Raw genomic sequence first — 144179 nt, forward strand, 5'->3', positions numbered from 1 at the left:
ATTTCACACAGCTATTTATAGCACAGGCTAGGTCCACATGTTAAGCTAAACTGATTGGTTTAATTATGGTTGTTGAGTAAGTCATGTGATATGTTAAGCCATGGGCATAATTTAGAAACTATATGACTGGGACCAAGAAAAAAACCAAACAAGCCACATTATGGCATAGCCGTAGAGTATTATATGAAGCTATATGCATTGTGTTAACCTATGGTAGTTTAATCATAGCTTGTGAATGAAAAAAGAAAGAAAGAAAGAGAAAGAAAGAAAGAAAGAAAGAGAAAGAAAGAAAAAGAAAGAGAAAGAGAAAGAAGAGAAAGGAAAGAAAGAAAGAAAGAAAGAAAGAAAGAAAGAAAGAAAGAAAGAAAGAAAGAAAGAAAGAAAGAAAGAAAGAAAGAAAGATTGCAGTCAGATGTCTTGGGAAAATTAATAGTTCATTTAAAATATGTATAGATGTTCAGCCATATAAGACTTGTACAAACATATGCCCCTTGATGTTTCAATAAACCACAATAAAACACATGACAACAGATGCAGAATCCAAATAATAGATTGCTTTAACATACATTTTATTATTATTATTTAAACATTACAGTTGTGTATCTGTGAGGTAACGATAACTATTGGGGTGTGGAGGTGTGTATATGCACACACAAGCTTATACCATTTTCATTTAGGGGGAATTATAGCATGTAGGGAATGTGTGGAAAAGAATAAAGCATGGTATATATTGAAGGGCATATTTATTACTGCCCAATCCTTTATCCATTTAATAAGTTAAGAACTAATTATTCCCAAATGTGCACCATTTTTTTCTTGTCACCACCATTCTAATTTCAATATTTCTATGAAGAAAACTACTGAAGGGAACACAGCCATAGCAATCTGAGCAAATTAGCTAGCTGGGTTTTCAAGTCTCCACCCAAAGCATTTTATTGTTAAACCATGGCTTAGTCAACAAGATATTGAGGCTGACACTTAGTGGTTAAAAAGAGGTTCAGCTTCCTCTATTGTACATTTCTGCTTGAAACTTCCCCCTGCCCTTATGATTTAGTATAGCAAATACAAGCAGCTCAATGAATCACTCAGTGAGTGGACTTTTTGAATTACAGAGATCATTGGATTTAAAAATCTTTTACCATTGCAACTGCAGCTTCCTAATAATGTAAATAATTTTGCTTGGACTGTGCATATTTAAGCAAAATACATAAAATGACTTGATTTATTTTGCCTGTAACGTTTCAAACCCTGAGATAAAAACAAGGATAAAATATGGGACTCCAGTTTTCCTTTAGACATCTAGAGGAATTTTCAGGAGGGATCTTCAGTGCAATAAAGCTTGTGCAGCTTAATCTATTAATTCACAACAGCTATTCTTTCTCACAGGTGATGCAGACTAGTCACTTTTTAAAAATCCACACAAGTCATTTTCTGTGGGTTCATATGGAGAATGCATAGAGCTTATTCAACTATATTCTGAGAACATTTGTAACGGTGGCACCCATTTATCTGACTCACCCTATCCCTAGGTGAACAGTTTCCAGTCCTAGGAAGACTTAGAATGAGCAGTAACCTGGTTTATCCATCATCCTATAATATTGGGCAGATTGCTGATAACTATAGAAGGAGTGTTATCTTCATGGCTGGAAATTAAGGAAAATGTTCTGTAATCCCAAGGGGTGGTGATCCTAGACTACTTACAAAGAAGTAGAAGTCTAGGCAAGTCGTGTAATTATCCTGCAAAACTCTTTGACTTGTTTGATTTTTGAGTTTGAGTTTGATTTTTCTCTTCAAAATATGGCTCTCAACTGGCACCCTAAGCAATCTCCTAGTTTAGCTCATGGATGAGCTACTCCAGTCTTTAAGACATCCAAAGCATAGTAGCATAAGGGAAGCATATTTAGAAAACGGCCATAATGTGGTTCGTTTCTCTGTGGTTCACCGGGATGAATTACCCACACAATTGTGTTTCTCAGCACAGTAAAGAAAATCTGACTCACTGCAAAGTACAGACCAAGCCAGGAAAAGATAGCAAACAGTAAAAAGAAATACTTATATTGATGCTATAAGGTTAGCTGAGGCCCTAGATCAAAGTAATGACAGTTCTGTGTGCGTTTGTATCTAACAGAAAGTGGCAAGTCTCGTGCACAATCCTGTTCCAGTAAAGAGGTTTTTCAAGTGGAAAAGTAATCCTTCAGGTAGCCAGGCCGGATTCCCTTGGACTCATATAAAAGACATTTGGCACAGTGCTCTTGGCTGCATAAATCACAGAGGCTTTTCCCTGCTTTTGAAGACAGAACCTGGGAGATGGAGAAGTAAAAAAATAATAATTATCAACAATGAAATATCAGGATGTACTTCTCTGACCAGTGTTTTAAATCAAATATAGTTTAACAGGGCAAGGATGCACGAAGATTATGCTGCCGTTAGCACTTTAAGGCTGGCAACTTACATGGGAATATTTTCTGTTGTTACTGACACATGGGCCCAGCTGACAGCAATTAGGCCAATTTTAGTGAATGATTTGATGTTTGTGTCTCCAGGAGCAAGGAGGAAAGTTCTGTTCAAGCAGCTGCTGAAAACACATGGCTCAAGGTGGGATGAAGGAATAAGAGATGGTTTGAGTCATCTAATATGCAGATAAAGTACCTTAGCATATTATGTTAATCCAGTTAGTGTGGTTGGTTCAACAAACCATAGTTTAGCATGTGAATCCTGAAACTTGTCAAATATGTAAGCTACAGGCAAGTTGCCTTTATACATTTTGTTTAGTCCAAAGCAGTTATGCTACATATTAACTAGATTACATTAGCTACAACACTATACTATCCCAAAATGTATGCTAAACAATCACACATATCACTGTCTTATCCCGTTATGTATGGCTCATTCATCAAAGTATCAGGTTTGCTATATAATCCAACCCCCCTTCATTTGGCCTTTTGGAAACTGGAATTAGTAATTACCATGAAATTTCAGTTATCACAAACTCATATTGATGGCTAGTCTGAAGCCTGATGACTTAGTAAACCTAGGACAGTTTAAAGAGTATGATAATGGATAAAATGGCAATGCATAAGTGATATTTAATGAAGCATTTTTGTTTAGCATGCCTTATGAATACTATAGAGTTTTTGAATTACCCTTGTTAATTAAATGAGCCTGTTTGCACTTATATATAAAATCATGGTTTGTTAATTAAGCGGTAATGGATGAGTTCACACATAACACTTAGCTTCACTTATTTTTTCTAAATCTCAATTCATGCAATATTCAAAGCCAAAAATAAACCACATTTTGGTATAGCAAAATGTATCAGCCTAAAATTTTGATGACAAAAGAATCATGATTTTTTTTTTGCAAGTTCATATATTACATGCACACATCTGCCTAAATAGTAAGCTAATCCATTTGCCATTGACTTAGCATGTTGTAATTTCCAAATGCTGTAGTTAATGGTTCATTGAAAATTATTAAGTAAACCACAGCAAAAGGAATCATTGCTGAACCCTTTCTATATTTTCCTTGCCAAAGTGGGACAGTTAGAGAAAAAGAATCCAGATGAGACATTCGCAAGGTGGGACCAGGTGTTAATCCTCACCATTTAGGGCTTGCCAGACAGGTTGAACCTGAAATATAAGGCCCTGCAGCTGTAGCTAATGATTCCATAAAGTAGTACAGCAGCCATGGGGAGGAGACATCTTGGCAAGGCTGAGATGAGACTGATTTAACCACAGAAACATCTATACCCTGGAGTGCCATGCCAAGAGGTGAGATTGTGGAGGAGATTAAGTGATTTTTCTCACTTATACAGCCTTATAGCATGTTAAGGCAGTTAAACCAGAGAGTTTAGTTCATGAGTGCATCTGTGCCACCACTTCATCCTGCTTGCCTCTTAACCAAGAGGTGGTTAACTTTACTATGTCCTCTGGACCTGGTTGCCACTGTAGGCTGGTAGCATGTAGAGGGTACAACTAAGCTTGTCACAGGCTCTGTTTCTGTAAATGAAAAAGGTGGCTGCTTAAGTTCAGATGATACAATTGGCCTAAGATGTTGGTTTGATCATTCATTATCTCTCGTTTTCATTTGGTGCGGTGGATAGATGCAACTGGTATCCAGAATAAGACATTATGCTAAGCTATGGTTTCACTATGGTTTTTTCCCCTAAGTTAATGCAATTCACTAAGGAAATACCATCAAATCATCCTGTGGTTTTTGAATATTGTGTGAATGGAAGCAGTGTGATTTATAAATTCTGATTTAATGTGTCCTGTAAAACCAGAAAACTAGTTAAGCAACATGTCTTAATATGTGGAGTGAAGAAAACCAGGATCTGGAAGTGTAGCAAGCCATCTATGTGCAGGAGAAAAGTGAAAGGCTCTGCATTTTTCCATTTTTGCAAAATAACCTGAGCTTTGCTGAGGTTGTAATAAGTAAATAGGAATTCTAAGAGGCAGCATGAAGGATAGAAGTCCTGAACTATTAGTGAATGGGTAGAAGGATGAGGTATTGGCACGTTCAGTGTATTGATGAAACATTTTATCCACCTTCATTGTGTGTTTAAGGGCTGGTTCATAAATTCATTAAACATTTTTGTCTTCATTTTACTTAATTCAATGTTCAGGAGAGACTTGGACCACCTAGTTAACCAATAAAAAGTCAGCTGAGGGGGACTACATGAGCAAATCCCATCCTTTCCCCTAGCCCAAGGAGTATCATACCTTTACCATCTATATCCAGGTGGCTCCCTTTAAAAATACTGATGCAGGTACTCCTTGCCAGAGGAATCTGACATGATCAACCCTTCTCCCCACATGGAGAAGAATGTAGAAGAATCTATGTGAAGAACTTTTTCATGTGCTGGTTAAAATTTACTTTAAATGTTTGTGACCGTAACTATCCACTAAGATTAGCCACAGGGCTCCATGTTCACACAGGCAAGGCTACAGATACAGCTTTTATTACTCTACAAAAAGGAAAAATAATGGCTGTGTTCATAGGCTTCCTCATAATTAACTAGGATTTATTCTGTTGTCTGGTTTACATAACATATTGATCTTTAAATTAGTCATATGGGCTGGGTTCATACCATACTAGGTAGCTGGCTGATTTGTAATTCACCAGGCAGAGTTAAAGCTCAGGTCCTGAAATCAGATAATCTACAGAAAGGAAAAGTTCCAGCCTGCCTCTCCCCTGCTAACACTGATACTAGACCTGATATAATTCATAGAAAGAACAAGCCTCTCCCATAAAATCCTCATAAACCATGCTGCCTCTTGTGCGGGAAAAGTGTTGGGTATTGTCCAAGGATAGCAAGAAGGGAAGATGTTGGATTTCATCCAAATGTTGGCTAGTATAATTATAGGGCTGTTTCTTATTGACCAGTTTGCCAATAGGAAATGATACCAGTAACTCTTACAAGGCAAACTTGAGTAGATGTAGGTGCCTGGGTGTTGGGATGGAGACTTTATCTACTCTTCAAGTTTCCTGAGTGAGAGATCTCTAGTATGGAAGTGCTCCATATGGTTATCTGGCACTTGGACTATTTCTGGCTATAGATGTATCCATCAGCCCAGCAAGAACTCTAGTGGGGCAGAGAGGGGAATAGGGTGAAGCAGGAGGGAAATTGCACATGTATTGAAGGCACCCTGCCTCCTTGTTCCTCCTGGGTCCTGAATTGACAGAAAATACCAGATCAGAAAAACAGGAAGTGACGAAACGGGGCTAGTTTTCGGCTTGCAAAAGCCTGCAGAAGCCTTCCTCAAGCCTTTGGGAGGCCGAAAAAGGCCTTAAACCCATTGAAAACCAGCACGCACACGCGTGCCATAGGTTCGCCATCACGATCCTAGGTTGCCCAAGCCTGATAACTAGGTCTTGAGGGGCTTTTGAAAACTCAGGAGTCATGAGGTTGACCCCATCTATGGGGAGAAAAGATTCCACAATGTGGGCGTCAAACCAGAAAAGGCGCCCTGCCTCCTTCTTCTTCCTGGGTCCTGAATTGCCAGATGGTTTGTTTTGGGACCCAGATCTTACTGTCATTGAGAGAACTACAAAGGTAACAGCAGTGCTGAGGACAAGTGGTGCAGTCCCATATCTGACAGTATGCCGTAAAGTATACAAAACGGAATTGGAATAGGCAACAAGGTGCCACCTTCACCAAGAAATCATATTCATAGATGGCAAAAACATTTGAGATCCCTTCTTGGCAGAAGCAGCAGAACATGTATGATGCTCTCATTTGGGATAGAATAGATGGCATACCACTTTCCCAGTTTCAATTTATTGCCACCCCTTTATTTACAAATATGTCTAGCAGTCTTTTGAAAGACCGGGAACATACATTTAATAACAGGTTTAGCAACATTCCAGAAGATTGGTGTAACTATTTATTTTATTTTCATTTATTTTATTAATGACATTTCTATAGCCGCCCATCACATAAAAGCAGTAAAATAAATAAAACAATTGTTATCTAAAACCATTACATATAATCATTAAAATAGTATTAAAATTGATAAATTCAGGACGAAAACAGAAAAAGTATAATTAATGGGATGTTAATAATGACAAAGCCATTTCATGTCTTCACACATCTCCTAGGGCAGTGGTGGCCTTTTTGGGCTCCTGTGCCAAAAATTGTGCGCACACTCGTGCTCGCATGCCAGCACCCAGAAAGCAATGCGTGCACCCCCCACGCCCCCTACGCATGCGTACACAATCCCCACCCACCCCGCCACCCGCTTACTTGCACTGCGTCTCACAGCTGTGTTTTGGCGGGTTTGAGGCCTTTTTCGGCCTCCCAAAGGCTTGAGGAAGGCTTCTGCAGGCTTTGCAGGCCCAAAACTAGCTCCGTTTCGTTACTTCTGGTATTTTCAGAAAAACAGGAAGTGACAAAATGGGACTAGTTTTCAGCCTGCAGAAGCCGTCCTCAAGCCTTTGGGAGGCCGAAAAAGGCCTTAAACCCGCTGAAAATCAGCTGTGAGGCACGCACATGCGTGGTGAGGTAAGTTTGCCTGCAACTTGTGTGCTGGCACAAATGGCTCTGCGTGCCACCTGTGGCACGTGTGCCATAGGTTTGCCATCATGGTCCTAGGGTGCCCAGGCCTGATAACTAGGTCTTGAGGGACTTTTGAAAACTCAGGAGTCATGAGGTTGACCCCATCTATGGGGAGAAAAGATTCCACAATGTGGGCATCAAAGCAGAAAAGCCCTTCTGCCTAGGGCTCAGCAAATGTAACTCCCTCAATGATGTAATCCATAACAAACCTGTTGGATCTCATGGGATTGGCAGATATAATTGGGGTGATGGGGTCCCTCGAATAACTGGGTTCCATGCCATGTTGGGCTTTAAAGGTCAACACAAGCATCTTGAAACAAATTTGTGTTTATAAAGTATGTATGTATATAAGAATCCCATGAAACCTCTGAATAACCTTTTGGAAAATTCATCACATAGGCCAGTGATGGCTAACCTTTTCAGCTTGGTGTGTCGAAAATCGGGAAAAAGTGTAGCCTTCCTCGGGTCATGTGTCACTTCAAGAAATATCAATAATTTGGTTTATGACGGACTGGGCTGGGGTGATCACACAGGGCTGTGAAACTCGTCTCCCTGGTCTCAGGGCTGCAGGTGCAGGATGTGGGGATCGGAAGGCCACCTTACAGGGCTGTGAACCTCATGGATCTCCTTTCCTCCTGTAGCGTTCCTGAGGTAATGAAACTGACAAACCTCAGTTTATGGCGGTTAAAACTGGTTCTCTGCTGCAAAGATCTTGCGGCAGCGGTGACACCACGCCTCCACGCAACAAGCAGGGAGCAGGGATTGGAGCAGAGCACAAGCAGCCTCTAAATGTGCAGGTTTTCCCCACACCAACAGGCGTGTCAGTCAAAGTGCCTCGGCGTGTCACGAGTGACACGCGTGTCATAGGTTAGCCATCACTGACATAGGCAGATGACTCCTAGAAAATGCCTTGTCTCTGCCCAAGCCAAAATGAGTACTGAATGCTCCCCTTCAGCTGGCCAATACAAGCATTACAGAAATCAGCCCATCTGTATTATCACCAAAAGAATGAATAGGTTGCCACTAATCATTCATATTTCAAGACACATCAAGAGGGGATAGAATACACTATTTTACAGTTGAAAAAGCTTGAGATACATTTAGGCTGGATTCGGGATGCAATGAATGATGCACCATGTGTACATGTTCTCTCAAATGGATAGCAAGATACCTTTATGCTGTTTGTTTATTTAGATTTCTGTGGCTGCCAGTCTCGCCATAATGACTCTGGGCAACTGACAATAAATTAAATCATGATGCAAAATAACAACCCCCCCCAAAAAAAACCCAATTATATAAAGCCTATAATGAATACTGAAATGAAAACAAATCTATGATTAGTTGGATGTGAGACTTGAGTCCTAGGATAGTTTAATGTTTATTTATTTAGTAGGGCTGACTGGCCTAATAAATTTAAAGTGCCTTGTCTGTGTACTGCAAAGGATATTTCTCATGCATTGTTGTACATACTTATTTGTTCTGGTTTAGAAAAATATCCAACTAGACTGGAGGGAAGAGTCAATGTAGCCTGAGTTTAGAATCTTTGCAGTGCAGTAAGTGGCACAAGCTAGACCTTCCTCACAATGCTTGAAGTTTATCTTGCTGTTTCCAAGAGAATCCAGTCAGTCTGGCGAGATTCTTGTAACCTAGATGACTAGCAATAAACTACTGGATAGATTCTTTGTGAGTGGTTCTGGTTGCCTTCACCTGATATTAGCTGAAGGTTTGCAGTTTAATGTCCTGGATTGCACTAAAGGCCTACCAGTGATGTCACTATGAGCTGTACAATTGAAAATAACTGGTCTTTTGGAACATTGAATTGAAATTCTGGATTGGTCCAGTTAAGAGATTTAAATCATTTCTTCCTTCTTTTATTTCTGGTGATTTGCACCTAAAATCATACAATCAAAAATAGGCCATTTTGTTGTCATTTTTTCTTGGAGTACACTGACTTAAAATGAGGTGCTAATGGGATGCATCTGACTGAATAAGCAACAACATCATGCCTACCCTGGTTTAGTGCAATCTATGAGCCCAGGTGTTATTTTAGCTGAATTTTCATATTAGAACATAGGTAGTGCACTGGTGGGTTGGACCCCTGGCCCAATAGTCAAATTTGCCACAGGAGTCAACCATTGTACAAGGAAGCCCTCTAGTCTCCCAGAAGATGGCCTTCAGAAACCATCAAAGCTAATAGCCATTGGCCCAATGACTTCTATGAAGTTCTCCAATCCCTTTTTGAAGTCAGACAAGTTGGTAATCAGCACCTTATTAAGAGGTGTGTAATTTTAAATGGCCATAAGATGAAGCCTTATCTTCCTATCCTGTTAGAGAATTACAGTCCTGACCTCATTGCTTTACAATGCATGAGTGAATTATTTTCTTTGTGACAATAAGATTGTGTGTACTCAAATATTTCATTACAGAGGGAAAAAATAATCACAAGCTCATCAAGATTTAGTTTGTGTAACACTGTAAAGTCATAATATTCTTTGCTTTTGTTTGAATATGTTGAGTGCACTTTAATCAATAAACCACAACTTGGATCAGTTTATGAGCATAAGCAAAGTCTGTCTCACCTAAAGCAAAGAAAAAAGGAAATCACCTAGAGATTTCATTGCCATCATTTCTACTGAACTAAATGGTGGACTGAAGCTACTCATTTCACTATTAATAGTAATATTCCCTTAATATACCAGTATAAAACGGTGGCTGGTCTAATTTCATAACTTTGGTGCCATCTACTGCCTGTGGAGAAAACCAGCAAAGGATTGTTAGCATGCATGAAAACAGATTTCCCAGTGCTCAAAATTACTAATGAAATCCAGTGCTCTACAGTAGATAATTCAGCACTCTTAGAGAGTGTCAATACATGATACATTGAACAGGTTGTGTGAACCAAGCTACCAGAGCTTGTAAATTTAGATTTATGCATTATTATGCAGCGTATGAATGCAGCAAGAATCTGGCTTCAGATTCACCCTTCCTCCAACTTCACAAGGACTTGAGCTCACTATACGAATCTGGTGATCAGCATGAGAACATGAGAAAAGATGCTCTAATGCTCCAGGAATGTGGCTGTATGATATTTACTCAGACATCTCAAAATGACCTCCAAGAAAAGTCTCACGATAAAGCTTCTTACAGTACGTAGACTGGGAATCCATTTAAAGTTGCTGAGAAGTCTTTTTATACCTGTGGATTGCCACAACAGACTTGCAAAACAAGAGAACAATCATGCACTATATGAGCCAGGAGAAGAAGAACCTGTTCTTCAGTGAGAAAAAAGTGGTCTCTATTTTAAGAGAAAAGGCGGGAGAGAATAATGTTTGAAAAACAGCTGAATTTGTTTAGAGAGACACCTGAATTTGTTTAGAGAGACACCATCCCCAAAACATTAGCAGTAACTTTTTAGTTTCTTACCAATGCAATGTAATTCATAACTTTCTCTTCTATGTTTGACTTGAAGAGAAAAAAGAAGTTGGAATTCCCCTGTTACTTTGCCTTAAGAAAGAACAACTCTTTTGAACCTATCATTTGAAATGCACCACCTGTGTAACAAGTAAAACAGGGTGGCTGGTACATCTTAATTTACATATCCATTTCTATGGCTTTTAAAAAAAACTAATTCTGGGAAAGAAAAAGGAAAGTCAAGAAGAGAACAATCAGTAGCAAAGTGGATCAAGTGATGATGGGACAAATCTGAAAGACCAGATTATGGACAGATCATCATGGAGATAGATATATACCCCCAAACACAAACCCCCCCAACCACCCAAAAAAAGACCAGAGGGGGAAACCAAAACCCCCCCTTGAAACACAACAACCAAAGCAAAAAAAAAAAAAAACCAAACCAACAGAAAAACCTCCAAACCACAAAAAAAAAAAAAAGAAAGCAAAAAAAAAAAAACCCCCCCCACAGACAAACGTACAAAAAAGGGGGGGGTAAAAGAGAAAAAAAACAAAAACACCAAACACACCAAAAAAACAAAAAAACCAAAAAAAAAAACACAAAAAAACACAACAAAAAGAGAAAAGAAAAAAAAAAAGAGGAAACCCCCCCCCCCCCCCCCCAACACACCACCCCCCCCCCCCCGAGGGGGCGAAGAGGGGGCCCAACAGAAAGCCAACCCCCCCCCTTTCTTTCCCCTCCCCAACAAAAAAAAAAAAAAAAAAATCTATGTGGTCACTTAGAGTTGATAACAGCTTCATGGCTCATAATCCATTTTAAAGAACCACCTAGTCCAAATCTGGTTTAGTAAGAAAGAATCACATGGCCAGAGAAGAAGGGGCTGGCAATTGTTCAGCAACATTCAGAATGGACATGAGCAGCTGCTGATATGACATGCTAAGCCACCATGCTCTTGGGCCTTCCATTTTATCTAAGCCTGGTTTCTTTCAGGCAGAGAAGGCCATTAACCAAGATTTGAAATCAAATTTGCCATAGGTGGATGCACACAATGGGTAAACCACTGTTTTGTTCTACTCTAGGTAGGAGGGGTGATCCTTCTATTTAGTCCCCAGACTTTTTTTTTTCATTTTCCATATGCACAAGGACAGGAGAGATAAGAAAGTCAACCCCTTTCCTGGTTTGACACCAATGAGGTGCCTTTCTATTTTATTTTTTAAAAAAACAACATGAAACTGTAAAGAAAAAAAAAATCCCATAGGTCAAATGAGCAGAGGTGGCTGGGATGCAAGCCAAATGGCTATTAACCAACAAACAGGCTGCTTTCTGTTTGCAATGTTGCCTGGAAGGAAAGCAGTGGTGGGATTCAAATTTTTTTACTACCAGTTCTGTGGGCATGGCTTGGTGGGTGTGGTAGGAGAAGAATATTGTAAAATCTCCATTGCCACCCCACTCCAGGGGAAGGATACTGCAAAATCCCATTCCCTCCCCACCCCACTAACCTGCTTTCCAACTCCGTTCTCCTGTGCAGGGCAACAAAAGAAGACCCAGCTGATCAGCTGGCACTTGGGAGGCAGAGAATAGATGGGGGTGGGGCCAGTGAGAGGTGGTATTAGCTGGTTTTCCAAACTACTCAAAATTTCCACTACCGGTTCTCCAGGACTGGTCAGAACCTGCTGAATACCATCTCTGAAGGAAAGGATGGATGGATACAGTCTATGTCAGGAGTCTCCAATCCTCAGGTCATGACCCACTACTGCCCAGGCCTTCAGACTTTCGGAACCGGGCTCCAGAATTGACAAGTGAGTGCCCATGCACCCATCCCCACTCACGCAAGCAGCAGATGAGAGTGTGCACACACGGAACCATCCCTTCACACCACCCCCACCAGGTTGCAAAGCCAAAATGGTTGGGGAATTCTGATCTACAGTATGTCCTTAATTTCAAATATGGATCATCACATCATATGAGAATTCTCCGTAAGGTGATATTTTGTATTTTTATTATAATTTTCAAATCTGCATTACTAAATGTTAAAGGGGATACTGTATATGAACTGAACGTAAATCTCTCTCTGTGTATCTCCCTCTCTCCTTCTCTTTTCATGGATGTCCATAAGGTATGGTTTTAAAAAATGAAGGTGACCGCAACAAAATGACCAAAGCTCCACCTGTTTTTTTTATGTGCATTGACATCATTGATTTCATTTTTTCCAGATGTGTCAGATGATCTATCTGATTATCCATAGGCAATATGGTCAATTGTACTTGGCTGGGGATTGTGGAACTTAGACATGTCTTGGAGCATAAAGTTACTGTAATTTATGGCACATTTTCACTTTACTTTACTTTACTTTTGGTTACAGTTTCAAAATTAGCCTTGGCAAACATATGAAATACAAAAAACCCTGTAGTGCAATTAAATTAAGTGGCAAGATAAACATCTTACCAACTTCCCTTGGAGCATTAAGGTATGTTTTCCATACCCTGCATCTTAGTACAGATGCATCTTAGTACAGATACTACCAATCTTATACTCATTGACCCAGAACTAATCCCACTGAGTAAATTCAATCAGGATGTCAGGCTCATTTGTTGATAAACATGATGCACTGCTTCCCACCAATATGAGCTCCATTTTCCAGTGCAAAACTCCAAGCTCAGTATGGAAAGCAAATTTATCAATGGGGATTCCTGTCTCCCAGCTGCGTTCATTTCTTTTAAGAAGATAGTTGTGCTGCACAATATAGAGTGGTATACAAATTGGTGTATAAATTGATAAAACTGCATCTTTGATTAAGAGATTTCAGATTCCATTAACTATAAAGACATAAAGACCTGTGAGTTGCTGGGTAGAAATTAAATGATTCATACTTCATTCTAACTTGGAATGAATCTAAGGATTGGTTAAACAATCTAAAATTGTGAGATTCATACAATACAATAATGCAAATATTGATAAAAAGATACTGTAGTAATATGTTTTTGCCAAAATAAATTATACTATGTATAAGAGTGTACATCTGCTCACTTGGGATAGTTGAAATGGGAATTGGAAACATCAGAAAGAAATAAAAGTTGAATGCTGTGGGAATGGGTGTGTAAAAGGGTGTGCAAAAAACCCCAACAACCAGGATATAAAGGAAAGAATTAAAGAATGCTGAATAAATATAGGCTGAGTACAAAAATGATCAATTAGTTCAAGATGATATTGATGAGCAGAGAATGAGTGAGGATGAAATTGGGGGCAGAAGTGCAAAACTAATTGATGAAGGAAGAATGAATGGGTTGAGAAGAAGGGAAGATCAAGAAAGACATGGTCAGTTGGAGATGAGATGTCCAAAAAGAAATAGGCAAGAAGTTTAAGGAAGAAAAGGCAGTGTATGAAGTGAAGCATAGACACAGTAGAAATAAGGATGAATACAAAGATATGAAGAAATACAGTGAATGCTGTTGGAATAAGTGTTTTTGATTATGTGTCACCAAGTTGGTGTTGACTCTTGGCAATTACATAGATTTTCTCCATGACAAGTTATGATCTTGTGCCTTTATTTTCTTTGGTTTATCCTTTCTTATTCTGTTTCTATGCTTTGCATAAAGTTGCTGAACACAATATATAATGTGTCTGTTATACAATGATCATTTAATATGAGAAATAATTATTACCTTCAACTATGACTCCTGGCAACTACAGTACATCCATGTAGCTTTCTTTACAAAAATATGGGAAATATCTTCCGAGGTTTCCCTCCCCCCAAATTCCCAGTCCAGCCTAATATCCTAGAATTCATTGGGAGTTTCCTATCCAAGCATTAATTGGGTTCAATCAGTAGTGGGATTCAAAAAAAATTACTACCGGTTCTGTGGGTGTGGCTTGGTGGGCGTGGCAGGGGAAGGATATTGTAAAATCTCCAGTCAGAGGTGGTATTTGCCGGTTCTCCGAACTACTCAAAATTTCTGCTACTGGTTCTCCAGAACTGGTCAGAATCTGCTGAATACCACCTCTGGGTTCAATTGCTAAAGATGTGTGGAGTATGTTGACCACTTCCCCATTGTCCTTGCCTATTCTGGTTGGTTTGTTATTCCACCATCTTTTAGAGTGAGCATACCTTTTTCCTAAGTCTAAATCTCTGCAAAAGTAAAATGAGAGATCTCTCGTTGCAACAAGGTGGGACCATATAGAGTTGCTCTGTTTAGATTCTGATGTACTAAATTCTGAACTACTTAGAGAAGACACAAGATTCAAAAGGTGGATTTTTTTTTCTCCACTCTGAAATAAAGCAAGCTTAGTTTTCTGGTACAAATTGCCATTCAGATCTTTTTCATGCATCTGCCAGTATTTTCTCTGTTTCATAATAACAGCAAAATGTTTTGTCTGTTTACTTATCAGTGTGTCTCATCATGATCAATGTGGCTTCCTCTTGGGTAACTACAGGCTAGGTATATAGATAAAAGAACAATAATTATTTGTATTTTGGCAAGCAACCATAGCAAAAGAGAGAGAACAAAGTAATTGGCTGAGTTCCCTGTGATTTGTTTGGCTTTGCCATGCGAAGAATGCCAATTGTGACTTATCTAGTCAGCCATAGTGATATGAATCATGGCTCATACATAAAATTCATTATACTTAAAGGGGGAGTGTTCACTTTATGGTATAAATATGGTATATTTGCACAGAGAATATAGAGATTGGTGCTTTCAAAGTAAGGAGGCCTGGTGTTTAAATTTTAACAGTTTCCCAGCTCTTATAGACATCATGGCTGCTGCTCTCTTACTTCATTCACAACACATTAATATAGAAAGTATGAAGAAGAGGGAATATCTCTGGTATTTTATTCAACAGACAATATAGGAAGGGCAGCAAGTATATTGATTTAAAACTGGACTCACATTTCCATGTTTTGTGAAATATTCCCTAAGATATGGTTTGCTTGGCAGCTGGATTCTTATAACATACTAAAGAGGACTTTTTTCAGAATGTGAGAGAACAGAAGGTCTGAGAACTGCTCATTGCGCCTAATACGATTCCTTTTTGTATCTTTTGAAATCAGTGGTACCAATAAAGGAGAATATTTGTAGCTCAGGGTAGAAATGAGGGGTCCTTGGTGCTCTCTGAGCTTGATTGTTTTCTTGCAGACGTTTCATTACCTAAACTAGGTAACATCATCAGTGTGCTCTGAGCACTGCTGAGAAAACAACCAAGCTTAGAGAGCACCAAGAGTCCCTGAAATCAATGGTCTAGGAAATGAGAGTTTGTGAGAATATCTACTATATAACTCCCAAGATTATATTTTAATTGAGTAATTCTGCTATTTTAAATGAAACATATTGATCTTTCTGTTGATTTCAAATACTGTAATGAATAATATTTTCAATGGGTTCCTATCTATGTATGTCTTTGGGGTCTTAATCATGATTACCTCCCTCCAAAAAGAATCCCTGATAATAGGCCATAATAGATTACAATGACTAGATTCATATGAAACCTTAAGTCAAAACCAATCAACTCAAATTATGACTTTAGTGCAGTATTTCATGCTAGTTGGGAATTCCGTTTTATTTATTTATTTATGAATCAATTTTATATGGCTGACCGTCTCACAAAAATTGACTCTTGGCAGCTTACAGAATTGAAGTCCACCCCTCTTAATATGGCTAGTTGAGATACACTGTGTGATGGATAAATAATGCCTTATTTTCAGAGAGATACCCATTCACAGATCAACTAAAATGATGTACAAGTCTGAGGTGACTCTTAAAGATGGTTTGATTGCATATTTTTACTATTATATGCCCCCAATCATACATTTTATTCATTCATTGTACAGTTGACAACAGCATCACAAGTTACTGAGTCACAAGATAAATGAGAACAAATTTAATTTGATCTGTGTAAACATTTAGCTTTGCTAACATTTCCAGCGTCCTATTTTTTCTGTTCATGGGCCAAACCGAAGAAATATATTAAAGCCATGATGTCTATCTTACTTCTAAGTGTCATTCCAATTCTGTTCTTTTTATCCCTGCTGTAAACATGGAAGCTTGTTGAGGTTTTATTTCAAAATATACCTATTGACTATGTATATTATGCTAAAGTTTCCATCACAAAAAAGTGAGACATGATTCTGACCACTGAACCCAAGTTTTTTAATTGCTCCCATTTAAGTTTATAAAACCAGATAGACAGCCCATTTATATCTAAGGGTTGTCCTTAAATCAGAAGTTCTTAACCCGGGGACTGCCTGTATTTTACTATTATCACTTAATTGATTTCTATCGTAACTAAAGGAATATTTATTGATTGATTTAGTGCCTTCACAACTGGCTGGATAAGTCCCTGTGCAGTTTTCTTGGCAGGAAGTGGTTTCCCCTCATCTACTTCCTAGAACTGAGAGAGAATCCAGCTGGTCCTGTGCCTAGGGTGGGGCTAGAACTCACTGTCTCCTAGCTTCTAACCTGATACTTTATCCCAAACTAGTTCTCATTTTATTTTTAGATAAATACAATTTCCTGTCAACATTCTGCCCCTTTGGTGTTTTTCTTTCTATTCTAATATCCCGATATATTATTATAGATACAAAAGCAAAGACTGCGTCAACAGAATGATGCATTCTGTTTAGAAAAGGATTTTACATCAGTCCTATCTGAAAACTCTATAGGAATTTATTCTTAATGCCAAGCGCTTGTCAAGGTGTCCTTTGTATGCTGGCTGAAATTGTGGTGACGATTTTTAGCGTTTGCTCATAAGATTTGTTGAGCTTTTATATGTTCCCAAGAACAAGTTCATGGCACAGGACACAATGCTGTCATTGTTACAATTTTTTGAGCTTTCCTGACACAAATGCACATACTCAGCTATCCATGTAAGGAAAGTAAACGTGTTTGCAGAGGTATTTGGAAGGTTTCCCGATCCTTAATTACTTTGTGGGTTTTGTGTTTCCCTCATGCTTTCTTATCTGTTTGTTATGGGGTATTGCATACCATTTTCCTCACTGCCCCAAGGGAGCCAGACAGGAATTTTCCAATTGTTTTCCCACATATTTGCTTTTACTGCTTTTTCTAAGAGGAAGTGCTCTCTGTGAAAAAAGGAAACATTAATCATCTGTATGTTGCTATAATACACATTTGTTTTGTTAAGGTGTATCTGAAACTACAACAAAATGTCCATATAACACCCAATAATAATTTTCTTCCCTGATCTTTATTTTATTCTGATTGTTTCTAATTATATTCAGATGGATTTTCATAAGCAAACAATTGATGTGTTGTCATTCTTGGATTATTTGACAATGAAACTGCTCCAGAATCCTCCTAAAACTTCTCCTCTTGAAATTTGATCTTTAAGTCCCAAGATATGGTCTTTAAAACAGGAAGCCCTCAATCCATGAGATGGATGTGAGACTGTGTGGATGAAGTAAGAGTCAGGAGTTTCTTCAATGGGGATCAGGTAAGTCAAGTCAAGTTGATAGTGTCCCTCCTGGAAGGTATGTGTGTGATCTCTTGCATCTCCTGAGCCAAAGGGGCCATATGCTTGGCTATGCTCACAGTTTCTGGGCTTTGTATAGGGAAGGCTGTGGGGAAGTGACAGTCCAGGAAGAGACAGAGAGTTTAACACTGAATCACCACCTGCTCATGAACCCTCTTCCTTCCAGAGACCTTTAAGAGTTGTGGAAAATGTCATACAGTGTTGCATACTGGGGAATTAAGAAAGCATTCATCTGTATCTGCCATAGAGGGGGATAATGTCCTTCTGTTATTTGAAGCCCACAAAGGCGCAAAGGTTTTAAAGGTTCTGCCAACACCCAAATCTTCTGTAAAATTTGGGCTACATCCTTAAGATCAGCTTCTCTCTGCATGCATTGCCTCCACATTGACCTAGTTTGTATACTGTGTAAACTATTCTTCTCATCCTTCCTACTTATCAGGTGTAGAGTAATGTTTGAGGATTCCTGGATAGACAGCTGGACTAGAAAACATTAAAGGTCCCTTTCAATTCTATGGTTTTATGATGGCTGTGGGGCAGAGGTTGAGATGCCTCAGGCACTTATCTGGAAAGTCAGAAACTTTCCTGTGGGTCACTAGCATCTCCTTGTTTGCTCTGCCTTGAAAGAGTGGCTGTGAAGGTTGATCTTTAAAAACTCCTATAGGAGTAATTTAAAGAAAGTGGCAAAAAAAATTTCATTGGAAGTACTGTGTTGTTTAAGTTGCTGAACTGCCCTATCTTATAAAGCTTGACTGGCCACCCTTAAATGACTTCAGAATAATATCAGATAAAATCACTGAGAAAAAATAAGCTATTAATGGCCCTTAGTCAAGGTATGTTATTCAGTAGCACAATATGCACTATTTTTGATATTTTTGTTGGAAATAGGTGGGAAGATGTTTAATTTGCTGGGCTTTCCATAAACATGTGGTTGCTATTTTGAGAACATAGTACAGGACTGGATAGGTTTATAGAAGAGCACTGGCCATAGGATATACGGTAACTTTGAAGTACTCCATTGCTTATCTTCCTTCCTACATGTAGATGTACTGTAGATCAGGTGTTGCTGCAATGTCTACAAGAAAAAAAATTGGTCACAGAATTATAGCTGTCAATTTGTGCCTATTTTTGGAAATAGAACCATCTTTGGAAAATGATATTTATACACATACTTATTGGCTCTCCACTCATATAAACCAGGGAGTGACCCTAACTGTTTGAGAACATGTATTTTCTTAACAGGGATGTTTTTATCCACTATTAATGTATTATAATGTGTTAGTACTTTTTTTTAATATTATAAATAGTGATGTCTATTGCTGGTCTAAGATTGTAATAAAGTTACGTTCTATTCTATGGTACTGTAGATCAATTAATGACCACTTGTTGGAACTGTAAACCCATTTGTTAATGACACTACTGTTAAAAAAAACTCACATTGTTCTATTTTAGTAAGGAGTATTTGATCAACATTATCAAATCTCTTTCTTAAATTCAGGTACCCTAAAGCCATACTATTCCCTTGGCCCAGAAACAGGTAGTCCTCACTTACTAACTGGAGTTGGGATTGGCAACTCCATCAGTAATCAATGCAATCATGAAGTGAAAGATCACATGACCATGTCTGATTTACATTAAGAATCTCTTCTCACACATACATACACACGGTTTTGATTTTTTGGTTTTCCTTTTTAGAGGTTTTTTGTTTTTTGCCTTTGAGTCAGTTTTCTTGACAACTTTTTTTTTAAATGGCCTGATAAATTGACAAACAAAAAGTATGAGTTTAAAAATATGGAAACAAGGGCCATTGTTAGTGTTACTTAGTTAGTAATTTTGCATTAAGCTAACACAAGGCTTGAGGCAATAAACATTTCCCGTCCATGCAACGAAGGAAATAAAAGACACTGCTAGTCACCCATCTCCATAGTCCAAAGGTATGATATGCATTTATCTGATAAAGATACCAAGCAATTATTATAAAGGAGTAGCCTCAAAGCCCCAAGTCATCATTTCTCTATCATATTTCAACCAGGCACTTTTCCTACTGAGATGTAACCATGGTGGAATAGTTGGAATAGAGGTGTCAGCCTTGTGAGGTAGTCCAGAGAAGAAACATGCCCAGATGAACTACTTCTACTTTATTGTAAGGTTACATTAACATAATCTTGCAAGTCTGAAAGTGCATATCTCCCCTACCTGCTTTACAGCCTGAGAAACTAAGGAAGCTCCCTTCTAAAGTATCTGCCATGCCCAAATTTCTACTGAAGGTGAGGCTGCCTCTTATTGACTATTGCCCAGACTGCAACTCTTCCCTGTCTCCTAGTGTCATTCCTACATACCATTACAGGAGGAGATGGGAATCACTTACTAAACAGGTACAGGATATTGAAGACTGCCTGTGGGGTAGCGAAGAGATGTTTCTGAAATAATAATAAAAATATCCCTTAATGCAGGGGTCTTCAAACTTGACAGTTTTAAGACTTGTGGACTTCAACTCCCAGAATTCCTCCTCCAATCATGTTAGCTCAGGAATTCTGGAAGTTGAAATCTAAAAGTCTTAAACTTGCCAAGTTTGAAGACCCTTGCCTTAATGTGAACAGAATGTGGGAAGAGGGATACAGAATTTATCTAAATAAGACAGATTCTCTTTGCCCTAACTCTCTTTGCCTGCATTGCTGGGAACCTTGGAGCAATTGCAATGAACTACATGATTAAATCTGCCCAAATCAACAGCTGTTTTTTTAATATGAAATCAGTAGGGCGGGATGCGCACATGTCTGGATTATATGCAAAACATACAAATCTGAGCAATTAGTTGGCAAACCCGGAAAATGTTGATATGTGAAGAAAGAGGCTCAGAAGGCTCTGGAGTGATACCAAGTTGCATGCTGCCCTCAACAGTCCAAACCAATATATGACAAATACTAATAAAAGAAACTGGCTGCTAACCACGATTAATTAAGGATTTTCTCTCCTCTTCTATGAAATTAAATTGAATGGAATGTTTTGATTATATTTCTGTACTCTAATCAAATGAAATTGTTCTAATAGTTCAAAATAAACTAAAAAAAAACCCTGACCAATAATCCACAATCCAATGAACTCCTGCTATGAATTTTGCTGGGAAACCTACAAAGCAATCAAAGAAATAGAGTTTGGTTATATTGTACGGTCTGACACATCTGGTTTTCCCCAGGACTCAAAAATGGTTTATACAGTCATAAAGTGATGATTGTCCTCTGTTTAGACCACAGAAGCAAATTCAGCTGTTTGCTTTTAAAAACAGCTGTGCCATGTAAACAAAGATAAAAGTAAAATATTCATTTCAACTTCCCTTTAAAAAGGGAGAAAACCTTGCATTGTTCATTGCAGCAAGCGTAATAGTTTAATCCTAAACAAGGAAACGCTGAAAGACCTGAACATCGATAAGAGCAATTACTACAGTGCAAACACGTATACGCATTCTGCACTTTTTATTTAGAATGCCTTTCCTTTGTTTTTCCAGGTATTTCTTTCCAAGTTATTGTTAAGCACAAATCAGTTTGAGTTAGGGTGCCTTAATCGCATTTTGAAAAGATGCTGGAAAATCTCTGCTCAGAATACAAGAGGCACAGATTAGCTTTAAGCCCCTTAGTTCATTCCTTGCATATACAGTAAACCAATTTCTCTCTTTTTTTTCCAACCTACCAGCAAAAAATACCATTGCAAGGAGTCTCACCAAGTCTCAGGATGACCTTGAGAGGATTTAGTTAGTTTACCTCTGGAAGTTGCTCCACATTATCCATTTCCTCTTGTTGTATTTGCTCCCACGAATGGATGGTCTGGTCTTTAATTGCTGTTCTGTTCTGATTTCTAGGCTGCCAGTTTTGAACATGAGATGGTTTTCCAGAAAGGAGGGGAAAGAGCAACTCTTTTGTACCTCCTGTATCTCTGGGGAAAGCATCAACCTCAATTGAATGCACCTCGTTGGTTTGTGACATGGCACAGCTTGCAGTAATCACTTATTTGTCCAAGGGAAAGAGTCCCTGCACTAGACAATGAAACAAAATGCCCATGCCTAAGATACCATGCATGTACAAATGAAGAAAATTTATATAGTATCATTATTAGCACAGGTGTTAGATTTATTACTTGTGCCCACCTGTTTGAGCCAAATGTGACAACTGTCTTCCTTCCAGAACAAAGGAGTAATTTAAACTAAAGCAGTGTTCCTTGACAATAGGATTATTGTTGATACACCTTGCATTTGTTGCATAGAAACATGTTCTGAATATCCACACTGGTTCCTATTTCAATGTTCCCATTTTTCTATGATATAATTCATTGTATAGCTCTAGAACAGGGGCGTCAAACTTATGTCATCACGGCATCATCATGTGACGTATCAGGACTTCCCCCCCTTTGCTAAACCAGGTGTGGGCGTGGCCAGCGCATGACACATTGGACCCTCAACCCTGCTCTAGAATGCTGTCTCAGACAAACAGCACTATAGATTGGTCGTCTTGACTATAATTGCAAGGCAAAAATGTGGTTTGCAGCATGAAATGCAGAATGTCTCCCTGGTAGATCTATATTCATACTCTTAAGCAAAAACAAACCATGTATGGCTTGTCGTGATGACCCAGGCACAGCTGTAAAATAGGTATTGGAGTGTATTGTACTCAGGGGTGGGCTTCAAAAATTTTAGCAAAGGATTCTCTGCCCAGTTGCTGGGTGGGCATGGCCATGGTGGGCATGGCCTAGTCGGCCTCCTGCACCACGGTGGGGAAGGAGCATTTTTGCCTTCCCCTGGCTCTGGAGGCTTTCCTCGAGCCCCTGGGAGGGCGAAAACGGTCTCACCGGGCTCCAGGGGCTCTCTGGAAGCTGGAAACAGGCTCATTTCTGGCCTTCCCAAACTTTTGGGAGGCCCATTTTTTGCCCTCCCCAAGGCTCCATGCGCGTCCTGCATTTACCTGCATCCAAAATGGACCGTGTGGGGACTCCGGGGAGGAGAGGGGAAGGGTGGGTGGGTCCAGCCAGGAGTGGGACTGGGGGTTCTCTGAACTGCATAGAATCTTAACTAGGGGCTCTCCCGAACCCCCAGCAGCCCACCCCTGATTGTACTCACTCTTCCTGAATGGCTTTGGTTACAACTTACCTCTTCAGGTGGCTCTAGCAGGAATGAAATGAGGGGAGCTCCTTGTGAGTGCTACCTTCAGTTCTCAGAGGAAAGACAGGGTTCATATTCAATAAATAAGTACCCGTGTTGCCGGCGTATAAGACGACCCAGCGTATAAGAGACCCCCACCACCACCGGAAACGCCCTCCAGAAATCCCCGGGGCTGCAGCGGCAGGGCAGAGTGCCAGGGGCCGTGGGAAGAGCAGTAAGGCTGCAGCCTCGGGCGGAGCGAGGCGGCGGGATGAGCCGAGAGCGGCGCGCAGGGGATCAGGAAGCCAGAGGCGCCTTCGCTGCGTCCAACAAGCCTCGAAAGCCGGCAGTGGATATACCGGCGTATAGGCGACCCCCACTTGGAGGCATGTTTTTGGGCAAAAAGTCATCTTATACGCCCGGCAAATACGGTACATTCTTATGATTTCCACATGAAAATCGGTGTACAGGTTGGGCTCAAATTTAAACAGGTGACTCTTGGCTTTTCTCTGAGTTTCTGTCAAATTATGAAAGATGAGTCCGGTAAAAACAGAATCATTGGTGAATATGTAAAAAGAAAGCTCATAGGAATATCTTCTCATAGCAAAGGCAAAGCAAGAATTAGGAGCTGGGCAGTTACAGCACAAAAAACCCTTGTGAGTTTAAGTTGCAGAGATGCAAGCTATACATTACACTGTATGTATATACATATTTATACATAATCAAACAGATTTATACACAATCTCATTAAATCATAATATGATTTGTTTCCATTTGGCTTATCTTCTTTTAATCCAGGTTGCAGTTTGTAACCATAGTTAATTAAAATACACAGTCATCCAATAGTAGTTCAACAAATCAGTGAAACCTAATTATGAAATATTTGGAGCAATTTGTGAATCAAGTGTTAGATTAATATATATTTCATTGGAAGGGGGAAATATTTAGCTTTCTAATATGGAACTCATTCAGTAGTTTTTAAATGATTCAAAACTTTTAGATAAAGATAAATTATTTGATGAAATTGCAGTATCGCATGCTAATTCTGCCCACAGTCAGGAGTTCAATCCTAACAGGCTCAAGGTTGACTCAGCCTTCAATCCCTCCAGGGTTGGTAAAATGAGGACCCAGATTGTTGGGGGCAATAGGCTGACTCTATAAATCGCCCAGAGATTGCAGTAAAGCACTATGGAGAGCTATATAAGTCTAAGTACTATTGTTATTGTTATTAATGACAAATCTTGGAGAAAATTGAGATGGCACCCAGAATGTTTGAAGACTGAAAACAATGCTAGTGTTTAGCAACATTTAAAAATACATTTTCACAACAAGATAACCTAAAAACTATGTGTTCAAGGATCTGGGGCTCATCTGCTGCAATCCATAAACCCTTTATTAGTATCTAGTGAATTTATTACTACAGTTCTTCAGAAGAGTAGATGTACTTTAAAAGAAAAGGCACTCAGATTACTGCCAAACACCATTATTTTTTTAATTTCTCATTTTATTTCTTGTTGGTATTAGGGATGATGATGATGATGATGATGATGATGATGATGATGATGATGATGATGATGATGATTCCTTTGTCCTTTAAAAAACTTTAGTTTTTCCAGTGGTTCAGTCAGCTGGATTTTGAATCTCCTGTAGTATTTTATAAATACTGTTATTTTAAAAGATCACACACACAAAATAAATTACTAGAAGGTGACTGTAACTCTTCATTAATCCAAGGTAAAGATCCCACAGCCATTTTATTTTTGCAAATCTGATTTGCAATAACCAAACACAAACAGAGGAACTGGGTCATACAAGTGGAACACACAAGTGGAACTTGGAGCAAAGTATTGCATATGTACATATCACATACGTACATACATACTCATCATCCTATTCAGAATGAGCAACCTCATGCAACATGTAGTAAAAGGTTAAGTACTGTACTGGTGAACAATAGAAAGCAGATAAGATGGAAGGAAATCTGGGAGATCTTATTCATACTAACAATGTGCTGTAATTTTTCAAGATTTCTTTTAATGAGAATTGTAGGAATATTTTAGTTACATAAATATGTGTGTACACAGTGTCTTTTTTCTCTTGCAAACCATCTTTGATTTCACTACATCCATAAATTGATTCATAGATTACTTTCTTAAACCTATCTAATTCCTAGAATCTCTCAACAATTTCATCCAATTATTCTAATTTCATTCAACATTTTAACATTTCTCCTGAGATACCTATCTTTAACTTTAACATTACAAAATGGGAAGAAACATGCTGCCATGCACAACCTTTTTTGCTCCTTTTGACAAACATTCATTCATTCATTCATTCATTCATTCATTCATTCATTCTGATCATATACTACTCACTCCCTTTCTATCAGAATGCTTGAATATTTTGCCATCTCTTTTCTTTTCATTTTCTTTTCTGTTGTTCAGTAAATAAGTCTCCCCAGGCACACAAATTCATCTACTTATTCTAGCTTTCACCATTTATTCTAAGATATCAATGTGCCCTGCGAACCAAACCAGCTTGACCTTTGATGAGTTACTTTTCAGATCTCTGCCTCATGGTGCATTGTACATAATTTGCTATAAATTGGGCTCTTAGCCAAGAAAACAGCATCCATCTGCACAGATGTGCAAGTGCATGCACACACACACACACACACAAAGCTACAAATTTTCAGAGTTTCAATCACAAATTGACTTCTGTGGCCCTTACTTCATATTAAGTGGTCAGTAGAGGGGGGCTGCATAAGTGCATTAATGTGCCTATCATCCCTGTCATTGTATTTTTATTCTCTTATTCTTGTTCTCATTTTTATTTGACAAATTCCAATAAATGAGTATGTGTATTATACATTCATCCATTACAAAACTGAGGGAACATCCCTTCCCTTTTAGCCTGCTCAGTGCAAAATCATTTGCTTCAATCCAGAAGAAAAATTTCATCAAGTCATCTTTTTCCCCACTCAAACTGTGCTGTGCTGGTAAATTTTGTTACTTTTTAGAGTAGTCTCCCTGTAGTTGTCACAGTCACTCTTCTACTTTCCTCTTTCTATAGGAATTTTTATTGTTAAAATAACAGTCTGTGGCCACTCAACTTATTCAATCCTCTTTCTGATATGGTTTGTGTATCTGTTTACTTGTTTTTGAATATGATGGTTTGTACTTATAAGAGAGAGAGGCTAAGGGTAGCAAATCCTTATTTACCAAATCAAATCTTTATTACATCAAAATCAAGCCTGAATAAAAAGACTATGGAGATTCTCAATCATCCAGGTCATGGTTGTCCCAAATATGCTTTCCAAAAGGCAAGTGGACTTTCTTTTTTTATTGAAAACATTTAACTTCTCATCTAAGTTCCTGAGCTTAGGGAGTTTCTTGGATGAGAAGCAAAATGTTTTCAAGAAAAAAAAAATTCCAGTTGCCTTTTGAAAAGCATCTTTGGGACATCAGGATAAAAAAAAAACCAAATCTAAATATTTAATAAATAATCTACTATTAAAATCTAAAAATATTTTAAAGTTCTTTTTTTAAAAAAAAAAAAAAGCCCTTTAAAATCTAAAAGGAAGGATAAGAACATTGGATGGGCATAAAAGACCACAACAAATTAAATGTATTACAAAAATGTGAGCAGTGTGAGCGCAGATTATGTGTCACCACTTTACTCCTGTCTGTGCCTTGGAAGTAGAATGAGGAATATTTACAGTAACAATCATTTGGACTCTGACTGGATAATTTTGCTTTAGCAAAATGTGTTCCCTATTGCATGGAAAATTTTCTTTATTTACCTGGAGGGTGGGGGGAAACCTTCTTGGAAAACCTCTCATTCCCTTTTGGGTTTTTCAAAACAAATAAAACCTTTGGCCTTTCCCTTCATTTTCATGACTGCATCTGACAGTTGGAAAAGTAAAAACAAGGGGAGGAGGAAGGAGGGAGCAAGAAACCCAAAGCACCTTGAGAAGTAACTTTAAAAAAAAATGTTTTGTGAACTTAAAGTATAGATGTATGTTTTGCTGTAGAAATATGAACAATTGTGAACCTCATGAGTGTGATGGTGTTTTGTAAAACAAGACAAAGATAGCTTCTTGTGAATTTTGCAATACTACCTCCAAAATTAGAATGAATAAATTTATAATGCACTGAAATCTTATGATTGCATTTTACACATGCACCTGAGAGATTCCATGCAATAAACAAGCAAGTAATATTGAGCTTTCAGAATCTTGAGCAATTCTCATATTTCATAAGATAATAGATGATGACAGGAAGGTAGGAAACAAACGTTCATATTTATGATCCCAGTGTTTTATACCATAAGGGTAACTATCAAGTGTTTTTTTTTAAAACCAAACTTAATTGTATGCGTATTTGACCATATTCTTTCTCATAGAATTCTGAGTTCTTTAGCATAGCTAGAACTAAGAAGAATTGAGTCGAGAGTTTTAAAAATGGATCTTTCAGTAAAACATGTAGAAAGTAATATGCTTCCGCAAAACCATAATAGCACGTAGGTCTGAACTGGAGACATTGTTGAGCTGCTTGGGAGCCATCAGTCTAAAGATCTGTGGATTATTCTTAATATCTTTTTGATGCATGAACACTGATAAGGTTAAAGCTAACGACAGTATTGGTCTCTCATTTGTGTGGATATTTTTCAAAGACCGCACAACTGATTTATCTGATAAGCCCAAGAAAAAATAAGTTCCCCAAAGTCAGGGCTTATGACGGCCTACTCTATTGTTTTCTTTGCTTCTCATTCATCATAATCTGAATCCCCCCCCCTTGTTAATTAAAACAATTCCCTCCATAAGCCATCAGGAATGTTTTAAGCATTGAAAGTGAAATCTGTTGCTACAAATTTACCAGAAAGGCTAAAATAGAGATTTCACTATCATAAACTGTGGGAAAATATGCTTTGGGTGGGGGAGGGCATCGAGGGTGGCACGGAGGGAATAGGAAAGTGAGCATTGTGAAGAACAATAGTAAGAGCAAACATATGTATGGAAGGGTATGGTTATATTGGTATAAACTATTTTAACTGCTTTTCAATTCAGTGCCTTTGTCTTCCTATCCCTTTGTAATTTCTGTACAGACATGGATTACCTTGGTGTTTAAAAATACAAGGGATTGTAAATTAGAAGGAAATCCCATTTTCTTTCAAATTATAGCTGATACAGAGCTAATGGGAGATTGACTTCAGACTTACAGAAAAGATTTGGGTGGGGAAGATATATAGAAATTCAAGAGTAGCCTTTGGGGACAATATTTTGTTCATGGTTTTTAGTTGAGCAGAGGAGGGGAAAGCAACATCTGCTGGCTCTGTTCCTCATCCATCTCCAGGGCATGCTTTGAAATGCAGGGATTTCTGATCGCACATTGAGTCAGTGATAGGAAAATCTTGAGACCCATAGGAATTTCCAGATTCTATTTACAGCTGAGAGCATCTGAGTTATGATTATATTAACACTTCATGTTAAGCCATAAGAAGGTTGGTTTGGTTTTAGCTGCATTCTCCATGACATAAATGCAGTCAATCACCTCACTACAAATTGATACACAGTGCTTTATACTCCAGCAGTAAAGTGCCTTTGGTTTCAGTACGCTTTGCAACAGTGGGCATAATAGATTACTTTTCTCTATCACTCTAGTGGAGTGTTCACAGAGGCGTGAGTGGGGTACCTAGGCTAGCCCCTCCAGTTTTTCTCAAGCAAGGTTTCCTAAGCCCTACCACCATCCCTTCCACATACCCCCCCCACCTTCTTAAGAAGAGCCTCTTATTAATGTAGTCAGTCTCTTTCATGATGCTGAATTCCTTGGATGAAACTCCCCCCTGCTTTCCTCCTTTCCTTAGCAGACAAGGTAGATGTTTGTATTAGTTTACATCCTTTTTGCAGAGTGTCCCAATGCAATAAAAATTCAAGTCTATCTCTATGCGTAGTGGAATTAGGAGTCTGATAAAATCCAAAAAGAGAAATGCCTACAGTGACATCTGCAGAGTTTATCTGCAGCTATTCCTCACCCACAAAAGGGGGGGGGGGGAGAGAATAAGTAGAGCAAATAATAAACAAGTCCTATAGTTCAAAATAATTTCCATAACATAAAATCCAAAAGTGACATATTCAAAGTAATATCAGATAAGGTTTTAATTTAACTCTTTTGTGTCTGAATTTTAGGAACGAGATATTTCCATATCCATCAAAGTTATTTGCCTGCGTGAATAAATTATTTATATTTAGTTCACTGTACTGTGAACTATAGGCAAGGCTTGGTGTAACTGAACAGAAGTTCTGTTCAGAGACCACTAAAAGGGGGGATATACCTTATTTCCATGAAGATATCTGAGTACCAATTAAATGTCTTGGGTATGTCCAAGATAATATAGAGGCCATTTGTGTACATTCACAGATTCAGAGAACTAACTACACTATGCATAAGCAACTTTTTTTCATTATAGTCAATGTAAATCACATGCATGGTGATTTGCAATATATACTTAAAGAAAATAATGTAGGGAGGTTACTGTAGCAAAGAAAAAAGTACTATTCATCCAAATTAGCCCTAATATCTGCATAGTAGAGACCAATAAAAGCTGGTTGAAATACCATTGCCAGCATTCATTGTGGGGGGTTTTCAACATGACATGGCCACTATTGATATGGTGTAGTTCTTGTTAATAATGTCACTTGGGCCAAGGTTAATCTAGCCAGAGCTTCTTAAACCTGCCTTGAAAACTGATACCATAATGAAATACTTGAAAGTTGAGAAAAGCTAAAAGGAAGAGTTGCAATAGGCTTATTTTTTAAACTTTTTAAAAAGTTCATTAAGTATTATTTTCTTTAATCCATAAGGCACAATGAATGCTTGCCCAAAATAGAGAATTTATTGCCATATTTAATGTATATTTAACGTATTTTCAAGTTTTAAATTAACCCTAGCAAGTAACTGAAGAAATAAGAAATTTGGGGCTTCCGGTTTGAGCTTCTTCGGCGACAGACCGAAACCTCGTCTCTGCGAGGCTTTGATCCGTGCTCGCCGCTGGAGCGCCCCGAGCCGGCTGGTTTCGGGGCTAAGCCACCCCGTAGAGGTGGTGAAGAAGGGGGAGACTGCCTGCAGGGTTGAGGAGAGCCGCATCTCTCCTCCCCAGCTGGCCATTACTCCCTTTCCCGAAGGCAGTTGTAGCGGTGGTCAGAAATGGCCACCACAAAGAAGAACTCGACCGGAAAAGAATGTGCAGGAGGAAGATAAGAAGAGAAAGTTTTGGTTGACCGGGTCAAACAGCAAAAGCAACAAATAGGGTACCCTGGAATTTAAATTTAATAACATTGTTCCCTAAGAAGATTTTGAAGCTGCGAAGGAGAGAGAGAAGGGAAAGGATGAGCTTTTTTTTTCTTCCCTTCCTTATACTGACAGCTAAGAGACTTAAGCAAGAAATTGAAAAAAATCCACTTTGACATTAATAGGCATCTAAGATGAAAATAAAAGTCAAAGGGATAATAAAGATTTCTGGATATTTAAAAGTTTTTAAAAGCAGGAAAGGAGAAAAAAAAAGAATAAAAGGGCAGGATCTGGAAAAATGGAGGAGACTGCCTGGAACTAAGGAATGGAACCGTAACTAAAAGGAACTTACAGTGAAATTTCAACAAGATTCCTCAAAGATACATCTTAATTGAAACTTGGTAACAAAATAATAGAACCCCAGGAAGAGAAAGTGGAAAAAAGAAGCAGAAAGAAACAGCCTTGGATTATTTGGATTACTTGGTGATTTTTGGTTTTTGCATCTGGATGACTAAAATTAACCGGGTGGTTGTTTAAAAGTCTTTTAAATCAGGGATCCCCAACCTTTCGACGCCGTGCCGGTTCCGCGCGCAGCTGGGCGCGCGCCGGTTCCGGCGTCAGCTGGCGCCGCCATCTTTTGACGAAAAATCACTTCCGGTGACATCACGGAAGTGATTTTCGTCAAATGGCGCGCGCCAGCGCTCGTGAGCTTTTCGGGTAGAAATGGCTTTCTACCGGAAAAGCTCACGAAGCGCTGCGCCCCATCTTTTTGACGAAAAATTGCTTTTTTACCAAAAGATGGCGCCCAGCAACCAGCGGCCCGGTAAGGCTTGTTCTGCGGCCGGTACGGTCCGCGGACCGGCGGTTGGGGACCCCTGTTTTAAATGATATCACTCTTAGAAGAAATGAAAATGGAACTTAAAAAATGGAAAGAAGATGCACAAGAAGGGAGAGGTTCTTTTGGCTTTGTATTTCAATTCTTAGAAATGGAAATCTGGAACTATGAGAAACAACAAGAAACGCCTGCAGAACAAGAAGACTGGGACAAAGAAGAAGCCATCTTTAATGATCAAATAATTTTAAGTGGGGGGGGGGGAAGAAAAGGGGGGAAAGAGAGCGAAAGGTTTAAGACTAGAAAAAACAACCAAAAAGAAGAATTTGAAAGATAAGTATAATATTAGAAAGCAACAGAAGAGGGGATTACAGATGAGAGAGTTAGAAGTAGAGAGACGAGAGGGTAAAAAGGGGAGGGAGAAGAAGAGGGGGAAGAAGGCAAGGAAAATAAGTTGTAAAAAACAGAAACCAGAAATGGAGAAACAGGGAAAAGATATAAGGATTGTAACCATAAGCTTGTTTAGAGATAATAGGTGAAAATTTAATTGCAAAAGGGATTCTGCAAAGGTACATAAGATAGCATTGTTATATTATAAACAGAAATAATTTTAGAAAATATGATTAAAATGATGGATAAAATATTTACTGTAATGTAGTTGAATGTTTGGTAATAAATAAATGAATTAAAATGATTGCGAGAATTAAATGGGAACATTTTTAATTAGTAATGATTTATAAAAATATAAGTGAGAAATATGGGGAAAAAAGAATTAACTATGGAAAGTTTATGTGTTCCCAAGGAAGTATGATATTTAATTGAAAAGAAATGTTAAAGATGTTAAGATTTTAATGAATATTAATGATAGAATTGAATTGGAATGGAATGTATTTATTTATTTATTTATTTATTTATTTATTTATTTATTTATTTATTTATTTATTTATTTAAAGAATATGGTGTGTATTTTAAGAATGTACCAAGCAGAATTCGATTGGAAGTTATGTATTATATTGAATGCTATAATCTTAAAGGTATACATTGAAGCTTAAATAAGAGTTTGAATGGATAAAATTAAAAGATATAAAGGTGTCATACTCCAATTAGTAACTACAGGGAAAAATTTGTTTAATAAGAAAAGATAATATGAAATTGAAACAGGACAGACAAAAGTATAAATATAATGATTTGATTGAGATGAGATAATTAAAATAAAGTTGAGAAAATTAAAAGGGGAAAAACTATGTAGAAAATATAAAACGGTAATAAGATATGGAATAGAATATAAAAATGAGCATGAAATTGAGTTTGGTGTCTGTATGAAGAAGTGATAACCTGGGACCATGCTATTTTCAAAAAAGATGTTTTATTTGTATTTTGTTTTTGTGAAAACCCAAATAAAACTTTCAAAAAAAAAAAAAGAAATAAGAAATTTAAAAAATTGAAAGATTTAATCTTGACAGACGAAACATTCTCAGAGATGCTACCATAGCAGAGATCAGTATCAACTGAGGCAAATAACTCTATGGCTTAGGAACATGAACAATGGATCTGCCAAAATCTAGCAGGTCTAGAACATTTTAAAAGGTCCACATGCTCCTGTCGCCCCCAAACCAATCCTCTATGTGATACACACCATGGTGAGTAGTGGCTACTGCTGGAGAAGTTTATTTTTTGCATGTACAGTATACAAGGGGCTGTATTTACATCGATATATGGTTCACATTTTTCTAAACTTAAGTATAGAATAGGTATTCATAGTTTTTTTTGGATATGATCCTGCATATTTTCAGTTTCATAATCCAATTCAGCTTGAATCAAGTTTCTCCTATTTGTTTTTTTACTGTTATGTACAAAAATTATTAGTATACTACTAAATTATAACTAATAATTTAAAAATATGTATTATATAATGGAATTATTACATACAAATATTTAAAGAACCATGTTTACTTTGTACATGCTTAAAAATCATTTCAAAGTGTGATAGTGTTTGAATACTTATTCTAGGCAATGAGTAATGTAGGCTACATCTAAAGTTCTTTGTACTTTGTATTGATATTTCACTGCATTTTGAAAGTATACAAATCCAAATTAGTAAAAAAAAGAGAGAAAATTACCCTAATAGTACATTTATTACTTACAAAGCTCACTCTTTTTATATCATTTTCACATACTCTGCCAGATTATCTGCATGATATAGTCATAACACAGGGAAGTAAGTCTACTTATACTGTAATACTGAATTTTCTAAGCAAGGCCACTGCAAATCAGACAGGATTTAACAAAAAATAAAAATAAAAGAATCAAAATAAACAAATTAATTAAAAAGAAAACAAAAACAAACTCAAAGGGCAGACTCAAAAGACCATTCAATCTTTTTCTGCCATTAGTTTTCTATGTATGAAATTGGGAATTGGAAATGAGCAGTAAGAATGGCTCTCAAAGGTGGTTGAAATTCATCTATTTAATTCGGTCAAACTCACACCTTCATGAAAATATATTCACTGACAAATTAACTTACTTCATTAAACCCCGGCTTCAACATGCTACGTAGAAGGAAATTTTTAATTATCAGCAGGGCTATGGCAGCCCAGAATAAAAAGACACAGTGACCCATTTTAGGTAATGAACCCCAGGAGGGCAAGAGACTTGGTGCAGGGCTGCCCAGTTTTGTAGTAAAGTGACATATATATCACTCTTTTTTTTCTTTAAAAAAAACAAACCCCAACTTAACAGTCAAGATATTAAAATGCCAGATGTTAACAAAACATCTGGAATCTTTCTTAATATCTGGACTCAACTTATATTGCCAAGAAAATGTTAGTTAATGCAATGGTTGGTTTTGTGCGAGTAAAATCTTATTATATTCCGTTCCATTCACTATTCACCAGCGAATAAAAGTAATGGATTTGATATTTTCTGGCAGGGACTTGGGGAGATCCTCAACTACTCTGGAAGGAGTTCTTTGATTTCTTAGTGGCCCATTGACAATAGGGGCTTGACATAGTTTCTCCAGAGTGGGGTTTTCCATTGCGCCAAAATGGTTTACTGAGCTCTGTGAAATGAAGTAGAAACAATCCCTGAATTGCCAGCAGAGGAAGAGGATTTGTTTAAGCATGGCTTTAAGCTTAGTTTGAAACCTGTATCATGTTGATAAAGAAAGCTTCTCCTGAATTGGATCAATGGGTCCAATTGGCCAGAAGCTTTTTTTAAGTGTAGGTAATTCCTGCCTTAGTAGAAGACAATCAGGCAGCTCTCCTACTTGTGAGAGTTTGTTCAGCACTTTGTTGATAATGTCACTCAGATTTACTATCTTCATCATGCCGTTGACTAAAGGCTTTGATTAAATAATAGGATGCCATAAACATGGCTATATTTGATATTTGAAGATGTCTTCAAAGTTTCAGTTGGTTTAGTATGTAGTAATTCAGATATTGGTTAATGCTTCTCACCACAAATACTTTACCTGTTGCATCAGATACCATATTGGCTATCTGTTGCTTCTAGGTGCATTTCAAAGTGCCCGTTTTAACTTACCTGCCCAAGCACTACCTCCTGAGATAAACTTTTAGGGGTCCTCCACTTCTGTGAACTGAGAGGGGATGAAATTCACAGGGACTTCTTTTTTTAATAACTGCACCTATGTTAAGAAACAATCTTCCTCTGGAAATCAGATTTGCTTCCACATTGTTGATCTTTTGAAACTAAATTATTTTGAAGCATCTACATCATTGAGGGGTTTATGATGCTCTTTGATTATTTTATGGATCTTGCTAAGTATTCATTTCAATGGATGTTTTATTTATACATTTGTTTATGTTGCGTGTATATTATTAACTACTATTGAAAATCTGGTAAAAATGAAATCAGATTTCATTTTCTCACTCAAGAGTCACTTCAAACTGCGAGATGAGAGGCAAATAAATTTGAAAATAATAATAAAAATTAATGAAGAATCACATATAATAAATCTCATAATCAGGTAATAAACCAATATGGCAAATATAAGCAGATGTAATTCAAACACCATGATAAATTTTGATTATCATACTCTGATGTATAAAATAAAATATGTGGTTGTCAAAGAAGATTCAAATGAGATTCATAGGGAGAGTAAAGTTATTTTATTAAATCATGCACATCACATGTGTTAGTGCAAATAGTTCAATCTGTACTCCAGAAATTCTATTGTTTTTTATATCTTTACAAAATAGATTTAAAACAATTATTTACTTTTAAAAATGTAATTCTGAAGTTAAGCATTTTCAGAATAATATTTGCAATAACCTATATACAAGAGGTACTGTGTACCACTGGCATGTGTGTGTTGTGGGTGAGTTAGTTTCCTGCAACTGAAAATAATGAAATGAACAAAAATGATATTTTCTACATTTGTGAACTAACATTCCCTTAAATCTAAAGGATCCTCCCATTAACAAATTCCAAATAGCGTAAGATAGAACCTTTAAAATAAAAATGACCCTCAAAGGCAAATAATCTAAAAAGTCTATTTAAATATTGAACTAGATTTTGATTGCCATTAAATCCTTGAAACCAACTCAATTTTAGTTGAGAAAAATCTTCCTATGAATTTTCTATCAGCTGAATCATTTCACCTTTCAATTCTTTTTATATTATAACAGATCTTAATAAACTGAACTGATATGTACTGAAAACCAGCACAATCAGGTGTAAGTTATGATTGTTCCTATTTATAACCAATATTCAACTAGAAACATTCAGATTAAGGTCAAACAAATTGTTATGTGAAGCTTCTAATCATGGACACCACATTCTTTCAGCATAAATTGGTACACAGAGGACCAATTAAGATTCCTCCCTTCCTTGAAAACTGGACCAATTTGATTTTCTTCCTCCTTTCCCTAACACTAAAAGCACTCAAGAACCTCATGTCATGAAGTTATGCCAACACAAGTACAATTAAAGAAACAAACACTACTTTCCCCAGTTTGGTTCTGCAAATAAGTGACTGAAAAAAAATAATTTTTCTAATGTGGTATGTGAGAAAATACATTGGGTTTTTATAGTGTCTATATACATGAAATTTAATAAATTACATTCAAACTAAAAATTGGATTACTGCACTATGTTCATCAGAAAATCAAGATTTTGCTCCCAGAAAAACCTTAATTCACTCAGGCACACACATGCACACAAAAACAGTCTAGACTTATGCTTTTCACTCATTTTTTTTCTAGAGCTCTTTAAGGCTGACAATGAATTATACAAGCTCCAAGTCATCAATAAAATAGGGCTTTTACTGAACAAAAATATTTGTTTTTATCAGAAGATATGGAAAAAAAAGAAAATTGTTCCCAATAGCTCAGTGACTCACAGCAAGTAAAAATAATGATATGTTAATGTACAAATAACATCAAACTGAAAGGCACTGAGCACACTGCATCGACTTCCAAGTATTTAAAGGATATTTGGCATGGGTATCCAAATAAGGGAAAATGCATTGCTTTCAATTGGGCAATCAATTTTTTAATGTAAAATACCCACACACCTAACCATCATAAATAATTTGGTACCAAGAAGCCTACTTGAGGCCACCATAAGAGTATTTAGGACTCCGACATACAATCTTAAGAATTACATATATGTGTAAGCAATAATATTGCTCACCATAGAATGAAATTATTATTTTATTCTCTCTTTATAACAGATACATTTTGTACAGTGTAAAGCAATGATCCTGCTGCTGCCAAACTCTGAAGGACTAAGAGGTAAAAAAAAGGGTTAGGAAGAGGATGATTCTCTGATTCCCTTAATGTGTGAATGATGCCAGCTTCTAGATGGAGGGTGGGGTAGGGATTCAACAACAGTTCTCATGGAGAAGCTCTGGTGAGGCCTGGGTACAGCACCATGGCTGTCACAGCTACCAAAGCTGCCATCACAGGCATCCAAGGCCATTGGCTCTGTGTAGGAAAAAAAAGAAAAAGAAAAAAGAAAAGAATCAATCTCTCATTTGTTGTAGTTGATATTACTTCTTTAACTTTCTTGGAAAGCCTAGAATGTTTTCCGTCAGATTTAGGTTTTGGGGAAATGTTGGCTGGATTTCAATTAATTAATTAAATATAATTTCATTAAAAAGAAATTTAAGTGGACACAAATGTCCATGATCTAATTTTTTATTTTATTTTTCTGCCTTCTGAGTTAAGTGTTGACTCCTGAACTGGTCCCTGCAGTTTCCTTGGCAAGGTTTTTAGAAAGACGTTTGCCACCGCCTTCCTTTTAGGAGAGTGAGTGGCCCAGTGACTGGTCCCTGAACTGACTTCATGTCAATAGCAGGACTAGAACTCACAATTTCTAGCCTGGTACCTAACCATTACACCAAATTGGCTCTCTCTTAACTGCATTAGCTTTATAATTTAACCAGCTAGGTAACCTGCTATCCTCCATGTAATGTGAACTATCTTTTTTTTTATAAATTATGCTGCCCAGGATTAATGTACAGTATTTGAAGCATGCATACTGCCCTTTCTTGCTTTCAAATGTTTCCTATTAATTCATTGAGAATTCATTAACAGCATTTATGCTTTGTTCCAAGTAAAGCTAGCTAAATCCCATGCCAAATTATGAATTCTTCAAAAATGTCTTCAAATGCCTTGAAATAATGCATGTTTAACATTTCTTGCCTAGATTTAAAACGAGTCAGAAATATTGCAATGTTAATATTACATGTGTAATTGTTCATGTCCACTCCTTAAAACATTAACCATTATGATTATTTTATATAAATGGTTATGGTCTTACAGAATTCATTTTGGAAAGTAATAGAAACCACTGCAAGTTTACAATGGGAAATGCAAACCATCCACCTACTTTCCTCACCTTGTCCTTCCCCTTCCATCTTTGTCACCACAATAGTGAGAAAAATAAATTCAGAGAGAAATGTTGGAATTAGTTGACGGTAAAAAAGGGAATTCAAGAACCAAACTGAAGCAAGCAAATATCTGATTTGCTAAGAGTGAAGTAAGTAGTTAGGTTTCCTTCCAGACCCTAACTACAGCACCTTATGTAAGACAAATGTGTATTGGAAAAGGAACAGAAAAACATGTTTACAATACTGTTAGCATTAGCACAGGGAAAACAGACAGATGTTAAATGATTAGTTTGCTTGGTTTGCCAATATTATAAATAATGGCTTATTAAATGAAGAATTGACTTGAGTCAGGTAAATAAGTGTTCGCTTTTCATCATGCATTTTTTTTTTTACAAAAATGGCACAAACAGGTGACAAGGGACGAACATACACGGACTGAATAGTGCTTGTAGTACCTTTCTCTACCACAATGGGCTGTAACACCAAAACAGGAAAGCCAGGATAAGGCCGATGAAAACGGCTGGGACGGGTGGAAATATGGAAGGCTAAAGGGAAGGGAAGGGATATTAAGATCATTTTGTGCTATAAAAAATCAATAAGGTAAAGATGATTTAGATAGGGGGATAGTTCAAAGATCAATTCTTGTTTCAACTGAAACATAAAGACATCCAACAAGACACAACTACTTTGGCATACAAAGTTAGTACACCATTGTACAGAATAAACATGGATAATGAAAAATGAAACATTATTTTCTTGTCACAAGGAATTTGCTACAGCAGCCTTCTTCAACTGGCTAGATGACTATCTCCCTTCAGAAATGATGGACTTTCTATCTCACTACCCAGCAAGTCCAACATATTTGGAGGAGGCTAGGTTGGAAGGCTTCACTAGATGATAGCGTCCAGTACATTTTATACGTACAACAAATGCCAGAGCCTCACCCGTACTCAATCTAGAACTTCAAATACTGATCCAGAACTCTGTCCATAAAGTACTTTCCCTCAAACATCTTTCTCTTCACCAATTTATAATAAAATGCAAATCCTGTAGCCAAATTATTGGTGGTGGTCACGTAAATACTTTTTTTACATAAGCATCATTTCCATGAAAAAAAAAGTATCTCCAATGGAAAACAATATCCACTGTAAAGAACACACAAACATATCTGATTTTGTATAGCTATATGTGTTCTTCAAAATGATGCCTCACTCTGTAATTATAATTTTGACAACACTTTTTGTGGACTAAACACTAACTTATGCACAATACTTTTCAACAGGGAAAAGAATAACAAGCATATTCACATCATTTTCACAAGCAATATTATTTCATTTTGTATAGTATTATCTGAATCTAAAATACTGTTAACATCTAAATCTGATTTTAAAATAGCAACTAATTACTCAAAATGACAGGGTTGCAGCAACAGGTAAAACAACTGCACCCTAAGGTTTACTTCTGAGTCAGCAGCTGTTATCATGAGCCTCATTGATATACACTGCTCAAAAAAATAAAGGGAACACAAAAATAAGACATCCTAGATCTGAATGAATGAAATATTCTTATTAAATACTTTGTTCATTACATAGTTGAATGTGCTGACAACAAAATCACACAAAAATTATAAATGGAAATCAAATTTAGCAACCCATGGAGGTCTGGATTTGGAGTTACACTCAAAATTAAAGTGGAAAAAAACACAACAGGCTGATCCAATTTTGATGTAATGTCCTTAAAACAAGTCAAAATGAGGCTCAGTAGTGTGTGTGGCCTCCATGTGCCTGTATGACCTCCCTACAATGTTTACAATACTGTTAGCATTAGCACAGGGAAAACAGACAGATGTTAAATGATTAGTTTGCTTGTTTTGCCAATATTATAAATAATGGCTTATTAAATGAAGAATTGACTTGAGTCAGGTAAATAAGTGTTGCATGCTCCTGATGAGGTGGTGGATGGTCTCCTGAGGGATCTCCTCCCACACCTGGACTAAAGCATCCCCCAACTCCTGGACAGTCTGTGGTGCAATGTGGCGTTGGTGGATGGAACGAGACATGATGTCCCAGATGTGCTCAATTGGATTCAGGTCTGGGGAACGGGCGGGCCAGTCCATAGCATCAATGCCTTCGTCTTGCATGAACTGCTGACACACTCCAGCCACATGAGGTCTAACATTGTCTCGCATTAGGAGGAACACAGGGCCAAATGCACCAGCATATGGTCTCACAAGGGGTCTGAGGATCTCATCTCGGAACCTAATGGCAATCAGGCTACCTCTGGCGAGCACATGGAGGGCTGTGCGGCCCCCTAAAGAAATGCCACCCCACACCATTACTGACCCACTGCCAAACCGGTCATGCTGGAGGATGTTGCAGGCAGCAGAACGTTCTCCATGGCGTCTCCAGACGCTGTCACATCTGTCACATGCTCAGTGTGAACCTGCTTTCATCTGTGAAGAGCACAGGGCGCCAGTGGTGAATTTGCCCATCTTGGTGTTCTCTGGCAAATGCCAAATGTCCTGCACGGTGTTGGGCTGTAAGAACAACCCCCACCTGTGGATGTCAGGCCCTCATACCACCCTCATGGAGTCTGTTTCTGACCATTTGAGCAGCCATATGCACATTTGTGGCCCGCTGGAGATCATTTTGCAGGGCTCTGGCATTGCTCCTCCTGTCCCTCCTTGCACAATGGTGGAGGTAGCGTTCCTGATGCTGGGTTGTTGCCCTCCTACAGCCTCCTCCACGTCTCCTGATGTACTGGCCTGTCTCCTGGCAGTGCCTCCATGCTCTGGACACTACGCTGACAGACACAGCAATCCTTCTTGCCACAGCTTGCATTGATGTGCCATCCTGGATGAGCTGCACTACCTGAGACACTTGTGTGGGTTGTAGACTCCATCTCATGCTACCACTAGAGTGAAAGCACCGCCAGCATTCAAAAGTGAGCAAACCATCAGCCAGAAAGCATAGGAATTGAGAAGTGGTCTGTGGTCACCACCTGCAGTACCACTCCTTTATTGGGGATGTCTTGCTAACTGCCTATGCTTTCCACCTGTTGTCTATTCCATTTGCACAACAGCATGTGAAATTGATTGTCAATCAGTGTTGCTACCTAAGCGGACAGTTTGATTTCACAGAAGTGTGATTGACTTGGAGTTACACTGTGTTGTTTAAGTGTTCCCTTTATTTTTTTGAGCAGTGTAGTTTCTCATTATGCTCTCTAAAATAAAAAAGCGAAGACTTTCTAAGTCAAGTTCAATTGTTGGCTGACTATAGAGACATATCCATGTCTATTATCCTATAAACAATACAGAAGTAGTTTGCCATTGCTTTCTTCTGGGGTTTTTTTTTTTTTTTTTTGAATGGTATCTAATACTAACTAGAATCTTACTGATTAGATTCTTAGATTTTTCAACTACGATAATTAAAAATGGGATAGCTTGCTTTACCTCAAGCATTCAGGCAGTGAAGAATACCCTATACTATAATATACACTGTATTATTTTGTCAGCAATGAATATTAACAGTCCTAAAGAAAATGCACTCGGAACCATAAGAGAATCAAAGGTACAAAACAACAACTGTATATTTTACTTCTGTGCTGTCTGTGCTTAATATTTATTGGGGCTCCAATTTCTAATCCCACATTTAGAGATTCTTATGACCTAATAATTCAATCTTGTTAATCTATTAGTAGTAGTTTCCTAAAAACGATCTATTTACATAATTGCATCCATTTCTTATCAGAACAATAGGCAGGTAAATGGAAATTATGGATGATAAAATTAAAGCTGCAAGACCTGTATTAGGCAGTAGATCAATTAAGAAAAAAATATTGCCAGCAACTTAATTAGTGAAAGTATTTTGGCAGTAAGATGTGGTCCGCACAAAAATATTTACTGAAATAAAATACACTTATGACTAGGTATATGCAACATTTTGGAATGTGTATAGGCATGCACACAGCATTAGTTTGGTCTCCTTAAAAATAACTGCAACTTTTCCTGAACTCACTGGATAGCCCCTCAATCTTAGAAAAATACATATTTGAGTTAAGGAACATACCCTTGTTTTTCAAACTTCTACCTGCATCTTGTAAGTGTTTTCTTAGCTTACATATACATTTCTGAGATAAGAAACATACCCTGTCTTTCAAACTTCTACCTGAATCTTAGCTTACATATGCATTTTGCTATATTGGTGAAGCTACCTTACAAGTCCAGGAAAAGATGCAACTTCTTCAAAGAGGTACTTACAGGTATAGCATGCACATGTGCAATTCTGTAAAATTCCACAATACTGTTGTTTGTGTTACCTACATTTACTTAAACGTGTGGGTGAAATAATCAGTCATTCTGTAAGCCACCTATCATATGTTTTCAGAATTCCAATTTTGCTGAAAAAACCCCCACTTGGTTTATGATACAATGGATCATATAATTTTTAAATGTTTAATTTTCAAACTATTTTGAGACTGTTCCCAGGAGTTAACAATCATTTCAGTAAACATTTATCGGTTTTAAAGAACATAAAAACATGTTTGAATTTTATATCCTGTACAGCAGGGATCCCCAACCTTTCGACGCCGCGCCCGGTTCCGGCGTCAGCTGGGCGCCGCGCCCGGTTCCGGCGTCAGCTAGGCGCCGCCATCTTTTTGACGAAAAATCACTTCCGGTGACGTCACGGAAGTGATTTTCGTCAAAAAATGGCGGCGCAGCGCTTCTGGTGAGCTTTTTCAGGTAGAAATGGCTTTCTACCGGAAAAGCTCACCAAGCGCTGGCGCCGCCATCTTTTGACGAAAAATTGCTTTTTTACCAAAAAGATGGCGGCGCCAGCAACCAGCGCCCGGTAAGGCTTGTTCCGCGCGTACCGGTCCGCGGACCGGGACGGTTGGGGACCCTGCTGTACAGGATCACAAATTCTCTTTGTATAATCAAAACTTTGAAAACGCTTTTTTGTACAATAATATATGAAGTATTTTTTCAAGATACAAAAGAGCAAATTGGTTGCTCTACCAAAAGTGCAAGCTTATTAGGATATACTAGGATCAATAGCAGCCTAAAATATGGATGTTTTATTATATTTATTAAATTATACACTGCCCAGAGCCCTATGTGAGGGAGATGAATAGGTAAGAAGCTTGATTGATAAACAAACATAAATAAATAAATCTATTTTTTTCATAGTGAAATCTTGATATCACTAGAACTAAAATCTCATATACCTACCTGGGTTAATTTAAAATGATTTTTAAAAACTAACTTTTTTTTGGAAATTCAAGTTCCGTGGCTTTCAATATTAGCAAGATAGTTCAGATGTCAATATTATTACAATATTTATACAAAATGAGATGTCACCATTAGCCAAACTGTTCACGTAAAAAAGAACGAAAATCAGAGGCTACTTAAGCCATGCCTAAGAAAAAGCATGTTTTTCAAGCCTCAGAATTAAAAGTTTAGAGGGACAATCTTGAAGGTGAGTGAGATCACCCCAATCAGCATCTTTCTTAGTTTTTGTACCTCCATTTATTTAATTCCATCCTTATTCAACGTAAAACATTTATTTGCACCTGCAAAATGGGTGCTGTAATGCAGATTATATTCAGGAGAGAGAAAATAGTGGGGGAGGGGGATTAGGAAAGAAAATCAATGTTTGGAGCCTTCCAATTGGATCTGGAAAAATATTCAATTTTTGGATAATAAACAAATTAAAATTACTTCCTTAATGCTCTTATCATCTATAGCCAGGAAAATATGAACTAACTGCTTTCATATATATCTTGTCCAAATATTGTCACAGTGGAAATTAAATAAAATCTGGCATACACAATCTTTATTGACTTACATTCTTTCCTTTTTCTTGAAGTAGCTTCAGGTTCTCTCTACACTGTTTAAGTTCATCCGTGACTGATTGCTTTTCCTGCTCAGTAATTTCAAATTTTAACCTCAGCTCTGAAAGCATGGTCTGTGTCTTTTCGTACTAAAGGAAATAAAAAGAGCAAAAGCAAAAATAACTTTTGGATAATTTTTTTAATTCTTTAAAAAATTATTACTCTCTATTATAATATAAGGATTTGGAATATGAATTTAAATGTTCACATGCTTTATACAAACTTAAGGGACTGATACATCTAATATTGGTAGGAGAACTACAAATCTTCCTAGGAAATAGCGAAAGAAACTCAGCTTCTATGGTTTCTCCAGCGATGCCGTCTTAAGCTCAGAATCAGATTAAACTATATAATTACTGTTATGTCCGGAGCGTGGGCGCAAGGAACGGAGACAAGGATGGGATAGTGACTCAACTCTTTATTAGTGATTTCAGAACAGAGCTAAAACCTCGGGCGGCAGCAACCCTTTTTATAGGGCTGTCTGCTGTCACAACAGCCAATGCTTTTGAGTTTGCCGCGCTGGAAGCGTCCAATCAGCGGCGCCCGTTAACAGCCAATCAGATCAGCCATGAACGACCAATCAGGATCCGCTGCTCGTGGGCCAATCAGAAGTGCAGGATTACGAGCCTGCTGTAGAGTAAAACTATTTAGGATTTTAAAACAGTGTGTTTGCTTAGTTCGTAACAATTACTAAAGCAAAAATGTAGGTTTAGATTTAAATATAGAACGTCAAATAGAAATGGATGCTTTTTCTCTTAATAGAATTGAAATTACCAGATTTTAGTGCCTAGTTTCACATATCACAGTTCCCAAATTTAGGAGAGCCTTAACTTTACCTTAATGTAATGCTCTCCTCATAGTTATCCTAGAAGGAAAATGTAGGAAAACTCCATATGAATCCCGTTAATGCCCTTGTGATATGCAAGCCATTCTGATAAATTTTTTATCTGCACTATCTGTTAAACAATGAACAAAATTTTATTTCTCTAAAACTAGCAAAAGTTTTGCTACATTGTTAGGGATAATTTTGTTGAATGTACTTTTATTGGTCAATGACTGAAATAAATTTTCTGTCACATGTTTTACAGGTAAGTATATGTTAGAAGAAGAGTCCAGATAAAGGCAAATTTAAGAATGCATGCTCAATAATAGCCTTTAGGAAGAGAACTGATTTGCCAGTGAATAAGAACTATTGTCCTGTTTTTAGAGTTGCTGTGAGTTGGAAAGCATATAAATTATGTTATTGTTAATATGACAAAAGACAATAAAGGCATTTCTTTGACCAGAACTATGTCTTACATTTTTTTCAATCAAGTGATAAAAAGTGATGACATCACTCATTAACTGTTAGAAAAGCGGAAATACAGACCAGAGATTTGCCATGAATTAATTTCTCAAATAAAACTGATCACTTAAATATACCTCATGTGAATATAATATTACTATAATTTTACTAACTGACCAGATCTATAATTTGATTTATAATTTATCTAACTGACCAGAACTGTTATCTATAAATTAACTGTCCAGAACTACAAACCTTAATTTCAAATTTGATAGTTTATTTTTAAGATAGCCCAGTAAGAAGAAAAAACTCAGTAATATTAATTGAATCGTTTTAAAATACAGATCTTGCCAAAAGCATCCGTTCAAGATGCGCAAAGCTAATTAAGTGTCTGAAAGAATTACTATTATCTCTATCTATCTATATATATTCTTTACTGGCATACTACCAACTGAACATGCAAAATATTTTTAAAAATCAACTTGATTAGAATATTAATACATTATATGCTCCCATGTCCTTTTCCAAAGTATTTCTGGGTAGTTAATGATATTATTACAATCCTGCACCAATGTGCTAGTTTAGGTTCTCTTGACACTGCTATAATTTGAATGGGAAGTTTTGTTGATTTCGATAAAGTATATTATGAAGTTAAAAGGACTGAATTACAGAATGTTTTGCACAAATGGAAAGTTGAGTTTCTGAAAGAATTAAGACCAGTATATGATAAAAGTAAAACACATTTAAGAATATATTAAATACTTAGTGACCATGAATATGTGATTCCATCTTAGTTGTTTAATATATTTAATGCAGACACCCATGCTTTATGTCTAACCTTTTTATATAAAATAGAATGGTATTATTTTTGAAATGGTGCATAGTTTACTGCCCTGAATAACCCAGGCACTAGCTATATTCCTGTTTAATAAAATGAGCAATTCTGTTTAACTGAATATTGAAACAAAAGTTTCAAATCTCTTGCTCAAAGAAGTACTGGGAGGGGAGAAGAGAGAGAGGTCTGATACCCATTTAATTAAGCTACTTCATTCAAATTTATCCAATAAAAGGGCCAATGTTAGGAGAACAAAATAGTCTCCTAATTCTAGGCCTCTTTAAAGAAATGCAAACATCCATGTATGTTTGAAGCGTACCTCATTCTGAGCATCCTTAGCTTGATTTTCTGCCTCATTAAGAAGTGTTTTTAGAGTAGTTGCATCACGTTGATGTTCTTCTTTTAAAGAACCCATTTTATTTTCAAGTTCCTTTCGGCTTACCTCCAGAACACTCAGATCACTGTTAAGTGCTAAACTCTGTTGCTGAGAGCTATAAAAGGAAGTAAAAAAAAATCACAATACTTCATATTTAGAAATAAGGGTTTTAAATTAATGCATTGTGAATGTATGCTCTTTGTTATTCTATTGCATATCCTTATAATTAAAGGTCTGATGGACAGGCTACTGTGTTCATGTATTGGATTGCAGCAACAGCATAAGCAAATATTTTCCAAGCAGCTTATATCCAAAACCCAACCAAGCAGATCCCAACATTTAAAGTCTAAAGTTTATAAAGTTCATTTGTTGTTAACAATAAAGGCAAAAATAACCTTAGCTTAAAATGTCAATTATATTGGAAGAAAACAGAAGGAAAATGAGTGAGCCTTAGAGGCTTATTTTCATAATATTAAGTAAAGCAAAGCTTATATAAAATGTTGTGAATGATATGGGTACCATCTATGTATTTCCCAACATAGAAGGCTTATTGTTCCTACATAATTATACTTTTTATCAGCTGATTGAGGTGGATGAGTAGGAAGCGAATTGTAGCTAAAACAGCTCAATTGAATAAGAGGAAAGATTTAGAGGAATTGTATCATTCTCAAGAAATAGAAATAAAACTATAAGAACTAACCCCTAACGCAGGACACATTGTTTTAAATTTAAGACCTTTGGCCTTTTCCCATTTGATTCAGTGGCACTTACTTATGCAGCTCCTTCTCCTGTTGCTGAAGTTCGCATGCAAGCACAGAATTCTCCTTCTTTAATGAGAGACATTCAGATTCAAGAATAGCCCACTTTTTTCTTAACTTTTCAAGCTCACCTATAAAGCAAAGAGTGCTATAATATTCTTGAAGCTAGCTAATAAATAATTATTTTAAAAGATTTATTATTGCCAATTATATCTGAATGTACAAGCCTGGGATTAAAAACTGTTTTTTCACTATGACACATAAGTGTTTTGTGGGGTACGCTTTTTTTTTAAACAAAACAACTTTAAATTAGTAATGTGCAAAGCCCATTGATTTGGCAATGAACATTCTGGACAATTCTGGAACTTTGTTTCTCCTTTGGATCTGGAGGCTTAGCAATTTCCAGAATTAAATCCTAAAAATGAAAAATGGTTCCAGATATTTTATGGGTAATTCAGCCCAAAATAGGTCTATTTTGTCCAGAATGTCATATCCAAAACATATCAAATTGCTTCTTTTCCAAAGAATTTGTTTCCAGAAGCCACCAAACTACTTTCAGAACAACATTGGTCCAGAATAGTTCTGGCATACTTCTAAGGAATAATCTGGAGAATTAGTAAATTTTGTACACCCTTATTTGAAACCTTTCATACAGTCTGAAGAAGCACCAGTACATTTTTTAATTAATCACTGCTTGTTCTTCCATAATATCAATCTGAACTGAATGATTTTATTCAAAAAAGGGCATGAAAAGATCCTGACAGAGTCTTACAATGTAATAATCTTTAGAATTTCATCAATAATTTGACTGAAATAATGAATTTTGGAAAACACCATCATAATACAATGAACAGATCATTTGAAAACTAGAATTAAAAACTTTTTCTATTGTTCTATAACTTTACATGAGATTATTAAAATGTACAATATTTTATTTGTTTTTGTTCAGATACTTTTATGGAATGGCTGTACTTCTGACTCTGGCCTACCAAAATGAACTAGAGATTTTAATTTTGGACCGAGTTTCCTTTCCAAAACTTGTGGTTTGCTTTAAAGTTCATCAAGCCCACTACTGTTTTTATGATGATGTAACTAAAATTCAAATATTTATTTACTCCATCTCAATTTCTGTAATTAACCTAATTTTTGTTAATGAAAAAACAATGTAACCCCAAAATCCACTTTTATATCAATTATTGTTAAGACAGTTGTGTATACCTTGCAAATGGGTGGCTTCCTCTCTCTGCTGATTCTCATACTGCTGACATCGTAGCTGAAAACTGGCTTGCAGACTGACAATTTCTTTTTCATATTTGGAAGCCTCCTTGCGCCATTGTTCAAGCTCAGCTCTTACTTTTTGAAGCTCTTCTTTTAAAACAGTGACATCTGTGTCCCTTTCTGATGCGGCCTTTTCTGCCATGTCTTGCAACAACAGGATCTCATTCTGAGCAGTCAACAATTCATTCCGTGTACTGGAAATCACATTTTCCTTTTCTTCATGAAGACGTTCAATATCCTTTTGTAATCGATGCAACTGAGCTATAAACATTTATTAGAAATTATTATTATTATCATATTATTATTATCATATTATTCAAATATAACTGTAAAATATTTTTATGAAAGTAATACTACTGTGTAAGATAAAAAAAATGCTCACATTACATTACGATATTGTAGCATAAATTTTACAAAAGTTTATGAGTCCCTCATTGTTATATTTGAAATATTTAGGCAAAATTTCAAAAATATCAATATAGGAGGCACTTTTTGAGTTGATTTTTGAGGTTTACTATCACCTTAAGTGTATACATTTATCACAACACTCCTCTAAATTTAGATCTGCTTCTTGGAAGCTATTTTATTATACAAATATATTCCTAGACAATATAGGCAAAAAGGAAATTAATCTAGCTTCTCAAAATTCTGGTAAATGGCAAGAAATAATAAAAAAGCACTGGAAAGACAGTGGTTGAAGTTGGCTCGGATACGTATAGTATAACCTTGCCCTGCACTTCAAGAAAGCCATAGCAGCTGTTGCAAACCTTCCTTCTTTTATAGCTATGTTTATTTATTTAAATAGTACTTTTGTTTGCTCCTACAGCAACCAATCTCCTGCAGTTTATCTGTAATTATTAAAGTAAATGAGCAGCTGCTACTTAAGGAGAGCAAAATCATATATTTGTAATTTATTTCATTGTTCTTAAACTACAATCTATTGTGAATAAGGAGTCTCAAGGCAGTTTTGTATTTTATTTTTTCTTGTTATAAAATGTATTGATAAAAATGGATATAACTATGAAAGACAGGAACAATAGTAGTCCTACTTATTTTTTCTCTCATTCAGAGGGCAAAGTAAGGTAATAATGAAACTCCACATAAAGTCTTCCCAAAGTTTACTAACCGTGAATAGGAATACTACAAACCTAATTAAAAGAGAAAGTTTAAGTGTTCACTTCAGCAGGCCTCATTTTTTAAATAAGAATTATAGTAAGAAAAATGTACACTCAACATTATTTTGATAACAGCATATCTAAAAGGGCCTTAGACCAGGGATCCCCAACCACCGGTCCGCGGACTGGTACCGGTCCGTGGAACAAGTCCTACCGGGGCGCTGGCTTGCTGGGCACCGCCATCTTTTTTTGATGAAAAAGTGCTTCCGGTGAGCTTTTCCGGGTAGAAAGCTCACCGGAAGCACTTTTTCATTAAAAGATGGCGGCGCCAGCGCTTCCGGTGAGCTTTTCCGGGTAGAAAGCCATTTCTACCTGGAAAAGCTCACGGGCTGCGCTGGCGCCGCCGTCTTTTTTTGATGAAAAAGTGCTTCCAGTGAGGTCACCGGAAGCACTTTTTCATCAAAAAAAGATGGCGGCGCCCAGCTAATGCCGGTACTGGGCCGCGCCATAAAAAAGGTTGGGGATACCGGGCCGCGGCGTAAAAAAGGTTGGGGATCACTGCCTTAGACAATTATGAAAATGAAAATTTTTGAACAAGACCAGAAACCTAACAATGTTTTTATAGTGCAATATTTTTTAAAGATTAATCAGTTTCATATTTACTCTTAAATGGTCTAAGAGTGAAAAGTGCAAAACAAAATAAACCAGCAACCTATTAAGAAAAATAGCTTAAATGGACTTTAGTGTCATCTAACAGAAGTCAATCAACTATTTATAATGACTTTGTCCTAGTATGCAATAAAAGTTAATATCAAGCTTTGTCTTGGACAATGTCTGAGGAAATTATGGCTAATCTCAAAACCATGTCAATGTCACTATGCAGGGTGAGTATGATTTCTCCTCTGAAATTTCCTATCAGATATAAGAACTGTATCCTCTGTTGTAGTACTGTATTCAGAAAGTTTTTAGAAACACAGATTTTTAAATGTGCTCTTTAGGACTGAACTTTGAATGAGAGAGATACCCAAGTTAGCTTGGATCTGGCTGCTTGGTTTGAAATGATGCAATACACCATAAATATTCTTTGTTTTACTGTAAACCACTTAAGTTATGTGACTAAACTGCCACAGAAGCATTTGCAATAAATAATCACATAATATGGACTAGTAAACATCATGTACAATTAACATTGATAAGGCAGATTTTTAGAGCGTCTCTCCAATAATCGCACATTCATTTAAATAATCTTTAAAAAGTAATCCTGTTCATTTAAATATTTATTCATTTATTTATTTTGTTATCCATCTCACAACATTTTTATGTCCTGTCATAGACAGTAGTTAACTTTATAAACTATTTTAACAGATATTTCATTCTACATAAATAATTTTGTATGGAAAATTATTAGTTTCTGATCTTTTCAATGACAACATGCGCATTTTTCTATTATATTTCTGAAGATTCTTTTTTTTTACCTTGGAGAACTTGGATTTGTTTGGTGGATTCTTCAACTTGCAATCGATATGCTTTTCTCTCTTCTTCCAACAGAGCTGTAGGTATTATAAAAATACTCAACATACCAATTTATTATGACTTTCATTATCAATTTTACAGTATATATTAGGCATTAGTTTTTAAAAAGATTACTTTGTTTAGTATGTCATTAAAATTTTGGCATAACCAATGTAAGTAAATTACCATATTTAAATTATTACTGTGCTAGTTAATAAACTTTGTCTAAAATTGTTTAAAATATCATGCACTTTTTAATACATTCATGATATCATTTTACTTCGAAGAAAAATTGACTACAAGGAAAATGATTGATTTCATTTTAATTGCTTAAGCTAAATAGTTATTTATTAAATTGCTAAGCTAAATATTTATTGAAAACTTAAATCAAAAGGTACTACTATACATGTCTATTCTGAATTAAGTTCTGCTAAGTTCTTATTCCCAATTAAGTGCTGATAAAATAGCAGCCTTTCCCCCCTCGGCTAAAAGTATGGTATAATCACATACCAGGCATCTAGATTAAAAAGGTACAGATCGCAGACTTAAATGCCCTCTTCAATCACTGTTTTGGGGTACAATGTTTTCCTGGGAATTCTACATCTCAAAGAACTCTTCATCTCACCTTGCAATTCAAAGCATTTTTGTTTACTGGTCCTAGCTAGCTCTTGGGCTTCAATCAGTTCATGGTGCAGCTGCTGAATTTCCTGTTTAGTCTCTGTTTCTGATTGTGCGCCCTGCAATTCATCTGCTAAAAAAACATTTTTCTTTAAAGCATTATTCTTGTCAGTAGCTTAATTTCTATTACTTTGTGAAGTAATAGGAATCAGATAAAATTAGTTAACTATACATTATGAATTAGGGAATGGTTAGGAGACAAATAAGACAAGTATCTACCGTGTTTCTCATAAAATAAGGCCGGGTCTTATATTTTTTTGAGCCCCGAAAAAAACGGCTAGGCCATCTTTTCAGGGGTGACTTAATTCCCCCCCTTGCATCCTCATCTAGAGAGCCCCGCGGGCAGCCTCACCACCAGCCGCTCCTAATGGGTGATCATAGCGAAGCACAGAGAGCTCCCTACTCCCACCAAACACCTTTGCTGCAGACCCAAGACCTTTGGCACCTGCCGCTGTTGCTTTCCCTTCTGCCCATTCCGCCGCCACGTTTGGAGCTGCCGCTTCCGTGTTTGGAGTGCCACTGCCATTTGGAATGCCGCCCCCATTTGGAGCACCGCCGTCATGTTTGGACCTGCCACTTCCGCGTTTGGAGCTGCCGCCGTGTTTGGAGTGGCGGCGGCGCTCCAAATGGCGGTGGTGCTCCAAACAGCGGCAGTGCTCCAAACACGGAAGCGGCAGCTCAAAACGCAGCGGCAGCTCCAAATGCGGACATGGCAACTCCAAACAGCGGCAGTGCTCCAAACAGCGGTGGGGTTCCAAACGCAGAAGTGGCAACTCCAAACACGGCAGCAGCTCCAAATGCAGAAGCGGCAGCTCCAAACAGCAGCAGTGCTCCAAACAGCGGCAGCGCTCCAAACGTGGAAGCGGCAGCTCCAAACATAGCGGCAGCTCCAAATGCAGAAGCGGCAGCTCCAAACGGCAGCAGTGTTCCAAACAGCAGTGGTGCTCCAAACGTGGAAGTGGCAGCTCCAAACGTGGCGGCGGCATGGGCAAAAGGGAAATCAACAGCGGCGGGTGCTGAAGGTCTTGGGTCTGCTGCAAAGATGCTTGGCAGAAGTAGGGAGCTCTCCGCGCTCTGCCATGATCGCCCATTAGGAGCAGCTGGTGGCGAGGAATTGCTGCCCGCGGGGCGCTCCTAACGGCAAGTCCCCCCACCCTTCCCCCCATTTTGCATGTTTTAAAATAGGCCTAAATTTGGGGGGAGGGGCTTAATTTCATTTTATGCCTAGAAAACATGCTGGGTCTTCCTATTGGGGGAGGTCGTATTGTTGGAGAAACACGGTATATACCCAAGCCATGCAAGAAGTTGTAAAATATACAATGACAGGAACAGGTTGCTAATTCTAACCTTAGCAGCCTTAAGATTTTAAATAAGTTTTTCATGCATATATTTAAAAATATTTCTAGTACCCTGATATTTCATTTCAGACTTTGTCATAGTTTATTATTCAAGAATGAAATACAGGTTTATTGCTTTTAATGGGGCAAAAAAGACTTTGGACTGAAAGCTATCATTTTTGACACAGCAATCTTCATTTATGAGTGGTGAGAATAACGAAACCTACTGCCCTAAGGACTCAATATATTAAAGAAAAATAATGCTTCATGCCCAAATTAAAATTAGAGGATAAGGTGTACTGAAATTTATTTGTTTTGTTTTGGATTCTACCTATATTTCATATATAGATAAAGTATCAGTTTGTGCTTTAGCAACAATCATCAAAAGCAAATCACAGAGAAAATTAAATTTTCAATCCATGTTTCCAACTAATATTAATTCCAATATTAAATTATTTGCTAATTGAAATATATCAAATATTAAGAAAATAATGATTTACCTTTTAAGAGAGCAACTTTAGCAATAGGTTCATTTAATTCATGATCATCCATCTGAGCATCTAAAAATGTGAAATTATTTTAGAATTTAGAATAAATGTGAATTTATTTTTAGAATTTAGAATTTTAAATCAATTAGAAACTCAGCATAGGGCAAAAATATAAAAATTTACCTGGATTAGAAAATTAAGAAGCTGTTTTAAATGACTTTTTAAAATTTTGCTTTTTCAAAAAAGCCTTATTACAAATTGTCACTGTAATCCAAGTTCACTGAAAGATATGCCCCAACCATACCTGTAGTGTCGTCACTGCTTTTCTCTTTGCTTGGGCTCAAAGTATCTGAAAGCTCAGCTTCTTTAGCTTTTGCCTGATTTTCTGTAAAATATAAACACTAATGCCATTCAAATAAATGTGTAATTATATACATACTGTACACTTCCAGCATAAATTCTAACAAGTAGATTAAATTCCTGTTCAAACTGGATTAAATGTTTTCAAAACATACATTTAATACTAAACAAGCCCATGCAGGATGAAGTTGGTCCATTCGCTGCTTAGCCTTGTGTCTGAAACTTGTACTTTGGCCAGCTGAAACCCACTGAGAAATTAGTTGTTTTGTTTACTAATTCTGAGTATAAATCAAGAAAGTAGGACAAAGAAAAGGGATTTTAAAACAGTGTGTATATTGTAACTTGAAAAGAAAAGAGCTACAATTAGGAATAAATGCTGCTTTGTAGCACTTAAGTGGATAAAGTAACAATAAGTTGATGCATTATGTGTAATACCATGTTTCAAATAACATAGCAATTAAAATGAAATGCTTTAAAAAGACACTGATAGGAAATATATTCTTTCTCCATTAGTTTATTGGTGAGCCATTAACTATATCCTCTGATTCATCTACAAGTTTTGTATAGTGAGCTTTAAAGTTTAAAGAAATTACAATTGACCAAAATTGACATAAGTAAAGAGAAAGGGAATTTGATTAGGAAAATATTTAATGTTCCATAATGGTGTTCAGCAAACTTATTTTTTCTTATAATGAATTCTATCACAAAAGCTTCACATTAATTATATGCCATGTTGAAACAACAAGACAGAATCAAATAGGTGAAGTCTCTACTAATATATTAAACACAAAGCATTCAAAATCTAACTTCACTACATTATTTTTGCAGAGAATAGATATAATCTGCCATTTACAGAATAATTCATTTTAGGGATAATGGATAACTTATCGAAATAGCTCTTCTTTTCCGATTTTTTTCATAGCTACAAATATTTTCCCCTGAAAATCCTTTACTGTATTAGAAGCTCCCCAATATATTTATTAGATTTTTATCATGTCTTTTGTATAGGAGCCCAAGAAATTGTACCTGGTACTGCCTTCTCCCATGTCTGAAATGGCTTGGATTGAGAGGGAAACTCAAAGTGGACCAGTGAGCTTTTGAGATAGGATTAGAACCTGGGTTTTCCTCTTCCCAGGTGAAACACCTATATCTGTCCCCTCCAAATCACATATCAAAATTTCAAAAATGCACATACTGACATTAAAGATAGAACTGGCAGAAAACCGATGAATACTGAAGAGAATTGGTAATTTGCAAAGATTACACATTCACTGTATGAGTCCTACAGTCATACAGAAAGAAATCTTTTTATGGCAGCTAGAAAATTAATGGCCATGCTCACAAAATAAACTATTTAAAATATTTAGCTGTGAATAATGTGAAATATCGCTTCTCTAGTATTGAGCATATGAATTCTTTTAAGCAATCCTTAGCCTTAATTTAAAGCCAAGTATTTTCTAATTTCTAACTAGCACTTTTAAAATTCTGAATAGCTTGTACTCTGTTCTGGAAAATATAAATGATTTTTTCCCCATGCTAACTGCTGTGGGCTTATAAACCTTCCTCTTGGTTCCTTTACTTTTAGAATTAATTGGACAATTGCTACCGAGAATTTTTTATTATGACACTATCATTGTTTAAATTCTTCCTTTGCACTTGCTTGACTACCTTTCAAATATTAACCCATCTTCCCTTTATATTTGAATAGTTTTCAAAAAGGCCCAATATGCAACATTACTGTTTCTCATTTATCTGGTGTTTTAAATTGCTTTTACTGTGTTTTTTCCCCAAATTGTGCTTATTTACTTTGTTTTGTTTGGGGACTATAAACAACCTTAAGTTTTTTAACACAATAAATTGTAATTAAAATAGGGGTAGGACCTAACACTCTTAAATACCATTATTGTATGAAGTTATTTTACTGCAAACAAGTTCAAAATAACCAAAAATGCTCCTTGCTTGCCCACTAATTTGAAAATACTAATTTAAATGTGCTACATGTAGTTGGGTAACTGATACTTCCTTATATGGAAATAAAAGGAACAACTGGTCTCTCAGTATACACTAGTGATGAGTCATTTAAGTCAAAGGCATGAAAAACAGTGAATCACACAACTCTAATTTTCTTTCACATTTTCAAAATCCCTTTCTAATCTTATTCAGTTACAACCTACAAAATATTTTATAGGACGTTGAAGTCTATACAAGCTCAAATGAAGAGTCAAGAATGAACCCAAAATTTAATAAATGCTAGAACACTATCCCTTGATAAACCATATCAATGTGATAACTATAACGAGTATAAGATGATTCCGTCCTCAATTCAATTATCAATATTAAACTTAAGAGAATAGCAATCTCTCTTACAAGGTCAGTTTGTCCACTGTCCACCACTTATCTTCAAGGTTTTGAATAAAGAAATTTCTCATCACTGATAATTTTCTAATTTCTTTTTCAGGAAAGAGATCTGGCATCTAATGTATTTATATTTTAAAATAAGTTTTGCCTACTAATCTAAAAGCAATTTCTTTTAAATTTCATATAGTTATTAGTTATAATGTAATAAATGATAGATATAATTTAATATCTATCAAGAATTATGTTCATAATATACAATACAGTACTTTATTCTGTTATTATTATACAATACAGTACTTTATTCTGTTATTTTTTACACTTTATAATATTATTCTCTCTAGGATAATCTTATAAACTATAGGATACAATAAAAATTTAATAATTTCATTACTGAATTATTTTCAGAGTAGAATACATTACATATTAATGCAAAATAGTTCAACATTCTGCAAGATAATACTAGCATGCAAGCATTAAATTACACTTGTATTTATTGTCTGCATTCTTTTCCAAATATGGCATGCTCCCTGCACTTTGCAAAAAAACAGGAGAGCAGATGCCGGCAGGATCTGAACTATGATTTTCTAGAATTGATAGGCAATAAATCTGACAAAATCAAAAACTTAAAAAATGGAATATTTAATTCATAACAAGCTAATATTCAATCACTGATATTTACTGAATAGACATGAGAATATTATATAATTCACTACAATATGTAATAGGCAAGTGTTTTAAACTAGATTAATTCTATAATGCAAACATTAAATTAAAAAAATAACCCAAAGCAAAAAAATGTCTGCTTCAAACTTTTCTTCACTCAAATCTAAAGTTCACATTTAAAAATATATTTATTTGGAATCCACTTATGCAATAAGTAAATATTTTGTCTATCATAATTCTTAAAATATGTCTCCCTGACATGTAATAAATGTCCAATGTCTAGGTCTGAAGATAAAACATATATTTCAAAACAAAAATATTGTAATAAGTCTGACCTTTCAGTATCTTTGTTTCATCCGTTCGAGAAAGATGTCCTTCATCCATGAGCTTGTCTGCTGAACAAAATAGGGATTACTATCGAAGCTCAAATTCTTTGCATGTGTCTCTAATCTACATTCCATGCCCAAATTTAAACACAGCAGTATTACCTCATACTTTCCTGAACAAGAATTAACGGACTTTTCCAGTTGAATAAAAGAATTATAAAAATAGTATTAATTATCTACTCATAAGTAAAATATTAAAACTCTGAACTGAAGCACAAAAATATAGATTCATTTGTGTTGGAAGAAGACATCGAGGCCACCAAGTATTATCCCCAGTTCAGAGAATTAAAGAATCTCTAACAGACAGCTGTCAGAATCCTGCAACATGATAGAAGGATTACTAGCCCAGCATTCTGTTTCTATCATATCACACCACTTTAAAAAAATCTCTTAAGAACGAAACATAAAAAGGACCTTTTCATTTGTAGAATTCTGTATTTGGCTTAAAAGCATACTGTCTGTAATAATAAAGGAAATTTAGAGCTATCAGGACTAATAGACACTGAAAGCGTTCTAATCCATGATTTTGCTGATATTTTATCAAAAGGAGTTGAAGCAAGACATCTAAACTTTTTAATAAATTTCAGAACAGAAATTTCAGAACAATTCCTATGGAGTCCCCCATCCCCATGAAATGCTCATGCATGTACATATTAGTTGATTTCACTTATGGAATTTTATCTAAAGATTTTAGATGTTAGTACAAAAATATGGTATCATACAACATAGTGAACATAGGTCATATTTCTTTATTAGAAATACTAATTAACTGATAGTCAATTCTTGACACTAAGAATACAGAAGTAAAGATTAATTTTGAAGAGAAAGATGTAAGAGGTAGTACAATTCCCACTTACAGATCCTCCATAGATAAATATCCATTTTATTTGCCTAGCCCTTTATATGTCACTGATTATATTCCTATAATGTTGGAATATATAGCATTCCAGCTATTATCTCAAATAACTGAAGGGAGAAAGTATATTTATGTCCTTTTCTAATAAACTGATTGCAGACAATAGGGTAGTTTCTTGATTGTTTGGAATAATGATTCCTAAAAAGGCTTGTAGATGGAACTCCTAAATGTAGGAGTTTGGTAGCCTTCTTTATTTACACAGTCAGGAAAGCACTACACAAAAGTAGACAAAAAAGTCAGATCAAGAGACAAAAAAGAAAATATCAGTGGAAAGAACAAAGACAGAAAATGAATCAGAAAAGAACAAGACATAACCATTTGTAGCATAAGACAATGAGGCAGAAAAAAACCACATTTTGTAGTGTGTTGAAGGAACAAGCAGAAAAAGAAAATGATAAAGTGCGAGAAGTTATGGAAATAATTTTGAAAACGTACAAATACTAATGCTCATTGTCAAATTAAATATAATCAGACCACCAAATAACTGAAACATCATAACAAAATTTCCATATTAATTTGCTCAACAAAACAAATTCATTTATTTATGTTAAAGTCTACTGAAGAGTAATTAAATCATATAATTGTGAGATGCAAATGCAAATAAGATTTTAAATTTTAAATTAAGCAATTTTATGTATAGTTTTGCTGAATGATAATAATAAAAGTTTACAGCTATAAATGGATGGCATAAATGCCAATGATTTTGCACAAAACTTCTTTTGAACTGTTCTGGTAGAGGTTTTTTGTATTTGAAAGAGATGCCCTTCTCTCTTGCATTCTAAAAGGTGTGTTCCTGTTCGTTTTACAATGACAACTGCAATGGTCATGTAGAGCACATGTAGCAGGACTGAAGAATGGATTCAATGAATACAGGTGACCACTCAAAGAGCCATAATTACCAAAAAGATAGTTCAAAATATGAAATATGAACAGGGAAAAAAGAATAAAACCACAGAAATCAGTAATTCGAGTCAGGTTTACAGAATGGACTGTAAATAATATGATTGGTGGTATCTATCAAAAATTCAGCTCTAGAACTTTTTCAATAAGGGTTTATACCCGTGTTGGCGAACCTATGCCACGCGTGCTAGAAGTGGTACACAGAGCCATTTCCTCAGCACACGAGAGGTTGCCTGGAAGAGCCCCAGTGCGCATGCACGCACCGCTGCCCAACAGCCAATTGACGAGTATCTGGTGTGTGTGCACAGGGGGCGGAGGGGGATGCATGGGAGACATGTGCGCATGTGCAGGGATGCGCTGCATGCAAGGGGATTGCATGCGCAAAGATGTGTGGCACATGAAGGGGGAACCGTACGCGCATGCGCAGATGCACAAGGGAGAATCGCACATGCATGTGCAAAGATGTGTGGCGCAGACATTGCGCACAAGGGGGGGGTCGCATACGCATGCGCAGGGGGAGGGGGGCCAGCACAAATTGCATTCTGGGTGCTGGCTTGCGAGTGCACGAAAGCAAGTACGTGCACAATTATCAGCACGGGAGCCGAAAAAGGTTAGCCACCACTGGTCTATATAAATGCAAATGTGATGCTCAAACTCATATGTGATGCACAAAGACCATGAAAATACATTCAAAATAAACAAAACTATTTCAAGGTTTTAAGATAAACAGATGAAGAAAGAACAGGCTATATTTCAACATGTAAGTGTAGTTACTGAAATAAACACAGGTCAAACTTGATACTTATGCTCAATCATAAAGAATTTGAATATATTACTTTATGACTTAGGTAAAACAATTCTTCCCCAATCCTAAGGGGTTTTCTTCTAAATTTTGGGACAGTGTATTACCATTTCAAGAATAGACCACAAAGGACCTGTGATATATAGCAGAACCACAGGTAGTGAATGTGTAATATGCCTTTCCTGGGGGGCCACGGTGGCTCACGAGGTAAGATGCTGGGCATGCGCACCGCTGAGGTCGATGGCTCGATTCCCGTGAGCGAATAAACCATGTAGGGACAAGAAAGGAGCCCCGCCCCGATTGCCTACTGGCATTCAGGCGTCCTGCGGGTAAAACTAACACCTCCCAAAAATATTCCTTTCACAGAGGCAGCCAGCCACCTCGGTGATCCCTGGCTAACATGTGCCATACACTTTTTTTAAAAAAAAAATGCTTTTCCTGAATATAAATGCAACTATGATTGAATAATGTCCCCATGTGCTTCTCAACTGTGTTTTTAGATGTATAAAATTATATCATTCTTACTAGCAGCAAAGGTTCATAGTTCCTAGAGATTAGAAACTGGTTTTAATTTTAAATATAAATGTACAATCATACAGAACTAAATTTCTGGGAGGCAACAAAAATATCACAATTTCTAGTTTAGCTAGCCTAGTTCATTTTTTCTTCCACAAAGTTATTTTAATTGTCTTTTTATAATTATTTATTTGTAATCAAATTATTTCATTATTATTAACTGGCAGCATCTAGAAATTAGAGCTATGCAGAGTATTCCAAAAAGTTGCATTGTAAAGTACATCAATATAGCCTTGAACTGTGAAATCAGCCATGTCTTTTGGAAAGCCCAAGCAATTGCTTTGAAGGGATCCCCATACTTCTATTGGGGCTCTCAGTTTTTAAAGGGAAACCACTGTGCATACACACTACAGGTAGTCCTCAACTTATAGTTCATTTAGTGACCGTTTGAAGTTATGTCCCTGGAAAAAATTACTTATGACCATTTTTCACACTTACAACCATTGCAGCATCCCCATGGTCACATGATCAAAATTTGGATGCTTGGCAACTGGTTCATATTTATGATGGTTACAATGTCCTGAAGTTACGTGATCATCTTTTGTAAACTTCTGACAAGCAAAGTCAATGGGGAAGCCAGATTCACTTAACAACCATGCTACTAACTTAACACCTGTAGGGATTCCGTAACAACTGTGGCAAGCAAAGTCATAAAATGTGGCAACATTCACTTAACAACCGTCTCACGTAGCAATAGAAATTTCGGGCTCAATTATGGTTGTATGTTAAAGACTACCTGTATTGTACACTTGCAAGCATTTAGGATAGCCTTCAAAACAGCTAGATCTTTTGGAAGGCTTGTGCTCTGCTATAATATTTTGAAAGAGGATGCTTTGCTTGTGCTGACACACTTTATGAAGCGCCTCTTTTAAATATTTTATCTGATTCCAATGGAATCTTTTCAAGATACCGTGGCTGTACAGTATCTTGGCTTTTCTAAATTCTACCACTAAAACCTCTTCAACTGACTGAAACTGTTCCATAATTTTGCTATTGTACTTGCCTTCCCTTCTAACAAATGAACATTTCATATCTTTAATTTGCACTAAGGCATCTGCTTACTTATGTAAGTTTTTAGAACTACAAGGAAAGTATTATAAATGGTAAACATCTCTATTTTCCTTCATCTGGTTTTGCTTAGAGTAACTAAAATATATTAGATGTATATAATAATTATAATTACATATTAATAACAGACACTTTTAAAATTCTGTTTTCTTTATGCTTTGGTTCACGTAATATTAAAACATATTATCAACATTATCATCAACAATAATTGCTTGATGTTTCACTATTGGTAGTCTATAATGATAGCTTTGTTATTTACCCCTTTCCCTTCCTTTTTTTTTTTTTGGCTTCTAATTAGTTTTGATGGTTTCCCATACATATGATGAATCTGGCTTTTTTTTCCCCTTGTTCTCTAATGTTAACTACTGGTTCTGACAGTTTTTCTTATGCCAAAAAACATCAAGGGGTTTAATTCTTCTACATTTAGAAAAGTGAATTGTGAGTTAAATATATAAATTAGGGCCATGAATATCCAAAGAATAATTCAGCTTGCGCTTAAAGTTTTGGTGTATATAGTAGCTATCCTAAATATACAAATGGTATTAAGATTTTAATTAATAGATGTTATAAGCAGATTCAACAGCCAGTTTGATGTAGTGGTTAAAGCATCAGGCTAGAAACCTGGAGACCATGAATTCTAGTGATGTCTTGGGTACAAAAGCAGATGGAAGAGCTACTTTTGAGCTACTTTCTCTTAGCTCTTGGAAGAAGGTAAACCATTTCTGAAAATCTTGCCAAAAAAATTGCACGGATTTGTCCAGGCAGTTCCCAACAATCATACAGGGTTGAACAGAAGAAATAAAAAGATTCTATATTAGATCATGGGATTTAGCATTACTGAATCAATCACGTCAAACCAAAGGTTTGCCAGAAGAAATTCTTAATCTTTTCAAGATTTGTTTATCAAATAACAATTTATCCCTTCTTTAACCTGTATCAGAATTACTGTGTGAAAGTTGGGAAAAAATGAAGTTCTCACGTGCCTTATTGCCTATCACTGGTATTCAATAGTTATTAATATTGCATATTTTACTCAGACTTACAGGTTGTATTTCCACAGCACTACATAGCTATTATAATTGTTCACCTTTAAACGTGTGAAGTAACATATTCGGTTAATTAAAGGGACCTGAGATTTTTAAACCAATGTAATCAATTTTTTTAAAAAATGTTTGTCATTGCTTGTTTGATCAACAAAATTATCACTATTCCCATTCTATATAGGACAGACTTTTTAGTGAATGTGATGAATGCTATGTACTCACTCTGACACTCTATGAACTGATGAATAAAAGTGCAGTCCCCTCCACTCTTTGAAAGAAAGTGCTCTAGTAAAGAAAGAAAAACCTTTAGGTTATATCTCCATCTTTGAGGGCTCAAATCAAAACATACAAGCCTCAGATATGAGGTAAGGGGAAAGGGATGCCTCAAAAAGGCACAAACCAAAATACTTCTGCAGTAAGTACAAGTGATATACCATGTATCAAATAAATGATCTGTAATATGTTTACATGATCAGAGCGCATAAGCTTTATAATTTAACAAATGAATTTAATAAATGTCTGTATTGGACATTTGTTCAATAAAACAAATAAATGTCTGTACTGGACAACTGTTCAATGAAATCTGTAAACAGGGGACCTATTTCTGCAATAAACATTAATTTATTAATTTTCCTCTTCTTTTGAAGCTTTATTATAAGCATGGTCATTTCACATGCTGACAGCAAAAATTAGTAGAGATAAAGAAAATAAAAAGATTTTTTTAAAAATCCTTGAATATTAAAAAACATATTTAAAAGGGAACTATAAAATAGTTCATTTTATTTACCCTTCAATTCCATTATCCCTAGCCACTAATCATTACATAAGTATTTGTCCTTTTATTGAAAAGTTAAAGCTGATTCATATTTTTAAAAATGATTTCATCTATTATTTTAAATTCATCGCTTAACACCATATTTTTTTTCTTGAAATTATATTCCAAATGTCTGAACTTTCTTTGCTATGTGATGTATTTTAGGTAACAGAGGTATTTTTGCTTATTTGGTTAAACTTAGTATTTAGTTAAAGTTTGACTGCAAATATATGCTGTGCCATTATTGCATAAACGCCAATGCTGATCTCCCATTCTTATATTGTAAGCAGAGTTTCACTTTTCTAATGTTGTGCCAAATTGGATGTTGTTTTTGTCAGCATGTACCTTAGTAGACTGCTCTCTGAAATTATACCTAATAAAACATTTGTGGTTTCATTTCAAATTTTATTTTTAAAAAATTCTGAATATTTCAGTGTATTCTCTTCTAATACTTCTGGTTGTGTGTGTTTTATTTGAATATAATCACCACATGTAGTAGAATGTTCCTTCTTTACAGAGGTATGTCTAGCATTTATTATTGTATGATTTATCCATCTTGTTTATTATCTCCAACTGTGCGTTGGAGTACATTTTATTATTTTTCCCATAACTCTTCCCATTGTTCTGCTGTAAGTGCATCTTTGAAGTTCTGCATTCATTTAATCATACAGTTTCTAATTTGTTCTGTGTCTGCATCATATTTCAATAACAATTTATAAATGTGTCCCAACAGATGATCTTATTTCTGTAAAAGCATTTTAAACTCATCTTTCCTAAAGTGCTTCCTTCTTTCTTGAGATCACTTTTTATTCTTCTATTAACTTCTAAATAAATTCTAAACTTCTTTAATCACAATAAATACCAATTTCTGTTAATCAATTCCTGCCATATTTTCTGAATTTGGTTATGCATTTTGGCATATATGATTGTTCTTATTGTAATTATCCCTGAAATAAAAAGCACTTGACAGTGATATTAATGGTGAAATTGCCAGATTTATCCTTATTTTCAGAAGGTTCCAAATTTTTAAGCAGATTTTCTCTCACAACAAGTTCCTTCCACTTTTTTTGGTCTTTTGTTTCTTTATAAACATGTCTGTGAAATTTTATTGTCCGCCTAAAATTGGTATTGTTCTATTAGGAGTTTGTATCCATTCTCTTAACTATGTAAAACAAATGTTCATAGTCAAGGAATATCTGTAACATTTTTGTTCTTCATTATACTATTGCAATATACTTTCTTGGAGTAACAAGAAGTCATTCATTCTCCATTTGAAAGGCAATTTTTGTCCTTGAAACCATGTATTGAACTTGGTTTCTGATCCACATATCATTGGATGGAACAAGTTCACTTCCTCAACAATGCAAAAACTTTGAGGTTTGGTATTTGGACTTTTTGTTATCCCTAAGTAATGTCTAAATCGCTTTCGTAATACTGTAGTTGATATTAATTAACCAGAATTCATTTTATAAGTGAAATTAGTCATGGTTGATACTTAAGAAGTTTTTGATACTTCAGATTGATCTTTAATATAAATAACTAATGTCAATCAAAATAAAATGTTTATTGGTTATATCTCTATCCCATTGCTTTTTTTAAATTGTGAAGTATATTTGGTCAAAAAAAGGGTGACTTGTCAAGTACTAATCAACTACAGACTAGTATCTCTTATCCAAATCCAGTATTTGTCATTTTCATCCAATTGATACCTATGTAATTATATTACATATTTTTAATAAATATGATCATTCACATATTTTTCATTTATAGAGATAAATCTTTACATTTTAGTTTGTCTCACTTTCTCAAGGTTTCTAATTTCAACTGTATGTCACAGTTGCACAGTTAGATGTGTTCATTAGTATATGTTCATGTGAAGAGCCAATTTGGTATAGTGGTGAAAAGCAATAGAAAGTAGCAAGGGGACTATCAATTCTGTTCTGTTTTAATCTGGAAACAGTTGAAGTGCCTTTGGATAGTCACTTTCTCTCAGCCGTAGGAAGAAAACAATGGTAAATGACTTCTGAAATGTTGCCAAGAAAATTGCAGAGACTTGTATTGTCCATGTATTGACTGCATCAAATTACATTATACATGTTCATGGTTTCCCCTCAAATATTGTTTTTTGTAAATAATTACTACAATGCAAAGTACTAATTCTGGTGCTAAAGGCTGGCCTCTTTTCTTGTAATAGGGAATAGTAGTGATGTTTTGTTAAAATAAACAGAAGGCCTAATAACAGGTGGTGATGAGGAAGGGATTGAGCAAAATCCAAAGGAAATCCTATAAGATGGTACCTTGTTAATATTATATAACAGAACAAAAATACTGGGAGTTCTGAGGCAACAACAGACCAGAATGTGGCCCACCTCTTTAAAAAGAAACAAGGCTAAAAGATTGGTATCTGTAACTCGTACAGAAGAAGATGGGATTGGTAGTTAAAATAATTAAGATCCCCTTTGTGGTGTTACTTGTAACCTCTTTAAAGTGCAAAGTCCAAGGTAATGAAAATGAAAAGAATGTGATAAACATCGAAATATTTTAATAAGAAAACTGGATGTGGCAGAGCAAGAGAAAAAAATTAAGGTAGAAGATATTTTGATGAGTCCCACAGCAAGAAGGGCAACATGCATGTAAAGTGTTGAGAAAAGTTATGAACAATGAACGAGTAGTAGACAAAGGGATGCCAATAGAATGTGACTAAAAGAATAACAGAAATCGTCTAATAATACTTAATGAGAAAGAGGATTTGTCAAGTTTTAAATGGAGTAAAATAGTCTGAGAAATGTCAGGTGTGAAAGTTCCTTCAGCAAAACAAGTAAATATATCTGCTAATAAACAAGTAAGGATGTAAAAAGATTTCAGTATGAAAGCAAATAATAAATTCTATTAACTTTAAATATATTTTACTTTAGAAATTAAATTGACTGTTAAACTGAAAATATATGATACAAAAATAGTATTTGTTTGTTGTTATTGGTTATCTACATAGAATCTCTTACATTTTTGCTTTTTGAACGATCAATAAATTATGTAAAATAATTATGAAAAAGAAAAGTAGTTAATAGAAGCCACTATTAGTTAATTTTTAGTAACATTTATCTCTGTGTTGGCTAGGTCTGGATGTAAAAGGATCCCGATTTCAGATAGTAACTGACAGAATTGTACTCTTCCATTTTTATTACTATTATTTATTTAGCAGTTTTCATGCACATTCCAATTATTTCCCCCTAAATAAGCATAACATTATACATTTATAATAAATTACCAATTCTGGCTAAAATGAACCCAGATGCACTTTTAAACATAGTCACCGAACTGGTAGTAACACTGGTTGAACCCCACCCGTTTTAATAAGTAAGAAAAAGGAAGAGCGAAGATTCATTTTAGCTAAGATTAAAAGCTAAACAATTCCAAAAACCCAGAGGAAGCATAAAAAACCCCAATTCTGCCATCTTCGTTCTTTTATAACCATATGATCACCACAGCTGACTATAAATAAGTCTTGCTGCATTAGGTATGGCACATGGCAGTAATATTATGCAGAAAGCTCAGCTATTTGAAAGCTTCAATGGGATTTGGTAAGAGTAATTTTTTTTAGCAAAAATTAAAAAAAACAAATGGTAAATAAAACATCTACTCTAATCTAGAAAGACAATATAAGTAGAAGTTAAAATGCTAAAAGATTCAAGAGATTTTATTAACAATATACATTCCTGACATTGTAAATAGCAATGCACTATTAATAACTAAATAAAATATAACATCTCATACACTCGTGCCTAGGAGGAAGTCCAAGTGAATTCAGCAAGGTTTACTTCTAAATACCGTGTTTCTCCAACAATACGGCCTCCACCAATAGGAAGCCCCACCATGTTTTATTGGCATAAAATCAAATTAAGCCCCTCCCCCAAATTAAGCCCCATATTAAACATGCGAAATGGGAGGGGGCTTGCCGTTAGTAAGTACTTTTGTTGCATGCCCGGATATGGTGCTGCCTGCGTTGGTGGGGCACTTCATATCGGGAGACCTTCCACCATTGCTTCTCCCTTCTCCCTTGCTGCCCCTTCTCCCTTGCTCCGCGGGCGTTTGGCGCAGCCACGTGCGGCCAGTCAGGGCTCCTCCCTGCAACCGGGCCCTGAGGAGACACTTGGCTTCAGGCGCCCCGTCTTCCCTTTGCTTTCGAAGGTAAAGCGAATTATTTTACAAAGCCTCCCCTGCCCGAGAGGGCAGCCCAACCACGTGGGAGGCTAATCTCCCGGGCCTATTCCGTTCCTCCCGACCTCCCTACGCTGCGCGCCTCTGACGCGCCGCTCCTTCAGCCCAGCGAGCTCTTCCACCTCAAAGAAAGGCCAGGCGGGCGGCTGCGGAGCAGCAGCAGTGGGTCTGAGCCGCCGCAGCGAAACAGCCACCACCCGTAGCCCGACACGGGAGAACGAGCGAGGTTAGCGCCCGCCAGCCCGGGCGAGATTTGGGAACGAGGGCAGGAGGAGGCACGCACACACCCGCTGCTCACTTTCCCAGCTTTGCCCAGCCCTACGGCTCTGGCGCGCCCTGGCAGGATGAGCGGAGGGTCCGGCGGGAGGTGCTCGCTGCCCGCCAGAGCCGTAAGGGCTGGGCAAAGCTGGGAAAGTGAGCCGCGGGTGTGTGCGTGCCTCCTCCTGCCCCTCGTTCCCAAATCTCGCCCGGCTGGCGGGCGCTACCTCGCTCGTTCTCCCGCGCGGGCTACGGGTGGTGGCTGTCTCTGCTGCGCGCGGCTCAGACCTGCTGCCCGCCTGGCCTTTCTTTGAGGTGGAAGAGCTCGCTGGGCTGAAGGGAGTGGCGCGGCCAGAGGCGCGCAGCGTAGGGAGGTCGGGAGGAACGGAAGAGGCCCCGGGAGATTAGCCTCCCACGTGGCTTGGGCTGCCCTCTCAGGCAGGGGAGGCTTTGTAAAATAATTCGCTTTACCTTCAAAGCAAAGGGAAGACGGGAGCGCCTGAAGCCAAGTGTCTCCTCAGGGCTCCGGTTGCAGGGAGGGGCCCTGACTGGCCGCACGTGGCTGCGCCAAATGCCGCGGCAGCAAGGGAGAAGGGAAAGCAACGGTGGCCCGAACCCGGTCTCCCGAATATCCAAGCTGTCGCCGCCCGCCCACCCACCCGAGGATGCAAGGGGGAAGAATTAGTCACCCCCGAAAAGACGCCCTAGCCGTTTTTTCGGTCAAAAATAAGGCCCGGCCTTATTATGTGAGAAACACGGTAGTACATTGCAACTGTACTACAACACACTCTTTAACATAGATGCAAAATTCTGCTATTAAAATTTTCTCTGCTGGCATTTGAAAGATGCAGGATCAGCCCCACAGCAGAATAGTTAGACATTGTACATTTGATTTCACTTTAAAGTACCATGCTTAAGTATTTTAAAGTATTTTAAAATATAATAAAAATTTCTATGTTTAATATTTTAATCTTTAAAATATAAAATATAGTATTTACATTTATTTTTATATGGAACAAAACTGATTCATAACCTAAAATGCACAAACCACTGTAAGAAAAAATTGAGAATACCCTACCTTTTCCTGTGCTTCCATTAATTTTAGGAACGAAGTCATCAACTTGTATGCCTAGAATTAAAAAACTGTATTAATTCTAAATATTCAGAACACATTCACTTGCATACTTATGCCTTTCTACATGGATGAATTAGTGTTGAAAATTTAACTTTCTTCTGGTGATTCTTAAACTGTTTGACTCAATTGCCCCTTTTCCTGATCTCAAATAATGTCATAATTCCCACAAAAAAACACAGTTGCAGCCAAGGTTCTTAGCTGTATTCAAAAATATTATATTCTTATTTAATATATTTTGTGAAGCTTCATGAGCTGACATTAAGAAAAATTAAAAGCAGAGCCCTCTACTGTTGGTTGTGTTATTTATCAATGCTCCAGAAATGAAGGTATAAAGAACCAGAATATTTTTAACATATTCCCACTGCTCAAGAATTATAACAATATGTAATTATTCTATAAAAATTGAGCAAAAAACTAAGCAAAGTACTTTAAGGTCATACCTACCTAAGCTGTTGTGTTCTTTAAGAGCTTTCTCCTGAAGATGTTCTAACCGGACTGAAAACAGAATTCCAAAATATATATATATTTCACAATTTAAAGGAAAACATGTAACATCAATATATTTGGATTACTGGACTTACCTTGTAAAGCAGTTAGCCGTTCATTGGTAAAGTCATTATCTGCTTGCAAAGCCTCTATTTTTGCTTGAAGTTCTTGCTCCCTTTCTTCCATCTCTTCAATTTTATGTTGCAATTCCTTTTTTTCAGCTTGCCCTTTTTGTTGGATTTCCTCTTGTCTACCTTCAGCTATCTATTTAAAGCAAGAGAAAGCAATCACCTCTCAATAAACGATTTTATGAAACCACCTAATACGGTTTTCATTTTCTAGTAGCTGAAAACAAAATTGAAATGGTGGTTCTACAAAGTATATGATGCTATATCATGAAACAATACCCTTCTCGCTTTATTTTAATCAAACATTAATACCCTTCTTCATGTCTCAGGAGATTTCCTTGTGATATTGGCAATATTCCCCCAATCTCTAAATAATTTTGAAGCCAATTGTGCATCATCATCATTGCAGCATCAAAACACAGGCAAGTTACACAATAAGTCAATGTGTCCTCTTTCCAGCTGACCAATAGGAAAGTATTTTTCAAAAAATCATTCATTTAATTCCCTCATCCAAGCTTCTAATTCCAAGAGAAAACAAAAACATACAAAAGAAAAACAAAGAAAAGAAACATCTTATACTATAAAAAGGAAATAAAAGAATTTGCTAGCCATATTCCCAGAATACATTGTGCTATAAATATATATATATATGAGAAATTGATATAAAAGTTAGCTGCAGAGTTGATAAGGAACTTATACTTCCTCTGTTGCATTTAAATATCCCATGTTAATAATGAAGTTATCAAGATAGCAGTTTTATAAGGAAACTCCATTGCCACATGGGTTTTAACTATAGCTCCAAGTTACATGAGTAGCTGCAGACATATGAAGGACATAGTGTTAGCAGACAGACATTAGGAACAGAATGGGCAGGGTGGAGGAAGATACTATCTAGAAGTGACAAGAATCCTCTAATATTATTCTACATACAAATGGGAAAGAAAAAAATGCAGTACCCAGAACACATTCACTCCAAAAGAAACAAGTTTTGCATACTGTTGCATTGTCAAAGAAATTAGTAAGCTGAACTCTTTCTCCTTTTATTTGGGTTATTGTGTGCACAATAATAGTTGCAAGGACTTAGAGTCAAAACGCTCAAATAAGTGCAGCTGCATTTTAAAGTGGCAGATGGCATGCATTTGTTTGCTTATAGAAAATGGAAATAATATTCTGAGTTATATTTATAAAGGTGATCTGTGAAGCTATCCAGTCATCATTTCCCTTGAAGGATCTGTGAATGAAATGCTATTTCAGCTGAACTCAGAGAACACAATTCATCATTGTATCTGGGACTTTAGTTACTGAAAAAAGAAATATCTCTTTTTTTTTTACCATCTCTGACATTTTACTGAGCTAGAAATAAATTTATTCAGCTGCTCAGCATAATTCTCTAGAATTGATTCTGCCCCCTTAACTGCTTTCACTTGAGCATGACTCAGAATTATTTTGAATTTGCTTTTTTTCCTAAGAAGTAACCTTAATTTTATTCTTCTTTCTCTGTGAGGAGGCTGATAAATGTCTATTGATACTTGCCTAGAAATTTTCACTCCTTCGAAACCCTCAAACTTCCTGGTACAAAGGAATTAATTGTAATAGTGTCAATGTCTGGAAGCATATGAAGCACTGGCATTAGAACAAGGAGTAATGATGAAGAGGAAAGACTGCTATAGAGATTATATTCCTTTTTTATTCACAGCATTTGGGATCTAATAATTCAACTCACTAAACTCAGAAAGAACATCTACATCAAGGGTGGATAGCCTTCTTTAGCCAAAGGCCATATTCATTGATGTATCTCTCTGTGTTCACTGATTAATTGTTATAACGTAATAAATAAAAAGTGTTAATCTCTACCTTTAGTTTGTCAGCAAGATCTTTGATTTCATTTACAGCTCCATTGTATTTGTTAGCTAGTTCCCGCAATTCTTCCTGAGTCCGTTCATTCATTTCTTTCAAGTGAGTACATTCATCTTCCGTGTTACTTAAACTTCTCTGCAGGAGAAAGAAACAGCACTTTAAGTAAGTACTGCTTGCATAATTATCTGACTGAAACAATCTCCTAGACAGGTGAATATCTTTCTAACTTTGATGTGCTCAAAAAAAACCTCAACTTGTTCACTGGAAGGTTAGCATGCTGTATTCTGATCTGATCAATCTTTAAGAATTAACAGCAATCCTCTGACTATGGAAGATTAAATACATAAAAATAAACGAAGGATTTGAATGTATTTACCTGAATTAAAAAAACAATTAAAATCAGAGATCATGTAAGCCCAACATATGAACCCAGTATTTTCTAGGAACATTAACAATTAAATGGAAAATCTTATGATAGAAAAATCTGCAGAGCATCCTAGAATTCTCAACACAAACACAAAATTAAGTAATCAAACTGTTATGAAAAGTAAACACACTAAAGATTTACTTGCATGACCTCAACACTTCATTTTAGAAATCTGGCAAAATGTAATAAGTAAATACCTCTACTTCTGAGAGTTTTCTGACCACTTCAATTTTTTCCTGAAGGACCCGCCTCAGGGATTCTTTGGCAGTTGTCTCATAATTATATTTGTCTTCTTGTAATGCTATAAGTTCTTTCCGTAAACTATCTTCTGTTTGATTCTGAAATATAACATGGCAGAGATTTTAAGCCCATAATTCTTATATAACCCCACATATTTGTTTATATTCTCAATGTTATAAAATATATTATCCTTTTTTTGGAACTTCATTTAAAAACTTTGTCCAAGGAATAAAACTTTCAAATTTCCAGTATTTGCCACTTCGTGATTTCAGAGTTGTTTCTGGCCAATCACCCCAATATGTCAGTTCATTTAACTGACTTCAACAGCAAAAACAGTGTCCTGAGCTACATAAGTATATACAGATAACACTGACTTCTCCTTGATCATGCTTAAATATCAGGAATCAATATTAAGAATTCACTGTATGTCCCTGCTCCTTTCAGGTACATAATTTTAAACCTCCTAGAGGTGATTACTTAAATGAGATGGGCAGTGTAGAAATTTGACAGAAAAATAAATACTTCTTAAATCTGATTTAGCAAAATATAAACATAAACTTAACTGCTGTTAATGCTAACATAGATTTCAATGAACTAAAATTTGAATACAGAGTAACATGTTAGTTGTAATTCTGAATTCTAATTGAATAATTATTAATCCTAATTAATTTGGATTTAATTATGGTTAATATTAATATTAACCATAATTAAAGTGTATTTTCATTTTCCTTAATTTTAAAGTGAAAATGTTATAATTAATTAGTAAAGAATGAAAAAGTACATATTCCCAGTCTCTCAACAATGTTAGATCTGTACTAGTTCATAATGTTTTTTGAAACTCACAATCAAAACAAAGAAATTAATACAAATGTTACAGGACTATATGTGATAATCGTATCTCTCTCTGCCCTTGTCTTCCATTCTATGAGAGCCTGGAAGTTAATAATCTAATAAACACCAAAAGTCCCATAGATTCAGTGGTGGTATTCAGCAGGTTCTGACCAGGTCTAGAGAACCAGTAGTGGAAATTTTGAGTAGTTTGGAGAACCGGCAAATACTACCTCTGGCTGGAGATTTTACAATATCCTTTCCCCTGCCACACCCACCAAGCCATGCCCACAGAACCGGTAGTAAAAAAAAATTGAATCCCACCACTGCACAAATTCCCTGGGTATATCTGAACATCAGAATAAAGCCTCATAGATAAATTAACAGTTACAATCATATATTGTTTCTATTACAATTATATAAATCAACTGGTATATGAGGTTTTTTTTAACTGTTTTTACTCTGATTTGTTTATAGTAAAAAGTGCTTTGGGGGGGGGGGGGTTTCTGATGAATGTCCAAATATTAGTTCAAATTTAAGTTGTAGAAAAAGAAAACTCCATTTGAATTCATGATTAAATTAGCAGTGAATTCAATTATTTGGTGATCTTAATTACGGCTTAAAATTTTTAAACTGCTACCCTGTTTGCCTTATTATATGAGAAACACGGTATAACATAAACCAGTCCATTCTTCTTTACATGCATATATTAAAAAACTATTTTAAACAATCAGAAAGTATTAAATTGCGTCCATCTGATCTCAACTTTCTATTTTATGTAAAAGAATTTCAGTTTTTGTACAATGGTGCTTAACTTCTTTGGGGATCTTTAATAAAGCTGATTTCTGTTTCAATCCTAAAGATAGTCGGTGACCTTCGGTTTAGCTAAACTGCTGCTTCCCAGAGTTTTGTCTGGTTTCTCTCTCTGCCATTTAGCCAGACTTAGGTAGGGCAAGGATTTTTCCTTCAGCCTTCACCTAGTCCCCAGAAGGTTGGTGGTAAGAGTTTGTAACAAAGGGATGGTGGGAGTGATAACAAGAAGACCTAATCTTTCAGTTATTGTTCATCACCAGTCACAAGTCACTTCAGATAGTGGGGATGCTTTGATTCTAGAAGGTGTCTTCATTATTACAACATAACTTGAAGTGGCTTACAATTAAAACAACACAGTAAAAACAAAATACTGAAACAGCAACAGGATCCTTTAGTTCAACTTCATATGAATACTTTTGTTAGTAGGGGAAGATGGTGGCTGGAGATGATGATACTCACAAGTTTAGATGGATTTTAAATGATTAAAACTAACTATTAAATGGTTAATAGTGGAAACATCTATTAGGGAATATTAGGCATGTTATTGATAAAGGCTCCATAGTCAGAGATGTTGTGTTACTCAGTAATAGTTGCTAAAGGGAAGACAGCATAGTGTGAGAATAGTTCATTCCTTGCATGTAAACATTTCAGAAGCACTTACATAGTCACTGTGGGAAAAGGGAACAGATAGATCTTTGGACTAAATTAGCAAGGGTCTTCTTGTGTTTGCCACTAAACAAATAATAAGTATTTTCATATTAGTAAGCTCCCAAATGCTAGACGTCTTAACTGAGTATGGAACCTACTTTTGAACAAGCTTGTAGCTGGTTTCCCATAACCTCTAACCTTGATAGAAGTCTATCTTCATCTATCAAAGCCTGTTAAAAAAGAAATCCAAACATGTCCTTAAATCAATACCAGTATTACCATAGAAACAATATTAACAATAAAAGTTCACATAGTATCTCCACAAAGTTTAATTTAATCAGCAGAGCTTTGTGGTTTTGATAAATAAGCAAGTGTTCTTTTTAGTTAATAAAAAGGGGAGGGGAGGGGAGGGGAAGGGAATAGAATACCTGCCAGCTTGTATCTGATGCCTCTTGTGTTACAGCTAGCAAACGCTGTAAGGTGGCCAACTTCTGTTCTAACATTTGTTCTCTATGTAAGGCCTCCTGCATTGAACAAAAAAAAAACCTCTTTAGTTTTAACAGCAGCGAATTATAACATTATTTAAAATTTAAAATTCTGCATAGATGTTGTTTTAAATTTAAAAGTAAAAGTTTGAAATAGGAATGTTGCCTTTTAGAACTAACTGCTTAAAACTAATTTCTTTTCTGGTTGGTTTCAAATACTTTGCACATGAACAAGTTTTTATATGGTATGATAGTCCCCTTCTTTCTAGTAAGCAGGTAACATACACACACACACATATATATATATATATGATATCTATACAGACATCAATTTTATATAATCAATTTTATGTGACATGATATTCAGAAGCACAGTAGTTTGTTTGCGCAAAAAATGCAATCAAAAGCTCTGCATATATCTAACTTTTTTTCAGCCTAGCCATAATAATCCACATATGCATTAATGGAGACAGTAATAAGTATCAGCTTGGTAACAGCTTTTCTTTTTCCTCTCTTTAGTATAATGATCAGAATAACTTCAATACAATGGATGCATTATTTTAATTTGCTTCACAGATTCAAGACACAGTATGCATGCTAAAGCTCAGATATAATCATTATGACTTCTAGCTGTGCAAGATAGCTGCACAGCCCTGGAATCCACTGGAACTGGGCAGTCAATAGATTAACCACCCAGGGGAAAGATATGGCTGCTTTAAGGAGATTGCAGATTGCTGATATATATGTATAAAATATGTTTGGGCCATTTACAAATGTTTTTGTTCCTTTTGCTGTAAACCTTTCCTGTTAATAATAAAAATATATCAGGCTATTTCTGCTACAAGGAAAACAAAGCAGTTGAGGTATCAAACACCACCACTCTGAAAATAATACCCATTTGCTATGAAAGGATTACTGTTCTCTTCACCAACAGCCACTAGATGGCAAACTTCACTCTTTTCTTTTCAACAGGACCATGTAAACAATAATACTTTGAACTTAAATTAGCACAAAATGGAACAAAACTTTATAATTTTATGATTTCAACTACAATAAACAGCTGTTAGATCAAGATATAACCACTACCTGGATGCCACCAAAGGAACCCAGAAATGTAATGTCTTTTCACAGACAACTGGAGATTATTTTTAAAAAGTATTTTATCTAATTTATAAAACCACCCATTTCAAATACATGACTATAGGTGGCTCACACAATTAAAATAGCAAAACCCAACAATTGCAACAAAATGTTAGAAACAATTAAACCATTTAAAAACTATGCACATAAAATACATGACAGTATAATCAAAATCTTACACACAATACAGCTATTTTGAGGCTCCATGTCTCCATGAGATCCCCAGGCTCAATGGCCAACCAGGTTTTAAGGGATTTTGGAAAATTAGGGTCAGGGCAATCTAAACTTGGGGGGAAGATGTTCCATAGGGCATATGCCATGGCAGAAAACACACTTCTCCTGGGTCCCACCAGATGAAATACTCCAGTAGATGAGACCCACATACCCTCTCTGCGGAGTCTGATAGGATGGCTAGATGTATCAAGAAGTGAGGCAGTCCCTCAAATAACAGGCCCCATGCTATGTATGGCTTTGAAAATATAACCAGCAAGGGAGAGACTGGAAAGTTAACATTTTACCACTATAGTTATTAATATGATAGCTACGTTTAGATTAATATAATTAATTGACAAACCATGACTAATGCTGTGTTATTATTTAGCTGTGCATCCGGGGTTAACGTCTTTCAAGTCTTAGATTAAGAGTCTTTCAAATTTTACTGTAAGTACTTTAGTTGTCAATATTAGCAGTATATAATTATCAGACTGCAGCCTAATTTCTTACATAACTATCACATTAAAGCTCTTATTTACATTTTATAATACAGTTTTATAAGTCTGATGTTTATGAGTTTATTCAGAACTGTACATATAATATTACCTGAAGATACTGAGAAAGCTGAAACAGTTCCTGAGAGTAAATGCTGGGAGTGTTAGCAGCAACCTATAAAAATGGAAAACAAAAGCCTCTATTATTCATCTCATGTCAGATTTTAACTTCTTTAGTGCTTTATATTAATATTTTCATATTTAATAAATTCTGGGCTACCTAATCTCAGCTGCCAAATTTCAGACAACCTCCAGATAGCAGCAACAAGGAATTTAAAACGCTATAAAATACATTAATAAAATATTACATTAAAATTTCCCTTATTTTGTGTAGCTTCCATTCTTTTAATTTTTACAAATAACTTCTTCATACTATATCCAGTGGATATGTAGTCACTGTTGACATTCTCTCATATTAAAGTAAAACATGCAACAGAAATTATTTGCAAGAAGTGTTTCAGAACCCACTCTAGATCAAGCAAAGATCCTCTGCTTTTTCTTAAAGCATAAGCCTATAAAAATGCTGCTACTTTAAACAATCCATTCTTTAAAGTAAAGATGACTCTTGAAACAAAAGGACATTTTTTTGAAAAAAAAAATAGTTTATTTTAATACATAACAAGGTGATGCTCCTCTTGTGAAAAGCCTGAAGCAATTCTTCAATATACAAGAAATTGGAAAACAAAAAAAAATGTATTGCAGAGATGTGCTACTGATCACCAAACTAGGCACGTAATCTGGATAAAGTCTTTACTGACTAGACAATGCTTCCCATAATTTTTATGAAGGCAAAACATAATGGGAAACTTCAATTACATCAACCTCTGTTAGTAGACTGACCTTAGCCAAGATGGAAAGGTCCCTAAAATTGCTTTATTTCCAAAAGACATTTTGGAAATCAAGATACTATAGAAAGAAATTGAAGCATGGTAATATAGCGAGTTGCGTGTGAGCTGAGAGAATACATAGGAAATGGACAGTGGCTGTAATCACTATGGAGTTACAGTACAGCATATTCTATTAATGGTATCCATTTTTATATTTTGAGCTCTCAGACTTAAAACACAGAGTTTTTATCTTACATCATGCATTTTACACTAAAAATTACATGACTCCACTACCATCACCCAAGAATAATAGAAAAGAAAAAGAAAACCTAGGTAACCACAAATAATGCGGGGAAACAGAGTTTTTGGGAACAGACTATTAAATTGATTTGCCAACATTTAGTAAAAATGTAGTAAGGAGGATGAGAAACATTAGAGTCCCTCAGTGAAAAAGACAGGCCATTTTAAAATTAGAAGAATAAATCATGGATGGATGGATGGATGATTCAGAGAAGACTGTACCAATGACTGCACGACGACTGTATAAAGATGAAAAATGAAGAGTCAAGTCATATCCCATAAGATCCATTCTAAGCCACATGCTGATCAACATATTTATGAATTATATGAAGGGTTAAATATAGTTATGAAATTTAGAGATGACGCAAATAACTTATGGGCCACTATCAAGATTTAAGAACATTGTGATAAACTGGAACAAAGGGAAGATATCAGTAAGATTTTCACTAGGATAAAACAGACAGGCAAGAATATAGGATAGTAGAATGGTACTGACAGAAGTATATCCGGAAAGAATCTAGGTGTCTTGGCAGATCAGCCTGATAATAGCTGCAAAAAAAAAAAAAAGAAAAGAATCCTGGGCTGCTTCAAAAGAAATATGAGATCAAAGGAAGTCATTGATCCTCTCTTTTTTCCATCGGTCAGACTACGCCTAGAATACTGCATCCAATTTTGGGCACCACATTATAGGAAAGGCATTGTCAAATTATAAGATATTAATAGGACTGTAATTAAAATGAGATAAGGAGTCTATAAGCAAAAACCCATAATGAATGGTTGGAATAACTGAGTATGTGTATGATAAGTTATTGCAAAGTATCTATGTTATTTTCCAATAATGGAGTATACATGTAGCTTAGTGTTTAATTGTTACATTTTTAATCTTTAGCTTGCTTATTTTCCTGTAGATGTTTCATTACCAGGGTAAGTAATATCATCAAAGTTAGATAGAAAATGGGTAGAATTGTTCAAATACAAGATATGATTTTTTAAAAAAAATCACTGAAGTCCTCAATAAATGAATGTGTCAATTCATAAAATATTTCTATGGTTTTAGAGTTGCCAACAAAAAGGGAGAGGGGAAGGGGTTTGAAAGAGCAGTGTGGCAGCTTGGAAATCAAAAGTGCATTCCATACATAGTTTTCTAGGTGACTGAAGTTTCTGCTGCGCAAAAATCTAACTGGAGAACATGACTGATGACTCTTGGCTATGGATGTGTCTCATTGGAGAATATGAATTATGATACACCCAGGGTGGGGGAAAACCAGGGAAAAGGGTGACAATGAATTATGTGTCTGAGTCGGCTACACCCAGGCTGTGCTAGACATGTTAACTCCCAATAAATCCTTTGAAGTTTTAGAAGTTTGGCTCGAGACTCATGATTTAATTGGGGTAACTGCCAGAATCCTGACAGAATGAGCATGTAATATTTCTGACTCATTTGCTTAATTGGGTTCTCTTTATCTAGTTGTATGGAGAACAGACAACACTTTAGCATATTTATGCAGAAATTCCCAAAATTAAAAAGGTTTCTCAAAATTGTATACACCGCTATATATATTTTGATTCAATAAGAAAAAAATCAGAAATGAATTTGAATTTGTAAAATTTTACAAAGAAAATTGGGGTTAGTATAATTTGTATTCAGAATAATTTGTATGAGGCAATATAAATACAGGAAAAATTACACAAAGTTCACACAAAGTTCGTAAAAGTGAATTTGAACATGGAATGACTTCTATACCATATGCCTATCAAAATCCCCTTTTTAATAATAAGAAATACAGTTTTGATAACCTTGTCTAGATATACAGACAATATAAATCTATGAGAAGCCATATACAACATAGTATTAAGTCTAATAAAAGACTACAAAAAAAGTAACACAACTTTCTCTGGGCTCAATTTTCTTCCTTATATGGAAGAAAATAATCTAGTAAAATGCTTATTACCTTGGTAGAGTACTTAGTCATTGTGCTGGAATGTTTAATGTTCAAGAAATCATTTTAACATAGCCAACTGCAAAAGTATACAAGAATGTACCTGCACGGCAAAAGTCAACTTTCAAATCCACATTGGTCTTTAACCTAGCCTCTATTAGTATGAAGATTAGAAATCAAAGGTATTTATAATTAGACTGTTATTGCTACAACTCTTGAAATGGCATACATTCTAAATAATGTAAACCATAAGCAGTATACTATAACAATACCAACATTTTATTTTAGTTTCTCAGCTGATAACAAAATTCAGGAATAAAATTTAATTTAATCTTTTAATTAACTGATGACAGGAGGTTTCAAAAATTATAGTCTGCCTACAAATATCTATTTGATAGAGTAATTAAAGTCTATCCCATGCAATTTATTATATTTTGTTCACAGCAAGTGAAAGTTATTTAAGTAATGTTAATCTGCCTTCATTAAGTAATCTGAAATAATTAAATAAGTTTGACAATGGGCAAAATGCACAACAGGAAGCACTGGCCACCCAATATATTTTTATTTATCTTAAACTGGAATACCACAAAAAAGCATCTACATTTATACTATGGTATCATTAGTTTGTTTAATAGTGGTTAAACTTTGAAGGATTAAGGAACTATATAAGACAATAAATCATAGCTCTGATCTGTGAAAAACATCCTATTTCCCTTGCCAATACAGGGTACTGAATGAGAAATGTTCTGAGGCTTACCTTATCAACAGGACTTGGTAATGGAGCATGGATGACACTATGGGGGGAAAAGCTATCAATTAAAAATATTTCCACAATATTTAGCAAATCAATCAATCTTGAGTTCAACTTCTCTCTCTCTGTCTCTCACACTCTTTTTTTCTGTCTCTCCCTCTCTTACACCCACACACAGCATTCTAAAATCAACAAAATCCTACTTTCAATAAACTTATTCTTACAGCTGCCAAAAACAATGATGCCAATTATAGAGAAACCAACAATAAAAGCACGGATGTGACGCTCTGTATGTATATGCAACATGTATATTTGCCATCTTCCCCAAAAAGGACAGGATTAAGAGAAAAAAACATATTAATAAATAACTAAAATACCAAGTTAACTGATTTCTATCTGCACATATCAACCATTGTCTTACATATAAATTCAGACCTACTGTACATAGAAAAAGAAAATTACAAAATTGCTTCTTTCCTTTTATCAAGAAACATCAAAAAGGAAAAGGAAAAAAATATAAGATGATAATGAAATAAACAGAAGGGGTAGGTGCATAATTGGACTAAAACTTTTTGGAGATTAAGCAAGATGAAGAAATAACTGGATGAGGAAAGAAAAAAGGAGGCAAATGTTTATATTAATGTTTCTTTATTCTAATATTCATGTTAGCACCATGTTTGCATTCATTGGAATCTTTTGCTCAATTCTTTGCTTTTAAATCTTCTTTTATTTTTTATTAAGGAATGTATGAGTACCTTCCCAATTATTAAGATAGTTATTTTGGGAAATACAGTATTTGTTATCTGTTAGCATTCTAGAAATTACTATTATACTGTGCTATATTCTGTAAGATTTCATGGATGCACAAAATCATGTATTGTATTTGAAAAACTCTACAAAACATTTCAGAAATCTCGGTTTGTTATGCACCAATACCACTACATTGTCCAAACTGTTTATTTTAAATAGATACATCATATTGAATAGTCCAAACTGTTTACAATATATAAAAAATACCAAAAAAGGACAATATCATCTCTCCAAATGGGCTATTCAAGCCTGCCAGCCGTGGCTCATGTATTAAAATTCTCACATGACAAAATTAGGCTATCCTTATATATAGGAAATTTCCCTAATATATGAATATATTGGATATTAAAATAATGTTAAAGTTGCACTTACTCTGACCGTAGCCTAGCTTCCATACCATCAGGGAGAAATAGTTTTATTGTTGAGACAATGCATCCATGAGTGACTATAAAAATAAAAATAAAAATTAAGACTTTTAAGTTCTAAGCGTCCGGTTACTAAAAATTACTTTATTAAAGCAATTTATTATAATTGCAATAATGTTACCTAGAAGGGAAAAAAAGCAATACACAAATGAAAAGTGAACATTTTGGGAGTTCAAATAGAAAGTCAAAATATTCTTTCTTTCCAAGATATAAAAAGTAGCAGGCTATTTTAAAATATCAGGAAGACCTCTAAGTCCCATGCTACTTCCCATCTTGTGCTATGAAAAGATCATTTCACAAGTGCAGAACAAAAACAATAAAAATTTGATCAATTCCCCAATGTAAAAGACTGGAAAATAGCTAAGAAAAATAGAGAATAATAAAACTAGGAGATCCACCACCAACTATATGGGGCAAACTGATGAATAAATTTTGGAAAAAGGGGTTTGGTAACAATGATAAATAAGGCCAGGGAAAGGGACCCTCTATTGACTTTATTTATTACTCAGCAACGGTAAGCATCTCTCTCCAGTGATCATATTGGCTGTAGCAATTGGAAGATGTATGCCAATACCATTTAAAGGGCGGCAGGTTCATCAAGCCTTGCTTTAAGTAGCATGGAAGAGTTTTAAAATGCCATGCACATTATTCTGTGGCAATAAAATTATTTTTCAAATTCTGAGAAGCTCTCTAGAAAACTCTTTTCCATTACCCATAAATTAGAGTATCAGTTCATGAGAATTAGTAACCTGCCCTGAAAAAGTATGCACTTTTGAATTTGTTTGAATTGAATTTGCTTCAATAATATGAGAGAAAAAGCAAAAGTTACTAATAGCAATAGCAGTTAGCCTTATATACTGCTTCACAATGCTTTACAGCCCTCTCTAAGCGGTTTAGAGTCAGCATATTGTCTCCAACAATCTGGGTCCTTGTTTTACCGACCTCGGAAGGATGAATGCTGAGTCAACCTTGAGCCAGTCTGGATCAAACCCCTGCAATCAGCAGAATTAGCCTGCAATGCTACATTCTAACCACTACGCCACAATGGCTCCTAAAAAAATCACTAATATCAGAGATTTGAAATGAATATGAAGTAAACGAAAGTTGGGAAATCATTTTAGAGATACACATGGGGATGACAGTGATAAGACTGATGTTATAAATGCTACTGTCCCACAAATATAGATGAAAAGGAAGTCATAATGTTGAAAATGTTGAAAAATGGTAAGGTTGTAAATGAGTTGCACTTAGAAACAAGATGGTAACCACTACAGCCTTTGTAGGAAGGATATAACAATCTTTCATCCACCAATTTTATTACTATTACATTCTACACTGGTGTAATATTCAAAGACTTTTCAAATGTAACCTGAAAGAGCACATATAGTGCTCTAATTATTATTAATCCAACTCAGATGCAATTGAGGAATATATTTAAATATATTTATTTATTTAAATAAATGTGTTTAAATAAGGCCACTATTTCATAACTTTGAGGTCTAATAAATTTGATTTATAAATAATGTTTTAATCAAATCTGATTTCATAAGGAATCAGTGAGCTTAAGCTGAATAAAAGTATTTATTTAAGTCTCCTAGTACAGGTAGTCCTCAATTTATGGCCAGTACTGAACCCAAAATGTATGTAGTTGAGTGAGAAATTTATTAAGTGAGTTTTGCCCCGTTTTGACTTTTCTTCCCACATTTGTTAAGTGAATCACTGAAGTTGTTAAATTGGTAACATGATTGTTAAGTGAATCTCATTTCCCCATTGTCTTTGCTTGTCAGAAGGTTGCAAAAGCTGATCACATGATCCCAGGACACTGCAACTGTCATAAATATGAACCAATTGTCAAGCATCCAAATGCAAATCACATGACCATGGGGCTTCTGCAATGGTCATAACTGTGAAAAATAGTCATGTCACTTTTTTCAGTGCTGTTGTAACTTTGAACGGTCACTAAATGAACTGTTATAAGAATTATTGTAACCTATTTGTATAAGCTGAATCCAGAAGCTCCACCTCTAAGATATAACACTGATTGCTTAAGAGATATTCTATCTCGTCCAAACTACATTGAATTCTTAGTCTAGAGACCATCTGCTTCCTACCCAGAAAACTTCTGCTTTGTTGACCTATTAAAACCTACCAGCCCACAATTGCTGCTACATACTCATTCAGAAAACCAACAGCTTCCCTGGTAATGGGCAGGGAATGGGCACAGGAACCCCAATTTCCCTAGCTTATCCCAATAATTTCACTATGATATTCTAATTTCCAGAGGGTTGAATATCCAGTGTCATCTTCTGTAACTGATTTCAAAGGAAAGAAAAGAATTAATGTAAAATGATGCCTTTCAAACCCATTTTCACCTGATAAGCTAGTGGTAGACAGTCACAGATTAAAAGGTCTAGTGATTGTGTCCAACTATAAGCATGGCCAGATATAACCTAAGACAACCCTCATGAATTCCAAGAAGTCTATAAAATCTCAGTTGCTCCAATCAGGTTGATTTCTAAATCAGCATTGCACCTATCCCAACTAGCTCAGGTAGAATAATCGTTGGACAATGGGGACAGCATCAATATCGAAGAAAGTGAGGTATATTTGCCTCACTTCTTAGAAACTCACTGAAATAATGCTTTACAATATCAAGCTCAAACACCTGTAGTCTCTTACAATGGCAGAAGAAAAGAAAGTGATCCATACTCTTACCTTTTCGTGTGTTCTCTGTTACATCTACACCAAACTGTATAATATCTCCAGACAGAATTTCACATGGTGGGCTCTCTTCAGATCCTCTGCTCAATCTCTGACTATTTATAAAGGTACCATTACTGCTCTTAGTGTCTTGAAGATAGAACTATAAGACAAACAGAAAAGGGCTGTAATTTTATCTGACATATTATTTAACGTTTAAGTCAAATTTAAGATTAAAATGGCAGACAATTCACTAATATGAAAATAAAAAAGGATACTTATGATAATTCAAGTGGACTATCAGATAATGTCTATATTATAACAGCAGCAGCATAATAAAAGAGCTTATTTCTTACATTTTGAGAAAGAAAGAATCCCACAGTTGATCATCTATTTGTTGGATTGCATTCACTTCTATTTTATTATCTAGAAATTTATGTTTAAATTAGCCTTATTATTAACATTTAATAAATTATGTACCATCTGAATGATTGTCTTTCTTTCTTTTCTTCTTCATCCCAACTCTCCATTACTTCCCTGAGAGCACAGTGCTGTTCCTCAACAAAGTAGTAGTATTTATAGAAGTTTGTTTTAAAAAACAATGTAAGTATCTGGAATTCTATTCATGAGTGAGAGAGCTATAGTCATTCTGAATTTTTTACTTCATAATAAGTATATTTAAAATTAAAGTAAAAAGTGAAAGGAAACAAAATTGAGAATAAAGGTACTCAGTGAGAAAGGCCATTAATGTTCTCCACTCAAATTTTTTCACTTTCATTGACAAAATAAATGTTATGAAGGGAAAGAGATTTTATAAAACATAAAATTAAAGAAAGTAAAATGTTGATTCTTTCATCCAAGATCACCCAATATTTTCACTCCAAAAACTATTTACTTACATTGGTGCCAATAAGAGAATATTTGTAGCTCAAGTTTGAAAAAAAGAAGCAAACTCCCATTTCCTTCTAACACTGATGATGCTACCCTAGTTTGATAATGAAATGTATGCAAGAAAACTATTAAAATTAGAGAACACAAAAGACCCCACACTTTCACTGCTTTCAACAGCAATGTTTAACAAAGCATTTAACAGAGCAGTGCTTATTCAAATATCCTGTCTGAACCATCAAAGCACTACATCTTCTGATAGGTTTAGTGTTGCAGCTTGAAGGGTCTCCCCACATCACATAAGCAGACACAGATATGTGCAGATGATAGCTCAGCAAGGAATGCCACTGAAACAAAATGTCAGTTGCTTCATTTTAGAATCAATTCTGGTGGAAATGTCATCTCTGTGTGCACACAATGTCCAACAGTAGAACTGCAGTAGAATTGTGGTAATAATTTGAAGCATGTTCATCTCTAAACACTTAAACAAATACAACTACAATTTCAATTGGTAAGCAAAAATATTTTAGATCAGACCAAAACAATGTCAGGGAATTCCTATAAACCTGGCATTCTAACAAATCAGCCCTATCTACATACCATTTAATTTTAATTTGATGGCGTAATAGAAGACATAGAAAATAGAAAACATCCAGTGTGGGCCAAATTTATACTAATTTGAGAAATACTGAGCACAATTATAGTCAATGAATTATATATATGAATTGTTAATGTATATTTTTGTTTGGGCTGTAACATTCTGCTTATCCAGAAATAAATAATATTGGCACAAACATTTTAATAAATAAATATTAGCTTTAAGTGAAGTCTGTATTAAAAACTAATATAGCCAAATATTTCAGCGTGCAATTATTTTTATTACTTGTTTATTACCTAATACGTACTGTCTGTTATTTATTGAATTTAAACAAAGCTGAAATTTTCTACATTGAATTTTATTATAATTAACTGTAATTAATTTCATCACATAATAACTCACAAAAACTGTGTGAACTAATAGCATCATCTAGTTTCTGTAAGCAGAACAACATAGATTGCATTCCAACAATAAAATTATAAAAATACAATAATAATGTAATAAAATATTTTCATAAGACTTCTATTTCACTCCTTCTGGAGGCTCATAACTTAAAAATATACATACTCCTGCACTTCAAAAATCTAAACAACACAAGTTGGTCTCTGAATTTTGCCTGACTGCCATTGTAGTTTACAGTAAATTTTTTGTTACATAACTTTTATTTTACTTTTTATCTATTATGGCAGTTGAAACCCAATCTCGGTCAACTGAAGTGTTAATTCATTGAAATAGATATTAATAGAGAGATAGAATGGGTTTTCTCAATTGTACTGTACAAAACATAGCACAAAATGCAGGTAGCTTTAAATATGTGTGTGTGTGTGTGTGTGTGTGTGTGTGTGTGTGTGTGTGTGTGTATGTGTGTATGTATGTATGTATGTATGTATGTATGTATATATCCTCACATGGACTCAGAATTCAGAACTTTCAAAGGATCTGACTCAATAAGTGGTCAGAGGGGTTTCATATCTATTGTCAAGTTGTCTGAGATATGAGTTCATTAAGTATCTCTTAGTGAAGATTCTTCCTAGATGAGACCCAGAACTTTGTGTTAGATATAATCCCTTGGAAGCTATCCATACTAGATTCAACATATAATAAATAGATCTACTTTATTATAGGTTCTAGTGACTGGATAAGTTATTCATTCTGCACTGTCTCAGCTATTTTCAAATCACTGAACATTTCATTGACCATTAGGAACAAAGCCTCTGAATGGTGGAAAGATTGACTCACGCCTAAATACTAATTGATCAAAGGCTTCTAGATTTCAGCGTATTTGTATACACTTGTTTAGTCATCAGTACAAAAAGTATTTAGGGAATTGAGTGAGTATAAAGTATGTTTGACCTGGGATTGTAAGTCTGATTATAACCTTGCTATAAACGTATAAATGGCACCAAATTTCCCTCCCTCCATTATATGGGAGTCAACTGAACCAATTGCCAACTTAACTCTGTACCCACAATGTTATTTTTTTATTTTCTAATCTGCACTAATAAAGATATCTTTCAAAAATAATTTTATTCACTTTTAAGAACATAACACTTAATATTTCTCAGCAAGCATATTATACATAAAGTACATAAGTGTTTAACCATATTGTTATTTTATAAAATGTTATGTAAAAGGGGAAAAACCTAACCTATTATATAATAATGTCTTTAAGTAGGATCTTAAAAATATACTACGGTACATAACATTAAATTCCCTAAAATAAAATCAAAAGAAAATGGTCCTATGAAATACAGGATTCATAAACTTTTAACTTTATTTATTAAAAGAATAAGAATTAAAAAAATATTCTGTAAGTAAATCTGTATATATGTGTGCATCTAGCTCGCTAGTTATATCTTACTGCAACAAGCTACAAATTACTTAGTCCCGTTTCCTTCCTAAAATTTGTCACTCTTCTCCATAAGAATTGACAAGAATCATACAACGTATTTACCACAATTACAATTTACTTTCTATGTAGTTCTTTTTCAGTTTTTAGTTGAGTATCTTCACTTCAAAAGATACACCTTTTCTCTTCACTAGCAAATTTAAAGACCATGATAAAACAGCCATATAGGAATGGTGGTATCTTTTAACTGTCTGGATCTGGCCTTTTTTTCATCTGAGGGGCTACACTTTGGAAATGTTCCACTAAAAATGCTTCCTCAATGGAAAGAGAAGAGGCAATCTGCATAAATTCTTTACTGCATTTAAAGCCCTAAGAGCCATATTTCCTGTTCTGGAGCAAACTTTTATATTGTTCTTGGAGGTGTACATGTGAATAAGTAACTGTATGGAAAGTATGATTAATTAATTTTTCTTTTCATCTATCACTAGTTAGAATTTCCAACTAGCCCCAAACAATTTGTATGGGAAGAACTTTAATCACTGTTGAGATGCTTACACTGAACCTAAACAGAATTATTTAATAAGTGTAAACATGTGTAAAACTATAGATGAATACCATGTCAAGATTAAAAAAAACAGGATTCCTGTCACTATCAGAATTTAACTGTAGGAAAATGATGGAAGTCTTTCCACAAACTAGAATTTTGACCAAGAGAAGCCACACTAAATTTATCCTTGATATCCTTACAAGTAAAAGCAAAATTAATTATCATCCATGTTGGTGGATGATAATTAATTGTAATGTTTATTTTGTTATTTTAATTAGTATGATTATAATTTGTTTTCATTTTTTATTATGCTTTATTTTATATCTTATTTTTATTGCTGAGCATGACTCGTAAGATAGGGTATCAATTTAATAAATACAATTACAAAGAAATTCAATATACTTACAATAATAGTGTCACAATTTGGTCAGCATAGAGCACAATGAACTGTTATTACAGAAGTATTTTAGTAAAAAATGCTTGCATCTAAGTTTTAATTTTTTTAATCATAAAAAACAGATTAACAAAGAAACCTAATATAAGAATATATTTGGTAAAAGAAAATGTAGGGATGGGAAGAAAAAGGTAATAAGAAAAAGAAACTTTCTCCTTCACCCCCAGAGGCATATTTAACATTAACAATTTATATTGTCTCTTATATTACAATCACATCTTCATTACAAACTTCACCCCATTTTCTATAAACTCATCTTTAAATCTTCAGTTCTGCCAAGGGATCAACAGATGTCCAGCAAACATTAACAAAAATACTTATAAGTATATAATCTTTCTTTCCATTTAGTCTAAATCCTCTTCATCCATCTCTTAACAATTAAAAATTACAAAAAAATAAAAAAATTGAAAGCTATTAAGCTTTTGTAGAAATAACCCCTTATTTAGATATCAAAAAATGGTAGCATAAATATTAGAAACGATTATATTACACCATTAAATATTTCAAGAGAAACTATCCAATCCAGATAACCATTAATTACCAAAGATAGCAATTCATTATTTAACCAGTTGAATAAACCAATTTTTAGCCATCATTAAATCCCATTGCTTCTTTTTAGAATTTTTGGCTCTTCTTTTGAAGTTCTTATCCTTGTCCATTTGTACTTTTCATTAAGTAACTTCAGTAATTCTCTTATAGTTTGTTGACTTTATTGTTTTATCAATGTACTAGCTCTATACCCATGCTTTGCTACGAAACTATGTGATCAGGCTTAGTTTTTTGGGAGGAAAATAAGGGGGGGGAAATGTGCCTCTGCCTACCAGCATCCATCGGTATTCATCTGGCTAGTATCCTGTCAGTGTGTGAGAGAGTTTAGGGTTGTTTGGAAACTGAAACATGGAAACTGAAACAATATTTGCAGTGTGAGCAAGGAGATAGCAAAGGAGCTTATGCTTGGCTTAGCTCAACTGTTTTGTACTAAAGCTGGTTGCTGCTGTGAAACTAAAACTGAAACTCCTCTCCCCTTTTGCATTTGGAACAGCTTTTTTTTTTCAGAAGGGGATGGGGAGTAGAACTCCTTAGCATCAGAGCGTGTTAATAATAATATACAAAATACTAATGCTCTGATGGTCATTTCGAAAAATCCTTTCTTATCGAGCACCTAGAAGCCAAGAGGAACATACGTGCCACATTTCAAGTTTGTAGGCTTTACAGTTCTAGTGATTTTGTGATGATGTGTGAGTGGTATTTCACTTTTATATATATGGATTATGAAGATATACCCATATTCTACAAAATGCTTATGTTTTTATAAACATTACTCTAATACTACAAATGAAATAGTTTATAGATATAGATAAGTGTTAATTTTTAGGATTTACCTTACCATACTGATTCAGAATTTATTCTATTTCTAAACTGATCTATTTAAAAATATTCCAAATAACTCCTTTTACTGTCAACTCAGCAAGTCAAAACAGCAAACTTTAAAAAGTAATGCTATGTTTACATGAAGACAGGAGAAAACTATACATTATTTACTTAGATTTCTTATTAGGTGATACGAAAGAGTACCTGTGTGCCTTCATAAAATAGCTTCTATAATAGGCATCAATACCTAAAAGGCCAACTACTACGTAGCTTCCCATCATTCACTGTAGATTCTACAATGTTCTCTCTTAGCTTAACTTTTTCTAGACTAAAAGGTAATGGGCCTTATTTAATTTAATTTTACTTATCCAAAATTATATAGCCACTCAGCCAACTCTGGGTGACTAATATAAAATTAATGTAGACTCTCCTTTGTTTTTATATACTAAGAAATTTTACATCCCAGAAGCAAGTTTATTTTTCAAAATGTTAAATTCTGTTTCTTAACAGCATGCAAACTTTTTGTTAATCAATATACAGTGACCTTTTTAAATTACAATTTTCAAAAGATTTTAAAAATCAGATGTGACAACACCATATTGGAAATCAAATATGTGTGTATATAACTGATCATATACAATATACACTGAATTCCTGCTGTGATTATTAGCTTCAAACATATTTATATTATGTCCTATATGTTAAGTTTTTAAAAGAGATTTGATATTTAACTTATGTAATCATTTTCCATCTGTCTTTTGCAACTTAAGCATTCCACCAGGAATCTGAGTAATTAATTGGAAACAGAGGCAACTAAAGAAGGGTGCGGCCTTTCCAATTATACAGTTCTTAGTGCAAAAACACAACTTAGAATATCTTGAAAATGTGTTTCTTTAACTGAATAATCTCCCATATAACCAAAACAAAAATAGCTTAGAAAACAAGATTTTACTCCTTTATCACAAATAATTCTTAAAGAGAAGAAATATAATTCCTTGACATATTTTTGCTACCCAATAAGGAAAAAATCCCTAAAAACTGGGTATCGTGTTCATGGGTAATATTTTATAAGAAATTTATAAATAATTTTATGGAATAACTACTTTCCTCATTTTTATGCTGTTTCATATAACAAATATACCTATTACCTATTTTCAGCACAAACAAATAAGGAGTAACAAAGTTATATAAAATAGTCATATGATTCAGATAAAGCAATTATTCATTAATATTTAAATATTTACATAATACTTAAAAGACTGGCTAATATTTTAGAAGAAAAATTGAGAAATATAAAATCCTGCAGGTGGGATAATCAGTGAAATGAACAAGTATAGGATGGGGAGGACTTGACTTTACAGTGCACTGAAAATAACCTGGGTGTTGTGGTACATAAGAAACTGAACAAAAGACAGCAGAGCAGTATGATGCAGCTGATAAGACATATTGATATGTATAAACAGAAGAATGGAAAGTACTTGTCTCTCTCTACTTTGCTTCAACAGGCCTTTCTTAGTATATCATATCCAACTGCTATCTAAAAAAGATGTTAACAAATTGCATTTACAGCTGTTTACAGCATCCTGTGATCATGTGACCACACTTTACAATGTTTGCTGGAAACAATGTTTGCTGCATTTATTTCCGGTTTCTGTTTCCCCCCCAAAAAACACCACCCACAGCAACCACTGCAAATCTGGTTGTAAAATCAGATTTAATCACCAGCATGACTTACAACCATAATTTTGGCCTCAATTATGATAATAAGTTAAGGGCTACCTGTAAAAGAAAAGAAAGCAATATACATAATAATATTATAGTCAATGAAAATACCTATTTAAAAAAGCAAAAAAAAAACAAAAAACCCAAACCTATATGGGTGGTACAGATCAGGGAGGGCAAGAGCCACAACAGATAAAGCTTCTCAACAAATGACACTGTTAATCAATGGGACCAAAAATTGATTATTATTTTTTGCACTTATAACTATAGCAGCACGCACCCCCATGGTCACGTGATCAAAATTCAGATGTTTGGCAACTGGCTCATATTTATGATGGTTGCAGTGGCCCAGGATCATGTGAACACTTTTTGTGACCTTCTGACAAGCAAAGTCAAGGGCCAGCTCCACTTAACAATGAAGTTACTAACTTAACAAGTGCAGCAATTCACCTAGCAATTGTGGCAAGGAAGGCTGTATTTAAAATGAGGCAAAACCCACTTAAGCAAAACTCACTAAGCCTTGCTTAGCAAAGGAAATTTTGGGCTCAAATATGGTCCTAAATCACCTAAGTACTATCTGCATAGTAATCCAATAAAAAGGTGATCAGGATGTGACTGTGTGAAAGGCCTTTGGAATCAGGAGCAATTGGGGTACTGGATGAACTTGTACAAAGACCATCTTAACCATAATTGCCACTTGCTCTTTGAGCAGGAGCTGTGAGACTTGTAATCCCTAAAATTACAAGTCTCGAATGGGGAAGCATAATCCATTACACACCAATGATGGAATATCCTATCCCAGAACAGGATGGCTCAAATAAACACAGGCATTCAGTCTTGTCAATATGGAGCCTATTTCTGTTCCTCTCAATTCAGACCAGTAGAGCCTCCAGACGTTGACAGCACTGTTTGATCAGCTCAAGGTCAATGTATACAATGGGGGTACCATCAGCATATTGATATTAAATGGTTCCAAATCAATAATTGGCCTCATCCAGCAGTTTCATGTAGATGTTAAAAGAAAAGGGGAATGACAGCCAAGTGTGAATGTCTCTTTGCCGATCCATACCAAATGAAACCAGCCACTATCAGTCCTTCAAGGTAGACCAAGCTAGGAACCTCCCCTTTATTTTTGTGTGAACTACAGGGGAGTTGTCTAGGAAGTTTATTCATTCTTGCCCATATTCAGGCCTTTTGCTCCATATATCTGATGGACTGGTTCTGCCTCCTTCCCTCAGGGCCATGCCTTCTTCCCTTTATGGCCACAGAAGAAGGAGGAAAAACTACTGCGAAATAAAGCTTTAAGGTTCTTTCCAGCACTAAGTTTCTAATTAAAAAATATTGAATTTTAAAGACTTATCACTAGATACATAACTATCACAATGGATAACTTTTTACCATCTGGAAGTGGGCAGGCAATAGAATCTGTTTTCAAAAGGAAGCAAAATGTCGCCCCTGAGTCACATTACTTAATTTTGGGAGCTTGGCAACTGACACATATTTACGACTATAGGACATTAGTCCAATAACCACTGCAAATGGCTATTGCACTAATAGCTGACCCCATCCACCCTGCGCATCCTGTTCCCTCCCTGGCCATCTTTTAATTCATATTGCATTACTTTCATTATTTATTTTTACTGTGTAATTGTTTTATATTTATACTTTTTATCAATTTACATTCTATTGTAAGTTGCCAGAGTAACCCCATGCCAAGATAAATTTAACAATAAACAAATAAAAAGAGATTAAAACACAAAAAATAACACCACTAACAGCCATGTGGCTCAGAAACTGGGTTGAGGACCCTAAAAATTACATTCTCAACATATTGACAAAACCACAGCCATGCTAGATCTCCATCAACATCCCAGTCCAAGTGATTGGGATGCAAGATCTTCATAGCCTTCTGAAAACATATTAGTATCAGGGTCAGCTATATCTTGGAGGGAATACTACTCCACAAAACAGAAGCCACGACAGAAAACAAATGCTTATTGGGGCCTAAGAAATGCTTATTGGGAACTAAAGCACAGCCACTCTGTCAGATCTAAAAGGATGTACTGAAACCACGGGAGTAATCTGGTCCATAAAGGGTTTTAGAGGTCAACAAACATCTTGAATTGAACCAGCCCATTGAAAACCAATTCTGCTCATATAGAAATAGTGCCAATAAGCATATTGTGGTATATTAAACCGCAATACATCACTCTTTTAGACCAGTCTACACTTCCAAACTATCATCAAGAACAGTCCCATGTCATGCATGTTACGACAATTTAATCAATTACAGAACAAGTGACCATGAGCTGTACATCACAATTAAGGAATATAATTGGCACACAAGATGTAACTATTCAAATTGGCTAATACACTTTGTGCTTACAAACTGAATGAGCATATTGTGCAAACCTTCCTGATCACAGATACCATCTTCTCTTTGAGCAGAAGCCACAAATCCTATAGAATCCTTGAACTATGCACCAATTCTGCCTCAGGAAATATGTTTGCCCCTCAGATTTTCATAAGTCAGTAATGAAGTCTAGGGACGCTGTTGACTATAGTCTAGACCAGGGGTCTGCAACCTTAAACACTCAAAGAGCCATTTGGACCCCCAAAAAAACATACCGGGAGCCACAAAACCTGGGTGGAGATGGGCAACTTGATGTCATTCACTCCCACCCAGTCACATGACTCCCCCAGCCACGCCTACTCAGCCACAAAACCCTTCTCTCTCACTTTATGCCTCTCTTTCTGTATCTCTCTGCCCTTCTCCCTCTCTTCCTCTCTCTCTGTATCTCTCTCTCCCCCCTTTCTGTATCTCTCCCCCTCTCCCTACTTTCCTCTCTCTCTGGATCTCTCCCCCCCTTCTTTCTGTATCTCTCTGTGTCTCTCACTGTGTCCCTCTCCCTCTATCTTCCCCTCTTTCTGTATCTCTCTCATCCTCTCCTCCCTCTTTCTGTATCTCTCTGTATGTCTCTCTCCCCCTCTCCCTATCTCCCCTCTCTCTCCCACTCTTTGTATCCCACTCTTCTGTGTATCACTCTGTGTGTGTCTATGTCTTTCTTTTCCTCTCTCTCCCCCCTCTTTCTGTCTCTCTCTCTCTCTCTCTCTCTCTCTCGTTCTGAAAACCGCGGCTGGGCCAAGACAACAAGCTCTCTTTGGGGCTCTCGGCTATTCCTTTTATTTCTTCTTTGGGCGATCCTCCTCCTCCTCTTGCGACCCCCTAGCCGGCTCTGGTGAAGCTGGGACGGGCAGGGAGACCCTCCTTAAGCAAGCAGCCGACTGCCACACGTGTGCCTTTGCTGCGCTTTGGCACTCGCTTGAGGGTCTCCCATGTGTGCACCCTCCCAGTCCCGCCACAGCCAGCCAGGGGGTCACAAGATGAGAAGGAGGAGGAGGGTCACCAAAGCCTTAGTGCAGGAGCAATGTGGCCCTGTACTGCCTTTGTGCCACATTTGCGTGTAAGGCAGCCCTTGCTTCCTGCCGCTTCAGGCTGGAGCTCGCTCCCTCCATGCTCAGCTGAAGAGCTGCCGGGGGGGGATGACGACACGGCAAGGCGATGGCTAGAGCCTTAGTGCAGGAGATAAGCTGTGTCCTGTTAAGACTCTCCTTAAACAAGTGGCCACATTCCCCACGTGCACCTTTGCTGCGCTTTGGCGCTCACTTAAGGAGGATCTCCCCGTATGTGTGCACTCTCCCGGCCCCACCATAGCCCCCAGTCATGAGAGGAGATGGAGGGGGAGGAGGAGGGTCACCCGAAGAGAAACCTCTGCTGCAGCTGGCGATCATTCCTCAGCCAGCCTGGATTTCCAGAAAGAAAAAATAAAAGGAATAGCCAAAAGAGCTCGCTGGCTTGTCCCAGCCATGGCTTTCCAAGAGAGAGAGAAGAGACACAGAGACAGAGAGCGCAAGAGAGCTTCACATACAGAGAGACCACACATACAGAGAGAGAGAGACATAAAGAGGGGGAAAACGGCTGACAGGCGAGCTTCTTTGGCGAGGGAGCTCCGGCTTTCTCCAAGCCTGAACCCCAGGGTGGGTGTAAGAGGTTTGGTGGGCCCAGCCCCGTTTTCCTGCTGCCTTGAGCTTCTTAAAGCCACGGCTGGGCGCTGTGGGCCCATCCCACTTTCTGTCGTCCTGTCCTCCCAGATCCTATTCCCACCCCGCCAGCCCTCATGTTAGTGAGGCCGGCGTAAGTTGCAAGGCATGGTCAGAACCAACAAGGGCAGAAGGGCAAGCCCAGCACCAACAAGCAGCAAGAGTGAGGCACCGGGCAATCAGCCCCAGCCGCTTGTCCATCCCCCGCTGTCACCCTTATTTTCTCAGGCCAGGTGAGGAAGGGAGGACCAGCCAGTGATAGGACAGGGAGATGCAGCAGAGGGCCCAAAGAGCCCATGAGGCTCCAGAGCCAAGGGTTGCTGACACCCAGTCTAGACATAGGTTATAGAAGAAGGATATGTTGGCCCTGGATCTTATGTTGGAACTGGCATAGAGCCAGATGAGCTGCCCTGAGTTCCAGCCAATTGATGTTGTACTTGAGATCTGTTGGAGTCCAGCGGCCCTGTGCAACTAGGGATTGGTGATGAGCTCCCCAGCCGTAGAGGCTGACGTCGGTAGTAATTGCTAATTGGTGCACCTCTCTGAAGAGGCCGTCCTTTTTGATATTCCCAGAAGTCCACCATTGGAGCGAAAGGAGAACTTTCTGTGGGACCAGGACCTTGGTCATAGAATTGCTCCTGCAGGATCTCTGAAATGGGAGCAGAAACCATTGCAAAGTGCTGGCATGGAGTTAGGCCCAAGGGACTACTGCAATACAGGAAATCATCTTTCCCAGGAGTTGAGATAACTGGGCGAGGGGCACTCATCTGAGAGACCGAATGCGCATGGACAATTCCCTGATGATGGTCCTGTGAAAGGAAAACCTCGCTTGTCATTCTATTGATTACAGCGCCCAGGTGCAAAAGTCAAGTGGTAGGTATTAGATGGCTTTTGTCTAGGTTGACTGAAAAGCCTTGGTCCCAAAGGACCCGGAGTGTGATTTGTAGATTCGTCTTTGCCTGCAGATGAGACAAGGATTGTATTAATATGTCATCTAAATAGCATTGTAGACGAATCAGTATGCTCCGGAGTTGTGCTATTAGGGTCGCCAGCACCTTTGGGAAAATCTGAGGGGCCGAAGCCAGGCCGAATGGTAGAGTGCAGTACTTGTAATGGCAGTTGGCATAATAAAATCATACAAATCTTCTGTGTGAAGGTCTTATTGGAATGTGCAGATATGCTCTGGTCAGGTCCACTGAGGTCAAGACGTCTCCCTGCCTAAGATTTAGAAGAATAGATTTCAGGGAACTCAGGTCGCTTCAGGTCTAGAATCGCTCTCCACACACACACACCAAACTCTTTGGGACCACAAAAAGGAGGGAATAGAACCCCTGTCCCTGCTGATCTGGGGGAACCAGATGAATGGCATGGATCTCCAGCAAATGTTGGATTGCGGACTCCATGAGGTTTCTTCTTGTGGAATCCCGTGAGACCGGGCAGGGTATAAAAAAGTTTGGGGGAGTGGAGATGAATTCCAGAGAGAGACCTGATCATATGGTCTCTCAGACCCAGGCATCTGAAGTAGTCCTATCCCACTGATTGGCAAAAAAGGTCAACCAGCCGCCAATGGGAGGATCGATTAGGTGATCACTTGGAGTGATGAAATGGTTTGTTGCCAGCTCCATGAAAAGGCCTCTTAGTTTGGGCTCCCCACCTGTTCCTGTCTCTGAACCCTGCCCTATCAGGATGTTGGCCCTGTCAGAATCCAAAGGACCTTTGAGTCTTTTGAAAGATGTTTCCCTGGTAGGGGGATCAAAATGAATTCTTCCAAAAGAACCGGGCTCAGCGGTAATCATATCTGTGGGACTGGAAAGATAAACTCTTCCTCCTGTCCTGTGTTTTTACCAGGACAGGATCCAAGGCGGGATCCCCAAATAGTTTGGTCCCATTGAAGGGGGCAGCTGCCAACCTCGACTTATGTTTAGCATCTGCCTGCCAATGGCGGAGCCATAGTAGGCGACGGGCTATAACTTGGGAGGCTATGGCTCAGGATGAGAATTTAACCACATTAAGAATGGCATCTACGGAAAATTCAGTGGCCGCTACTAGCTTCGCTATGTCCTTATGGACTCTGATGTTGATGGCTGGAATAGATTCCTGTAGGTGACGTAGCCACCTTAGGGAGTACGGGTAAAAAATGACGCAGCAGTGACTGCCTTAATGGCCCAGGCATCCACCTGGTGCACCTTGCGGAGTGCACCTCCGCCCTCTTGTCTTCTGGTCTCAACACATCCTCCGTCTCACTGGGCACTTCTTCTTCTTCTTCTTTTTCTTCAGCGTTTGTCTCGCGCTCTGGCGAGGTCCGCTAATGTCCTTGAGTACTGCTTCCACGCCTCTCTGTCTGCCACGTATGTCGGGTCTGCCTTCGCGATCTCTAGATCGGCCTTGATCGTGTCCATCCAGCGTTGCTTAGGTCTACCACGCGGTCTCGCTCCTCCGACAATCACCTTCATCGCAGATTTGATGATGGATTCTTCCTTGGCGCGACTCACATGGCTGAACCATCGTAGCCGGGACTGCCTCATGACCGTGGGGATGGGCACGACGTTGAACCGTCTGCGCACTTCTTCATTCCTGACGCGATCGAGTAGGGTGAGGCCTACCGACCATCGGAGCATTCGCATCTCCATTGTCTGGAGTCTGCTTTCGACTTCTTTGGTCATCGGCCAGCACTCTGCGTCGTATATGGCCACGGGCGCACCACAGAGTTATAGATTTTCGCCTTCAGGCGCATCGGCATCTTCTTGTCACAGAGGACGCCCGTGACGGACTTCCATTTGCCCCACGCTGCGTTGATCCTGGCTGCCACCTCAGTTTGTAGTAGGCCTTCTTCCCCAAGAGTAGTTCCCAGGTACTTGAAGGTGGAGGCGCGCGGTAGCTCCTGCCCGTTCACGTGGATGGAGCCTGTCGCTTCGTTGTCAGTGGTCAGGTATTCGGACTTCTTTAGGTTCAACCGGAGCCCGAACTGCTCGAGGCGGTCGTGCCACTGTTGGACTAGGTGCTCGAGTTCAGCCTTGCGCAGGTTGGCCAGGAACACATCATCGGCGTAGAGCAGCGTCCATGGGGCGGGCGTGTGCAGGTCGTGTGTACTGTGTCCATCACCAGAATGAACAGCAGTGGTGAGAGAGCAGAGCCCTGGTGTACGCCGATGGTGATATTGAACTCCTCTGATATCCCAGCTGCCGCTTTTACACGGCTTTTGTGACATCTGTATAGGAGTTGGACCCATTGTACGAGTAGCTCGGGCACGCCGTGATCTCGCAGTGCGTACCAGATGAGATCGTGCGGGACTCGGTCGAAGGCCTTTTCCAAGTCCAAGAAGGCGGTGTGGAGCGGGATTTTCTTCTCTCTGTGAGCCTCCATCAGCATCCGCACACCGAAGATGGCATCGGTGGTGCCGCAGTTCTTGATGAATCCGGCCTGGTTGACGCTGATGTCGACGATGTCCCGAATGCGCTTATCGAGGACGCGTTCAAGATCTTCATAGTGTGTGACAGTAACCTGACCGGTCTGTAGTTGGAGCAGTCCGCTGGGCTGCCCTTTCCTTCCAGATCGGAACAGTGGTGCTGCGGTACCAGTCGTGTGGCACTATTCCCGTGGAGACGATGTTGTTGAACAGCTCGCACAGCCACAATGCCGAGCCCGGTAGTGCCTTTTTCCAGAAGTCGGCAGGGATGTCGTCTGGTCCTGTTGCCTTACCGTTTTCATGGCCTTGATGGCGTCGGTGACCTCGCTGGCGTGAATGCCTGAGACTGGGCCTTCGACGGGTCACCTCGCGGGGTTCGTGGGTGTGGGAACTCCTCGGTGGAGATCTTCTCGAAGTATTGCCGCCACCTCTCGGCAGCGTCTCTGGGGTTGACGATCAAATTTCCCTTTGCCGTTGATCCCATGAAACTGGTCAATGTCCAGGGTCTTCCTGTGTCTGCTTTTGGCTAGGCGGTAGATCTCATTCTCGCCTTCTCGCGTGTTCAGCTTCTCGTAGATGTCGTCGTAGTGGGAGCTTCTGGCTGTCGCTACTGCTTTCTTGGCTGCCTTTTTGGCCGCCTTGTACTGCAGAGCTTCTCGCTGGTCTTGTCCTGAAGAAAGGCCTTGTAGAGTCGCTGGTCTTGTCCTGAAGAAAGGCCTTGTAGAGGGCCCCACCTCCGCCCTCTTGTCTTCTGGTCTCAACACATCCTCCGTCTCACTGGGCACGGTGGAGGAAAATGCTAGGGCCACCACTGGTTCATCAATAGTTGGTGCCTGAAGCGACCTAGACAGTTCCTGAGCCAGATTGTAAAATTTCCTATCGTACTCCGTGGGGTTGGGGGTAGGAGCCTGTAGAAGCTCACTGCCTCTTGTCTATATCTATGAACATCTTCAGGACTGGTATGACTTCTGTCTCTGTGATAGATTCAGAAAAAATTAAGTCCTCTGACTCCCCATCCTTCAAGATGAGCTCTGATGGGATGGACGGGTTGTCAAGGCATGTAGTGTTTTTAGTCTTGAACAACAAGGACTTGAAAAGCTGCAGACAGAATAGCCCCCTTGAATGTAGGCTACTCCTGAGCCAGTCCTTCATCCTCTGACATATCTTAGTCAAGTTGGCCCTCTGCCTCCAATGGGGAGGAATCAGTGTCATCTGATGAGACAAATGAGTAAAGGTCTTGGCCCTCCAATGTTCCCGAATGAGTTGCGTGGGATGAGGTTGTGGTTGAAATTCATTTAAATGCCCCATAGGGTACATGGGTTGGGGTGGTACCTGGAAGTCAGGTGGATTCACTCTGAGTTGCGGCTGCCCTTCATTATGGATAGGTCTTGACATCTGAGACCTCATCTGGTAGGTCTGTTGCACACCTTCGGCGATGCCTTGCCTGATCACTTCTGATATCCAGAATTGCATGGAAGGGGGAATGTCTGGAGGACGGCATTCCTCTGCACAGAACCCCACTGCAGTAGGTATGAAAGTGGTCTTTGGTGCTAGTCTGAGCCTCTTGATTTGGTAAGCCTGACCCATGGCTAAGCCTGACCCATGGTCCCAGAGCCTGAGGAATGCAGGCCCCAGGTGCTTCTCTTGATGACCAAGACAGGGTCCGCAAGTTGTCACCGTCTCTGGTGATGACTGAAAGATCCAAAGGTGGGACTGACATGGGCCCAGGAGAAGGTATTGCAATCGGTGGGGAGGCTGATTGCCAGTTTTTCTCTGCCTCTCTCAGGCTCCTCTTCAGGTGTTTCTCCAGTGCCTTCTAGCAGCGTTTTTCATGTTTTTCGGCTGCCTTGCCTTCTTGGTCCGCGAGACCTTAAATTTGTTTCTTGTGATGACACGCTGATATTCTGGGTCCGGACTTGTTGGAACAAACCGAGACTTCCTCCTCCATTTCATGTTCGAAATACAGGTGTGTTTACTGTGAAAATATCTATTGGGGTGCAGCCCACCAGGGAGTCTGCTCCAGAATGCGGGCAGTGACTCCTATTAATATGAGTCAGGACCTAGTAGGTATTCAGATCAAAAATTAGCAAATCTTTTGCTCCCAAAAAATTTTTTGAGATGTAAAATTAAAATAAAATTCCAAAAAATAAACAAGTATGGTAAATAGAGATTGACCTGTCCCAGCTGGGGGGGGGGAATTTTAATGAACCCCTCCACCTGTAGCTCCCTGAGAAGGTAGCCTTTTGTATCAATAAACAGTAAGGGCGCAGGCTGACAATGGCCTAGGTGCAAACTATAAACTGCCCTGATAGTGCCAGATGAGAACCTTCATTGAAGAGTAATTTCAGAGGCTAGTAAAGGTTCTATATGCCTGATAAAACAAATGAGGCTATTTGCAATCAGGCTTTTCCTCAAAGCTGTGCTGTTGGGGGTAAAGACTCGCTGCTGTTTTTAAATGAGGGCACCTTGGTTGTTCTTTAAATTTCGGCACGAAAAAAAGAAAAAAAATGCCAATCCAAAATGGCGCCCGCTGCTAAAACTGCCAGCACGCAATTCAAACTGTATGGGCAGTTTTGGGAGCCTCAGTGCGAGCTTGTAAGATAAAGGGAAAAAACAATGATTCTTTCAGCACTCGTGTAAGCACCGAGCAGAGCCTTGTTTCTTCCGCTCAGGTCAGTCTACTGTTAAGTATCTTGCAAAGAGGCTACAGCAGTGGAATTGAGCTCCCACTCTTCGCACCACTGAGGTCTTGATAAGGGACCTGCTGCAACCGATGAACAGCTGATAATTGTCCTCTGTTGTCAGCGGTTTAGAAAAGGGAAAAACTATAGAAATAAGAAGAACCTTCCAAATTCTGAAGGCTTGTCAATGAATTAGTAGTAGCTTTCCATTGATCCTGGTCAGGAATGCACATCTAGCTCGAACAACAGGTTGAGCTAAAACTGGGGACAAGCAGCAAGGAGGAGTATCCTCAGATCTTTGCTCAGCCTATTGAACGGCAGATGGAAGTACAACCCTGACCTGGATGCTCGGAAAAGCTCACTGGAGAAAGAACACTTTCAAACACTATCTTCTTCTCCACTGGCCTAACAGGCAACAGATTTAGCCACTGTAAGTAATTTGTATTAGGGGTATATTCTGCACATCAGGCCTTAGTAATTAATTCTCTACCAGTTACTACTAGTCTTCTTAGTGAACTAAGAATGAAAAAGTCTAACTAGTTGGGTTTAGGTATTTTCACAGTGTAAATGATTTGATGAAATTAGTTTGTGTTCATGATCAAATCTGTTCTAAGTTAAAATTAAAGTTGTGGAGGTTAGTTGACTGAGTCTATTAACTCCTCTTTCTTGTTATCACAGACTCACCCTACAGATTATCTAAGGCTGCTGACTACAATTTTTAGCTAGCTACGTATCCACTAAGATCCAGCTTGGTGTAGTGGTTAAGGCACTAGGCTAGAAACCTGGAGACTGAGTTCTGGTATTACCTTGGGCACCAAGCCAGCTAGGTGACCTTTTGCTAGTCACTTTCTCAGCCCTAAAAAGGAAGCAAAGACAATCAATTTCTGAAAATTAACAACAAGAAAACTACAGAGACTTGTCCAGTTTCTGAGTTTCAGATATGACTGAATGGGAGAACTAGAAAGAAAAACTACATTTTCATACTATTACAAACTTAACAAACATGTACACACTTAACAAACATGTCATGGAATGTCATGGATAATTTTTTTCAAAAGCTTTGCTGAAATAAAGAAAGCTGTCACCATACCCAGGCCTCTAGTTTAGCCCCACTTTAGAACTACTTTTTTACATCTGAATATTAGGTAGGCTAAAATATCAAATAATATTTTAAAAATAAAGATACTTAGAGAATGATTATTTTACAATTTGTTCTAAAATCCTCCCAGATATAAATGTTAGACTGGTTGATGTGTAATCCCTGACTATTGTTTCCCCTTTCAAAGTTAGCAGTAGTTTTTCTCCTCTTCAAGTCATAGAGCTTTTCAGCTAGCTAGAAATTTTAGCATATTCAAAGGAAAACAAGTATTCCTTTTCAACCCTTCCCCTTTTTATCTTGCTCTTCATAATGACAGAACACGTAAAATTTAATCAAGCTATAAGGTGAGTACTTCCCTTATGCATTGCCTGTAAGCATTTGTTTCACTGAACAGCAGGTGCACTGATTTTTTCTCATTTTAATATTAATTTTATACCCCCATTTTTACTTTAATTTTGAAAATTTAAATATAGATAATAAACATTTGATTAGACATTGTCTACTTACAGGTAATTATATATTTTAAATACATAAGATTGTTCAAGTCTTAAGCAAATATCTTTACATAATTCAAACATGTAAATTTGGAGAATAAACTATATGGAATTTTTGGTGCTCTCTGGACTTGGTTGTTTGTTTGCAGACATTTCATTACTGAGCTAATAACTGATGATGATGGTAACTGCAAGCAAGCAAACAATCAAGCACAGAGAATACTTCCAAGAACTCTACAACCCAGCCCCGAGTTACAGATATTCTTTTCTATTGGAACTATATGCTAAAATGAATAGATTAGAATTAGAATTAGAATTAGAATTGAATTCTTTTTATTGGCCAAGTGTGATTGGACACACAAGTCTTGGTGCAAATGCTCTCAGTGTACATAAAAGAAAAGATACAATCATCAAGAATCAAGAATCATAATGTACAACACTTAATAATAGTCATAGGGTACAATAAGCAATCAAATCATACTAGGAAACAGTCCATATAAATCGTAAGGATACAAGCGACAAAGTTACAGTCATACAGTCACAAGTGGGAGGGGATGGGCGATAAGGAGTGATGAAAAGATTAATAGTAATAGTAGTGCAGACTTTGTAAATAGTTGGACCATGTTGAGGGAATTGTTTGTTTAGCAGAGTGATGGCGTTTGGGGGGAAACTGTTCTTGTGTCTAGTTGTTCTGGTGTGCAGTGCTCAATAGCATCGTGTAGAGGGAAGGAGTTGAAACAGTTTATGTCCAGGATGTGAGAGGTCTGTAAATATTTTTAAAGGCCTCTTTTTGACTCATGCAGTATATAGGTCCTCAATTGAAGGCAGGTTGGTAGTAATTGTTTTTTCTGCAGTCCTAATTATCCTCTGATAATTTGGTTGCAGAACCAAACCAGACAGTTATAGAGGTGCAGATGACAGATTCAATAATTCCTCTGTAGAACTGGATCAACAGCTACTTGGGCAGTTTGAGCTTTCTGAGTTGGCGCAGAAAGAACATTCTTTGTTGTGCTTTTTTGATGACACTTTTGATGTTAGGTGTCCATTTTAGGTCATGTGATATAATAGAACCTAGATATCTGAAGGTCTCTATTGTTGATACTGTGTTGTCTAGTATAGTAAGACGTGGTAGTATGGGAGGAGGTTGTATAAATGTACAGAAATATGCTATTTCTCCCTTGCCATTTCAAATGTAACTAACAAATTCATTTCCTGATGTTATATAGTATTAGCAGTTATTCCTTAATTGACAGTTAAGAAAAAAAAACATATTGTCAATTTTTGAATGTTTCATGGGAGAGAAGACAGCGTTCTCTATTTGTGGAGGAAGAAACAGCTATGCCTTGGTCCAGAAGGTCTATGATGCCTCTCCTCAAAAACATTTGATGCCCTATCTTTAGGCCCATCCCCATTCCAACCCACACTCTTTAAATGACTTTAGTCTTATCGGGTTTTTGCAGAAACCCATGCTTTTTTATAAAATGAAAGCAACTGCATATAAAATCATTATCTGCTATGTCCCTTTACCCTAATGACTTGTGCCAAAAGACATCATTTACTTGCAATTTATTTCCTTGTTATTAGATTCATCCATCATGATTTCTGTACTTTTGGGGGGGTGGGGGTTCTACACACATATAGACACACAAATGACCCAAAAGAAATGTGCTACATAACATCTAAACTAGTCAATCTAAAATTCAGGGAGAAACGAAAGATTATTAGATTAAAGCAAATTTATGGTCCATGGCTTCAGATACAGATACAGATAATCAGAGTTGGAAGGTACCTTGTAGGTCATCTAGTCCAACCCTCCGCCCAAGCGAGGGACTCTACACCATTTCTGACAAATGGCAGTCCAATCTCTTCTTGAAAGTCTCAAGTGATGGCGCTCCCACAACTTCCAAGGGCAAGCTGTTCCATTGGTTGATTGTTCTGTCAGAAAGTTTCTCCTTATTTCCAGGTTAAATATCTCCTTGTCCAGTTTCCATCCATTATTCCTTGTCTGGCCTACAGGAGCTTTAGAAAATAGCTTGACTCCTTCCTCCCTGTGGCAGCCCCTCAAATATTGGAAGACTGCTATCATGTCTCCCCTGGTCCTTCTCTTCACTAGACTAGCCAAGCCCAGTTCCTGTAACCGTTCTTCATATGCCTTAGTCTCCAGTACCCTAATCATCCTGGTTGCTCTTATCTGTACTTTTTCTAGTGTCTCAACTTCTTTTTTATAATGTGGTGAACAAAACTGGATGCAATACTCTAGGTGTGGTCTTACTAAGGCTTTATAGAGTGGTATTAGTACTTCCCTTGATCTTGACTGTATCCCTCTGTTAATGCAATTTAGGATTGCATTAGCTTTTTTGGCAGCTGCTGCACACTGCTGGCTCATATTTAGCTGGTTGTCCACTAAGACTCCAAGATCCCTCTCACAGTTACTGCTATTGAGCCTGGTTTCACCCAGTCTATATGTGTACTTTTGGTTTTTCTGTTGAGCCTATCTTCTTGGGTGTTAGCTATTCCTGCCAGTTTAGTATCATCTGCAAATTTGGTAAGTTCCCCTTCATGAAACCTCCAACTTATTTTGTGGGTTCACATACAGCAATAACTGTAAAAGCAGCTTTCTCATCTGTTATTAGGCCAACATTTATTTAGTGTATGGCAATTAGACTGAGAAAAAAGCATGGCAAGGATCGCATACTTGCAATCCTAGCTGGGGCAAATAAAGGCAAGCATTTCCTACCACCACTGCAATAGCTCCTCCTATTATAGATTTAGAGTGGGAAACATAGCATTCAGGACAATAAAATGCCCAAGCCTGACAACTTGCTGCTCACACATGGAGCTGCACAAGAAAGAGCTAAGGGGGTTAGAAAATCCCAATCCTATCTGGAGGATTGGAGCAGGAATGGCAATGACAGTGAACAGTTCCTGCCTCTGGTTGAAGCTGTGAAATGGTCATATTCCTTTGCTCTCTACAGGTGTATCATAGCAGAGCAATAGTACAATTGGTAATCCCAGCACAGGAAAACAAAGCAAGAGTAAGAAAAGATGAATTCATCTTTCTCCACACAAGAACCTGTCCAACACATGCCCAGTCCAATGTCTGCAGAAACCCTAAATCATCACTGTGCATCTATCAATGTTATTGAACATACTTGGCCATTCTATCACGCCAATCTCTTCATATTTTATTGAATATCCCAACTTCAAAAGGCACAAATTCTGCCAGTATTATTCCCTCTGCTGGTTTTGCTGATATTAGCACTGCTATTCAGAAAGCACAACATTCTATTAATCTACATCACCATTGAAAAAAAATAAACAGAATAGTGCATTTGCACAAAACTGCAGATCATTCTTTTCTAGTTTCATAAGTTTAAGTCAGAAATAATTTAAGCAATTTGTTTAAGCAATTTGTTACATAATGGATTGATATAAATGGGTTAGGATTAGAGATTAAAAGTATCAATAGCTTGGAGAAGGAGGAGGTGTAGGAGGGAAATTATTATAGAAGAAAAAAGTGGGGAGAATTAATATTTTTAATAGAAACAGAAAGTGAATTCAGTAAATGGTTCCTGTTTCAAAAGAATACAGGAAATCCTTGACTTACAACTGTAAATGAGCCTGGCAATTGTGAATAACTAATGACAGTCATAAAGTGGGTTATCATATGACTGACCAATTTTACCACCTTTTTTTGCCATGGTTGTTAAGTAAACACCACAGCTGCTAAGCAAGCAGCACAGTCATCAAACAAATCCATTGTTCACTATGGCTCCGTTTTTGCCAGAAACCAGAAGTAAACACTGTTTTCATGGCAAAAACTAAATCACAATCAATTGCCTGAAGGACATGTCCAAAGAGCTGTAAAGGCTGGCCACTTGCAGAGCATGCAAAATGTAGCCATGTTCCATGTGATTGGAACTGGGTTGTAAGTAGCTTTTGGGAGGGCCATCATAACTTCAAACAATCACTGCATGACCCATCCTAGATTGAGGTCTACTTGTATTGTATTTGATAGCACTACTACCTGAACCAGTATTATTTGATTTCTATAGCTGCCTATCCTCAACAAGTGACTCTGGGTGACGTACATCATAACACATAAAAACAATTTTAAAAATTAAAACAATACAAAATAAATATGTATGGCACTACATGAAGCTGTTACTATGGTTATTAATATAACCAGGAAAGAGGGCCTTAGCACACTGGAGTTCCAGGCACTCAACCAAGTTTCCAAGGCCTTACAAAAAGCCAACAAGGTTGGGGTCATCCTGATATCTGAAGAGAGTATATTCCAAAGGGCAGGGGCTACAGCAGACAAGACATATCTCCTCGTCCCCAGTGGAAATGGGCGTTGATAAATTTACCTGAGAACGCCCTTTCTATAGATGCTGCTAGAGAGCCCAGGATGGGTTAGACTCCTCCTGATAACATCATCAAGCTGGGTCTGTCTTGTATAAAAAGGACTGCCTGTGGGAATTTCCTCCCAGCTTTGGCGAAGGTACTTGACAGACTGTAGGAAGTGTCTCTGAAAGCCAAACAGAATCTTTAACCTTAACATTAATATATCTTACCATGGTCCGGACGAAATAAGGGAGGGGCTGGGCTCTCTAGCAGCATCTATAGAAACGGCATTCTCAGGTAAATTTACCAACGCCCATTCTCCTAAATGCTGCTGCGAGAGCCTAGGATGGAACATACCAAAGCCCACATGTCCATGGGAGGGTCCTTGTCCGGCAAGTCTCTCCGAAGTTGGAACCACTCACTGAAGCAACTGTCTGCCAAAAGCCGCACTCCTCGAGGCATAGGAGTCCAGACGGTAATGTCTGATAAACAGAGACGGGGAGGTCCACGTAGCTGCTCTACAAATCTCCACTAGGGGTGTCTGGGTGGCTCAGGCAGCTGAAGTCGAGACACTCCTAGCAGAGTGTGCCGTTAGGCCCTGGGGTACTGGAAGGGCTCTGGTTAGAAGGCCTGTGTGATGCATGCCGTGATCCACCTACTCAAGGTGGGAGGAGAGGCTTTGTTGCCCCCAGTGGGAAGGGGAAAGGACACAAACATGGCCTCAGTTTTGCTAAATGTAAAGGGACGTCTGATGTAAATTCTAAGCGCCCTGCTAACATCAAGGGAGTGCCACTTGCACTCTAAGTCGTGGAGCGGAAGGGGACGGAAATCAGGGAACACTATGTGTTGGGATCTGAAAAACCCAGTATTAATCTTAGGTACAAAAGGTAGGGTCTGCATGTCTTTCCTGACAGACAAGGCTGCCAGGACCAAAATCCTTCTAGAAGGGGTGATCGCTACCAGAAATGCCACCTTACAAGACAAAAAACTGCAAGGGAATTGAACTCAGTGGTTCGAATGGGACCTTAGTCAGCGACTGCAGTACTTTAAAGAAGTCCCATGTGGGATCTCGATGACCACTGGAGGCCTCAGGTTTGTAGCACCCTTCAGAAACCTGCAGACCATGGGATGTCGAGACAAAGATTCCACTCCCCCCAAGGATAGAACAGAGGGCAAGGCTTCAACCTGCCTCCACAGAGCGTTAGGTGAAAGTCCCTTGTCTAGGCTCTCTTGGAGGAAGTCCAGCATCTGGCAATTAAGGCCCCAGACAACAATCGCTGAAAGCCTTCCAGGTTGCATCGTAGATGGTTGATGGAGGGTCCCCAGGAGGCTTGGATAGTTATTACTCTGGAGGAATGATAGTTCCGGATCAGGGATCCCAGCTCAATCTCCAGGTGGCCAACTGAAGCCACTGGGGCTCTGGAAGCAATACTGGCCCCTGTCTGAGCGACACTCTGTCTACCAGAATCCTCCCAGGACTGGAGATGGAACGGTTTACTAAGTCTGCGAACCATGGCCTCCTGAGCCAGTGCGGGCTACAAGTATAAGTTCTGTGCTCTTCTGCCCAGAGTTTCTGGAAGACCCCCGGAATCAGGGGCCTCCAAATTGGCTGCTCGCAAGAGCTATAGCCTTAAAGTGAAAATTTACGATCAGCTGAGAGGCGCTGTTATCTCCCGATGCAACCATCATGGAGGCCGAAATCGCTGAGGGAAGACTGTGGGGGAAGATCAAGGGTTACTCCCTATTTACAGTCTCCCTCGGTTGAAGAAAATGTTGATTCCTCGTTGCAGGAGAGTGGATGCCAATGATGAAGATAGCTTTCGCTTTTGCTAACTAAACTGCTTTCAGAGACACCAGCTTATGGTCATTGAAAGAAGCTGAGTCAAAGCTGGGGGGAACCTCCCACAGGCAGTCCTTTTTATACAAGACAGACCCAGCTTGATGATGTCATCAGGAGGAGTCTAACCCATCCTGGGCTCTCGCAGCAGCATTTAGGAGAATCTCTTGCAGCATGTCAAATCTTCCTGACTGAATTAGACATGGAAAAGCAACTGGGAGAAGACTTTTACATAACCCAATATCTAGCCATGAAGAACTTTAAAGGTGATAACTAGCACCTTGAATTGTGCATGGAAACAAAACTAGCAAACCATGCAACTCACAAAGCAGTGATGTTATATGCGTCAAACATATGATACCCTTAACTACCCATGCAGCCGTATTCTGCAACAACTTCTGAATGCTCTTAATGTAGAGTGCATTGCAGTAATCCAGACAAGAGGTCATGATGGTATGAGTGACTGCGAGCAGTATGAAAAACATGACACTATCAGTACAAAAAGTTAAGAGGAAAAAGTTTTACAACTTAAAACAGCATTGCCAAATTATATTTTGAAAAATATTAAATCCTAGAGCAGATGCAGCAAGAGCAGGGTTTGTGGTTAATAACAAAATCATTTTATAGAACCCCTAGTTATACAGTAATACCTTTAAAAAGCAATTTGTAATTTTTGTATCCTCTTACGAAGTTTGGAAGGAATAACCTTGTTCTCCGTGACAGCTGCATATACATTTACATATTCTTCTAAATAATATAAAGGAACAAACAAATAAATACCTATGATGTGAATAGTCCAGCAGCATTTACAATACTAGTCTCCTTGCTAGTTTAGGAAGTGTTTGAGACTGAATACATACCTACTCTTAGGCATGGCCTTTACCATGAATACACAAGAGATTTCATTAACCACTCCCCTTCTTAGGTAACAGAAAAAGTGTTGATCTTTGAAAAGACAGAACTTCTGGAGATTAGAAACAAGTTTTTCTGTCTGAGTTCAGAAAGCAGGAAGAATGCACTCCTCTCTTCAGCGGATTGATAAATGATTGGAGGAGTTATCTCAAGTACACAGGGTAAGTCTAGGGACAAAGGACTACATAATTCAGCTTAACTGAATTAAGTAACAGATAGCTGCTCTAGTTAGACACTGCAATTAATTTTAAATTTCTTTTGCTTGTGAGAGTTAGAGTGTGTTAATCATTTGCCTACTGATATTTTCCTGGGCAAGGAAAGTTGCCTCTGTGCAACTTCAGACTATTTCCAAAAGATTTGTCTTCTCTATTAACTTATCCTGAACTGAAAATCTAGCTTTCTAATTATAGTGGACCACCACTATCTTGTGTGCCAATAAGTTAATGGCCTGTCAATTCACTGTTCAGGCATGGCTGCACAAGGAGGAGCTAGGGAGGTTGCAGCATGTCCCAGCTCTGGCTGTGGTAGTGCCTCAATGCAGAGTTGCACTTGAAGTCATAGCAAGGAGAAGGAAGCAGCAATTAATTTCAGCATAAACTAGCAAAAGCCAGCCCACAGAATACTATATTCATACATATAAGATTTTTTTTTCTTCTAGTACTAAATGGTGCAGCAGAGCTGGTATGCCCAGGGAAGGCCAAAGCAGACACTGCACATAAGCACCATAATTGGCCAGGGAACAAGAGGGTATAGATTAATAATAATAAGAAAATAATGAAATTTGACAGAAATAAAATTGTTTGGTTATCTGCTACAACTAATCAATATCCTTTAAACTATTTTTAATTATATTTTTATCGCAATTTTTATGGCTTTGGGGCCTAAACATTATCAGTTTTACTTGTCCACCGTTGCCACAAGAACAGAGTTTTTAGCCTTGACCAGTTGAGATTATCCTCTTTTGCATTGTCTATGCATATGCAAATTATCACATGCATTTTAACAATTAAAACTGATAGCCTTCTATTGTATAGTTACTGTAAGTCCACATCTGAATTAACATTAACTAAAATGCTTAAGGCCCATTTTAAATCAACACTGGAAAGCTAAAGGTGAACTTTTGAGAGATATAAAATTTCACTGAATTGTCCAGGTTCAAGAAAACTAAAGCTATGTGAATATACTGGAGCATCTCCAACAATTACAGTATTAGCTCTGCAGCAATGACTACATTAGTATCTCTGCAGGAAAATCCTGATCAGTAGGCAGTAACATCTCCCAGCTATTAATTGCTGATGTCACTTCTCTTCCAAATTCTAAAATAAAATACTGTTAACAGTAAAGCTGTTTTAATTTAATATAAGAGGAACAATTTTCTCCTCTTGTAACCAATGCTTTTTCTATAAATTACTAACTGGTAATTTTGAATGTTCTCAGGCACTGCTTCTGAGAACATTCAAAATCTGGAAAAAGAAATGCCTTGTAACATTTAGGAACACAGATTAAATCTGACCAAAATATTGTACTTTTTATCCTAGAATAATTATTCTGACTTTTTATTGATGAAACTTTATTTGATTGATTAAGATACTGTACTACATTACATGTTAGGTGTTCCCATAAATACTCCTAAATCAGACATATTCAACTCTTAAAATGTTTTAATAGTTACATATTTACCATTCATCAGATTTGATATAAATGCGGCAAAAGCCTGAACTCTGGTCTGATGTTAATTTACTGTGCACAAGTATTCAGGTGTAATATATAGAATATTTAGTAACTGACAAATGATATTCCAGAGTCATTACAGTCTTGATAATGAGAAACTGACTATATAGATCACAGAACACAATTGTGCAAGGTACAATATATTTGCCCAGACTGCTTTCATTCTTTGACAGAATCTAAATATGTAAACAAAAGCATAGCAAGGATCACCTTTCTGCCAAAATCTCTGCTACACAACAGAAAATAAAAGTTAGACAAATCATTCTAGTTCCAGCAGTCACAGAGGCCAATGGGATATTTGGGCCAAAGCATGCCAGAGACTCCAAACAATAATGTGAAATCTGTCTTTTTACCCTTGTGCAATGTCAAAAATCTCACGGATGATTCTGCTAGTTAAAACCATGGTAGCTCCTAATACTCTATCATTATTGTGACTATGCCAGATGAATAGAGTACAAGTGTGGCCATATTATCTTTCAAGGCCATCATGGAGGACAGCAATCCTGCAGATATCAACTATGAAAGCATTAAATGATAAAAGGCCTAATGTTTAAATTCAGATTAAACAGATCTCAATCTCATTTCAACCGTTACACTATGTGTGCTTTCCAAATTCAACTGTTTACAACTGCATATGTAGCTCCATTCCTATTTTCAAGAGTTTATAATATTGAATTATGTTCAAGAGGTCAAAGATAGAGAATATACATGTAGCACTGCTCACCTATCCACTGTGAACCAAGATAAATACCTGTGACAACCTGTAGGAAGATAACTTCAAGTAAGTGCATCCACTTGAGCCTGAGGTGAAAAGGGACAACTAAATAGAGCAGAATATGCAAAATCACTTATTTGTTCCAAGATTGTAGCAGCCAGATTGAAATAGAAATTGTACCTCAGCTGAACAATGTAGTATAGTTTTAAAATAATGTACAGAATAAATTATGTCAAAGATATAGAGACACACTTGCAGAAAGTATTTCAACTAGAAAGATTTGATTTTAGGACTGAAGACAAACTTTGGAGACAAATTAACCAGTATTATTTTAATACTTTGTTCCTTATTTAATGTTAATTTTCACCATTAAAAATAATTCAAAGTGGAACCTTTTGCATCTTAAATACAAGTTGACATCTTAAATACAAGTTGTAACATGAATGTCGTATGACATTCATGTTACAACTTATTCAACTTTCAGTTTGTTCTGTTTTTTTTCCTATTGCATAATGTACAGGAAAATAAACATCCTTATCATGTCCATGCTATACTGTGCCAGGTGGTAATAATAATATATTAATTTGTAGCCTTCGCTAAAATAAACCAAAAGAGTGAAAGTATTTTCAAAATAATAAATGCATACTAATACCTGACAGCACACTAACATTTTATTTTATAGTCACTAAAAATACTACAGGTAATCCTCGACTTATAACCATTCATTTACTGATTGGTTGTAATCACTAAATGACTGTTCAAAGTTACATCAGCACTGAAAAAAGTAACTTGATTATTTTTTACAGTTTTTACACCATTGCAGCATCCTCACAGTCACTTGATCAAAATTTGGATGCTTGGCAACTGACATGTATTTATCACAGTTGCAGTGTCCCAGGATAATGTGATCACCTTTTGCAACCTTCTGACAAGCAAAATCAATGGGGAAGCCAGATATACTTAAGAACCAGGTTACTAACTTAACAGTGATTCACTTAACAATGCTGGCAACAAAGATCTTAAAATGAGGCAAAGCTTACTTAATAATTGTCATGTTTAGAAAAGGAAATTTTGGGATCAATTGTGGTCATAAATTGAGGACTACCAGTACTTTAAAGCAGGGGTCCCCAACCACCGGGCCGCGGACCGGTACCGGTCCATGGATCACTTTGCACCGGGCCGCAAAGAAATAAAAATAAAAAATAAAATAAAAATGGCGGCTTTCTTCGCCTTCGGTGAATGCTGCTGGGATCAGGGATCAAGGACACAAATGAAAGAAGGGGAGGGAGGAAGCAACCAAAGCCTGTCCTGCTCTCCGGCTCAGTGGCTTCGGTTTCCTCCGCCTCGTTTCCTCTCTCAGTCGCTCTCTGCTCCTCCACCAGCCCAGGAAGAAACTGCTTCAAAGAAGCCGGCAGGGTGGCTTTTCCTGTCGGCGCAGCTCCCGAGCGCCCGTTCACCCCCACCCGCCACCAATCAATCCAGGTTCAATCCAGTGCTCCGTTCTGCCTGCCTGCCTGCCTTCGCTTCTGGTTGTTTCGGAGAAGCTTCGGCTGAGAATAATAACCATTCGCCTCTTTTCTCAGCCGAAGCTGCTCCGAAACAACCAGAAACGAAGGCAGGCAGGCAGGCAGAACGGAGCACTGGATTGAACCTGGATTGATTGGCGGCAGGGTGGGGGTGAACGGGCGCTTCGGGAGCTGCGCTGACAGGAAAAGCCATCCAGCCGGCTTCTTTGAAGCAGTTTCTTCCTGGGCTGGTGGAGGAGCGAGAGAGCGACTGAGAGAGGAACGAGGCAGACACCTGAGGGATGAGGCTGAGGGAGGCAGGGCCGAGAGGCGGGGCTTCTCAGCCGTCCTGCAGGGACTTGTCCTGAGCCGCAGAGACAGCCGTGGGCGCCGCCGCCCAGCGCTCAGTTTTGAAGGCGCTCCTCAGCCCGGCGCAGTTCCTGAATCTGCAGCTGAAACCCTCCGTTTTAAATGTCCCAATAGAAGAGAATATCTGTCGCTCAGGGTTGCAATGAGGAGGCATTGGCGCTCCCTGAACTTGGTGGTTTGCTGGCAGACGTTTTATTACCCAACTAGGTAACAACATCAGATGTTACCTAGTCAGGTAATGAAACATCTGCAAGCAAACCACCAAACTCGGACTCCTTCTTCCCCCCCCGCCCCCCGGTCCTTGAAAAAGTGTTTCTGCGTGAAACTGGTCCCTGGTACAAAAATGGTTGGGGACCACTGCTTTAAAGAATGTAATTACAACTTGAATAGTTAAAGCATTGATTTGAACATATTACAACATCTGAATATCCTATTTTAGTTTCTACTTGAGAAAGATAGGTATTATTGCATGCTTAACATTTAAAGAGTATCTGCCTTTATACCACAAAAACTTTTAATATAAGCTAAAGCTAAAATAATACAGAGTGCCTATGCAACCCAACATAGTCTTACCAACAAAGAAGTTTTTACAAGAAACCTAGACTTCTCATTGTACCTTTCAGGAAATAACTGACATATTTTAGATGATATTAGTCACAAGTTTGATCACACCAAAGTCAATCAGTTGAGAATTTAGTTATGACTTACCTTGTGTACCACTGATTTAAAAAGCTTAATTTGTATACAACCCAGTTCCATTACGGTACTAATATAAACTACAATCCCCTGTACAGATATTTCCAAGTTTTTGTGTTAACTGCTTAAAATTAAATTGTGTATTCTTAAAACTGGAACAGTCTTGCTTAAATATATTTTAAAACATACAAACCAAATAGAGATACATTGCTCAGATACAATCAGTTATATTTTATGAAGGGTGAATATAAAAATTAGCCAAAGGAACCCTCAATAAAATGTGCATCTGTTTGCCATGTAAAGTTGGAGGTTTAAATTATAGCTTCAGAATATTAAAAAAATACTTCACTTAAGTATTGCTTTCCTCAGAATGACAAGCAAAAAACTAGCTGCATCAATAGCTACAGCATTCAATTATTAAAAACTGGAATATCTGTCCAATTTTAAACCATATTACAATTTAAAAAACCATCTAAGCACAGATAGTGGAGATAAAAATTGATTTCTTTTTTAAATTAAAAGATTTATTACAGAACCAATGAGTAAGATACTTTTGATCAGGCATGGAAATAACCGCTGTTCTTCAGACATCAAATGATATATTACAAATGCAGTGTTGGAGACAATAAGTCAACAGTAACTGTTTGAGATGGATGTGCAGTATCTGCATACAAGTCATTTCTCAGTTTCAAGTGTATAATGGTGCAATGAGAAGATTGTTGTCAGAATAAATTCAACAATTATTTTTAAACACTTTACCAGATAAAATTATTTATTCATAAATAATTTCTTAAAAACCCTTGGGCAAAATCCCTTGGGCAAAATTTTATAAAATCTGAAACATGCAAATCAACATTTCAGTCTTCAAAGAGTTAGCAATATTAAAGTAACTAATACTAAAGAAAGCATGCTGATAAAATTTTCTTGAGAAATTTAAAATGTCTTACCTTTCCAGTCTTGTGGTCAAACCAGACAAGTGCATGATTCCTAGACAGGACTTTACAGTCAAAGGTGGCATTATTTTGAGCTGGTCGACATCGAGCCACTGATCGTCCAATTTTGACAGGCTCATCCAGGTAGACATGGCGTTCTTGAAATGGATGAGAGTTCGGGCGGCAAGTAAAGATAGCCAAGGCTGAAGGCATTGAGGATAGATATGTGGTGCCACACCAATCAGGAAAGAAGAGAAACTCTTCTTGATCCAAGCTCCCCTCCACAGTTGATAAGCAAAGCTCCCACTATACTTCACATTAAAGCAGGACAAACATTACCTGCCATCAAGATCTAACAACTCATACCTCCAGTCTGTGAACTAACGCAGGCAATAATCCAACAGAGAAGCCCCATTGCTTTCTTTAAAAAAAGGTCTGTAGCAAGTTTAAGTAGTTCCACTTTAATCCATCTCCCTCAATGATGTGAACAAGCATATGACCACTCCAAAGAGAAACAAAACTTGTTCAAATTAAGGTGGAGATAGTTGTAAATCCAAGTGAATGACTCACCCAAAAAATACTTGTTTGGGATGTACGCAGCACTCTTATCCTCTTCCTTAATCACTGCCCAAGCTTTTCTTCACCAGAGGAGCAATAAAAAAAATTTCAAGAGAGAGGGACTCAAAGAGGTTTTTACAAGAGATGAGTTAAGAACTGGAGAACAATCCAGGGATAAGTCTGTGGTTCATCCCTTCACACATCAGCAGGATCAGGAAAGGGCCTTGCTAAAAAAAAAAAAAAAGGTTCCCCCCTCCCTAGGCAGCATAGGCCCAGACTCCAATATTCAAGGAGCCAACGGAAACCCCAGTGCGATCATGAAGGAAATGCAAGTATTTCCCCATACATCTTAGCGCAATACACCTGGCCACATATCCGAGCCAACGAATACCACGGGTCTTCTCGAGCGGAGAGAGAAACGGACAGGAGGCTGGTCAGCCAGATGCGGACGTCGGATGAAAAGCAGGGCTCCACTGGGGTCCCTTCCGCCGAGGGACTCTTAAACCAGTGAAGATAACTTGTCGGGGAAAGAGGAGGAAGCCATCCGGCGGCTCTCGCCGAGGAGGTCTCGGGGCAAACGGCGGCAGAATCTCCTCAGGAAACTGGGAGGGCGAAGGCCGGTGGAACCGCGGGCGACCAAGAGTCGGGACTGCAGGTGGCTGCGAAAGGGAGGGGGGGATTTTCACTCCCTTCCTGAGGCGCCTTTTTCTCGCCCTGCCGGAGCTCTGTCCCGCTCCCGCCCCAGGAGAGGCCTGGAGGCCGGACGCCTTACGAACTGGGTGTCAAGCGGCCGCTGTGCACGAAAACTTTCCCTCGACCTGTAAAATCAAAACAAACCCGGTCAGCCTTCCGGGCTCAGGCGGGCCCCGGCTCGACCGTCCCTCGCGGGGTTTCTCGGCTCGCTCGAGGCGCGCAGGGCGAAAGGACAGCGGAACGCACGAGCCTCAGCGCCCTCCGCCCGCCCGCCAGCTCGCCCGCGCGCTCTTACCTTCCCCAGCGGCAGCAGGAGCGGCCATACTGACTGGAAACCTACCCGGTGTAGCAGCAGCCGCTGCCGCCGCCGCGCTGCCGGGGAGGGGAAAAGGGAATGAGAGGGGTGGAGCTGCCTTCCAATGGGCCTGACCAAGAGAAAGGCTGACGGCCAGCCAGGCGCTCTACGCAGGCGCAAACTGGGAACGCGCGACAGGGAGACATGCGCAGAAGGAACCACTGATGCTCTTGGTTGGCGACTGGCAAGCCGTGCTTGCCCGTTCCCTGGGAATGCGCTGCTGGCGCTGTTTCCGGGTAGGTTTTTTTTTTTTTTTTTTAAGGATTAAAAACTCACCCGAGGACTAAATAGAGAGGCCTCGGCCACCGAAGGAAATTTAAGTTGTGCAGATACTATGTTGTTTTCCCCCCAGGAAGGGTGGTAGGGGTGAAAGCATAACGTTGAACGGCGAGAAGTGAAAAAGCAAGCAGCCAGTAGCTTTACCTGAGAAAGACGAGAAATCTAAAGCAAAATTGGATATCGTTAGTCCACGGAACGAGTGGGAAAACTTTTATTTCACACCTTTGGAAATGCCAAAGAGACATAGATCTTGCGAAATTGTTGCAGCAAGAAATCGAGGCGGAAACCGTGTACAGTATTCATTTCCTTCGGAATAATATATATATTCTATAACTGTTTATTAAGCAGTTTATTCGAGATTTATTCCAGTGTAAGTGAGGATCAGTTTGCAGATAGTTCTTCAGTCCTTCGTTCCCTTTGCCACAAATACCTCCTGTATTTTCATCAATGATACCAGGAGGAGACATGTCAAACAAAACAAAATTTAGAATTATCTTGAACTGGGAGGTTGAGTACAAATCAACAAGAGCAACATCAGCAAATCCAAGGTCAAACTTAAATGTTGTGGAAACAACAGTACAAGGGCAGGAGATTTACAGAACATCATTTAAATTAGTTGGGCTATAATCCAATTCTGCTTTGTTCATGGGGAGTAAGTCCCACTGAACAAAAGGTTGCATTTGTGCAACACGCCTCTAGTTAACTGGATTGTTACTCAGCCCAATTTCCTGGAGTCACATGATACATTAATTGACCCAGGAACTGCACTCACACAACTAGGTTAAAATAAGTAATTTATGACTGTTGTGCAAATATGTCACTTGGTACAATTTATCACATTAATTGTTTTTAAATTAATTTGTTTTTTCATATTCAATATTCAAACCAGTTATTTAAAAAATTAAAATAAACATTGGCTCTGTTGACATGAACACATTGAATATGGAGTATTTGTTCAGATTATATGAGCTCTGCTAATGGGTAATTACATATCCTTTGAATCCAGTAAGTTAACAATGGTTAAGTATGTCATTGTAAACACACCTATTTAAATGTATATAATTTTGTAACAATGATAAAATCCCAATTACAATTGCTTAATTTTTTCAAATCACAATAGCTGGTTTTTAAACGTGAGCATTCTCTCTCAATCACAGTCCTTGCTAAAAATCATTGCCTTGCCAACACTTTACCTTTTTTCCATATAGATTGCAATCCTGATGTCAGGGACTTATTGTATTTGTAAGACTTCCTTTAGCAGCATGCAAAGTATTCTATTTTCGTACTTTTCCCCATTCTGGTATACATGTAATTTTTTTTAGTTATTTATATAGTTATTGAGTTATGGCTACAACTGGGACTGGAGCTTCTGTGGCTAAGTAAAATGGTCATTAAGTGAATGATTTTACCAGATTTTACAAACTTTTATGCTGTGGTTGTTAGATCTTGCAGTCATTAAGCAAATTCAGTTTCCTCCCCATTGACTTTGCTTTGTTGGATTCCAGTTGGCAAGGTGGCAAATGGCAGTCATGGAACTCCGGGCCAATGCAAGGACAGTATCTTAAACACATGCTGGTTGCCAAGAGCCCAAATTTTGATCATGTGACTGTGGGGATGCTGCAACAGTTGTAAGTGCAAGAACTGGTTGTACGACTCTTTCTTCAGTGCTGTCTTAACTTTTAACAGTTGCTAAACTAATAAGTTGAGGACATAAGTTTAGTATCATACTAAATCAAAGGCACACTTCATTTTGGCTTAACGAGTTTTCTGAATCCATTGGATCAAAATCTAAACTGTAAGTTAAATTGTGCTAAAAGAAGAGCTTAATCACAATTTGTAACCATGATTTCACTGAAGGCTAGTTCACTTTAGTACAGCAAGACAACTAGTCTTAGACTGTTGGTTAAATCAGGGGTCTCCAACCTGGGCCATTTTACGACTTGTGGACTTCAACTCCCAGAATTCCTCAGCCAGCATTCGCAAAGTCGTAAAGTGGCCAAGGTTGGAGACCCCTGGATTAAATTATGATTTAGGAATTAATTTCTTCAGAAAAAAATGGTAGGGAAGAAAGCAATACAATCACAAACCAGAGTGGGTCTTATAGAGTAAAAGGATTTCCTCTGTCTGTTTTTTGCTGCTGCTTCCATCCCCAGGTACACAAGGAGCTATTTTCAAAACAAAGAGGCTAGGAGCGAATTAGCTTTGCATGCATGTTACCTCACTGAACTACCATGATTTGTTTCAATAATTCAAGTAAATAAAAACAAACAGGAATAATTGACTTACTAAGCACAACAAAGTTGACTAGATTACCAAGTGAAACAGTAAATTGTCAAGACATGTCTGTAGTTTGCTAGGTGTGGCCCTTAATGATGATTAATGCTGAATCTGCCTTACTTTGTCACATAAACAAGCCAGCTGTGTTCATACCAGTGCATTAATCTGCAAACTAACTAAATGCATTGCATGAGTGCTGTGCATAGCTTCAGAAGAATTGCTTTGGACTTTGCTCAAACATAGCACCTTCGTATGATTTATTAAATCACACAAGCCTTTTTTCCAGTTTCCATGAGAGTCTGAGAAATAATGCTGCTGTTTTTAAGAATTGCATTAAACATATACTGCTTTAATAATTTACTTCATTACAGCAGTAGCAAAGGCATCCTGAGGATCGAGCGCTTTTATCAAAAAGTTGAACATAAGATCACATTGTCGCAATGCAACCTCTACCTCTTCCATGACTGCTTGTTTATAAGAGACACAGCTTGCACAGAAGATGCAGAGCTTGTGTTGCCTCACCGCAAGGCCATTTTCATCGTTTGCTCTTCCTCCTGGATGCTCTTGAGCAGCAACATCATTTTTACACTTGCACAAAAGACCTGAAAAAAGACACTCAGATTTTAATGAGCTGCAGAAAGGTGTTATGCTCATTCAAGATCCAAAGCACTTCTTTCCGAATCATTTCTGAGGCAATTATATTTCAGTTAAAGTGTTTTATGCAATGTCAACTGAGATGGTCAATTGATAGTGTGTTGTGATATATAAAACCAGGAAAGTTAGTCATTATAAAACATAGTTAAAATAGCAATGATATGTTGGACAAAATCAGCCCCTTTAAAACCTCTGATTATAGATACCTAAAGTCAGATGTTTTAAAGGGAAGCATAAGGAAAGGATAAGTAACCTGGTGCCCTCTAGATATACCTAATTAGAGGGCACCAAGTTACCTATCTTTTCCCTATGCTTTATTAACCTATGTATGAAGTTCCCCCACCCTTCAGCTCGAGGTCTAACAGTTTCTGGCATTTTTTCCATCTCCTTCATGATCTTTTCATTCATGCCCTGTTGCTCAATTTGCAGTTCCCTTGTCTCTGTCTTTATGTCTTTTCTTAGTTTATTAAAATATTTAAATGCTACCTATCAACTAAGCAATGCTTCCCAAAACCAGGTAAACTACCCAAAATTGGGTAAAAGGGGGAGAGTTTGAGGGGGGATAATGACACATAAACCCATTATCAAATCACAATAGGGACATTGAAATAAGGCCTTTCTGCTAAGTAATTTTGATAATGAAGGATAAAGTTTGGGAAACACTGCTCTATAGCATTATGGGGGACTCACAATGCAAATGTACACAATACAGAAATGTCACAATAATAAATGCAGGTTTTAAAAATATTAAAAGGTTTAATAAAACAACAACAGAACTACTGCAGTGTTTTCCATCTTAAAATTGGAACCACTTTAACAACTTCCCAAAAGTTGTTAAACATTTTTGTCAGGTAGGTCATAAGAACTTCTGAAATTATACTTTATTGTTAAAGGATATATTAATTTGAAAATCTGGCAGCATTTCCTTTTCCCTCCTTATGTCAAACAGAATAAAGGCAATTTTCTTTTCTTTCTCACGCTTCCTTATTTTCTGTGACCGAGCTCATGTTCTATAATGGTTTGAACTCATATTTTGCTAACAATCTCTCCATATCTTTTCCAAGCCCCATCTTGGTGCTCCTCTATAGGAAGTAAGATGGAATTCTATAGGAGGCAACATTTCTGAATCCAGACATAATTATTGAACATCTTCCCTGGGAACCTACAGGTTTTCCATGCCATGCCCACAAAGCCACGCCCACAGAACTGGTAGTAAAAAAAAATTAAATCCCACCACTGGCTGTCAAACTCCCAGCCCAAGCCCAGTTTAGTGAAGGGGAGGAAAGTCCCAATCCATCATATGACGCCACTGCGACAACGTGAGTTTGACACTCCTGATCTATAGTACATTGATTTTCAACAATATTATTGGACTTATATTTCTATTTCTTTCTAGATCTCATGCCCTTTATCTCAGCTATCATTTTGGGCACAACTTCAGAGATACCAGAGTTTTTCCATTAGTAAAGACCACAAGAATCGTTTGAATGTATTGTAAAAATAACTATACTTTTGGTTAATTTAATTTGAAAATTTCAGGTAATTTGGGAGCGGGCTTTTGAACTAAAATTTATCTTTTTTTATATCTAATGTTGATCAATCTTTAAAACATTTGAGGTGCTTCAAGAAGTATTTTTTAGATTGCCTAAAATTGCTAAAAGGCAATATTCAACTAAAATATCTTATGACCAAAAAACTTATATTAACACTGGAAAGAGGTTTCAGTTATACTAAACTAACTCCATAATTTGAAGACAATTGAAGAGTATTAAGATAAATTGAATATCTGCAAGAAATTTGGTATAGAGTTAGGATATTTTCTTTAACAAACCAATAAATAGAATTTTAAATAAAGCTAATTGTATCTCTTCTTCTTTATTAATTTAATTTGTATCCCACTTTTTATTATTTTTACAAATAAGGTGAAGAAGCTATCCAACACACCTTCCTCTCCTATTTTTCCCCACAAGCTACAGTGCTATGAGTTGAGTTGGGCTGAAAAGAGTGACTGGCCCAAAGTTACACAGCTGGCTTTCATGGCTAAGGCAGGACTTGAACTCATGATCCCCTGCTTTGTAGCCTGATGCCTTAACTGTTAGATCAAACTGGCTTTCTTTATATGACTTTTAGATGAAAATAATTCAACAGAACATTTTGTAAGTTTAGTTGATGTTTATCAACTAAAGGATATTTACAAAGACTAAATGATAATTTCAGCTTGTTGGAAACTTAATCTAATAAGGGGATATTGATATACATAATTTGGGTTTATTCTATAGTTGTGACATATTTCTGAAATATTCTTATGAATATTCATATGGTGTTAGAAAGAGAAAGTGTAAAATTATACAACATTAAAATATATTGAAAATCTGGAATTCATTCATCAAAAACTTTGGATCTATAAGAAAAATGTTTTTATTTCAGTGCGAAGACTCTTATTACACCCAGTTTAAATGCTGGCTTGATGATATGTAATCACCCTTTATGAATTTTTTATAGTGCTCCAATGGACAAATGGACCCATTTTTAATCATCTGATTAAAGTTTAAACATTGGTTGTTTGTTGTTTTTTAAATATCCATCAGTATGTTTTAATTATTTTAAATATATTTTCACTTCTTTCTTTAGAGGAATAAATGAAAAAACCATGTCAATAAATGAACAGGTTTATACAAGAAAAAGCAATCTTTTAATATCTTGGTCCTCAATCTTTCAGATACCAGAACTCTGAATTCTACCTGAAAGTAATCTGTAAACGAATGCACTAATTTCAGCAAAAGAAACAAGTGTCTACTGCCTACAACTGTTCTTATAGATCCCATGTGAGGTTTTGACCTAGTAAACCACTTTTTTCCTTCACGTTGCAAATATTATAGCTGGCAGAATTGAGCTGCAAGATCCAGCACTGCTAGATTACAGCAAACAGTGTTCTCTTCGTTTCTTCGTTGTCACAAAAGCACTATCCATACTTTTGCTACCCAGATCTGTTAGTCCTAGCAAACATGCTTGTTGTTTTACTCTCCAAAGAGTGGGAATGTTTTGAACAACATCCATGACACTTTATGAGCTCACGTTATTATAAGAGCCAAGTTGGCACAAAGCAAAGGTCGATCTAGTCAAATGTTTTACTCGCACAGCACAGAATTTGTAACCGAAAGCTCATAAGCACAAATAAGGGTATAAATAGCACTCTACAATTCAGGTTTCATAACAAATGTTAACCAAGAGGCATTTCCTTTTAAAACAACACACTTCCAACTAGTAGCCTAAAAGCCATAGCCTCCATGACTTTGTTTAATTTTCACTTCCAGGTTTGTGACTGGTACCTTGCTGCATTGAGGCTACGCTATCCTAAGCTTCAAATCAGGCGTCTGGTAGCACCATTTCTATTTGCGCCTTATTAAAAGTCATAAGCTTTTGTGAGCTGTATGTCTGCTGATAGAATTGCCTTTTAATAAAATGTGTTAGAAAAGGTGCTACCAAACAACTTTTTCCCATCATAAAATTAACATGGTTCTCCCCTTACAACAATTTAAGTTTGATGCATTTATTTTTCTCTTTATAATTCTGTAACACACATGCAGGCATGGCTAAAGATAGGCAATCTTGTCACATCAGCTGTTGTCGAACTACAACACCCAATATCTCTAACCAGTACGGCTAGCAGTGATGGCTGTCAGAAGTGGTTGATCAGCATTATCAGTAGGATCATAGTCTCCTACAAACAAAATAAATTTCCTTTATCCAGCTTCACTCGTTGATCTATAGCTGGGGTGGGCAAACTACGGCCCGCGGGCCACATCCGGCCCGTTGGTCTGTCCAATGCGGCCCGCCCTGAAAAAAATCGCAGCCATTGGTCTGTCCAATCCGGCCCGCCCCTGAAAAAAAATTGCTGGGTGTGGCGTATTGCCCTGTGCCGCGTGGCCCCCAAAGCTGCAAAACAGTGCGGAGCGATCTAAGGGTAGGAAAGAAAAGAAATTTGCAAAGGCCCGGCTGGGAGTTCGAAATCACCTTCGAGTGCGACCTCTCCGAAGGTGAGTCCCCCCCGATCCCCTTTTTTTCCGGTGCTTCCAGGCTTAAACTTTGCAAAGGCAAAGCTTGCAGGCTGGAGCGTCTTCCCGCAATGCGGGACTGGAGCCGCGCCGGCGGTAGCAACTCCTGACTCAGGGGCCTCCGAGGGGAGGGGAAGGAGGAGAAGAGGGGGAAGGGGGTGATTCCCAAAAATCTTGTGCTGACCTGGCCCGTCTGTCAAATTTTAAAAGTCAATGCGGCCCCCGAGCCAAAAAGTTTGCCCACCCCTGATCTATAGTGTACAGATGAGTGCTCCCCTAAGGAATCCTATGAACTGTTACAATCTCAACCCAGTCTTCTGATACATACCACACACACCTATTGTACAGGTAATCCTTGACTTACAACAGTTCATTTAATGACCGTTTAAAGTTACAACAGTGGAAAAAGTGACTTATGACTGTTTTTCACACAACCGTTGGAGCGTCTGCATGGTCACATGATCAAAATTCAGATACTTGGCAATAGACTCATACTTATGACGGTTGCAGTGTCCTGGGATCCCCTTTTGCAACCTTCTGACAAGCAAAGTCAAGGGAAAGCCAGATTCACTTAACAACAGTGTTACTAACTTAACAATTTCAGTCAGCTATGGCATGAAAGGTCCTAAAATGCGGGGGAACCATCTTAACAAATGTCTCAACAGAAATGTTGGGCTCCATTGTTGTCTTAAGTCTTGGACTGTACTTGTTTTTTCCAATATTTGAACTGTATATTTGAAATGTAACTTTTGCATTGTAAATTCATTTGTAGTCTCAAAGAGGCTATGTAGAAATAAATGTGCATTTCTATGTGTGGGAAAATGAAACCCCGTTCTGCAAGTACACTTGCACTAATTGCACAATATGTCGCAGGTATAATTTCCCTTATCAAAGAATCACAAAGTTGGAAGAGAAAATTTAGGCCATCATTTCCTACACCCTTCTCAGCACAGGAATCCAAATTAATTATCTGGAGCACATCCAAATTTCTACCTCCCTAGGTTATTGGTTTGAGTACAGAATTTTTAATCCTAACCTTAAATCAGATTCTGGGAGAATAAAAAACAGGTCATGTATTCTTCCATGGGCTAGATTTTAGGTGGTTATAATCCCTCTCCGTCTCCTATTCAAAGGCTAAACAGCCAATTGTATAGTGGTGGGATTCAAAAACTTTTACGACTGGTTCTGTGGGTGTGGCTTGGTGGGCATGGCAGGGGAAGGATACTATAGAATCTCCCTTCCCTCCCCGCTCCTGGGGGAAGGTTACTGAAAAATTCCCATTCTTTCCCATCCCACTAACCTGCTTTCCAGTTCCATTCTCCTGTGCAGGGCAACAAAAGAAAACCCACCAATCAGCTGAGACTCGGGAGGCAGAGAATAGATGGGGGTGGGGCCAGTCAGAGGTGGTATTTGCTGGTTCTCTGAATTACACAAAATTTCCACTACCGGTTCTCCAGAAGTAGTCAGAACCTGCTGAATACCACTTCTGCAATTGTATGTAAAAGTTTGTGAAACTTTTTTTTAATTCCAGTATTTCTGCATAAATATGACCTGATCTGTTGTCCACCCAAATCCTAAAACTCTTGTCTAATAACAAATGAGTCAAAACCAGACAGGTAATCAACCACAATTGAGACCAGAATTCCTATTGCTAAATAAGGCAGTTGTTAAATGAGCTGCACTCAATTTTATGATCTTTCCCCCCCACACACACACACACACAGAGTTGTTAAATGAATCACTGCAGTTGTTAGGTGAATTATGCAATCTTTAAGCAAATCCAGCTTCCCCCATTGATTTTGTTCGGTCAGAAGCCAACTGGGAAAGCCCCAAATGCAATCACATGACCCTGGAACACTGCAACCATCACAAATACATTGTCAATCACAGGAAATCTGGAGTCCAGGCAGTTTAAATGGATATTTACTTTATTGCCTAGTAAAGCTCTCTACAAGAATCCAAACTATTAATGGTGAAAGTGAGTTGGTGATAGACCAAGACCTGAAGGTGCTTTTTCAAGAGGCAACTGAAAAAGTCCAGTTGCCTCTTAAAAAAGCACCTGTGGGACAACCATGACCTGGATGACTGAGAATCTCCATAGGCTAAGAGTCAACGGAATTGAAAGTGGGCTGGAACTCAGATCTCTTGTGGGAATGATGCATTGGGCTCAGCCTGATCATCTCCTACAGCAATACATGTTGGTTGCATTTACACCTTGATTACAGTTTTGATCACATGACAGTGCAGAAATATTAAAAATTCAAAATGGTTTGTAAACATTTAAGCACCATAGTACATGGTTCTTGCCATCTTTCCTCATACAACTTTTTTGCACAGTGACCACCAGGGTAGGATACCAATCCTCAGGGTGGGATCCCACTAATGCAGAAAAGAGCTGGCTTTTTTCTGCTAATGATTTGGGAACTGTGCCTTTATTGCTACATCTAAAAAAGTGCATTTGCCTTTTTGGCAGTCACTGCAAATTTGTATTTAGCTAGTGATCAGACTACTACCCCAAGGTCTTTCTTTTTGTATATCCTGGTACATTTATTATTTTATTTTTTCAGTTCCACTGCATTACTTTCAACCTTTCAACCTATTTCTCCAACCTATAAGGATCCTTTTAACATCTTCTAAAATATTAACTATCCTCCTACTACGTTCTGAATCACCTGCATATCTAATAAGTAGTCTTTCTAGTTATATATTCAAGTTATTAATAAAATGCAAACCAGTACAGGTGCATCTTGACTTACGACCATAATTGACCCTACCCATTACAGTCATAATTCATGATAGTCATGAAAATGTGTTGACCAACCCGATTTTATGACTTTGTTTGCAGTGGTCATTTAGCAAACACTGTTGTCATTAAGTGAACCAATGACTTACTATGGGTACAGTTTTGCCAAAAAAGCAGAAGAAAATGCCAGGTATTGGCATGCATGCATGGAACCCTGGGACATTGCAAACAGACATAAATAGGGCCTGGTTGCTAAGTGCCTAAAGTTTGGTCATGTGACCGGAAGGGGAACCCAAACATTGGAACCTTGAATCTGGGACATAAGTAGCCCCCAGGTAGGTCTATCATAACTTTGAACGTCATTAATTAATGTGATCATAAGTAAAGGTCTCCCTGTATTAAATCTTGGATAAAATTTTGTGGCACCTACATGATCCTCTATTCCTGCTTGATATAGATCAGGGGTGTTAAACTCACATCGTTACGGCAGCATCACGTGACATATTGGGACTTCTTTCCCCTTCGCTAAACCAGGCATGGGCTTGGGCAGTGCGTGATGTATCCGGTCCATGGACCGGGAATTTGACAGCCCTGATATGGGTCATGTATAGATATACACTCAGGCTCTTTGCAGGAAAATAACCTTATTATTTAAAAAAGTTATCTAAAACATAATCCATGTTTTTAGTAAAACAAAAATATTGCAACTGTAATTAAGGGAATTCATAAGAATTTGGAATTTCATATTCTATGATTCAAAGAAGTTAATTATAATACATGTAGAATATAATTATAATATCCAATGTGGAAAAACAGGTAAATGTTGTTCAACAGATTTTTATTTGCTATCCTCAGTAGCTCTTTGCTGTAATTAAATAGCTAGTTCACATTCATTCAGGTGGAGCTGCCAAAACAGAGATAGAGAAATCTTCCACCCATTCCAAGAATTATAAGATAAAGAGATTAACATAGTAGTCATCTTAGTAAGATAAGGAGACTCCATATATTGTATGTCACAATATAGGAACATTTGAATGAAATTAAATTGTCTCAAAATGTCAGGATAATTAGCTAAGGATAGATATTTAGTTTGAAATTTAATATAACAATTGTTTTAATTTGGAATAAATATGCCCATCTGTGAACAGTGAGATATCATAAAAATATCTAAAATAAATAAGGCACATAAAATATCTATTTAGTTTTAATATAACACCTGTTCCAAGATCATTTTTAACTGGCTAGCAAAACTATTCACTTCATTGACAAAGAGAAAGTTACCTGATTTTCTTATGATTCCTAACAGTAATTTAAAATTATATTAAGTTTATATATTAGTTGAATTCAAACAGCGCAGCTGACTAAATCTGCAATTATTATAAGATAAAAGAATTACCTCATGTAGTAGCTAAGAATAACTAAATCCATGGTGGGGAGGACAACTAACTTTTTTTGTCCACTATCACACATCATGACAGTTCTAATTACTTTGTCAAAGTTTTTAAACAAACTACAGTGATCCAATTGGGATTAAAATAATTGGGATTATAATGGGATACAATGTGTAAAAAAAAAATCTACAGAACCAGTTCTGCTTTATGATGCCATTGTAAGCATCCATCAGTATGGTGGTCTCCAGACCCTGGAAGAGAAAGCAAATCTCAACATTGTTTTCAGGTTGAGCTAATACAATATAGGACTATCACATTAGGTTGGAAAAATCTGGGCAACTATTAGATTACCTCAAAGTATGTGATGTGAAGGTGGTCACAATAAGTCATTGTGTACATAATATAGTTACTCATTTTCAAATAATGTAATTTGGTTGAAATGGGGAAATAAGCTGTGCTGAAACTTGGAACGAGTAATTTTTCAATGTGGGAAACCAGCTTTTCCCTGGTTTCCCCATCCAACTACTGTTAGGAAGCTAATCAGATAAATGGTTTAAGCAGCATTTGATCATTATCCCATGGAAATGTGGCAAAGCAAAGAGGAGGGTAAGGGATGGGCCCCCCCTGGCTGGCTACTAATCCTTGTACTCCCTTTTGGTCAACTGGAAGGAATACTAGGAAGCTGCAGGTATTCCATTAGCAAGTATTCCACAGTATTCCATTTAGAAGTTCCCAGGACTGTGTGGCAAGCAGAGAAGATAATTGCAGGAGGGTTCAAACATGTTTTGAGCTTATAGGGTGAAACTGATAGCGTTGTGGAAATTAGAATATATGCTAATTTACATAAATTTTAGCAAGTGGCTAAATCTGATTCTGATAGTTCTTATCCATAGTAGCAGAAAAGTAGGCAATAGAAATTGGACCCCTTTAGGAACATAAAATTAAACATATTATACTTAACAATCACATTTTCTGCAAAAGTCCCTCTGTTTCTGGAGAAATTGATGTTTGGTTAAGGTGAAGATTAAAAATTAGTCTCAGTTTCCTGTTTTCCCCTTATTAAACATTTCATATTATTTTAATATAAATGTTAACATCAATATTTGTATAAATGAGATTTTCCTACTGGTAGCGGTGCATTTTAAAATATTACAATATGTAATAAAAAGTTTGAATTTGGGTGGTTTTTGTGTTTTCTTAATGAAATGTTGAACAAATGTGCTTGTTTCCAATAAAGATTAATAAAATCACTTTGACATATACAAATCATGCACTGTTGTTTGTATTTATACAAAATGCATATTTTGATGACTGGATGTTTCCAGATGTGCTGATCTGAGTACATTTTTCTATAGAATTGTTATTTCCTGTTTGCTTTAATTACAGCATCTCTCCTTTTATAAAAAACATGCACAAACAAATAAATGATGAAAGAAGAGAACTGTCATCTCATGCGAAAAAGGTTCTAGAGTTGATATTCAACTATAGTCAGCTATGAAGAAAATTCAGTGTAAATATCTCTCTGTGTGTGTGTGTGTGTGTGGTAGATTAAACTTTAAAAATATATAATTGAATAGCTCCGTGTTTAGATTCTAAATTAATGGAAATATTTCATAATGCTGTGTACAAAAATAGGTTAGTTCTTAAAGTATTATGCACCATATGACTTCAGGCAAATCAATTGCTCCAGAAGGAAATATTTAATTTAGGCAATAATTTATAAAAAAAAAAAATCCGTACTGTACTATGGACAGTTCTCCTTGCACTAATTTAATTAGACTTTGCTGCTGCCTGGCACATTGCCACTGATTATCAGCATTTTTGCAGGGATATCTATTTTTATCCTTTCAGAAAGAAAAAATAGATAAGGCACATACATTAAAATGATTTTGGAGTATCACGCTGCTATAGGTTTCCAAAAAATTTCTATTAGTCTGACTTATGAAAAGTGGAAAAAAAACTCAGAAAGCTCAAACTGCCCAAGGAGCTGTTGATCCAGTTCTACAGAGGAATTATTGAATCTGTCATCTGCACCTCTATAACTGTCTGGTTTGGTTCTGCAACCCAACAGGACAGACACAGACTTCAGAGGATAATTAGGAGTGGAGAAAAAAAAAATTACTACCCACCTGCCTTCAATTGAGGACCTGTATACTGCACGTGTCAAAAAGAGGGCTGTGAAAATATTTACAATAGACCCCTCACATCCCCAGTCATAAACTGTTTCAACTCCTTCCCTTAAACTGACTCTATAGAACACTTCACATCACAACACAAGAACAGTTTTTTTCCTCCGAAAGCCATCACTCTACTAAACAAATAATTCCCTCAACACTGTTCAACTATTTACAAAGTTCAACTATTTACAACACTACTATTACTGTTAATCTTCTCATCACTCATCACCCATCCCATCCCACTTGTGACTGTATAACTGTAACTTTGTTGCTTGTGTCCTTATGATTTATATTGACATTTCCTAGTATAATTTGATTGCTTATTGTACCCTATGACTATCATTAAGTGTTGTACCTTATGATTCTTGTCTCTTGACAAATGTATCTTTTATGTATACAGAGAGCATTTGCACCAAGACAAATTCCTTGTGTGTCCAATCACACTTGGCCAATAAAAGAATTCTATTCTATTCTATTAGAAGGAGGCAAGGGTTCACTAGAACAACTTGCAGACGATGTCATTTCATCAGATTTATTTCAAAAATCATTTGAAGAATTTGGCAAAAAGTTGACTGCAGTAGTTAAAAAGGAAGTGGAAGAAGGACTTATAGGAATAAAAAAGATTTGAAAGAAATTAAGAGGACTGAAGAATCTGTAGTATAACTGGCTACAAACTTAAAACAAATTATTGACCCAGTGGAAGTTTTTTAGGGGGAAATAAGCAGAAGTTATAAACAGAGAGATGGAGAAAGATTTGGACAATTTACTGGAACTGACAGGAAAAGTATTTTGCTTAAAGTTTAGAGCAGCAATGCCAGAACAATGTAGGAGGGTAACAGGTTTTTTTTTTTTTAGACTAATGGATAAACAGCTAGAAAAAAGCTACTGAAGATTATTTCAATATATGATTACAGTGGCCATATTATTATAGGCACAGGGATGGGGAGATTTGACACTACCCACTTTGAAGGAAAACTTGGTAAAACATTATTTTAGTTGTTTATATTTCACATTTCTGAACGGCCCATCTCCCGCAAAGCAGAACTCTGAATGGTGTACAACATAGCATCAACATATAAAAAGTATATAAAAATTAAAATGTTAGGGTTAAACATTTAGAATTAAACATTTTAAAATTACAACAATTTTCAAGGAGGCAAGAATAATTAAATCCTGTTAAAATTAGTTGACAAAGGCAAAGGGAAGGATCTCATGGCACCAACCAATCCCATGACTGCTCCCTGTACAAGGTCACAGAGCAATTTTTTAACCCCTTTTTGGAAGGCCAGGAGTGTGAGGGCCCGTCTCACCTCCTGGGAGAGAATATTCCATAGGACAGAGACAATAGCAGAGAAGCTATCTTCCTAGAACCTGCCAATCAGAATTATTTGATTGATGGGCTCTGCAGCATATCTTGCCTGATTGATTGGGTAAGAAAGGCTGATGTGACAGGATGAAGCTGGTTCTGTAGGTAGCCTGGCACCTTACCATATAGGACCTTATAGACCTTGAATTGGACTCAGAAGCAAATTGGCTCCTAGTGCAGTTCGCAGAACACAAATGTTATATGTGCCCTCCTTTGGGCATCCAATACAGCTTGCACAATTGTGTTCTGTATCAGCTGAAAAGTTCTGGAAGTTTTCAAGGGTAACCCCATGTAGAGTGTGTTACAGTAGTCCAAATGGGAGATGACAAGGGCATGAGTGATTGAGTAGAGAGCCTCCCTAGCCAGGAAAGGCGTAATTGGTGCACAACATGAAATTGAGTCAAGGTCCACATAGTGGACCTTGACTGTATGGCTGCCACTTTTTCAAGCAGAAGTTCATGAGTTCAAGAGGACCCACAAGTTATGTACCAGATCTCTCTGGAATAGTGCAACCCTATCCAAGATCAAAGATGATAAACTCGTGGATATAGAAGGGGAGGTGGGAGAGTGGGTGAAAAATGTTCGTAATGATAGGAACCAGTGACAGCTTCTTGAGTAGGAGGATATGAGTGCTTCTTTAAAAGGGGCTGGAGGAGGGAACACCTCCTCCAACAAGGATGAATTCACTATTGCTTGGACCCACCTACGTGACACCTCCTAGGTGGTCTTAATCAGCCAGGAGGGACATGGATTTAATAGGCAGGTGATGGTATTTGCATTCTGCAGAACCCTGTCTACTTCCTTAGATCCAATAGAATCAAAGTGTTTCCAGATAATTGGGTGAGTCTGGTCCCTGGGCATCTCCACAGGACTTGCACCATGCTTGGTATCCAACTAGGCATGTTTGGTACCCAACCAGGAAGGAATCTGAGCAATTTTATCTTCCGGATGCCTGAAAATTCCTCCACATGGTGTCAATTCCGGATCCATCTTGGGACAGATTTTCAGAGCTGCCACAATGGGGGATGGGCAGAAGGGAGTTTAGCCATAACAACATTCTTTCACAAGAGATCAAGGACAAGCTGCTGGCACCTGGAGGGGAGTGGCTGAAGTCTGGCAGCAGGTGAGACAGGAGGCTGATTGGGCCAATGTTGCTGTAGACATCTCTTGGCCCTTTGTCCTCCAATGTTGCTCTAGATATCTCTTGGCCCTTTTCAACTCCTCCATGAAGCAATGGGAGTAACAGGAGTGATAGACTCGGAGAGTCCACAGAGGCATAATCTTGACTAAGAGTCCATCCAACTCCCCTATTGCAGATATCCATCAGAACCTCTGCAGGATCATGTAGCAGATCAGCACATATTTTTCCCAGCTTCCTTTGAAACTTAGTTGAGTCCATCAGTCACTGGGGATGAACCAATCAAATGGACCCAGCCTCCCTGTGGAGGGGAGGGCAGTGCAAGAGAACCTCAAAGTCACTGGGGTGTGATCTGATCATGACACAGGAACTAAGGAAAGGTCTTCCCTCAAATCACATTGCCACTGCTCTGACAAGAATATCAAGTCTAGGGTGAGGCTGTTGTCCCCAGTCAGGCCAAGCATGACCTGGGAAAGGCCCAGTGCCATCATGGAAGCCATGAACACCTGCTCTGCCTCAGACATCTGTCCCAGGGATGGCAAAACAAAGTTCCCCAGAACCATAAGCCTAGAGAACACCACTGAGAAGCCTGAGATGGCCCTAAGGAGTTTAGGCATGGAAATCCCTATAACAGCATACAGAGGCTGGTACAGTAGCAACAATCCCAACTGCTCCCAAGACCCTAACTTCAGGAACAGGGTCTCCAACTAGCAACCTGTGGAGCAAGGCCCCTGATGGCTACCAGAGATTTCTAGATTACAATTGCTACCCTTCCTCCCCTGCCTTGGGGTCTCAGCTCGTGCCAAACCCTAAATCTAGGGTTTGGGCATATTTCTGAGAGAGCCACCTCTTGCCAGGCCCAGCCAGATCTTGTAAATACATGTCGGATGAAAATAATTGTGCAAACAAGTTGTTTCTCTTTAAGCAATTACTGGTTTTTGATCCAAGATTGGAAAGTTGAGCTTTGCACAGGGTTTTTATCCCAGGAGGGAGGGGATTATTTAAATTCAAGTTGTCTGTCTGTACTGTACAGTGATAAATACAGAACATTAGGAGTAACAAGTTTAATTGCATTTAATTACATTAAATTATAATCATTTTAAAATCAAACTTGAAAGCAAATGAAATTTTGTTAGCTTTCTAACTTTGCCCACTTCTTCCTCCCAGGCCTGTCTACATTTTGGAGAACAGCATGCCCTTAGCAACTACAGTCCATGGCTCATCCCTATTCTCCCTGTGAAAGAGGTAACAGTAATGGGTCCCAGCCAAATGTTTAAAATTGTAAAGTTTTAACTGCTTTTAAACTGCTGAATGTTTAATGATTTCAGTCCTTGAAAAATGCAACATTATAAATCGGTAAAAAAGCCTTTTACTTGAAATAAAAGAGTAGGTTGAAACACAGAATATAAATTATTATTGCTGTAAGAATTCCTTTCTACTCAACTCCATCCTAGAAAGGCTAATAACCTGGCACAACAATAATAAAACATTCTGAGTAAACAGTATCAGGAATTAATAATGTATCATGAATGCAATTTTAGAAGGATTATCAGAAACTAGAATACCTGTAATATACATTTTATCTTATTATAGTCCCTTTGTTTATTCAGATTTATTTAATGCAATTTTTATGCTGGACATTTTTTTATAATTTAGTCCTTCTTTTCAATGGATTCACATATTACACTCCACCTTATTACTTGACTTTAGCTTAGTGTGTTTTCTGAATCTAACACTTATAGTTTAGCAAACTGGCTTAACCTAATGTCCTCGTTCATCACTGGATTTCACTATTAAGAAGCCTTAGTCTTTTTATCCTCTGACACTTCACATTGATAGTAAACTTTAAGCTCCATCTGGTGCCAGCAATGGGTAAGCCATTTATCCAGCTGAATAGTGTCAGATGATGCAGAAACCAAAATCAGCTCTGGTTTGCTGCTGACTTATTATTTTAGATAGTATCCTAGCACCTTTGTGGTATCTAGCTGTGCCAGCTAACACTTCTTGTTTGTTTTTTAAAAATAATAATTTTGCTTTTTAAAAAACAACAACAATCTCACTTGTATTACAAAAGGGAAAGAAAACTTGTTAGACAGCACAGGAGTGCAAAAAGTATGAATTGCAATAAATTGAACCCAAATAGATCCAGTACCACTTTCATTCTCAACAATTCTAAAATTGCAGTCATTTATATGAGAAGGAAATAAATTAATGGAACAACTTGCCTACAGAAGTGGTGGATGCTCCATCATTGGAGGGTTTTAAGGACAACCATTGGTCTGAAGTGGTATAGGGCAGGGATCCCAACCCACAGGGGCCACAACCCACTGCCAGGCCTTGAGCCATTTGGACCCAGGACTCAGAAGTGGCAGGCAAACGTGCACACGGGCATCCCCACTTATGTGAGTAGTGCTCAAATGCATGCGATTCTCCCTCCCCGTACCCCCCCCAGGCTGCAAAGCTGGAAAGGTTGGGGAACTCTAGTATAGGGTTTCCTACTTGAGCAACAGGATGAATTAGAAGACCTCTAAAGTCCCTCCCAATTCTGTTCGTCTATATTAGTGATGGCGAACCTTTTTGGCACCGAGTGCCCAAAATGTGTGTGTGCACACACGTGTGCATATGCACATGCATACTCAAAATGCCCCCCACACATGCATCCTGCCCCGGGGGGTATTCAAATTTTTTAACAACCGGTTCTGTGGGTGTGGCTTAGTTGGTGGGTGTGGCTTGGTGATCATGTGACTGGCTGGGTGTGGCCAACTCAACATCACTCACATCAAGGCACACATCTCCTCGCCTGGCCTCTCATGACTGTGGGGATGCCGCAACAGTCATAAGTGTGAAAAATGGTCATAAGTCACTTTTTTCAGTTCCATTGTAACTTTGAATGGTCACTCCACACAAGCAAAGGACCAGCAAAGGAAGGACTAAAAAACTCCAGAGAAGTTCCTGAGACAGGAAGTCTAGTCCTTCCAAGAATGTAATAAGGGTTAACGGAGAGGCAGTTTCTGTAAGCAACACCAGAATGTTTCCTTCCTGCCTTCCTTACAGGATTAGGCCAGTAATTTCTTCTAACAACTGGTTCTCCGAACTGCTTAGAATGTTAACAACCGGTTCTAGCAAATAGGTGCGAACCTGTAGAATCCCACCCCTGTCCTGCCCCCTGCACATGTATGGCAGAGACCCGAAGACCAGCTGGCCAGTGGGAGATGTGTGTGCATGTGCGGTGGAGCTGAGCTGGGGCGATGGTGCGTGTGCCCACAGAGAGGGCTTTGCGTGCCACCTGTGCATAGGTTCGCCACCACAGTTCCATATTCTGAAAGAGATTTCATTTCCATCAATGCAAAGGGGAAATTTCAAAATACCTTGCAATGGTAATTTTTCCTGAGCCAGGATACACCCACAGTGGAATTCTTGAGTGAATTCCAAGTCCCACTCATTGAAATAGGATTTCGTAAGTTCATTATGCAAAGTGCACATGACCCAAAACCATGTTTCTTACTCATAGTCACTATTATTTACAACATGTTATTATATAGACCACAGGCAGATTCTCTCACAGAGCTTCTATGCTGCAGATGTAAATTATTTCCAATTATCCCAGAATCTGTTATTTCCCTTTCCAACTATGGGATTTAGGTTGACTTTCACATGAACTTTTAATCCTAAATGACACGGATACAACTATTAAACCTTGAATAAGGATGCCTTTCTGGAAAATTCTCTGAATACTATATTCAGCAGTGAATAAAGTGGCCCAAGTGCTGTTGCTATTATAACCAACCATGTCCACAAATGCTATGGGGAAATTACCCTGAACATGACCCAAGCTACATTACTAAGTGATTGTGACTCATACTAGAAAAGTGCCTTAGACATAGAAATGAAAACTTTGAGCCAGTCATTGTCTTACCCAAATCTACTGTTCAGGAATGATGCAAAAGAAACAATGCTATGCATCTCCAAGCCATGACAATATGTTTAGGATATGGTCAATGTACCATGGCAATCTAGAAAATTGAGATTTTTTTTCTTAATAAACCAAGGATAAGTAAATCTATTATGCAGATGGTTTCAATCAAATGAGTGGATTCCCTAAGCCTGTGATGGCAAACTTATGGCACGCGTGCCAGAGGTGGCACACAGAGCCCTCTCTGTGGGCATATGCACCGTCGCCAGCTGCTCTTCCGGTTTCTAGTGTGCGCCAGCCAGCTGGTCTTTGTGTGCACCGGAGCACCAGAAACCCAAAGACCAGCTGGCTGGTGTGCATGCGCATGCCAGAAACCTGAAGACATGTGCATCGGCCAGCTGGTGGTCAGGTTTCTGGCACTCCAGCACGTACACATTTTGGTTTGGGCACTCGGTGCCAAAAAGTTTCGCCATCATTGCCCTAAGCAGACTAAGCCCTAAACATAGTTTCAGAATTGACTGATGCAGAACACTTAAGCCCAAACCATACAAATAAATGGCTCCCTTAGCACAACAATTCAGTGCATCACATTTTAACTTTTTGGAAAACCAACCAGAATGTTTAAAGGGCAACAACTTCCATTTTTTAATTAGAAAACTAACTGTACCATGTAGGGCCTGAAGAAACAGGAAGTAAACTATCTCCAGTAAACATGGATTTTAGCCACACAAAGCCATCTTCTATGCACATAAATCGCTGTAGTTGTGATGCTGATGCGCTTTACCAAACGAAGTGTAGAAAACAACATGGTACTTAATTACAGTACAGTATTTCATCAACAGCAAAAAATCCTATCCATCTAGAAAGCATCAGAAGAGTGTGGAGGGGAAGCCTTGCTATAGAGAACTAGACCAAATGTCAAGATCTTCCACTTCATCTTTCTTCCGCTGTCCTAATCACCTTCTATAGAGGGACGACCGAGAGCATCCTGTTATACTGCATTACTCTCTGGTTTGGAAGCGCTACTGCTTCAGACACTAGTGCAGAGAATGGTGAGGATGGCAGAAAATTCTATCTATCCAGGACATAGCACGTAAGCGATGCTTGAGCAGAGTCTGCAGGATTGTCTGGGACACTACACATCCTCTTCATGATCTGTTTTCCTTGTTACCTTCTGGTAACAAAGCAAAACATCAGTCAGCTATCCAAAGCAAAACATCAGTCAGTTTTGTTCCATATAGCATCAACCTTGTGAACTCTCAAGTTTCCTCTTTCCACTAAGTATTCAAAATGGACAGTGATTAATACACACACACACAAACACACACACGAGATGCAGGTGTATATTTTTGTATGTATATAGCATGTGTATATGTGTGTGTGTGTGTGTGTTATGTATGTGTTTGGGTAGATATACACTTTATTTTTATTTATTTTTTATTTATTTGATTTGTCAATCGCTTACAAGATAATAGGTATAAGTATAAACATGAGTAAGAATACAGGAAATAGGTATGAATAAATAGGGACAATAGGACAGGGACGGTGTCCGGCTTCGTGAAACAACTCACTCGATAGCATTGGAAGATTAAGGGCTTGAAGGAGATGAAACAAAAACAAACATTCTTACCAGATGTTGTCTGCACACTGACTAGTTTAGACTGATGAGGGGGGAATACAAACACTTCATTACATACCCACAATCAGCAATGCAGCATTAATGAAGAGGAACATCATACTAATAAATTCATAAAGACAGCTTTTGGCAGGGTGGGTAAATAAATCAAGAGAGAGCAACTGCAGGAACGGGAAGAGTAAGGGGTAGTTGGGAATTGTGGCTTAGTTAGTATGCGATGTAGACCATAGAATTATAGTGTTAGTAGGGTAATTGGGACACGAGTGCAGGGCGGAGATAGACAACGATTAGGTGGGCGGAGTGAAGGGATAAATTACACTGAAAGATGATTGATTACAGTGCTAACCTTGTTCAGTTTAACTGTGCTTGCCGGTTACTGTACTAGGAACAATAAAAAGAAAAAAGAATACAAACCTATCTGTTTGCAATTTCTTACCTAGGATTTACAGAACCACGGCTAAGAGAAGGTTAGCACTCACTTGTTTATTGTTAAACTGCTATTGGACTTTGTGAGATGGCTGAAGGGTTGGAGCCAGAGTTGCCAATGGCAGAAACAACGGAGGAGGTTGATGTGGATGTTGAAGAGAGGAAAAATGAAACAGAAGAGGGGTCCTCCATCCCAAGCATTAGCTCAGCCTGTGGTAAGGGCAAAGGCCAGAAAGTTGGTATGTTTGAGTGAGCCACTTAAAGTGGCAGAAGAAAGTATAGAGGATTGGAGAAGACAACGGACTACTTATGGAAGGGGTATGGCAACGGAGGACTGAAGGGTGAGGAGATGGCCAGGGATTGATGACGGAATGCCTCCAGGTAGTACTACATTAGATATACTACATTTGCAATTTGGAGAACTGTCTGTTCAGGAAGCTTCTATGGATCCTTTGTCTAAGGAAGTGGGTCAGTATATGAAGCACAGTACATTAGTAGGTAAACCTTTAAGAAGTTCTAGCCCTGTAACTCTGGGGTTGGAAGCTATGAAACCATTAGAAAGACAGGAATTGCGCTCAAAGAGGTTTTTGGATACTGTTTCTGCAGCGCCTGGTCAAAAAGGTATGCCGGGAAAGAGAACATCTGACTCTATAACAGACTGGGGCCATGGGGAGGACCAACAGGACATTAGTAGAACATTATGGAGTCCGCAAAGCCGTTGGGGTCCTCCTCAATTGCAAGCAACTTTTAGTGGACATCCCAATGGAGTAGCTGTTTACCTTGCACAGGTGATAAATTATGTTGACCTATATGGCAAATACTATCCATCCCAATGGGCATTGATAGTAGCCCTCACCGGTGTACTTGATGGAGAAGCAGGGGAATGGGCCACCGATTTACATTGTGTACGATCTCCTGTGCTGTTGGATGTGTGATTATTCCTGGAAGCGTTAAGACAGAGGTTTGATGATGATTCAAAGTTACAACAGGTGGAGGAAGATCTATTAGCGGTAAAACAGCGGGGTCAACCAGCAGTGGAATATGTACAGGAGTTTCGATGAGCTGCTGGAAGAGTTCCCACCTGTCCAGAAAGATTGTTAATACATCTGTTTAGGGAAGGTTTAGATTATGCGTTGGGACAAGCTTGCTTATATAGAGGCTTGCCACCTAAACTGCAGGACTGGTACTATGCTGTGGTGGAATTAGATTCGGGACTATGTAGATTGAAAGAGAGAGAGAGAGGACAGCAGTCCACGAGTCCAGCCCATTGTACGACTTACTATTCCATCTCTTCGTCCAAGTCCACCCAGTAAAGTACTGTTTGGTAGGGGCACGTTTCAGTGCTATAGATGTAATCAACCGGGGCATCACGTGGCTGAATGTCTGATACCTCCTTTATCGAGTCCAAGGAGACGAATGAAACAACAGGTTCAAGAAGAGAACAGAGATGGAGATAGAAATAAACGAACACCTGAACGTTCCAGTAGGGTAGGGCAGACGGATTCAACTGTGGAGTCTAAAATAAAATTAGATGACACTATGCCTACTGCACAAAAGGTTTTGGTGCAAAACATAGAAAGTGAAGATGAGACAATAGAGGATCCTATGGTAAGTAAACCTATTCCACCTTTTATAATACCCATCACTCTTACCAACATAAAAACAACCAAAAGCCTGGATATGGGGGCTTTAATCGATTCTGGTTGTACAAGATGTATAGTAACATATAAGATCGTGGAAAAATTAGGTTTAAAACTGATCCGGTTAAAAACTCCTATAAAGTTTGAACAAGTAGATGGATCAATGTTAGGCGGAAAACCAGCTGTGTATCGTACTGAGTCAATGAAAATGAAAATGGGGGGTCATTGGGAAAACATTTCATTTGTTGTAGTACACCAAATGACTGAGTCAGTAATGGGTTGGCATGGCTGGATAAGTGGGGACTCACTATTTTATGGGAAGGGGGGGTTCAGAAAAATCAGGTTAATAGAAAGTCCTGAGCCGCCTAGTGAAACAGCGGCTGGTTTAATGCCTAACATTATAAATCCAGGCTATCCACCGGAATACCATGATTTAGCTGAAGTTTTTAATGAAACAGGAAGTAACCGATTACTGCCCCACAGACTAACCAACTCTGCCATTGAGTTGCTTCCTGCTGTTAAATTACCAAAACCACGAATGTATTCCATGACCCCATAAGTAATGGATGAAATGAGAAAATACATAGACACTAATTTGGCGAGGGGGTTTATTAGACCAGGTAGAGCACATATTGCAGCTCCTGTATTATTTAGAGAGAGAAAAAGATGGATTAATATTATGTGTAGATTTCCGCAGTCTGAATGCTGTATGCAAAGAACCGTTGTATCCATTACCTTTAATTAGAGATCTGTTATCAACATTAGCTCATGGGAAAATATTTACGAAATTAGATCTTCGGGAAGCATATTATAGGGTGAGAATCTGAGCAGGTGATGAATGGAAAACTACATTTAACTGTCTTTTAGGCAGCTATCAGTTTAGGGTTATGCCATTCGGATTACAAGGAGCTCCTGCTGTTTTTATGCAATTGATTAACGGTGTTTTGCATGAGCATTTATACAAAGGTGTTTTGGTATATCTGAATGATATATTAATCTATACTGAAACAATGGATGAACATGTACATTTGGTAAGACAAGTCTTGGAAAAATTGTTACACGCCCAATTATTTGTAAAGTTGTCTAAATGTGAATTTCATTTATCTCAGTTGGATTATTTAGGATATAGAATATCCGCAGAGGGATTGCAAATAGACCCCATGAAGGTAAAAACGGTTTTAGATCGGAAAGCACCAACAACCCGAAAACAGTTACAAAGTTTTTGGGGTTTTGCCAATTTTTACCAGCAGTTCATTCCCTCTTTTGCTATGATAGCTCTCCCTTTAACGGATTTGCTAAAAACAAATAACAAACAGAAAAATAACTCCAAACTCGGACAAGCTATACTATGGACAGAGGAATGTCAACAGGTGTTTGATGCCCTTAAACAGATGTTTGTTCAAGCCCCGGGGCTAAAACATCCAAACCCAGAATTACCATTCATCATTCAGGCAGATGCCAGTGATGTGGCAATAGGGGTCGTTTTATTACAAAAGAATGATAACGGTGTACACCTCATGTAAATTTAGTATAACCAAAAGAAACTGGGCAATCTGGGAGAAAGAGGCATTTGTTCTAAGATGGTGGCAATTCCTGGAGGGTTCAAAAGAACAATTTGAGGTCTGGACCGACCATAAAAATTTGGAAGCTCTACAAACCCCTCGCAAGCTATCCCCCAAACAAATTAGATGGGCACTTTATTTTCGGAGGTTTAATTTTGTTTTGAAATATGTACCTGCAGGGAAAAAATTTCTAGCTGATGCATTATCTCGACTCCCACAATATGATACAACCTATTATACAGGGTAAAGATACCATACAAACATTAAAATATAAAGTAATAGATGACCTACAAAAAGCTTTAGAAAAAGATCCCTGGTTACAGAAAAAATAAAACACAATGTATTATCACTGAGGGAATAGCTTGGAAAGGAACAAAATTATATATACC

At 37.7% G+C, this 144179-nt stretch overlaps 1 protein-coding gene across 40 annotated transcripts; it reads right to left on the reverse strand.

Annotated features, from left to right (window-relative positions):
* Positions 1-35307: 35307 nt before the first annotated feature.
* SLMAP (sarcolemma associated protein) lies at positions 35308-118528 on the reverse strand. Of its 40 annotated transcripts, none has more exons than XM_026677717.2 (25): positions 118474-118528; positions 116943-118303; positions 84689-84836; positions 81921-81993; positions 80745-80781; positions 76973-77035; positions 74957-75052; positions 74687-74758; positions 72197-72337; positions 71570-71707; positions 69683-69851; positions 69546-69596; positions 69045-69095; positions 62899-62961; positions 57321-57377; positions 53909-53989; positions 53617-53676; positions 51727-51849; positions 51065-51139; positions 48415-48735; positions 47210-47327; positions 46382-46553; positions 43897-44031; positions 38506-38595; positions 35308-37142 (listed from the first exon to the last, which is right to left on the reverse strand). In XM_026677717.2, exons 2-24 carry the CDS (start codon positions 117138-117140, stop codon positions 38512-38514), a joined length of 2526 nt encoding a protein of 841 aa, XP_026533502.1. In that variant the 5' UTR covers positions 117141-118303; positions 118474-118528; the 3' UTR covers positions 35308-37142; positions 38506-38511. The 40 variants fall into 40 exon arrangements, with proteins under 40 accessions (XP_026533502.1, XP_087810845.1, XP_026533491.1 ...); XM_087954719.1 differs by having other exon boundaries at positions 51727-51852; XM_026677706.2 differs by having other exon boundaries at positions 57321-57380.
* Between the last annotated feature and the right edge of the window lie 25651 nt (positions 118529-144179).

The sequence above is a fragment of the Notechis scutatus genome, chromosome 2 (assembly GCF_049901735.1).
Source record: "Notechis scutatus isolate UNSWTSFEM ecotype Mainland chromosome 2, rNotScu1.2, whole genome shotgun sequence".
In the NCBI taxonomy this organism is placed as follows: Eukaryota; Metazoa; Chordata; class Lepidosauria; order Squamata; family Elapidae; genus Notechis; species Notechis scutatus.

Bases quoted from the DNA above. Each gene is read 5' to 3' on its own strand.
- SLMAP (XM_026677665.2), bottom strand. From the start codon at position 117,140: ATGCCTTCAGCCTTGGCTATCTTTACTTGCCGCCCGAACTCTCATCCA. The intron at 53,990-57,320 runs GTCAGACTTATT...TATATTTTACAG, and splicing joins TGAAACAAAGATACTGAAAG to AAAATCAGGCAAAAGCTAAA. The intron at 47,328-48,414 runs GTATACACAACT...TTTGCTTTATAG, and splicing joins GGAAGCCACCCATTTGCAAG to GTGAGCTTGAAAAGTTAAGA.